Source organism: Sorghum bicolor, chromosome 3 (genome assembly GCF_000003195.3).
Source record: "Sorghum bicolor cultivar BTx623 chromosome 3, Sorghum_bicolor_NCBIv3, whole genome shotgun sequence".
NCBI lineage: Eukaryota > Viridiplantae > Streptophyta > Magnoliopsida > Poales > Poaceae > Sorghum > Sorghum bicolor.
Window position 1 is genome coordinate 65325659 of NC_012872.2, and position 137618 is coordinate 65463276.

General features: G+C 43.8%; 19 protein-coding genes across 22 annotated transcripts in view; 8 read left to right on the top strand and 11 right to left on the bottom strand.

Moving 5' to 3' along the window:
• LOC110434198 (cystatin-1-like) lies at positions 6643-9081 on the top strand. Its single transcript, XM_021458000.1, has 3 exons — positions 6643-6986; positions 7785-7980; positions 8774-9081. The coding sequence occupies exons 1-2, from the start codon at positions 6780-6782 to the stop codon at positions 7977-7979; spliced, it is 402 nt and encodes a 133-aa protein (XP_021313675.1). The 5' UTR covers positions 6643-6779; the 3' UTR covers position 7980; positions 8774-9081.
• On the bottom strand, positions 11543-14938 carry LOC8082405 (cytochrome P450 98A1-like). The gene is made up of 3 exons (XM_002458602.2): positions 14284-14938; positions 12515-12909; positions 11543-12419 (listed from the first exon to the last, which is right to left on the bottom strand). Exons 1-3 carry the CDS (start codon positions 14780-14782, stop codon positions 11772-11774), a joined length of 1542 nt encoding a protein of 513 aa, XP_002458647.1. The 5' UTR covers positions 14783-14938; the 3' UTR covers positions 11543-11771.
• LOC8082406 (WAT1-related protein At5g07050) lies at positions 25696-28070 on the bottom strand. The gene is made up of 5 exons (XM_002458603.2): positions 27717-28070; positions 27506-27568; positions 27078-27194; positions 26546-26975; positions 25696-26428 (listed from the first exon to the last, which is right to left on the bottom strand). Exons 1-5 carry the CDS (start codon positions 27908-27910, stop codon positions 26006-26008), a joined length of 1227 nt encoding a protein of 408 aa, XP_002458648.1. The 5' UTR covers positions 27911-28070; the 3' UTR covers positions 25696-26005.
• LOC110434129 (50S ribosomal protein L34, chloroplastic) lies at positions 33972-36380 on the bottom strand. The gene is made up of 2 exons (XM_021457883.1): positions 35987-36380; positions 33972-34491 (listed from the first exon to the last, which is right to left on the bottom strand). Exons 1-2 carry the CDS (start codon positions 36231-36233, stop codon positions 34232-34234), a joined length of 507 nt encoding a protein of 168 aa, XP_021313558.1. The 5' UTR covers positions 36234-36380; the 3' UTR covers positions 33972-34231.
• Positions 38137-39447, bottom strand: LOC8082407. The gene is made up of 3 exons (XM_021456806.1): positions 39272-39447; positions 38611-39162; positions 38137-38518 (listed from the first exon to the last, which is right to left on the bottom strand). The coding sequence occupies exons 2-3, from the start codon at positions 39061-39063 to the stop codon at positions 38396-38398; spliced, it is 576 nt and encodes a 191-aa protein (XP_021312481.1). The 5' UTR covers positions 39064-39162; positions 39272-39447; the 3' UTR covers positions 38137-38395.
• On the top strand, positions 39558-40950 carry LOC8082408 (psbP domain-containing protein 6, chloroplastic). The gene is made up of 3 exons (XM_002456454.2): positions 39558-39982; positions 40085-40401; positions 40525-40950. Exons 1-3 carry the CDS (start codon positions 39652-39654, stop codon positions 40693-40695), a joined length of 819 nt encoding a protein of 272 aa, XP_002456499.2. The 5' UTR covers positions 39558-39651; the 3' UTR covers positions 40696-40950.
• LOC8055261 (protein FAR1-RELATED SEQUENCE 5) lies at positions 43815-46929 on the top strand. Its single transcript, XM_021456319.1, has 4 exons — positions 43815-44018; positions 44157-44237; positions 44338-46032; positions 46210-46929. The coding sequence occupies exons 1-4, from the start codon at positions 43815-43817 to the stop codon at positions 46927-46929; spliced, it is 2700 nt and encodes an 899-aa protein (XP_021311994.1).
• Positions 54317-57467, top strand: LOC8082410 (UDP-glycosyltransferase 87A2). The gene is made up of 2 exons (XM_002456456.2): positions 54317-55052; positions 56224-57467. Exons 1-2 carry the CDS (start codon positions 54464-54466, stop codon positions 57132-57134), a joined length of 1500 nt encoding a protein of 499 aa, XP_002456501.2. The 5' UTR covers positions 54317-54463; the 3' UTR covers positions 57135-57467.
• Positions 61025-63497, top strand: LOC8055263 (UDP-glycosyltransferase 87A2). Its single transcript, XM_002456457.2, has 2 exons — positions 61025-61637; positions 62487-63497. The coding sequence occupies exons 1-2, from the start codon at positions 61115-61117 to the stop codon at positions 63386-63388; spliced, it is 1425 nt and encodes a 474-aa protein (XP_002456502.1). The 5' UTR covers positions 61025-61114; the 3' UTR covers positions 63389-63497.
• LOC8055264 (cyclin-B1-1) lies at positions 64052-66959 on the bottom strand. Its single transcript, XM_002458607.2, has 9 exons — positions 66635-66959; positions 66195-66309; positions 66013-66109; positions 65699-65899; positions 65465-65590; positions 65123-65371; positions 64861-65031; positions 64576-64760; positions 64052-64482 (listed from the first exon to the last, which is right to left on the bottom strand). Exons 1-9 carry the CDS (start codon positions 66702-66704, stop codon positions 64347-64349), a joined length of 1350 nt encoding a protein of 449 aa, XP_002458652.1. The 5' UTR covers positions 66705-66959; the 3' UTR covers positions 64052-64346.
• On the bottom strand, positions 67925-74702 carry LOC8082411 (stomatal closure-related actin-binding protein 1). Its single transcript, XM_002458608.2, has 13 exons — positions 74217-74702; positions 73153-73444; positions 72501-72629; positions 71349-71441; positions 70672-70812; positions 70481-70549; positions 70263-70346; positions 69981-70158; positions 69668-69784; positions 69249-69307; positions 68925-69059; positions 68432-68581; positions 67925-68322 (listed from the first exon to the last, which is right to left on the bottom strand). Exons 2-13 carry the CDS (start codon positions 73432-73434, stop codon positions 68287-68289), a joined length of 1473 nt encoding a protein of 490 aa, XP_002458653.1. The 5' UTR covers positions 73435-73444; positions 74217-74702; the 3' UTR covers positions 67925-68286.
• LOC110433983 (DNA-directed RNA polymerases II and IV subunit 5A-like) lies at positions 80336-83111 on the bottom strand. The gene is made up of 4 exons (XM_021457340.1): positions 82720-83111; positions 81790-81969; positions 81545-81658; positions 80336-80751 (listed from the first exon to the last, which is right to left on the bottom strand). Exons 1-4 carry the CDS (start codon positions 82930-82932, stop codon positions 80626-80628), a joined length of 633 nt encoding a protein of 210 aa, XP_021313015.1. The 5' UTR covers positions 82933-83111; the 3' UTR covers positions 80336-80625.
• LOC8082412 (tubulin beta-4 chain) lies at positions 85124-88407 on the top strand. The gene is given in 6 exon segments (XM_002456458.2): positions 85124-85154; positions 85157-85212; positions 85215-85273; positions 86066-86466; positions 87110-87379; positions 87498-88407. Coding segments are annotated over 6 exon segments (1497 nt in total). The 3' UTR covers positions 88178-88407.
• LOC8055265 (rhomboid-like protein 20) lies at positions 88745-91811 on the bottom strand. The gene is made up of 8 exons (XM_002458609.2): positions 91621-91811; positions 91389-91489; positions 90697-90837; positions 90546-90612; positions 89875-90026; positions 89689-89790; positions 89484-89609; positions 88745-89101 (listed from the first exon to the last, which is right to left on the bottom strand). Exons 1-8 carry the CDS (start codon positions 91643-91645, stop codon positions 88940-88942), a joined length of 876 nt encoding a protein of 291 aa, XP_002458654.1. The 5' UTR covers positions 91646-91811; the 3' UTR covers positions 88745-88939.
• LOC8082413 (F-box protein At2g26850) lies at positions 94330-98418 on the bottom strand. 2 transcript variants are annotated; one of them, XM_002458610.2, is made up of 5 exons: positions 96763-98418; positions 96578-96657; positions 96062-96240; positions 95829-95903; positions 94330-94820 (listed from the first exon to the last, which is right to left on the bottom strand). In XM_002458610.2, exons 1-5 carry the CDS (start codon positions 97498-97500, stop codon positions 94633-94635), a joined length of 1260 nt encoding a protein of 419 aa, XP_002458655.1. In that variant the 5' UTR covers positions 97501-98418; the 3' UTR covers positions 94330-94632. The 2 variants fall into 2 exon arrangements, with proteins under 2 accessions (XP_002458655.1, XP_021313181.1); XM_021457506.1 differs by having other exon boundaries at positions 96578-96660.
• Positions 104531-105619, top strand: LOC8082414 (protein MIZU-KUSSEI 1). The gene has a single exon (XM_002456459.2). The coding sequence runs from the start codon at positions 104585-104587 to the stop codon at positions 105449-105451; it is 867 nt and encodes a 288-aa protein (XP_002456504.2). The 5' UTR covers positions 104531-104584; the 3' UTR covers positions 105452-105619.
• Positions 126119-129472, bottom strand: LOC8055266. Its single transcript, XM_002458611.2, has 8 exons — positions 129261-129472; positions 129082-129173; positions 128916-128990; positions 128705-128811; positions 128520-128575; positions 128207-128357; positions 127147-127446; positions 126119-126956 (listed from the first exon to the last, which is right to left on the bottom strand). Exons 1-8 carry the CDS (start codon positions 129435-129437, stop codon positions 126121-126123), a joined length of 1794 nt encoding a protein of 597 aa, XP_002458656.1. The 5' UTR covers positions 129438-129472; the 3' UTR covers positions 126119-126120.
• LOC8082415 (disease resistance protein RGA2) lies at positions 129667-134276 on the bottom strand. Its single transcript, XM_002458612.2, has 2 exons — positions 130859-134276; positions 129667-129797 (listed from the first exon to the last, which is right to left on the bottom strand). The coding sequence occupies exon 1, from the start codon at positions 134198-134200 to the stop codon at positions 130862-130864; it is 3339 nt and encodes a 1112-aa protein (XP_002458657.1). The 5' UTR covers positions 134201-134276; the 3' UTR covers positions 129667-129797; positions 130859-130861.
• LOC8082416 (dihydropyrimidinase) overlaps positions 134559-137618 on the top strand; it is a 5077-nt gene continuing 2017 nt past the window's right edge. Inside the window, exons 1-7 of one of the 3 annotated variants that reach the window (XM_021457187.1) lie at positions 134559-135390; positions 135476-135526; positions 135637-136194; positions 136300-136458; positions 136715-136769; positions 136861-137130; positions 137334-137545. In XM_021457187.1, the coding sequence (XP_021312862.1) occupies positions 136099-136194; positions 136300-136458; positions 136715-136769; positions 136861-137130; positions 137334-137545 (792 nt within the window). In that variant the 5' untranslated portion in view covers positions 134559-135390; positions 135476-135526; positions 135637-136098. Of the gene's footprint in view, positions 135527-135636; positions 136195-136299; positions 136459-136714; positions 136770-136860; positions 137131-137333; positions 137546-137618 lie in introns of all 3 variants that reach the window. The other 2 variants (XM_021457188.1, XM_002456460.2) reach the window with 2 other exon arrangements.

Sequence of the window (137618 nt, forward strand, 5' to 3'; positions counted from 1 at the left end):
CCACAGAGCTGAAAGGGACGACGGAACCATAACGAAAACGATCGATCCTACTATCTCCACTCACCGATATATTTTTTTTTTCAAGAAATTGTTGGCAGAAGTGACCCCTCCTTCCTTATGCCGTGCAGCGTGGGTAACAAGTCAAGTGATGGCGCATCGTCAGTCAATCTAGTGTAGCAGACTAGCGGTAGCTTGGGATGCTGTTGGAGCCACCGAGGTAATTAAGCTGCACAGTGCATACAACAGCCTCAGCCATCAGGTCAATCCTCATCAGTCATCACGTACGACCCTACATAGCTACGACTCTGTTGTGATCGCTAACTACAAATCCAAGCATGTGGAGGAAAGAAATCGAGTAGAGTAGAATCTAACAGAGCAGGACAGCTCAACCGTGCGCGCACGGCGGCCCCACGGCTAGAGCTCAGAGCTCACTCGCCGACGCCGTGCTCCTTGCATTGGGGTGGAGCATTTGATTTCTTTGTGTGGAACATATGTTATCTCTTCTGTCATGAACAAATTTTCTTTTCTTTGATTCATAGGGCGGCGTCTTCCATCAAGGCTTGCAGGCGTCTTGTCTGACGCCGGCGGCCGGTGGGGAGGTACCCGGCGGCCGGTGGCGACTGGCGAGCGCACGTCCAAGCCTGCGTTTTTATTCAGCCTCAGCCGGCCACCGCTGTGGTGTTCTTCTTATTCTGTTTATTCAGCTGGTAGCAAACTCATGGCCCAACTTTTTTTTTTAAGAAACAACTTATGGCCCAACTTCGATGGAATGAACTGCAGCAGCCCAGGCGAGACACGAGCCCAACTTGTTCAAAAAAAAAAGTGAGACGAGCCCCACTGCTGGGTTGGGGGTTTCGTGCGTGCCCACGGGCTACATCTACGTACTGGGCTAATCCTGGCGCTCGTGCCAGCCACTATGGGCTGGGCTGGGGAAGTTTCCGCGGCAGGTGTGAGGGCTCTCGCAAGAAGGTGGTGGGATAAATAAACTCATTTTAATTTTTTTCCATCATCTATAAACAGAAAATTTGACCTTTCTTTTAACTTTTAATAAATCTGCTAGTTAGGTTCGAACATGTCCATTTAGATTTATGTCCTCGACTTGGCATGAGTGCTCATATTTTTTTGAATTTATTTCAGAATTTATCGGCGCTATGCTCTGGTTTCTTGAGAAAAACGCCGGCGTCATCTCCGTCTACAGTGATGCGCATGTGTTACTTTCGTAAATCTCGTGATCTGTCGGCTCAGTTATCTGAAGATGCTTATAAAGGTAGAATTTATATACATATATTCATAAGGGTAAGTGTTCGTGTGTTGTGAGTGCCTGCTTTGTACTTGTAATTTAAAAAAACGTTTGTCCTACACGGTGCCATATCAGTCGTGTAGGGACTAATCAGACTATTAGAAAGCTATATCCAAATATTGTTTCAGTGTAAATGAAGCAATTAAATATCGTATACAATCCAAATCTTACAAACTTTGTGCCCCCCCTCCTCAGCACCACCACACACACACCTCAAGAAAAAAAAATTGAAAATCAGTTTTAGCTTATCTTCGGGTGCACAACTTGGAGATATTTGAATATTGTATGGTCTTTTTTTTTACTTTTTTTTGCGGTGTTTGGATTGTGGGTATCATGATATGGTTTAGGATAGGGATATAAGCTTATCGGTTTCCGTTGTTTCTATCCCACTACTAGGGCTAGAGTGTGAGCATTAAATCTCTACAGCTAAAAAGATAAATGGATCTGTCTGTCTGACTGTGGTGAAACCTTCCACACAATTTTGGAAACCGCAATCACATGCATTCCCTCCACGGAACCCCAGATTTTCTCAAGAAAATAAACACAAGGCAATAATGGACCCAAGAATCATGTATAATCGATAAGAAAAAATGGAAGACCAAGGACCGGACAATCACGTATATTGACGTTCCGCACGAACCCTCCCTAGAGTCCGGTTTTTCTCAAGCAAGCTCTGGTTTTTTACGGGAGAGACAATTTGAGGAGGAAAACCAACTATCCGGATCTAGTTCTTGATTTCGTTTTTCTCGCCTTTGCCCTCTGATGATGCCGCCACACACAAATTGTTGCCGACTCACCATGAGCGAGCGGGCCGAATACTAACACATTCTTCCCACCGTGAATCACGCCCAGTTGCTCATAGAAAAAAAATAATCTATGCGACACCGTTGCATAGTGCATCGCATGCGACGGCTCCCCTTAGTGTCTCGCGTGGTCTACAGATCGCACCAGGCAGTGCCACAATCACCAGTTTCCTTGCGTGGCCCACTAGTAATTAATCGTAAAGAAATGTCAAAAGTATCAATTCATTTTAGCTGAAAACATAGAGAATAGAAAAAAGAATCCTGCATTTTTGTTAAAGGGCCTCAACGTCAAAACGCCACCTGAATTGTTGTGGAGACAGGACAGAAGGTGGGCTCGCCTCGGTGTTGGCCCTTTCGGCGAAACACATCAGCTGCTTGGGCTGGGTAACAAAGGTGGACCTGTTGCTGAGCGCTTTGGGCCACGCTTTTCATGTGTCTGGCACTTTTGCTAACGCTGCTATTCCTCACATGCTGATGCTGATGCTGCCGAAGTGCCGAGTGCTGACACAACTCACACAGTCACCAGCAGAGACGGATGACACAGTGCAATACTGCAATGCTGTGGTACGTTATGGTCCGGAGCCAAACACTTTTTTTTTTTTTGACAAAGGGAGCCAAACACTTGACGACGCCTGATTGCGAACCAAGATTCCAAGAAGATAATTCTAAGCTGCAAGAGGCCAGCTGGGGCGTACATGCATCTCGTGGCATGTCAGCACACGATCAAGCAAGCATCGTCTTGACCTACGCACAGTGGCAGTGCACTGGATTTGGTCATTTGGTCATTTGTACTCATGGACTGTGCCTGGGCGCCTAGGCTACTACCAATAAACAAGCATATCTACTCCGATTTGATGTCCTTTTGACACGTATGTTTACGTTCCAAATTTAATGAGCGTCGGTGTGGGTATCCTGTGGGCTGTGGCCGTGGACAATATAACACTTGCTCCCGTGACCATGATAGCGTGCGGTTTTTGGACCGGAGGACGTGAAAGAGTGCCTTTTTTTTTTCTTTCCTTTAGTACTGTACAACTGTGCGTTCTCCAACTCCAAGGTGGTACACACACGTTACCATCCCAATCCAAAGGTTTCAATGTCAACGGTCACATTCATGGCGGTGGAAGTTCTGTACGTACGTTTCCTAGGGTGCAACAGTGGCGCCTTGATCGACGACTAGTAAGGTTCCAGAAGTTTAGGCATTGTTTCGTTGATGAAAAAATTTACAAAGTACTACTATAGCACTTTTATTTGTATTTAACAATTATTATCTAACACTAACTATGTTTAAAATATTCATCTCGTAAATTACAGGTGAACTATGTAATTAATTATATTTTTATCTATATTTAATGTTCTATGCATGTGCCATAATATTCGATTTGATGATAAATCTTCACCGTTTTGCAAAATGGAGGAACTAAACAGAGCCTTAATAGTATGTCACATTAGATGTTTAGATACTAACTAGAAAGGCTAATAATGAGCTCATTATAAAATTAATTGCACATGAGTACACTAATTAGGGAGACAAATCTATTAAACCTAACTAATTCATAATTAGCATATGTTTACTGTAGCACCATATTATCAAATAATGAACTAATTAGGCTCAATAAATTCATCTTGCAATTTTTTTAATATGTGTAATTAGTTTTATAGTTAATTTATATTTAATACTATAAATTAGTGTCAAACATTACTAAATTGTAGGAGGGCAAACCAAACACCCTGGAATAGACCCCCTGAATGTAAGATATATAAAAAACTAATTCATTTAGTAAATTGTTATCATTACCAAAAGAATGATATATGTATGTTTCCTTTTGCAATGTTAACAACATCTTACTACTACTTTTACCGGTAGATTTATATTTTTTGGTATAATGAGACATCCAAAGAAACTAAGAAACCACCCACTTCTAGAGTTTGAAAAAATTAGCATTCTTAGAATAATCTTAATTATCCTTGAAGTTTCTAGGACAAAACCTAAGACCTTGATATCAACATATCAAGTCAATTGGCAACAACCCTCTAATTAACTAGAGCCCTCGCAATTAGCTTAATTGCATTAGGCTACGAAGTAGCCGAGATCCCAAGTCACAATATGATGGGTAGTTTTGCTCTAGCCTAGACGTTTGGACGAAACAGTTACATTGGACGCTTCACCTAGACCGACTCTCTCATGATTTTTTTCCGATCTATTCACTAGATGGCTATCTTATCCTCTCACCTACACTACTATTTTATCACTCCTCCACACTCTCTCTCTCTCTCTCACACACACACACACACAAACGTGTGTTCCATTTCATGGCTCTACCACTCTTCTTCCCCCCCTCTCTCCACAGAATCATAGAGCAAACCAACCTGTAAGACTTAGCGGACCCTTATTAGTTGACATATCCATCCATTCAGAGCAGCAACTCCATTGATTCATGTAGAGACGCAAATCAACGGAGATCAAGCATAACCTTTTTACTGCCCCGTTGATATATCGAGCAAAACGATTATAGGAGAAAAAAATCTATGAGGGACGTTGAGTGGAGTGTGAGATGAAAGGAAGGTCAAGGGCCTAAGGAAAAATCTTGACTAACCGCGTGAAAAGGGAAATCAAGCGCAAGGATGACTCCTTTGGATCAATGCATCAAAAGCACATCATTTGGAATTGTCCAACTTCTCAAATTTTGTGGAACGGGAAATATTTGTGGGAATTGCTCACATGAAGTACTTGGATGCGTCATAGTTGAAGTACATGGGTTTCATAGTTAAATGTTCCTTAGCAAGAGAGAGATAAAGAGAGAAGGTGCATTATTGAAATTTGAAAGAGATTGGAAACACAAGTCCACACCTAATGTTAGAATTCCTCCAAAAATATGGAGGAAGTCTACCTATATGCTATGAAATTCCTTTGTACAAGTATCACTATTAAAAGGCAACTCATATGAGTTTCTTCCCTCTGGATTTGACCCCTCTAGTTCACTTCCATAGTTCCTTTGTTCAAAAGGAGCAACAAATAACTCATTGCAGCTGGTTATTTACCCGGTTTGGTCAAAAAAAATGGTGTTACAACCAGAGAGTGCAGATTAAGATGTTCCGAATACCTTCTCTAGACGGAGGTACTGTGGTATTAACCTACAACTACAAGTAACTTGTTATTATAATTAGAGGGGAGGGGATAGTTTTGGGCTGCTCACGTCGTTTCCGAACTTACTTGACTCATGCTTGCAAATATTTTGATGAAAATTATGTTCCTAATTGCAAATAACATGAATTAGGTTATGTCTAGATCTTCTAAGGAAAATAATAATGCAATGAAAACAGAAGAATAAGATGTAAACACTTGAATTCTAAATCAGCTATCTATCTAAAATCTACTATTTAGATAGTTTTATTTTGCAAAGGCAACAATCACTATGAGATAGTAAGATTCCAACATGCCCACTTTTTTATTTAGAATCTAGATTCTCGCTATGAAAAGCAAACCAAAATAGGCTCTTATTTGCACAAAAACACACGGTATTCCACATTTCCTTTAATCACAGCTCACATGATAATTACAAATGGACTGAAAACAAATATTAAAAAAGAATTACGAAGTCACGATTGTACATGAAGATGCAAAGCATATATCGCTGGATGCACGACAAACAGAACGGAATACCTATCCTTTTAGCATAGCGTCCCCGTACCCATGCATGTGAAAGCCCATCATCACAATCATAACCTTTGGTCATAATAGAGTAAAGATGTGGTCACATATTTCGTTTGACTGATAAGTTATAATAGAAAGTACTGTTGGTTGATTTATTGTGAGAGAAAAATACTGCTAAATGACTGGCAGATTCGACTGATAAGCCTAAACAAACAAGAAGCAAGAATTTGTAGAGCTCCAGCTAGCTCATCCACAAGCCATCGTTGATACTCATCCAGTCATCTTCATCAATCAAGCATTCAAGCACGTGGCGAGCACCACCGATCTTAACCCACTGCAGATCTTTTTGTCCTGATGGACCTTCACCACCACTGAAGACGACATTGTTTGTCTTCACATATAACAACTGTATTATGATCGATGTACCATGGAGATTTTTTTGTCGATTGTTTATTTTGCTAGCTTGAAGTTTTAAACCGATGTTTATATATTTAATTCTGATGAGATTCTCGCATTTTATTAATATTAATTAATTGAGAAATTTGATTATATTTGAGAAAAAAAGGTCGTACCCAAAGTCACTCGCAGTGAATCCAATACCGTTCACCCCACCACTGTCCCCGTACCCTGACGTGTCCGCAACCGAACGGAATGTCACTATTTGAGGACTGGGACGTGTAACCTCACGCCTTGTTTAGTTTTTTTTAATTTTTTCTCATCCTATCGAATCGTTAGATGTATATACAGAGTATTAAAATAAATAAAAAAATTAATTATATAATTTATCTATAATTTATAAAATAAATTTTAAATCTAGTTAGTTCATAGTTAATAATAATTATTAAATACAACTGAATTTTCACGAAGTAAAAAAAAGGCCTCAGGCGAGAAGGGTAACAAATGTCTTCTCTTTCCCTTTCCAATCCCCTCGCATCGACAGATCGTTCATCGTATCCTCCTCCGCTCAGTCCTCCGGGATCTCCTCCTCCGGCTATAAATTCCGGCCCCAGTTCGCCCAATCCAGATGCGCAAACATCGAATCGTCCCACTCGTGGCTGCCCTGCTCGTGCTGCTTGCCCTCGCCGTATCGTCCACCCGCAACCGCAACGCACAAGAGGGGGAGGAGTCCATGGCGTTGGCCGGCGGCATCAAGGACGTGCCGGCGAACGAGAACGACCTCCACCTGCAGGAGCTCGCCCGCTTCGCCGTCGAGGAGCACAACAAGAAGGCCGTAAGCCCTCTGCCCCTTTTGCCTGTTTGCTACCCCTTCTCCGTGACGTGCCCGTGTTCTGCTGCGTGGTTGTGCGGTGCTCACGGCTTTAGGGATCGTGAATGAATTCGTAGGTAGCAGCTGCGTCGTTTTGTTCTAATTTGAGACTCTGTTGGCCGAATTGCCGAAAGTATACTTCATGTCCCAAACTCTGTAAACCTGAACAGCTTTACGGAGGCATGACATTTAGCAATTGCGATACAGATCCAAACAAAGCTTTCCTACTGACCTGGTGATTTTTTTTTCCCTTCAGAGGGTCAGTAGGTAATCTTGGATTCTCGGTTATGGGAAAATTTCTGCTGCCCATTGAATTTCATGTGGTCTTGGATTCATGAGTAATCACCTATCACCACCCAAGAGGTCACCTGAAATAATGATCAACATTACTAATATTTAACTTTGAAGCCTACTCAAATCAAATATTGGAAAATTTGACAGGTTTCAATCCTTTATGGTAAAGGTACTCAGTAGAGGTAAAGAAATAAAGATTGTTCACGCTTTACCACTATCACTATGCAACCACAAAACAAATGGTACTAATTTACTGTTTCTACGTGTGTGAGGCGGTAATTTGTTGTTCACGAGGACCTCTAACAGGATTGATTACTCAGATATAGATGTGCTAACTCAGTAATTGCTTTTCGTTGTCCACTAGCAAAGTAGTAGTCATTTTAGACTTTGGAAAGATATATGCTAATGTTTTGGTCCGTGACACTGAAATTTTGGATTGCAACTAACCTTTTGTGTTGCTCTCTGCAGAATGCTCTTCTGGGGTATGAGAAGCTTGTGAAGGCCAAGACACAAGTGGTTGCTGGCACGATGTACTATCTCACTGTTGAGGTGAAGGATGGCGAAGTCAAGAAGCTCTACGAAGCTAAGGTCTGGGAGAAGCCATGGGAGAACTTCAAGGAGCTGCAGGAATTCAAGCCTGTTGAAGAGGGTGCTAGCGCCTAAGGTAGATTTGTGCATATTTTACATACTGTCTGAGAAGTATGTTTATTTTACATCTTTAGACCTTGGTGGCTTAGGGACAACACAGTGAACAGTTCTTGCCATAGTAGAATTAGACTGGCCCCTTTTTTTTTCAAATGGAAGGGTAGGAGCTCTTGAATTCATTTAGGAGCCATTCCTTGCAGGGAAATGATTCCCAGCCGCACAGATCTTTCACAAGTTTGTATTAGCGTGTAAGATTTCCGGGCCTGGAATGGCTGGTTCCGAGGGAACCGAACGGGGCCTAAGTAGAAGAGCAAAAACAAGGTTCAGGCCGTCTGAGCTGTACTGCTCAAGGCCAACCACCGGCAAGAAAACTAGAAGCCCAAATCCTCACAACTAAAGTACAGCACACCGGGATCAGTACCGAAATAAAAGGCCCCTGAACATGGAGAAGCAACCAGGCTATCTAATGAATAGCACATCTCTTTTGAGTGATGTCTTTTTTAGCCCGTGCTGATGCTTTATGTTCCATATGATGTAAATTGCCACGGAGTAATTTATATTAGGCTTAAACAATTTAGATTGGTCCCGAAACAACCCTGTCGTCCATTTCGTGCCTTCCGTATGAAATTGTAAACAATTGACACAGAACCTGTTTGTGGCGGTATGACAGTCAGTGATACAGGCCGAATTCTGTTCATTGCTGAACAATGTATGTTCAGTCCTTACGAGTTGTATTGGGTTTTTAGCTGTTCACCAGTCATTGGGATAGTTTTATCTGACATGATACATTGATCAAAATCTACCAATTGCAGGATCTCTCGTCTCCATGTGCAATTTGCTGCCTGAAGCGCAAAACAAAGTTGCAGAATAAGGAGCTGCTTCGGAACATGCCTGAGCATGCCCCCTTGTGCAATTTCATAAAATTACAGTGCTATGTAATATCTTAAATTTCCGTGCCCTGTGTAATATCATGAATAACAGTTGCTATTATGGATTCTAAAGGTGTATTAACTAGTACCATAGATGGAGGAATTCTCATATTACTATGCTGAAGTTTTTGTCATGGCAGAATTGTCACATTGCTTCGCTGAAGTCTTTGTTGAAACTTACATGCAGAATATTTTGCCACGTGACGATCCCATCCCATCTCAGCTAGTCAGCTTAGACAATTCAGAGTATATCTGGTAAACCAAGCAAGCGCCTAGAGTGCAATGTCAGCTACACCAGATGGCGTGAGAGAATATGCTTGTGATTACTGATGACTTCGAAGCTGTTGAGTGCCCTAGACTTCAAGGATAATCAAAAGTTTTGCGTTCGAATCCGGTTTGTTCTTCGCTTAGGATGGGTATGATTGTTGCGTTTGACTTCTACAGATCACAAGACGAGCTATCAGACACGAAAATTTGTGGGAGCCGCCTGATCTACTTATTAAAACTGTCACGAGTAATTTGGATTTTTGGTAAAGTGACTTCCAGATTTGCTGCTAGAAAAATTAAAACCTGAACAAATTGGCTTTGGTTAAGTCGGTTTAACTGCAATACAGTCTACACATAACACATTAAAGCAGTAGTGAGATGCATCGTGGGTTTCTTTCCCACTTTCATCGCCATGATCTCTCAAAATAGTCATCTAGGTCCTTCAACTTTTCATCTCAAGTGTGAATTGAGATCCATGATTGGTTCTATAGTGAATCTAGAATGAATCACTTGAAAAGTTAAGGGATCCAGATGATCACTTTGAGAGTTGATGGACCTACATGAGGACAAAAAGATTAAGGATCCATAATACATTTTACTCTTTAATAAATACTCCATGGTAATTAGCTTTGGAAATATCAAACTTTGTGTCATATCAATATGGTAATTATATTTAATCACTATGTTCTTTTTGTAGGCTTAGCAACGATGTGGAGGAAAGGCTGAAATGGCCAGTGAGCAAGCAACGTTTTCGGGCCCGCAGCCCCTCATGCACGATCAGCCTGGGCTGCGGATCCACAGCGTTGGCTATTGTAATGGGCCACCCGTTGGTCCGTTGCAGTACATATTGACGGTGGCACTTTGCCTTTTAATAATCCCACATCGCTGGCTGAAGCGAATGCCAGCAGCAAGTGCTGCTATTAGTATGAGCCTGTGACAGCCTACAAAGATCAAGCAGTTGCGCCGTGGACACAAAGCGAACTATTCTTTCGCCTTTTACTAAAGAATACCGTGTGTCCGCTGCAATAAGCAACATACTCTGATTTTTGGAGGGTTTCTTCTCTCTTGAGAGGATCCCAACAAATCAAAAGAAATTTTAGTTCTAACTTTCTATGCAACATACTCTAATTTTTGAGAGGGTTTCTTCTCTCTTGAGGGGATCCCAACAAATTTAAAAGAAATTTAGCTCTTTTAACTTTGTATGGATGTCTTCTTTTATTTAGGGTGAAGTAAGGCCAAGCTCGTGAGCTTATTATCCTAAATAAAAATTATTATCCTAGGTAAGATTAAATTTGTTGATAGTGGTAAGGCATAGGATGTCAAAAGGAAAGATATGAAGTGCCCTCATCCACATGGGTAGTTCCAAGTCTCCTATAAACTTTATCTTAGTGCCCTTTGAAATGCAGAAATCTTGTAGGAATCAAGTTAGATCCACGGTTGTTAGGGGATCCTGCAGTTCTTTTAAAAAATATTCAACGCTCTGTTATGCTGCATAGCTTCCGACATACAAACGAGGCAAAGGCCAAGAGTCCGGACTCCAGCAGATGGTAATGTCAAGGAGACTATATATATTTGCTGGCTGATTTTTCGGTTGATGCTGATTTATTATAAAAAAAATTATTATTTCATAACTAAAAAAATAGTGCTGATAAGTTTAATCGAACACCGTTCCATCAAGCTTTACAATATGATTCCTATAAAATTGCGGTGTTTCAAAGGGATAAAAAAAACTAGACATACCTTAACTAGTGCCCTTTTAAGACGCAGAAATTCCATATGAACCAATTTATTTTAATATAAAAAATGCAAAATACATGAATAAATTCTGCAGTTTCCGAGAAATTTCAATATCGCATATTTTAACATTCAATTCATGTGCTTTTGGGTAGTTAAAGAAAATAGAAAAGGAGACAAGGAGTGGAATCCCTTGAATCAAAACAATTCGTAGCCACAAGGTTAAATATCTAGAGAGGCACATGAATTGAATGTTAGAAGAATGTGAGACTTGCGTATCCCTTGACTCAACGCTCTGTTCTGCTACATAGCTTGTGGCATATGGACCAGCCAAAGCGAGCGCACATTGTAATGTCGAGGAGACTGGTGCATATTTGCGAGGTCTCAAATTCTCAATTTGAAGCTTTAGAGCAACTCCAACCCACCTTCTAAACAAGTCCTTATTCTAAATCTAGGGACTTGATTAAAAAAAAAATCAACTCCAACCCACCTTCTACTTCTACTTGGGCTGCCATTTTCCATGCCCTCCTAAATTATAGTTTCAGCCCCTCACATCTAGAACCTCCTATTCTACTTGTTTGAGCCCCTACTTTTTTTATCATAGCATGTAAATAAAAATTTAAAAGCTTAATTTAGTGACTTGGGCTGGAGTTGCTCTTACACTGTTTTCTGCGACGTACTGGTAGAAATTTGCAATGCCGAAATTATAAATTACTAGTACCTGGCAAAGTGTATGTCCAGCGAGCAAGTTCTGCAGTACACAAGATGAACAAATCGTAGGCGGACAGCACCGTGCCAGAAAAAGAAATGATGGTGGGTGCACACAAATTTGCAACAGCATCGGGGAACATAATGCAGATGCCAGGACGCAGACGGCCCATCAGATCTCCGAAGGGACACGCCGGTACAGCTCCTCCTTGTCCAGGCGCGGCGTGGCGACGGCCTGCAGCGGCGTGTCCATGAAGGTGACGAGCCCGGGGGACTCCACCATCCTCACGTCCTCGGGCCGTGTCCCCTCCGGCAGCGTCCACCTGAAGTGGTGAACCATGTGGCCGATCATGGACGCCACGAGGTTGATCCCGAGCTGCGCGCCGGGGCACACCCGCCGGCCGGCGCCGAACGGCAGCACGCGGAAGTCGGCGCCCTTGATGTCGATGTTCTCCCGGAGGAACCGCTCCGGCCGGAACTCGAGCGGGTCGTCCCACACCGCGGGGTCCCGCGCCACCGCCCACACGTTGACGACGACGTTGGCGCCCTTGGGGATGTCGTAGCCGGCGATCTTGACGCTGGCGCTGGCCCTGTGGGGCAGCATCAGCGGCGTCGGCGGGTGCAGGCGGAGGGACTCCTTGACGACGGCCTGCAGGTACGGCAGGTTCGGGAAGTCCGTCTCCGACAGGACACGGTCGCGGCCGACGACATCGTCCAGCTCCTCCTGCAGCTTCTCCTGCACCCTGGGGTTCCTCAGCAGCTCCGCCATTGCCCACTCCACCGAGATCACCGTCGTGTCAGTGCCGGCGGTGATCATGTCCTGGACACAACACAACCACAGGTCGATCTCTGTGACGGTGTTCGCCAGGCAGGCAGTCACGGAACTAGCTTGGGCCGGGAAGAGGCAGTGCGTACCCAGAGGAGGCCAATGACGGTGTCGTCGCTGAGGTCGTACTTGTCCCTGAGAGTGAAGAGCGCGTCGACGAAATGCTGCTGGGCGCCGTGCTGCTTGAGGGCCTTGGCTTGCTCCTCCATGATCTTCACGGTGAGGCGGTCGCGGCGGTCGCCGTGGGCTTTGAAGGCCTGCTCGTCGACCGGGGCCAGCCACCGCAGCCACGGGATGTGCTGCGCGATGGAGAGGGACGCGCCGACCTTGATGCCGTTGTGAACGATCGCCTTGAACTCGCGCCCTTGCTCGTCCAGCTCGCCGGCCGCGTTCACGAACCGCTTCCCGAAGGCCAGCCGCGTGATGTTGTTGAAGGCCACCATCGACAGGTGGTTCTTCACCACCAAGGGCTTCCCTTCATTGCCTGCGTGTAAATAAAAGTAGGAAAAATAAGCAAAACTTCGGTTTCTAGGAAAAAAAATGCTTTGGTTTCATTGTTTTTAGTTAGTTTGATTTTGGCTTCAAAAGCACAGGGCACTTAATTAACACCAACAAAAACCTTGTTAAGGAAGACCTCAGTCTTTGTAATTAGCTCTCATTAAAACTTTGTACCGATGACCAAAACCTTTTAGATTTTTTTTTGAGAAACTGGAGGGGTTTACACCCCTACAGTGAAAACTATTATTAAAAAAAATACAGTACAGTACAAGGCAAACACGGAAGCAAAGCAAGATAAGGAGGTTCAGGAGACAAAAAAAAAAGAGAGAAAGAAAATAAGAGAAATTAAAAACATTAAACAAGATTGTTTAACCATAGCTCTATGGAAGGAAAATAACTTCTTTTTGCACGAAGAAGGATCAATGCAAATTCTGACTTGAATGCCCGCTTTGTGGCTTCTACTGATGGCTGCACTTGATTGAAGATTAGACCATTTCTTGCATTCCAAATGGACCAACCCATTAGTATAATGATCTCCATGAAAAATGGGACATGCAGCTGTAATTTAATACTTTCTATATTCCTGTGGAGATCCTCTTGCAGAATGACATGACAGTTAAGCCATGCCCAGCATGCTTGAGCAAATGGGCAGAGAAGCATTAAGTGCAACAATGATTCCTCTGTTCTATTGTTGCAAAGGACACAATTATAATCTTGAAGTTCCATATTCTTCCTTTTTAACAACTCTCTTGTGCTTAATCTATCCTTCATGATAAGCCAAGCAAAGACTTTTTTGCTTGTTTTGACAGCAGCTGCTCCAAATCCATTTAAACCCTGAATGAATATGATTGTGGCCACTAAGATGTTTGTAGGCTTTTGCAACAGAGAATTTACCAGAGCTCCAGAGGTAAAACCTTTTAGATTTGACAAACCATTATTGAAAAGTAGGCATCAGGACTGCCAATATCAAGTACAGTATTTGCCTTTATAAATGATTTCGTGAAAATACAATTTTATTAGTATTTATTTATAGTTGAACTTAAAGAGAATACATGGGGTAGGTAGAACAGTTACTTTTCATACATCTCAGTTTTGTCTGAACTCTGGAGCGACAGCAAAAGTTTTACCGCATCTATTATTTTAAGGAGAAAACAAAAGCAAGTCCGCACTCTAAGATTCCTATTAGGAAATGAACTAGATTTCTGAAATTCAGTTTCCAAAAAGCAAACAAAGTGTTAGTTAGTAGACATTTAAGCATCTGGTTGTTTTTCAGGATTCAGCTGGAAATTAAATCACCAGTAACAGAGAAAGGCAAGAGCAAGTAGAATAGTGTGGTAATAATTTCTGGGTGGTTTATTACCCGGCGCGGTGGCGGCCTTGTAGACGGACTCGACCATGGCGGTGACCTCGTCCTCGCGGATGGGTCTGAGCGCCTCGAGGCGGCGCTGCGTGAAGAGCTCGAGGTTGCAGAGCTTGCGCACCTTGATGTAGTGCGGGCCGTAGTCGGCCCAGATGAGGTCCTGGCCGCCGCGGCTGAACCTCTCCGACGAGCGGTCCCGGCAGCGGTCGGCGAGGTGCTGGTCGTGGGTCTTGAGCACCTCCTTTGCCAGCTCCGACGTGGACACCACCACCGTGGGCGTGGTGCCGAGCCACACCGTCATGATGGGCCCGTACCGGCGCGCCCACTCCTGGTAGCACCGGCACCGCACCGGCCGCACGTCGAACAGGTTGCCCACCACGGGCCGCCGCCGCGGCCCCGGGGGCAGCTTGCCGTAGAGGAGCCGGTTCAGGAGGAGCAGCGAGACGGGGACGAGGGCCGCCAGGGCCAGCGCCACCGAGAGGAAGGAGGCCGTCTCCATGGCTGGCTGCTGCTCCCGGCCGGCCGGCTGCGCTTTGCTTTTATGGAGCTAGCCGGCCGGACTGCCGGAGTGGTAGGTAGTTGGTTTGTGGCAGTGGCAGTGCCGCCCGTGGTGGGTTGGTTGGCGCTTATTAGCGCAGCAGAGATGGGTGTCTGAAACGCGGGCCTCTCAGCGATGGCATCCAGGAATAGAGACGCCGAGCGTGACACAATATTATTTTCATATAAAAAATCAAGGTACAATGGGAATGTATTTCTTTCGTATTTTAAAAAAAATATAATACGTACCCAGGATAAATTGGAACTATGCTGCACATTGTCCCTGCAACAAGAAATATGCTGCACATCTTGAACGAACTAGTAGAAAGGTGTTCAACTTTAATAGCCAGGTTACATTAGGTTTTGGACTAATGAACATGGGATGGTTTCGCTCATGCTTTCTCAGCTGACACTTTCCCATTTTAGCATTTGGTTGGAGGGATGAGGTCGTCTCTGTTTTCAACGAAATTTGACTTATACTGCTGCTTATGCTGATTTTATTGTAAGAGAAAAACACTACTCGCTACTGAAGTAGTGCTGAAGAACAAGACAGATGGTACCAAATAGATGTTGCCCACATGCTTTGCTCGCTGCTAGAGAAGGAGATGACAAGTAGGCGCATGGTGGAGGCAACGCTGACCAAGTCTGTGGGGTGACCGCGAGGTGACGAGCAAAGAGTGAGAAAACAAAGATAATGGTGTGAGAGAGGGACGACCTCATCTCTTAACTTTTTAGGGATAATTTATCCTGAATCTGAAGCAATATTTTCTTGGAGGGATAACAAGTTTGTCCTTAACTCTAACATACTAAAGTATCTATATAGAGTTACACAGACAACATGTACAACCATCTAACATTCCCACATAAAAATATAGCTAGATGGTTTATACCAACAAGAATACCCAACTAACCGACTATACATCATTGGTATACAATGGAATTGTACAACAAAAAAATACAAAATTGTATTTCTACAAGAATACTAGACTTTTGGTTCCTTCTCCTTGGTATATTGGATCTAGATTGTTTTCCAACCTACGTTTGGAACCATATAGGGTGTGTTTGGTTCAAGTTCAAATCCAAGCTTGGCTAGCTTTCTCAGCCAGGACAGACTTAGCCAGGTTTACATAAGCCAATAGCAACTTGTTTGTTTGGAGTGATTTCTCAAGCCTGGCTAAGTTTGAGTGTGTTTGGTTAGCTGGTTTGGCTTGAATACACTCACCTCCTTCATACCACTAGTAAGTTACCTTCTTTGAATCATTTCGTCGAACAACTGAAGTGCATGGTGGTGGTGGAGGTCATGCCGACTCGCTAGTGCACGCCGACGATGGAGAAGGTTGCGGGCACAACAAGGCTCAAGGGGAGGCCACCACCACGAGCTCGTAGCACAACCATCCACAGCGACGCTGGGACTAAAGCTGGGCGTACGACATTTGCGTTCAGTCCCATGAGCCAAACCGCAATGCAGGGGCTCCTCGGGGGCTCCTCTATATCCAGTGCGCACATGCGCCGTGCCATGGCCGCGGCTGCACCACCTCTACTATGCCTGTGCTTGGTTGCTAGTGTTGCTTGTCATGCCGGTGACAAGATGGAGTGGCAAGGTGGAGCTGCAAACCCAGACAAGCAAGACACAGACCCCTTCACGAGTGCGGCGGCGGCCGGCACCGACACTAGGATGATGAAGGTGAAGCTCCCTAAGGCGATACAGGAGGATGAGGAGCAGGGGATCTTCCGCAGGGAGGAGGAGCAGGTGACGCCAGGGTGGACTGGCCGCCGTCCGCCACCGAGAGGAGCCTGCGCATACTAGGAGAAGCACCTACTGGCGGGGAGGAGGAGCAAGGGATGTGCCAATGGGGAGGGGAGGGGAGAGGAGAGAGTGACGATGACGATGCCGGTTTTGCGGTGGGAGGTGCGCGAGGAGGTGGTGGGAGTCTCTGCCGTGAGCCGGGCTAAGCTTGGCCCTAGGAGAATGGCCGATTTGATCGTTTAACCTTGGCCTAACTACAACAGTATGGATGGCTAGCCCTAGCTCACTTCCACGCAACCAAACAAGCCATGGTTGGGGCTAGCCACCTAACCAAATACACTGATACATGTTGTTATTGTCTTTCATTTGGGAATGAAGTTACCAAAACGTGAGATGAGGTCATGTTTCACATGTGGTGATCTGAATATTCTTGTAGGAGAGAAAACGAGTGGAAGACACGCTGGAAAGGGGAAACTGCGCTCCGCTTGTCTTGTCTTTCGTCGTCTTTGAAAAAAAAGGATGCGGATGCCAAGAGGACCGATCGTGTGGGAAACGTTTATTGTTCTCTCCTTTTTCTTTGTTGTGAAAAGGAAAAGAGAAGTCTAATATTAGCATGTATTGTTCTCTTATTACGTAACCCAAAACCCAACCAAAGCCTCTCTCCTAGTACTACTGTAGTTAAAAGGTGCGCATGCGCATGTTATCACTGTAGACGTCGGCAGCAGCGAACAACAGTGAAAGAATACGGGATCCACGATCGAACACGTACGGCTTCTCGCCCTGTGCCCCACACCCACAGCGACGTGCACGACTGTGCGCAATGAGAAAGGGACGTGCTCAGCTGATGATTTTGATTTGTGCTGCACACTTTGCATATACCATGAACGCGTTTGGTTTGGTCCGTTTGGATTTGGGACCAAATGACGACGAACTTGCTGGACTGCTGGCGGCTGCGCTCGTTCCTTCGTATGGGTGGCTCAGGGGATGCCACGACCGCAGCGGATGCGACAAGTAGACGGATGATGGTGTCCAGTGTGATTGTGTGATTAATGGCCTTTGGACCATTTTGCAATTCGAACGTCGCCGCCCAAGTGGCAAGGACCGTCCTATTCGCTTTGCTCATCTGAGAAGTATTATCCACTAATTTATTATAAGAAAAAAGTTATATCATAACTAATATGTTAATAAATTTAAATGAATAGGACTCTAATGAATACACAAACCTGTATATATACTAATATGCAGAAGGGCTCTAGTGGACAATAAACTTATAGAATGGCGTAAATTAGTAGCTCAAGTTTCTCATGTGGGTTTGGTGGAGGGATCAGACTTTTTTAAATGGAATCTGACCACATCTGGGTTATATTCAGTCCGATCTTTATACCTCTATCTTATTGATACACACCCACCTTTTCATCATAAGAAACTCTGGAAACTAAAAATTCCTCTAAAGATAAAAATTTTCCTTTGGTTTCTACAGAAGGGTGTTGTTCTAACCAAAGACAACATCGCAAGGAGAAACTGCAAGGAGAATCTAAAGTGCATCTCCTGTAATATGAATGAGACTATCCAACACTTATTCATCGATTGCCCTTTAACCAAAACAGTTTGGAGGATTATTTTCTTTGCTACTAATTTAACCCAACCAAGATCTATTAGGCATATGTTTGGTGCTTGGCTTCGCAACCAAAATAAGAGGGTGCGAAGTTTGATCTGGGTTGGGGTTGCTGCTATTTGCTGGGCTATTTGGCGATGCCGGAATGATGTTATTTTCAACGAACTCAAAACTAACTCTATTATGCAGGTTATTTTCAGGGGAGCATTCTGGCTTCGCTTCTGGGCACCTCTGCAGCGTGATGAGCAAGCTAAAACCATCCTTTTGACGATAAGCAAAAAGTTGGAGATTATCGCCTTAGACATTTCAACTAAAGGATGGAAACATTTATATAGTTTATTTTAGTTTGCTGGTCATTGTTAAAGGCCATGGCTTGCTCTTTACTTTTGTATCCAAAACTTGTAATAATTGGCTGTGTACATCCCTAGATGTAGAGGCCGGATTTTCATATCCATTATCTAAAAATGTTTTTGTACACGATGAATGTGTTGTGGCTGCCCTCAAGAGTGATTCCTGATATTTTTTAAAGGGTACATTTGTTTTGTTTAACTGTAAGCTGTGAAAAAAACTATCATAAGTTATGAGCTATACTAAAAAAAAAATGCAAGAATAATATGGCCAATACAGCCATACAATAGAAGCGGTTTCAATCAAAAGTAGTAGATCCAAACAGAAACAGAAAACCTTAAACTACTATTCATCCCAAGCAAGCATATTTTAATTGTCCCTATGACTCTTTCCTTTTTACTTTTTTTTTCACGATTTCTTTGATCTCTATCTTCTCGCTCGAGAGCTAATGTAACTTCTCTCTCCTCAGGTGTGGGCTAGCCGCTCCTGATCTCTTTTTATCTGTGCCCAAATAAAACTAATAATCCTAGCACTGTGTTATGCAAATGTTAATAAAATCTTCAGTTAAGGCCTTGTTTAGTTCACCCAAAAACTAAAAAGTTTTCAAGATTCTTCGTCATATCGAATCTTGCGGCACATACATGAAACATTAAATATAAATGAAAACAAAAACTAATTATACAGTTTGTCTGTAAATCGCGCGATGAATCTTTTGACCCTAGCTAGTTGATTGGATAATATTTACCACAAATAAACGAAAGTGCTACAGTAGCGAAATCCAAAAAGTTTTCACATCTAAACAAGCCCTAAATCCAAAGGCTCTCCACTGGAGTTTGTAAACCTACTGGAGCCTACATGACTTATCAATTTTTAGGGCTGTTACACCATCCACGTATTGCGCAAGAGTGCCACCTCTTGACGTTTTCGCGTTTGCACTGGCATTGCGCCGCCGAGAGGCGAGAGCTCAGGTCCCCCCTGGGCCTGGCTGACGCTACTACACGCAGCCCAAAGTGTGTGCGGTGTTTGGACGTGATTACGTGAACGTGAGTTTCCGGCCCTTAGCATACCACCTCTTCAGCTTACGGTTCGCTAGTCATCTGTGGCCACAGTGTGTGGGCTGGTAGTGGTAGTAGTAGGTGGCAAGGTCGCCGTACGTGGTTGTTGGGCTCTGGGCATGCTGCCTGTCAGCCTGTGTACCTGTGCTACCCCGTCTGCAGAGCACACATGCATAGTACCGTCTGCACTCTGCAGAGCACACATGAAGGAGCAGGATATAGTATGTCTTGCATGGGTGGTCCGCAGACGGTAGCAACTGTAATTAGTAGTACTACTCGTGTTCAATAGAAATGCAGAGCACACACACGTAGCTTCTGTAATTACTCAACCAAAAACGAACATGGCCTAATGATCACTATGAGAGTTTTTAGACTGTTTTATCTCCAAACGCGAGTGATGTTGGAGCTGATGAGGCACGATGGTGCGGCTTCCACATATTGTGAGGAACCTAGCCCAAAATGTAAAGTTCAGGGATTGAAATGATCTCCTCAGTTAGTTTAATAGTTTTAGGATGAATCCGAGCCTAGAAGTAAACTGTGTTATGCTAATTTTGTGACCGTGAAACCTCTACTAATTCTGTGGTTATTAGTTTAATTGTTTGCTCTTTTAGTACGTCCCACTGCACGTCCATGATTAGATATTGCAGGATTTCCTGATCGATGTCGAGGTTCAGTGAGGGGGTCTGGTCTGAGGACTGATGCACACCACGGTGACTAGTATGAGCGGCACCTGTGTGAGTCCCTGTTGTTTTCGCATTTGCTCTGGCATTGCGCCGAGTCGCCGTGAGAGTTCAGGTCCCCGTCGGCTGATGCTCACGTCCGTTTCAATGGCTGCCACGCAGCACAAGAGTCATTTGTGCTTTGTTGTGTACGTGAACGCGCCATGTCTTCAGCTTCTGGTACGCTAGTGTGATATGTGGACTGGTACTGTGACAAGGTCGCCGTACGTGGTTGTTGGGCTCTGCGCATGGATGCTGCCTAATTGCCTATGCAGCTGTGCTACTGTCTGCACAGCACCGCACGCATACAAGTATACAACAGCAAAGAGTGAGGGGCAAAAAAATGGCTGAACAGTCATTTTGGTCCATTAACTATCGTTCCAAGTCAGGTTTTATCTCTAAACCTTCAAATGATAAATCCATGGATGAGAGTTGGAGTACAGAAATGGTCACTTTGATAGTTCTAGAATAAAACTAAGCGTGAAATTAAAATTTTAGATTGAAACGGTCATAACAAAATTGAGGCTCAGCGATAGTCGCGTTTGGCATGGAGAACAGCCTTCAGTTGCGTTTGGCATCATATGTAGTGTGGTGTATAGTGCAGGCCCAGTTGTAAATAAGAAACAGCCCACGTAAGGCATACGGAAAAGCCGGTTTACTCCTGTAAGCCGGTTCAAGCAAGTAATATGCAGCGATGGGCTTCACAGCTTCAGGTATTATTATTACGGGTCCGGTCTCACAAGTCTGTAAGACTGTAACAGTTGATTCTCAAAAAAAAAAGTCTGTAACAGCTTTTCTTCTTCCTTCTTGTCTGGGCCTTGTTTAGTTCCAAAAATTTTTGCAAAATCGATACTGTAGCACTTTTGTTTGTATTTGACAAATATTGTCCAATCATGGACTAATTAATTTCGACCAAACTGTGTAATTAGTTTTTATTTTCGTCTATATTTAATACTCCATGCATGCGTCTAAAGATTCGATATGACGGGGAATCTGAAAAATTTTGCAAAATTTTTTGAACTAAACAAGGCCCTGATCGAAAAGACGACTTGCCGCCGTTGACAACGATGCGACATTTGGGCCTTGTTTACTTTCCTAAATATTTTGCAAAATACTTTCCCATCATATCGAATCTTGCAGCATATGCATATAACATTAAATATAGTTAAAAAAATAACTAATTACACAGTTTGTAAGTAAAAATTTTTTACAAGTAAATAAGGCGCTGAGAAGCACGGTTGCAGATGATGGGCCACGTCATTTTCACCCGCACATGCAGGAACTAGTAGACGTGTACTGTTCCTGGATCACACGAGCTAAGGCCTTCTTTAGTTTTCACCAAAATCTAAAAGTTTTCAAAATTTTTCACTATATTAAATCTTGCGGCACATACATGAAATACTAGATATAGACAAAAACAAAAACTAGTTACATAGTTTGACTGTAAATCACGAAACGGATCTTTTGACTCTATTTAGTCTACAATTGAACAAAATTTGCCACAAATAAACGAAAGTGCTATAATAACGAAATCCAAAAAAAAAAATTTAACATAAGCTTACGTGTTTGTCACATACTGTAAGCGCATGTGGATCAGATCAGAACACCCAACACCCTTCTGTGTTGGCTGGCTCGTTGTGCTGCCACTGTTCCTATGCGGTCCACTGCAGACGACAGTCACCGACAATTCAAACGACGCTTCAGCAACAGCGTCCACCCGGCTGCCCCCACGGAAGCCGACACCGCCTCCCAATAATTTCGCCTGGAGCAGCCCCCCCACCCCACCACGGTTGGCCGGTTGCCCCAACGCCTGACGTCGCCGGGTTGGTTAGTCGGGCGGCCGGCCAATCTCGCGGGCTCGCAAATGTGCAGTAGTACCACGAGAGGAGCACAGCCGCACGCCGGGGGCCGACCGGATCGCGTTCGCGTCGGCCCGCGCATCCTGGGGCCCGGGGGTGCGCAGGCAGTTCCAGGCCGGGTGGCCAAGCGGTCCAGTCCGGCGCCCCGGCCCGGATGCCTACGACTACGGGTGCGAGACGCAATCATGCTGCACCTGCACTGCCGCGGGTTTCGATCGGCGAGAGCGCGCTTGTGCCTGCGTCGTCCGCCGGGGCCGGGGGCTCCCCGCGGCGGCGCACTCCCGCTCGCCGGGCTGCAGCATGCCGTCATTGGATTGGACCGCGTCGCAGCCGACGAGAAGGGTTCGTTACTAATGCATAGCGTATTCGTCCATTCCATACAGTGTGGATGCACGATGGCTTTTGTTGAGGGAGCTTCTTCATTAGTTCACGAGGATTATATTTACATAGTATCATCATTGTAAAAGCAAACTCTGAAGTGTGAACCAACCAATGATTGAATTCTTACAAGCAAAACAGAGTAAAAGGCATGCATCATCATCATCTGCAAAATCAGGAGTAGTATACTTTGATCTAGCTTGCCGACTGGCCACCAGAGGACCCTACTATTTGCAAGTTCTTCTTTATCAAAAATAAAATACGAAAGAGCAGCAGACCCAACAACAACAATATAAAAAACAGTGCAACGCAAAGCAAATGAATCCGCATGGCTTTGCTTAGCCTGGATGGATATCCCCAGATCTTCCCTTGTTGCATTCGCAACGCAACTCTTTCCCTCTGATGACGTACACCGACCCAACACCAGAGATTATTCTATGGACCAAGAGGGGGACTACATTAAAAAGACCTCCTTTTGATTTGCAGTTGCAGCCTCATTTGAGTCGTCAGTGCTATCTGAGTAGGGAAACCTCAATAGCTACCCATGCATGGTGGACGATGTGGTGTCGAGGAGGCTTGTTCGGCAGTATCAGCAACAGCAGCAGCAAACATGCAAGCACGAAAGCGCCCTTTGCCTTGTCCCCGGCAATGTGGCCTCCATGATTTCCCTTTTTCACCGACGAGAGCGACGCCCGTCTGCTTGGCTCCTTGTAGGAATCGACTAGCCGCCGCGACGACCTAGAGACGCCATGGATTTGTCAGGTCAGGTCAGCCACTCCGATCCGATCCGGCTACGATCGCACGCAACAAGCAGTGCGCACAACACAAAAAGGCATGTGTGGAAGCATCGTCGCAAAAGGAGTTTCCGTTTGGTGAAAAGAGCTAAGCGCTGCTCTCCTGTTTAGTTGCAGAAATTTTTGCAAAATAGCTACCATAGTATTTTTGTTTGTATTTAATAATTATTGTCGACTAACTAGGTTCAAAAGATTAGTCTAGTAAATTAAATATAAAATGTATAATTGGTAATTTTTTTATCTATATTTAATGTTTCATACATGTATCGCAAGATTCGTTGTGACGAGAAATCTTGAAAAATTTTATACAATTTTTGCGAACTAAACAGCCCCTATGTATACCCTGAGACTGAGATGGATGCCTTTGTCCTCTGCGCAACAGGCATGGTGGGTTATGTGGAGAAACGTTGGCGCACGACGCCGCACTCCCACGAGGCTTTAGCTGCATCAGGTAGATTCATTCACCACGGCTCGGCATGCGAAGAAATCTGCATCTGCATGCAGGAAACGGTTGCCGTGCAGGTACCTAGCAAGCTCCGGTAACGAGGCTTTCCACTCAGCAGAGATGTGTCGAACGAACGAAGTTACTAACCAACAAGGTTAGTGCTTAATTATATATAAAGGTAACTAAAGCTGATATGAGATTTGGCATTTAATTTACTTCACAAATGAGGCACCACACCACCAGATCTTTTTGTTGCTTTTTCGATCGTGTAATGCGCTGAAAATTCAGTCTAGCCTATCACTTCGGACACCCTGATAACAGCAACATGAGAGGTGAATTGCCGCTGTTAGAATTCAGACACCTTATGCGCATGAAAGCACAATGAGACAAGTGGCACGCGGTAGTAATAAAAAAAATCAAACGACAATTATCTTACCTCAAATATTATTATCGGTTCGAGAACTGCATCCTATGATAAGCAAGCAAACGGTTACTGGGAGCACTAGTCTAGGAGACAGCGGAAAAAGGGTCAATTAATTTTTTCATAAACCTTTTATATATGGACCAGGCCTTTAAAATTTGAGAAATTTTACGCGAGATACGCTAGTTAACCTTGGTTGATTTTTTGGGGAGGAAACTTTGGTTAAAAGATGTCAATAAGAACAAAAAGTTAACAAAAAACAGAAAATATTAAAAAGTAAAAGGTAGGGCTACAGCATTAGCGACAAGTATCGAAACAAACGTTCATGGATCCATACCATCAATCAATCAGTTATCAGACGTTACGCAGAAATGTCCTGTCAGTTCACGCAATAAAGTGATTTTTTTTTGTTGGGATTTGCCACTGATCGACCAAGCTAGGTGCTGTATTAGTGGAATCTGAATGCAAGTCCATGAAACCCCACTGATAGAAATTGGGTGACGCAATACGTGCTTTTACTCAATGCATTTCATAAGTACGGGTGCCCAATGATCCATGCATGCTGAAAAGGACACTGGAATGTTAGCTCTGTTCACTTGAATTTATCAACATAGCTCATCAGTCATTGAGACCACACAATTATGCTTAAATCTAAAATTTAGCAGCTAACTAAACCTAAAACAATATAGTGGTATATGTTTATATTTTCAAAGCAGGAGACAATAACTGTGTAAATACAAATAATGGATGTGATTCTGAAACCCCACTTGGTAGAGCTCCACGACTTTGGCTTTGGCTCCTCCATGTATTGTAGCGAGGAGTCTTCTTTCTCTTTTCTTTCAAAAAGGAACTAGGACTCAATGATAAAATTATTATTTTTTTGCTTCACCGCTCTATGCGCACTTACATGTATAGCGGCCATACCAAACAGGGCCATTAAGGACCTCAATTGGTCATGGCTTATTTGGGTAGTTCGGACAAGCTAGCACTAAAGTTTTTCATTTTTATCCGACAACATGTAGAATGCCACTTTTTTTTTTTTGAAAAACGAGTGACACTTTTTATTCTAAAATGGGGGCCTCGTATTTTTTAAATCATTTATTCACACTTGCCAGGGAAAAAAAATACAAGTCTTAATTCCTGATGCATGTATATAGATCCTTGATCATTATTTCAGTTACCACAAGTTTGAGTATATTTGAATTTTGAGCATGTTCTGGCAAGGGCGCTACCTTTTCATTTGGTAAGAAAAGTATATATAGCACTTCATCCGTTTGAATTTATAGGTATTTTATTAGCTTTCCTATATACATAACTTTTATTATATACTTATTATTAGACATATTGTATATATAGAAAAGCCAAAACAACTTAGGCCGTCTGTATACAAAGTTTTTTTAGAGTTTTAGATTAATACCATGGTTTTAAAATATCTAGGTATTGAAAGAAAGAAGATGCTTGGATGTAATTAATTTAGAGTTTTAGAAACTACGGTATTTATAAAATACGAGTTAAATATAATACTAGTAGATACATCGTATTACAAAAAGGTAGCAAAAAAAAAAAAAGGGGCACAGAACAAAATTATTCCAGTCCTTCCACTCCTGCAACGCAGCTGCAGCCTCTCTCTCTCTCAATCATCCGACCCTATACCTAATGGATGCAACGTCAGTAGACACAAAACGGTTTCAATGGGACACACATGACAAAGACAGTCAGCATATGGACACCGCCTCTTCCATGTTCCATCCAGGTAGTAGTAGCTATGCGCTCAGCTTAGCACTAGCTAGCCATGCATGCTGCATCAAACTGCACCAGCAGCTCCGTGTCCATGGGAGGAGGATGACTTGTACACCACCCCATTGGCCTTCCTGCACTCATCTCCAACACCAGCGGCGGGGACGGCGGCGATCTCCTTGATGAAGACGGCGTCGTCGTAGATTATTCCCGATCCGTTGGCTTTGGACGCCACGGGCAGCTCCATGGCCTCTTCCTCTTCCTTCTCCTGTGTCTCCTTGTGCTTGCCCCAGAGCACCGAGTAGAGCCCGATGACGATCAGGACGGCGCCGAGGACGCCGCCGAGGAATATCTTCTCGGCGAGGATGAAGGAGCCCATGACTGCCACGATGATCATCATCAGCGGGCTGAACGCCGACGCGAACACCGGCCCCGTCTTCTGGATCACCAGGCCTTGCACGTAGTACGCTATGCTCGACGTCACAATGCCCTGAACGAAACATGCACTTCCATCGATCAGGCACCACAATTATATATATATATATATATATATATATATATATATATATATATATATGGCCAATCGGAGTCGTCGGAGATGACTTACGGCGTACGCGGCGGCGAGGAGGTTCATGTCGAAGCCGATGGTCCAGACGGAGGGGCGGTGCTCCATGGCGAAGGTGACGACGATGGCCTGCAGGGTGCCGACGAAGCAGATGAGGGTGGTGAGGGAGAGCGGCGCCGCGTACTGCTTCAGGGTGTGCGCCTGGAGGATGAAGAGGGAGGCCCAGGCGAGGGTGGCGATGATGACGAAGAGCGAGCCCAGGAACCACTCCCGGCCGCTGGGGTCGATGGCGGCGGCGACGGCAGCGGGCGCCTCGGCGCCGTGGCCTTGCGCGTGGCCGTGGCCGCTGGTCCACGCCATCTTCATCAGCGGGCCCTTGTACAGCGTCATCATCATCGCGCCGGCCACGGTCACCAGCGTCCCGGCCACCTTCGCCTGGCACCTCACCTTCTTCAGGTCCACCTTCTCCATCCTGAACATGCACGGAACAAGGTTAGAGGAGCTCAGCTACTCTGTTTTGCATCCATCGCATTCTTGATTGATCGATCGATCAGGCGATGTACCAATACCATACCTAAAAATCACGGCCATCACGAAGGTCATGGCTGGAAGGATGTTGCTCATGGCGCACGCGAAAGTCGGCCCGGTGAACTTGAGACCGGCGTAGTAGAAGTTCTGGTCTATCACAGGCCTGTAATGTAATTAAACAACATGAACAAGCAGGTTAATTACGTAATTATTGCTATTATTAGTGCTCTAGACTAGAAAAGCTGACTGACAAATTATTTCGTGAATTCTATTAGTGCTTCAGAAAAGCCTGGGTTTAGTGCTTCAGACAGTACAGTGCTGAACACCTTTTGTTGGGAAAACAATAGAATCATCTCTGCAAATGGAGATTGGAGCCTCCATCCACCTCTCTCTTTTTCTCTCCCTTTAATTAAAGAACTTAAGTTGGATGCACAAAATGACACGAGGCACAAAGTTTCTTTTATGTGCACTAACCCGAGCAGTGCGAGTACGAAGATCTGGAGGAAGACCGACCACGTCATCTTGGGCCTCACCTTCCTGCATGCCACATTTCCAATCAAGAGAATTTCAGTACACTAGTACAAAGCTGAACAAAGATCACGAGTACTTCAGCCACGGCAAATGCATGCGTGGTGGTGATTAACATTATTATTAACAGCAGATAGTAGATAGCTAGACGTAGTACCTCTCAAGGATGAGAGCAAATGGTGCAATAGAGATGGTGGCGAAGGCGTGGCGGTAGACGACGAGCACGTAGTGGCTCATGCCGTGGTTGAGGGACACCTTGGTGATAACGTTCATGCCGGCGTAGCCAAACTGCAGGGAGGTCATGGCGATGTAAGGCTTGGCCTTCTCGAAGAAATCACCGTAGCAGCCCATGGCGATGATGGTGGTATAGTCACTAGCTAGGGTAATATAGCAGGCTTGATTGCAAGCTTTGGCGATCGATCAGCTGCAGATCAGTAGCAGGTAAGGTGCTAGAGAACTCAAGGGGCAAGCAGACAAGACAAGGCCTTCTTGAGCTGAAGGAAATGTGCTGGGGGGACTGCTCTATTTATATGCTCGTGGTAGGGGCATCTCGGTCATTTTGGAGCTCATAATCCGGGGAGAGTAAGAAGGCTGTACCCATCCATGCTGGAACCCGTTTGTGCGCAGACGTCGGCTATTCTCCGCGAGTGGGCAACTGGGCATCGTGGGCGGCAGCAGGGCCAGGGCGGGCACCACCCGTCTCCCGTCTTGTATTGAGTTCCAGCTGATCCGATCCGGTGAGAGGCTAGCTCTTGCTGAAGCAAACAATATGACATGAGATGTCGACGGCTTCTCTGTTGGTTGGGATAGACTTCAGTACTCATCAGTAGGCTAGCTGTAGCATCATATCTCTGCAGCGAGCAAATTCAGTGGCAAACCATCAAAATTTCGTCAGATTTGAATGATTATTGATTGGTAGACAGAAGGAATCATCTATCAACGGTCTTATCTCTGCGAGAGATGCTACAGTAGTACAGATCATAGAGAGTCCACCGCTTTATCTAAAAAAAAATAGAGAGTCCACCGGAAATTAAACCAGCATCCATGATCAGATATAGAGTATATGCAAACTCGATCGTAGCCGACATGCATGTTTGCCTAGCTATACTGCTTCGAATGTGGTTGCCAAATTCAGTAGCACTGGTCGGCGATAAGATAGATAGATATAGCTATATGTCAATATCTACCGAAACATGCATGCAGCACCATTCATGCTGTTTTTGAAGTTCTCAGCGTTCAAGAAGGACTCGATCGACCAATCGCGTCAGATTCAAAACCAAAATTCTTTCGCGGCTAATGCTTAATCGCAAATACCACTTAATTACCCAGACATATATAGAAGTTTTGTCAATATTGAACAACAAGTTTGTTTTTTTTTTTCTGACGAAGTATTTTGAGTAAAGCTGCATCCCAATTTCCATGGAGTGTCATTGTCGAGCTTCTAAAGGAGAGAGCACTACAATATTCCAGGGCTAGGCTCCCTCTTATATGCTAAACATATGTGTATATACGTGGAGTACACTGGTGTCGAGCACTACGACACAAATGCTGTTTTTCTTTAATATATATATATATATATATATATATATATATATATATATATATATAATATAAACGACGCCGTCACCACAACAAGGAAATGCTACTACAGTACAGGAGGATACAAAGCAATGCGATGCGAGCGGCTGCGGAAAGCTACATCCTCCGGCCATTCTGCAAGCACAACCGACCCAGAAGGCAGACCTGAGTGCGATCTATGATATGGGCTGTTCTCTTTTAGTACTGGATTTGATAGTGTTTATGTGTAGAGGTCTCCTCAGTGCTAAAAATACAAGCTTTCCCTCGATCTCTGTCTCTCTTCATTTTTCTTGGCATTCTAGTTTTATTTCCGTTAGAAAAAGAAAACGTTAAAAATACAAGCTTTTCATTTAATTTCCTTTCATAGCAAACTTGTTTTGACTAGTGTTACTGCAAGAATGAGTTTGGGGTGATGTGCAACATCACAATAACAAACTACCATTGGACTGACTACCGGTAAATACAAACCATAACGGGGTGGGTGCCCTTCCCTTTATCTCTCTGCGTCCAAAATGAACGGTAGGATAAAAGATGCACGCCCACCTCAATATGAAAATTGCAAGTTGCGTGGAATACTAACATTATATTAGCATTAATCTTTACTTCTGAGTTGCTGCTTATTTCTTTGCTAGAGGAGTCATGCATGAAGAAGGTCATAAAAACCTCCACATCTGCTTCTTGCCCAACACAGGGTCAAGCCAAGGTCAAAGTGCTAAAGCACTAAGCCCCACCCAAATGAGGCAATGGCCAAGGACATCCGCACCAAGCGACAATCCCAAACACCAAGAGCCACCATTGTCCAAGGAAAACACTAGAAGAGGGAGGGCAACACCAAGCTCCAAACTAGCAATCGTTGAGGATCTAGGGAATCCACCACAACAGTCATTGTGCAACATGAACAGTGGTGATGGCAGGGATCTAGCGAACTTTGTCCTCTCCGTCATGAGTCAGATCAAGACCGCCATTGGCCAAAATCGGCCGAGGAGAGAGGCACAGAGGGGAGAGGGAGGGCAGACAAGCTCATCTAGGAGCTAGACGAGGCTGCCGATTTGTCACCACCTGGCCACCGTCGGCCTCAGAGGAACCATTGATGGAGCTCTAAATCTGGTGATAACAAGATTGAATAAGATCATATGGTGGCTTGGAATCCAATAGCTTCGTAGATCACCAAAGCCTCTCATTGTAGCACCAAATTAAACTCAAGGGAAAAGAGAGCAAACCTGTATCCTTATACATTAATTGTTCTTAGGTAACCGGAGGGTAATTCACCTCTGCGCCATAAAAGTTATTCGTGCCCCATCTCCATTCGCCCCACCATCAAGGTTTTTCGTTTGATTGGACAATGGGCGCTATTCACTTCGCCATGTGTCTGATCTTTCCGCATAAAGTAAATCTTGCAACATGACAATATGAATAATGTTACTACCTTTTTCCTTACGCTTAATTAGATTTTGTATTTTTTGCTCATTATTGCAACCGGAGAAAGTAAGAGGAAGAGAAATAAAACATGGATGAAAGCCAAGAATAGATCGAGGTGTATGCATGTTTGCAGTTCCAGAATTACGTCAAGCTAGCTAGCTAGCCCGAGAGTTTAGCTTTTGCTTTTTCTGCATGCTTGTGCGGTCTGTGCCCTTTTGCATGCACTTTTGCTTTATTTGCAAATGGGAGAGGAGAAGATGGATTTGACTTGAAACTTGAACATATAGGATAGTCTACAAGATTTTGTAATTGACGGTGCTTGTTCTCCCCTTGCGAAGGGAGCTTCAAATTGTAGGGCCTGCTTGCAGACCAATTTTTGCCAAATCAAAACATAAGCAAATTTAAAAGATTTGACATGCGATTGGTAATTCCTTCCAAATTTTGGCAAGACTATTTTTCTCTCATGATGGTAGGAAGCTAAGTATCAAATTTGATGTCTTATCAAAACATTAGCTTGCCCTAATATTGGTGTACCTAAATTTTGGGTTGCCTTAAAATTGGCATGGTAAAGATTGGTGTTCAACTAAGCAGGCTCGTAGTAAGTAGTAACTGATAGTTGGATGACATGTTATTTTTTAGAATTCTCTGGATGACATGCTATCATACTCCCTCCGATAAAAAAGTAGTAACCAATATTTTTTTTATTTTAAAATCTTTTAATAAACACATATAAAAGATTTTACAAGTATTTTGAATAGAAATCTATACATATAATAATTTACTATGTTTCTAAACTAATAAATGGTGTAAAATAGTTATTGATGTTTAATTGTTTATACTTTAGATTAACCAAGCTTATCCTATAAATGACATGTTTCGTGATCTTAGGAGTACTAGTTATCACGTATGTGCGCTATTATTGTACGTGTATGTGTTTTTTTTTCTTTCTAGCAAGTTTGTGTGTTGTTATGAATTTCGACAAGCCACATCGACTTATAATTCGACGTCAAAGTAGTAGGGATGCAGGAATTAATAACAACAGGAGCAAACAACTTTAGGGTTCCTGGCATCTTATTCTGCGCATATATGTGAATTATGATGAAACCGGACGAGAGCTATAGAATCATAGAGCTGATCACGGCGTATCCGAGAGGACAAAAGACGCTTACCACTGGTTGCGTCACGAATTAAAGTCGCTCCGGCGAAACAGAGAGTAGACACAGGTCCGCCAGTCTCTTTCTAGACGCGTAAGTAGACAAGTACCGGCAGCAGTTTATAATCGAGTGTGGATTGGAACGCACCAGCAGGTTAGCAAGTGGCCAATGACGCCTTGATTGGGATTTTAATTAGAGGCCAGGACAAGGATCGGTCGAATAACCACTCACTAAAGCCAGCAGCTTAATGCTATCTCGCCTCGCCCTGCTCCTCAAACTCCCTCAGTGTTGTACGGAGTACACCTTGTATTTTTATACCATTAATTACTTCGTTCCTATCGCCAGCAATAAGATCGAACATGCAGTATATAGTAAAGCCATTCCCTGATTGTACGTGTAAGCAGCTATACCCCATTATTGCGTTAATACTTGCCGTCTAATCATGCATGCACATCTGCACAAGCAAGAAGGCCGAGCGCCCGAGGCATGGGCCAACTTCGAGGGGGCGAGCCCATCAGACTTTCCAGCCGCCGGTCCGCTGTCACCCAAGGAGGCCTGGCCATCGCGGACTACAGAAACCAGAGAGAGACGATACACACATGCAAGCCTCCCCTCCTCCATCCGTAAGTTTCTTGACTTATTTAGCATCCTTCCCCCAGTCCCCCACTAGTTTTTGAATTAGGGATTGGGGACTAAACAATAACGACGATATGCATGCTTTAATTTAATCTTGCGTCAATCGGATGGGAACAATTTTATTTATCCTCTTATGTCAACTGGTGAACAGAAGAACAACGAGAGTGAGAGCAGCAATGTTCATCCTGAGCGTGGGAGAGAACTGAGAAAACATGTCGTGTGGACTACTGCAGAATTGGTGGTTTGCTGGAGCAGCTGAAAGCCTGAAAGGACGTCGAAATAGATCAACTCAGAATACAATCTTGTTCTTCTTCGTTTCCCAGGCGAGCATGCATGTGGTAAGCATGAATGAATTGATCGGTCACCCCGTACGTTCTGTGGACCAAGAAACTCGTTTCCAAACTATACACTGATTCACGCATTTCTGGCCACCGGTCCATTTGTTTTTGAGGCAGCGCACAGTACAACTTGAAAAGGTCGAGTTGCAGTTCGGCTATAAGTTTTTATTTTTCAATATCATTTAATCTCCACCTACAAAAATAAGAGGAGTTTTATAGTGCTTGAAAATAGTGATACCCATTCAATCCTCTAGATCCTATGGTTAAAAAATTGAGAAGACATCCTTTCCTGGGATAGGAGTAGAACATCAATCTTGTGCACAAGATTGATGTTCTACCCATCTTGTTGGTTTACATTTCTCCTTTTAATTGGCTATTGATTTGGTTGTGATGTGCATGTGCTGCAGAGCAATGGTCAAGGCTGCCCTTTCTTCAGGTGAGAGGAGGATTACCTGAAGCTTCTGCAGTCCAAAGACTTGAAGGAAGAAGATGCAGACCTGGGTGCAGAGTTCACTATGCAGAATCTAGACATGAAGATGAAGGAGCCAGCCTGTAGTTTGGTGTCTGAACTTGATCATTGCAAGGAACATAGGGCACTTGTAGTAGTAGGGAGTGAACTAATTAATTAATCTTATGAAAGTTCAATGTTTGCTCTCTCTATGTATTCTGTTTGTGATGTTGGGCATGCTGTTTGTGGTGCTCCCTAAATAGTACTTTGAGTTTCACAACTGAGTAGTCTTGTAAAACTATTATCCTAATTAATGAATGCCAGCTTTGTTTTAATGGTTATCAGTACCATCGATCCAAGCATACCTGAGACTTTTTTATATGATTTTTCATTGATATCTGAGACTTTTTTATATGATTTTTCATTGGTTGTTAATTTGTTATATCTGTTACCAAGTTTCCAAAACCGATCTTTCGTAAGCCACAAAATTGGAACCAGATTACCAACCATCCTTTTGTGGATATGACCTGTTAAAACTGTTGTCTGTAGCCCATGTTACTCAAAATGTGACTCTTATTGGAAGCTCTCTCTATTTTATACATTAATTAAACGGATTATCCCTGCAACGCAAAAGGAGACCCTAATTCAGTACAGCGAAGGATGCTACTGCACACAATTTCAGGCCCTATAGGGAAGATTCAGTGTTCATAACGGATTATCTGCAACGTAGAAGGAGATCCTATACTTCATAGCAGCAAAGGTATCTACTCTCAAGTGTTCCTTGATACTCTGAAGATGCTAGTGCACACAAATTCAGGCCCACTAGGGCAGAGTCAATATTCATAAAAATCTCATTCATGCACCAAATAAAACCTTGGAAGCAGAAAGCATAGTATGTGTTGCACAAAACAACAGGGATTAAGGACACGACATCCCAAAACAGTAACTTGAAGTTATGTGGAGAAGATAATATATCCAGATATTTTAACCAAACAAACAGGAATAGGATGCTACATGATTGTTACAGATAGACGACGGCTTAGAAGATTGGAAGTAGAAAGTACACTTACAGTTGCAAGCACATCAAATTGCAGTGTAATTAGAATAATCTTTTCTTCCCAGTGGGTGAGTTTGTCCTTGTGCAAAGAACCTTCCTGCCTTTGGCACGCCTGCGCTTCAGTACCTTTCGTCCAGAAGTAGTCCGCATCCGCCTGCGGAAACCATGTGTACGGGCAAGTGACTTCCTAGATCTTGACCTCTTGGTCATGCAGAGGGCAGCCTTTCCAGCCCTAATCTGCATACCACGGGATCTTCGTGTTGTCATTCTATTGTAGCTGAACTCAATTCCTAAAGATGAACCTGACATAGAACATGTTAAAAAGTATAAGAACAATGAAGGCACACAAGCATTCACAATCACATATTTGTGAATACATATCTGGTTCTGTTTGGATTTTGGAAAAGGTTATACAATGCTTAAGTGGTTCATTGAATTCAACTTTGTTGTGCTTATTTTAGAAGCATTGGGATAGATTTAGGTAATGGAAAAGTCGATTGTGATTAAAGTGGTGCCATAGTAGCAGTCTTGAGATCAAGTTTCTTTTTTGGAAGCGCTTATGCTTCAACTGTGTTATATAATTTGTTTGACTATGTTGGTTAACAGTCCTGTCGCATGCAGCCCTTCTTAAATCTCAATTTCTTGTCAAGCAAAAGAAAATGCTAGTTCAATGTCTTGTAAGATGTTGCGATGTCTAAATGATTCACAATAGAAAACAAAAGGCAAATTCTATGTAGCTATTTTGTAATATCTAGAAACATCTAAATGATTCAGGAATGAAAGAAAATGGCCAATTCTATGTAGCTGTTGTTATGTAAGATTTTGCGACATTCACATCATTTAGGACAAAATTCAGACAGATATAGTCTAGAATTCATCAGACATTTTGTGGAGATAATAACAATTACAAGACATTTTGTGGAAAATTGAGATAATAACAATTACAAAGTTTCATACTTGCTCCTTCTCATAACTCTGAAAAAATGAGCATAGCCAGTTTCAAGTTTGGACACTGTCAAGACACAAGCACTGTACAAACTAACTTTGCCTCACATTCACATTATGCTCAATAAAATTTTGTTGATCGAGCCATTTAGGAATGCTCAGACTCCAGTATAAAATTTCAGATTTCTCCGAACCATCCAATTAACCAACAGGTTTGACACTAACTGAATTTCAGTTTTTTTCATAATACAGCCACACAAGTTTCAATGTTTTCGCACAACTAAATAGGACACTTCTGTTTATTTAGATGAAGGGGAGCATAGTTAATTCTGTTTCAAACATTAAACTAACATAAATGCGCAGGTATTGTTCTTCTCCTAGTGGACTAGAGCAATGAACAACAAACTATACAAAACCTCCACCCTCTTGATACCACCTTCCTGGTATCATTAGTGAATCATGTATTAGCAATTCAAACATTCTATTCTGCAAACCTAGTGCCAACACAAATTCCATTTCCCCGTGTGAGATTATACTACAGTTGTAAGTGTCAGCGAGCTATTCTTCAGGAGTCTGTTGGCTAGATAGGATATGCTCCAATGCTTGTAACTGTCTAACCTCTAGTGCCTAGTCTTCAGCTGATCCGTGCATGCAGGGCTGTTAGTAGTGATTGGCTAGGAATGATCGGCACTGTGTATAAGAACATGTACTCTAATCCGTGAATGAACTGAGCGTTCTATTCCCTTACAGTAAGCAACTACCCACAAATTCCACCAAAAGCCAAAACAAATGGCCGCACAAACGCTAGCACACGAATACAAAGAAGAGAAGGAATACGGGATACATTCTCACCCGCGAACGAGGAAGAGGAGGTGAAGGCCAGCGACGCCGAGACCGCCGCCGCGAGCGAGGCGGGGGAGGCGGAGGCGGACGACGTGGAAGAGGACGAGACGAAGGAGCTCCGGAGGAACGGGGAGGCGGATACCCCCACCGGGGCCGCCCTGCGAGTGCGGGCGACGCCTCCGATAGCCGCCGCAGAGATCCTCCCGGAGTGGAAGGAGAGAGACGCCATTGGAAGAGAGGCTAGTGCGAGCGCCATGGTTGGAGGACTCGCAGGTGCTGCGGGCTAGCCACTCCCTGCGGCTTGTTTTGTTTTATCTTATCCACGCTTGATGAGGCAGGCCTTACGGGCTGCCATTTTGGGCTGGTGCACATTGGGCCCACTTGAGCAACTTCTTTTTCTACGGTCCTGGTGTGCACGTTAGGCCTGGTCCTGGTTTATGAGGGAAAGGCATACCCTTCCCCTCAATAATAATAATAAAAAAACGGTAATGATAGCATATAGACACCACGTATCTGGGCCTATGGCCTAATAAAACGACCCAGTCGAACAAAACGAAGACGTATATATCGATTCCTCCGACCTCCATATTCCCACTGCGTCACCCACCATGTGAATCCACGCTTCAACCTTCTTCCTTCTCCCGCTCCTCTACTCTCTGCTTCTGCTTGTGCGTGCTGCGTATTCCTCCCTTTCAAGCTCTCCATGTGCGATGGCCAGCGAGCTGCGCCTCCCTTCCTCCGCACCCTCCATGTCGCGACGACCGGCGAGCTATGCCTCCCTCCCTCCCTTCGCACCCCCCTTGCGCTCCATGCCACCGAAGTGGGGGCAGCGACAGCGGTTTTCTGGCAAGCCACGTGGCTCCTTCCCTCCTTTGGCTCTCTCTTCCTTGTGTTCCGGCGAGGTAGGTGAGGTTCCCGTCTGGATCTCGGTCTTCTTCTTCTTCTTCTTTTTCTTTTTCTTCTTCTTCTTCTTCTTCCTCCTCCTCCTCCTCCAGATCTAAGCTCTCCTTCTCTATATCTAAGCCCTCCTCCTCCCTTCTCAACATCCTATTCCTCCTCTATGTTTGCATCTAAGGGATGTGGCTATGCCTAGGGTTTCAGCGAGTTTTTTGGGTAGATCCCGTTGTGTTGCAATGGTTCTCTCCAGATATTACGGTAGATTTCAATTGATGTTGCAATAGTGCTTTAAAGATATTTGCAGTATGTTTTTAAGTCGTGTCAATGCATGTTGCAACAGTTGTTCGGTGTTGTTTAAATAATATGTTCATGGTGTTTCAGTCATTTCAACTATTTTTTTGTTGTTGCAATAATATGTTCAAGTTGTTTCAACTTCATCATTCCAATGTTGGAGATGTTGCCCTTTTTTGTTGTTGTTCCAGTATATATGTTCATGGTGTTTCAACTGCTTCAGGTTATTGTTGCATCAATTTGCTCGTTTTTGTTACAATAACCTATTCATGGTGTTTCAACTACTTCAACCTATTTTTGTAGCGGCAAGATGTGTGTGTGGGAGGGGAGCGCGAGTTGGGGGCGGGCTGTGAGGGTGAGCTGGTGGCAGCGATGCGGGAGGGCGGGCGGATTTTGTGTGTTGGGGGGCGAGGCGGGTTCCTTTGCGTAGAGAGCGGAAGAAATGCGGTTTTGATTCTCTACTTCCTCCTCCGTGCGGGGCAGGTTGGATGGGGCAGGGTCGCTGGTGGTGGGTGGAGTCGTTGGTTGCAAGCAGGCTTGCCTTTTTTTTATATATTGAGATGGACGGGGTTGTGAGTGAGATTAGTAAAGCACTAGCGTCTGAACGCACTCACGCGCCGAACGTCCGAGCGCTAGCAAAACTTAAAAAAAGCAAAAAAATAAATAAATAAACTATCTGTTAACTGTTTCTCTCTCACTGTATGCTCTGCATTTTTGGACTAAGCTCCCTCTTTTGGTACATCTAAAATTTTAATTTTTTCTGATTGTAAGTGCTTCAACCTAAGCAATTAAGCATAATAAGTTTTTTACAGCGATACATGCATACTTTTGCTTATTAGATTATGTTCTTTATTGTAATCCGTGCTCTGTCTATGATATATGTAACAGTTTTGATTTACCTTTTTATCTGCCCTGTTTGAGTAAGCCCGATCACAAATAAATGAACCAATGGAAGAGCGACATCCGACATGTAACGCTGAATCCTCCCAAATGGCAGAATTGCAATAGTAACAACAATGACATATTAGCCCGTTCAATTGTAAGCCGTGATATCCTCAAAGAAAGGATATTTGTTATTGGTGCAATGCTGTTATCTCGTAACGATAGAGAATGGATGGTTTCATGTTTGACAGCACTAGTGGCCTAGCGTATTGTACAGATCTTAAAAGAGATCGATGGAGCTAGCTAATGAAGCTACGCTATAAACATGTCGAAGGAAGAACGGTGTCCTCATTTCTTCTTGAAGGTAATAGCGTTAGGCTCTTCCGGGACCGGCGGCATGCGCTGCTTCTCCTCCTCCACCTGCTCGAGCAGAGCTTGCAGCTCAGCCTCCGTCAAGCTCTCCAGCCGTTTCTGCAAGGACACAAACAAAAGCAACAGGCCCATGGCGATCAGTCAATCTCTCATACGGAACAGGTCGTAGATCATGACTTGCTTTCTCGTACCTCCATGACTTGCTTCTCGTAGTCCCTGAGCTGGTGCGCGTAGGTCATGTCCTTGTTGGCCACCCGGAACATGTAGGTGGAGATCCACCCCACCGTCATCCCGAGCACCACCAGCAGCTGCACCACGTTCCCGGCCTGCAATGGGTCCACTCCCAGAAGCTGTGCCGTAGCGTTTCCCGGCGAGTTAAACCAACTGCAAATTGAAAACGAGCGAAATTTCTGCAGTAAAAATGGACGCCGCCGCCGCGGCGGCGGCGGCAGCTCACCTCGAGCCCGTACTTGAGGCCGACGCCGAAGGCGGTGACGCCGAGGCCGATCAGCAGCACGTCTTTCCTCGTGTACCCGAACGGCGCCTGCAATGGAACGCCGCGCGGGTGTTTTCAGTTTCAGGAGTGTCTCGGGGATATCAGGTCGTGGATTGTACCTTCTCTTGTTTCGGGGATTGGGAGTCATCGGTGCTGCTTTCCGAGATGCTGCTCCGTGCCGCGAAGCGCCTCCTCTGCCTGACCGATCTGAGCAGGCCGTTCGGGGGTGGCAGCAGCACGATTTTGGCTTAGGGGGCCGAGCAGGAAGCACAAAAAGAGCAGGATTGGATTTCCAATCAAATCAGCATAACAAGATGGTGATGATGAGAAAGCTAAAGAGTAGCAGTGGCACTTACTGGAAGAATGGCAAGGATGCAGGGAGGCTATCCTCCTGGCGGAGCGGACGGCGCCGCCGCCAGGGGAGACTGAAGCCACAGGAGCGGCCACCGCTGCCGGAGCCATGCTTGACGCGCGCGCTACTCCCTCCCGCTCTCGGCCGGACCGCACGCCACTCCCCGGGCCGGGCAGCTCTATCTTATCCTGGACGGACGCGCTTGATGAGAGGACGCTGCCGAGCCGCGCGTGCGCACGTCCTCCTGGGGCTTGAGAGTTCGGTGAGCTCCAAAATATCGCAGGCGCTCGCGGCGTCGTGTGGTGTGTGTGGTACTGGTGGATAAGGCGTTTCTGCCGCGCCAACACCCGTTGCTCGGCTCGGCTTTTTGGCCCCCCCAAAAAAATGGCCTCGTCGTCCGTCTTCTCCCCGCTCTTCACCTCGCTCCGGCTGCCCGTACCCACCGCCATCTCGTGCTGTGCTTCTCCGCCGCAGGGCGTGGCCTCGGCGGTCCACGACGCCGTCCCTCGGCCAGTGCCGCCGCTCGTGGCGGTCGCTAGCCACAGGAGGGAGTTGGTGCTAGGGGCGGCGCTGACCGCGGTGCTGTCGAGGGCGCCGCTGCCGCCGGCCCAGGCGCGCGAGGTGGAGGTCGGCACGTACCTGCCGCCGGCGCCGTCTAACCCTGGCTTCGTCTTCTTCCGTGCCACCCCCAAGGACACCCCCGCGCTCCGCGCCGGTGAGGTCTCGGTCGTCCTTGCCATGATTTTTCTGTAAGCATGTTGTTGTGGGATCAGTACTCAGTGCATCATTTTCATTCGTGCCAATCTGACTCACTCAGGCAATGTGGAGCCGTACGAGTTCATCCTGCCGCCGACGTGGAAGCAGGCGCGCGTCGCCAACATCCTGTCCGGGAACTACTGCCAGCCCAAGTGCGCCGAGCCGTGGGTGGAGGTGAAGTTCGAGGACGAGAAGCAGGGCAAGGTGCAGGTGGTGGCGTCGCCGCTCATCCGCCTCACCAACAAGCCCAACGCCACGATCCAGGACATCGGCAGCCCCGAGAGGCTGATCGCATCGCTGGGGCCTTTCGTCACCGGCAACACCTTCGACCCCGACGAGCTCGTCGACACCAACGTCGAGAACGTCGACGGCCAGACTGTAATAATTTGACCTCGATCGCTCGCTCCTCCCCCTTGCCTGGTTGTTGTAGTGAAATCTTCGCCCCCTCGGGTTATTTTAGAAATCGAGCTGCTTATGCGGATCATGGTTCATGTCATGCAGTACTACAGCTACGTGCTGGAGACTCCATTGGCGCTGACAGGTTCGCACAATCTGGCTAAGGCCACCGCCAAGGGGAGCACGGTGGTGCTGTTCGTCGCGAGCGCCAACGACAAGCAGTGGCCGGCGTCGGAGAAGGTTCTGAAAGCCATAGTGGACTCGTTTCAAGTATGAGTGGTTTGGGCGAGGAGTTACGTTGTTGGCAAATGGCAACATCGCCCTTTTTGAGTTGAGTTGAGTTGAGTTGCTTTATGAAGCTCTAAAGTACGAGGGAGTATATATAATCTGATAAAGGCAAAACACTGCTTTTTTTGAGGCTTGAGTGACGGTTGCTGTTCATAGCTTGTCGAAGACTGAGGCGTCAGATGTACACAGTGAGGAACTGATCATTTTCAGTGAAATGCAGGTTATCTTGTAAGGCCTTGTTTAGTTCACCCTAAAAACCAAAAAGTTTTTAAGATTTCCCGTCACATCGAATCTTATGACACATGCATAAAACATTAAATATAGACGAAAATAAAAATTAATTACACAGTTTAGCTGTAAATCACGAGTCGAATCTTTTGATCCTAGTTAGTCCATAATTAGATAATATTTGTCACAAACAAAGAAAGAGCTACAATAGCGAAATCCAAAAAAAGTTTTACATCTAAACAAGACCTAAGTTAGTAAATGCGATTTTTTATCTAGAGACTATACTTTTTGAGCATGTTAAAAAATAATGAGCATGCTACAGAACACACTGCACTTCACTTTTACAAAGAGAAAATAGCCAGATATAATGAATTATATCAAACACCACAAAATTTATATCCTAGCGCCTCCTTAGAAATGTCCAACCATCACGATGATTGAAATGTGCAAAGCAACGGTGTGCAACGCAGGTTTTCTTCCAGAAAAGTTGCTTGCGTTTCAAATTTGGCGACCCTCTCTACCAAGAAAAACTAGACTCTCAGGCATACTCTTTGACTTGTTCGCAACAAAGCGATCCAATGAAAACAGAAGTCACAGAGGTTGAATTTCTTCTTTAAATTGATATCTTAAGGCCTAGTTTGGCACAACGTCACAGCTGAAATTATTTCTTCAGCTTCACGAACAACTCTAGAATAGATCGAGCTAGAGCATTGGATCTTAAGGCCTATTTAGTGTAACTTCGCTCCACCAGTGAAGTTGTTTTTTCCACTTCACGAACAGCTCTAAGGTAGAGATTGGATATGCTTTGTTGAACAATTTTGTAAAAAATACAGCTCCACATAGTGGGGAAAAAATGAAATGACTATTTGTCCTTCTCTTTATATTTTTTTCTTATTTTCTCTTCTCTATATCCTCCATCTCTAATCCTTGCATGGCCTAGCCTCCATGCCACTCCCTCCCCACACGTCTTAGCAGACCACACCTTCGCTCGATGGTTGCTTCCTTCCCACGCCTATTGGCAGGGGCACATACAACCTTTAAGACATGTTGGAGCTTATGGTGCAAATTAGAGTCATGTGAAGCTACTATTTTCAGTTTTCATCTCACACTAAATCTCTACAAGAGCAGTATTTAAGGAACTTTTTAGGTGGCTATTTGGTTTTACCCTGCTCGACACAAAACAACTCAAAACGGCTTGAGAGGCTGATGATGGAGCTGTGTTGAACCTAAACTAATGAGACCACTTGGAATCTATTTACTTACTGCCCTTCAAGATAGAGGGTTAGTCATGCATGCATTCTGTCTCTAGACGTTTAGAATCGCACGCCTACAGGCGTAGGACAAAAGTGCCTGAAGCTGATGCAAACATGTCCTTCCTCTTTACTTTATTTGACTTCGAACCTACCTTACAAAAGAAGAGTACGCCCTTTATCCAAAAAAGATATACTCTCTCCGTCCTAAAATAGAGATCGTTATATGATGCGTGCGGGTAAAATTTTCTCAACTTTGAGTAAACTTGTAGAAAATACGTGCAACATTTATATCTTAAAATAAGTTTATTGTGAAAATATATTCAACGATCTATCTAATGATATTAATTATGTGTTATGAATATCAATAATCTTTTAGATATATATTTGATCAAAGTTAAAAGTATTTGACTTATCGAAAAGCAAGAATGATATCTATTTTGGAACAGATGAAGTATATAATTTAAGATTTATGTGAGTCAAACTAGTTTAACTTTGATCAAATTTAAGTGAACAGTGTTATGTCCTCAAGAATAATGTTATGTCTTCAACTAAGTTTTCTACATAAGTGCAACGTAAATATATTTTTGAGGAATCAAATTATTTGACTCTTCAAAAAATAAGAGTTGCATTCTTTTATGGATAGTGCGAAAGAACGACAAAACTAGTCACAATTTATCAGTAGACCACTGTTTAATGGTTAAACTTCGGGTCCGTGTCTCCGAATAGTCCCTCAGCTATTTTAAACACCAATTTTTCTTGAAACTTTTCACTTAAACATAATTTTGTTACTAGGTCTATATATGGCGTGCCTAGTGTGCAATAGGTGCTGCAAAACGAGTTGCTATAACATACCATACCATGTTTCTTTTCTGCAAGTACCAGTGTATGTGTGTTGTTAATTCATAAAAATAATACTGCAATGGTTTAATCGATGCACGATACAAGAGCATGTCTTAGGGGATGTTTAGTTCTCTATAACATGCAAAACGCAAAATGCCAACTATTTTAGAATAATAAAATGAAAAATACCAAAATTTTTAAGATTATATTTAGTTTCATCTAGAGCCTCTTGAGGCTTTTTTTTGTCTCTTGAGGCTAAAATTCAAAATGAAGAATAACTATTTTTTATCAAAAATTTTGTATAGTGTTTAATTTTATTATATAAAATGAAGGACCCAAAACTTTTTAGAAAAAAACTAATCACCCTTCAACTTCCTATCATGCCAAGAGCATTAGGTGCACAATTGGCAGATTTGGTTGATTTTAATATCGGTCCACCTAGCGCCCGGACATCCGGCTCGTAGGTGTGTGTCCGGACGCACCTAACACCCGACCATACCGATCCGGACAGAGACCCAACCAATCCGGACAGACTCGCGTGCGGCCCCGACTCGCGGCGCGCTCGCGTGCGGCCCCGCGCAACCATCCCGCCGCGCCGCCGTCCGCGTAGCCCCGCGCAGCCATCCCGCCGCGCCGCCGTCCGCGTGGCCCCGCGAAGCCATCCCGCTGCGCCGCCCGTCTCGCCACGCCGCCCATCCTCCCGCCGTTCCCCTCCTCCGTGTTCCCCTCCGCAGAGGTCGTCCCCGCGCTGGCACACCCCGTTCCCCCGTCGCCTTCGACCGGTTCATGTCTCATCTGCTGGCCAACGCCGAGATCCCCACGGGCTGCCGTCCCCCGGCGATTGTTGAGGGCCGTGAGACAGATCTATGGGTAGACGGGCGCAAGGAGGGCTCAAACCGGGGCTCAAGGGACGGAGTGCCTGTTGCAATCACCAGGGGCAAGGAGATGGTGGAGACGAACCCTTCTTCTTCAAATCAACCCAATCAGCATGTAATTAGATCCTCTGTTTTGCTACTGAAACTTGTGTTACAATAGTACTCAAATATTTACCAGAGTCCACTGCAACAAGAATTTTGGTTGTCTGTGTGTTCTGCTGTGTGTTCTATGATGACACTTTGAAACGTGCAGGAGGTTGATGACGATTCTGTTAGTGGACATCACCAGATTGTTGCAACTTCAAGCGCTAACAGGGCTGCCTATGTTTCAGAAGTATGTTTCTGGGAAACTCTAACTAAAATTTTTTATTTCCTTCAAAATAATTAGCTGTTGTTGACTGCGTGTGTAATCTGACAATGTATTTGTAACATAGGGTTCCATTGACCCTATTCTTGATCAGAGTCTTTCTAACGGGGCAGCAGTTCAGCCGTTTGAGGGTGTTGATGTGGAGATAACTGATGACGAGTTGGTGTATGAAGAAGAACAGGACGTTGTTAGCTCCCAACCAATTGTTCCATTTGAAGGGATGGAGTTTGATACAATAGATGAAGCAAGGAGGGTGTACAACGCTTATGCATTCAAGATGGGATTCAGTATCAGGATAGGCTCATCAAGAAGTAGTCGTGTGACTAAACAATTGATAAGGAAGGAGTTTGAATGTTCGCATGCAAGGATTACACCTGGTGAAAAGGAAGAAAGTGCATCGAGTAATGCATCATCATCGGCAGCAGCTACATCCAAGAAGAAGAGTGCAACAGCGGTAATGACCACTGCAACAAGGAAACGGAGCACGTTAAAGAAGGTAGATTGTAAGGCACATATGGCTGTGGGTCTACGTAACGGAAGGTGGAGGGTTGTGGTGTTTCAAGCAGAGCATACACACCCTTTGGTGAAGATAAAGGGCAGGGTAATGCAGCTGCGGTCGCACAGACGAATATCATGGGCAGATTATGAGCTATTGAAGACACTGCACCATCGAAACATATCCACCATGCAAATCATGGCAGTGCTAGGAGACTTCCATGGAGGCGTGGGAAACCTAACCTTCAACAGTAAGGATGTCTCCAATATGAGGACACACTTGAGGGTAGGACTACGGTACAGAGACATGGATGCTGTCCTAGAGTATTTTCAGAAGTTGCAAGCCGAGAGCCCTAGCTTCTTCTATGCTATCAAGCTAGATGCTGAGAATGTTGTAAGGGGGTTGTTTTGGATTGATGGCAGATCAAGGGAGTTGTACAAGTGCTTCAGGGATTGCATATTCTTTGACACGACGTTCTGCACTAACCGGTACAACATGCCCTTTGCACCAATTGTTGGGATCAACAATCATGCCCAAAGCATCCTACTAGGTTGTGCTCTGCTTCCGGATGAGACTACTGAAACATTTGTGTGGGTGCTTCAAACGCTCAAGGATGCAATGGGTGGAATAGCACCAACCAACATCATGACTGACCAGGATAGGGCCATGAAAGCTGCAATAGCACAGGTATTCCCTTCTACAACACATAGGTGTTGCAAGTTTCATGTGGTCAGCAAAGTTTGTGAGAAGTTTGGTTGGTTAATTAGAAACAACCCAGAATTTGCAGATGAGTTTGACTATTGCATCAACTTCACCGAGTCTCCAGAGGAGTTTGAGACGTTGTGGCATAACATAGGGGTGAAGTATGATATGCATAGCAATGATCATTTTCAGAACATGTCTTCAACCAAGTCTATGTGGGCACCTGCATATTTCAAGAAATGCTTCTTTCCCTTCACAAGCACAACAGGGAGATCTGAGAGTATGAATGCATTATTCAAGACAATGGTGCACCCACAGGACTCAGTGTTGCAGTTCCTTACGCAATATGAGTACATAATGGAAACAAGGATTGAGAAGGAGTATCGAGAAGCAGCAAAAGGTGAAACGACAAATCCACCGCTGTGGGGGAGGTCTCAAATTGAGAAGCAAGTATCTAAGAATAACACTAGAAGTATTTTCTTCAAGTTTCAAGAGTTGCTGCGTGATTCCACGGCATTAACTATAGATTCGATTGCTAAAGAGGGAAGCCAAATGACAGTGCAGGTAAGGTGTACATACAGACTGCACATTTCTGTTGCAGCATACATAGATGTTCTGTTTTAAAAAAATACTGAAACATGCTATTCATTACTAGTGAAACAGAATCTAGAGTCCATTGAAATAATAATTCTGGGTGACTTTGTAAATTGATGGTACCCCTATTTTGTACTTATGTTGTAGGTGTTGAAACGAGTACACAAGGAAGGTGAGGTGACATTGAAAACATACAATGTTGCTGCGAATCAGGGGTCTGAAACATACACTTGCTCTTGCAACATGTTTGACCAAGATGGTCTCCTATGTCCTCACATCCTGAAAGTCTTTACTACACTTGATGTGCAACATGTACCACAGAAGTATCTGCTGCACAGGTGGTCTGAAGAAGCTACGCTAAAAGTTCCTCAACATTTGTCAGGTCCTGAACCAGTGTTTGGTGTTCTAGCGACAAATAAGCTGAGGTACAATGCATTGTGTAGGAAAATGACACAGCTGGCTGCTGATGCTTGTGTGGGTCCAGAAGAGTACATGGTGGGTTCACAAGGGATCGATCATTTGAGGGAAAAGGTGAAGGAAACCACGAAAGCATTGATTTCAAGACAAAATGATCCCCCAAATGTAGTTGAGGGTGCAAAGGAGGTGGAGAGAGGGGTGAAACAAACAAAGTTCAAGAACCCTCCAGCAAAAGATCCACAAGGGAGGCCTAGGAACAAGGTTGACCGTAAGAAGACCATTGTACAACAAGTGAAAGAAAAAGCAATAAAGAAGAACAGGTCCAAGGCTAAGAAAGACAAAGCCAAAGAGTCGGTGTGCTTGGTATGCCACGAAGAAGGCCACGGTGTGGAGACGTGCAAGTTCTTATCGGCAGCAATACACCTAAGCGACACAGAGTTAAAGCTGTAGATTTATATTCCTTGAACAAAAATAAGTGTATATATGAGGCACTCATTGATTTATAAATTATAAACCAGTTTAGTTTTATATATGAACTGAAGCTTCTTTTGGTGTAGCACTTCGCTCATCTTTCTTGTAGTAAGTTTTGATTATATCTCCTTTCCTTTTTCTACAAGGCCACCTTTCATTGAGATTGATCACTTTCACATTACGTACGATGAGTTCTATGATTCCTTCAAGGCAAGGGGATTGGTTGGTAACAATGTAATGGCTTTGTGGAGTTATGAGTTCAATCTTGACCAGCTTCAAATGCTTAAAGAGAATAAAACAAGAGATATTAAATTTGCTTTCCCCCAGTTGGCCACGGTAATGATACAATACCTGTGACTTTCTATTTCTAAATGAATTCCTCGAACTCATCTTTTATTTAGCTTTTTTCATTTCTTATTTTTCCAACCTTTTTTTTGTGTGTGCTGCATAGTCATTCTTGAGTGTGGATCCAGCTTCTTTCAGTAATGATGGGACTCTCAAGAAAATTTACACCAAGATAAATGAAACATGGACTATCGCCAAGATGGATCTGGTACGTGAGGTGTATATACATTGTTTTGTTCCAATGAGAAAGGCCATCAACGAAGCAAGGGCACTCATTTCAAATGGGCAGTACTAATGTTACATCTGAGTTACTGTACTGAAACAGTAAAGTTTCAATACTGTTACATATGAAGATATCCTAATGAAACAGTTGTATCTACTGTGTACATTCGAAAGGTTGAACACTGTTACATCTGAAATCTTCTATTGTAACAGCATAGTAGAACTATTGTTACATCTGAATTACTCTAGTGAAACAGCAATGGTTCAACACTGTTACATCTGAAATCTTCTATTGCAACAGCATAGTAGAACTATTGTTACATCTGAATTACTCTAGTGAAACAGCAATGGTTCAACACTGTTACATCTAAAATCTTCTATTGCAACAGCATAGTAGAACTATTGTTACATCTGAATTACTCTAGTGAAACAGCAATGGTTCAACACTGTTACATCTGAAATCTTCTATTGCAACAGCATAGTAGAACTATTGTTACATCTGAATTACTCTAGTGAAACAGCAATGGTTCAACACTGTTACATCTGAAATCTTCTATTGCAACAGCATAGTGGAACTATTGTTACATCTGAATTACTCTAGTGAAACAGCAATGGTTCAACACTATTACATCTGTAATTCTCCAAGGAAACAGTTATCAACTTCTGTTACATCTCAAATTACGACAACACTGAACAAACATTAACAAGCATGGACCGATAGATAACGTAGCGTATCATGAATCAACTCCATATTACAAGAAATATGATGTTTCTTGGCACATCGCTCTCCTAACACCTCCTATCTACATAGCGTCAACTTCATCAGGTCTTTCTGGCATTGTACATCTTCACAAATTCATCTAGCTTAACCACATTGTGTTCTGATCGAAGGAGTAGTGCTGCAGCATGCTTCCTGAAGTCTAGCACCGAATCCTAGGCAGAGACATAATGAAAAAAAGAAAGCAAAGCAAGACTGAGCAAGCATATTTAGAGACAAAAAATAAGAGTTATAAAAATAAGAATATTTTAGAATCAAAACACATACTTTCACAAGTGATGGATCCACAATCTTCTTGCCATCCCATGCATCCATATAAACCATTGTAAAGATCCCGCAGTCATACCTTTTAAAGAAAAAAGAAAATAAAACATGTGAACATACAAATCATTAGGCAATGATGACTAGGAAGGACATGCTAAAAGTGCAACATACACATTCTTTTGTTTAGGATATCCCTCGGGGTAGATCCACTCAAAACTAGACACATCAGTTCTGAGTACCCCATGTTTCAGTGTGGTGGCTGCAAAATTCTGAATCTGAAAATAAATGAAACAATTCAGGAATACAAATGCAATAGAGAATCAAGAGCTACTTCAACATCTAAAGAATGAATGATGCAACATGAAATCGAGATCTATTTTAACAAAAGCAGAATGAACAGCAAGGAATCCACCGATCCACTTACCAAGTTCTGGGCACACTTCAAACATGAGCTCTCCTTAGAGGCGCTTAAAGAGTCAAAGAAGGCAATTTGCTTCATGAACATACTAACACAAAGAAGCACCCAGTGGTCTTGAAAAATTATCGGAAAGAACATCTGCATACACCTTTCAGTCATTGACACATGCAGCAAATGACAATGCAATATATAAAGTGGAGAGAATGAAACATTGGGAAAAGTACAGTGCAACATATGAATGCACAGTGTGCAACATGTATGGAAACATTTGAAATGAGTGTATCTTGCTTTGTTGATGGCCTTTCTCATTGGAACGAAACAATGTATATACACCTCACGTACCAGATCCATCTTGGCGATAGTCCATGTTTCATTTATCTTGGTGTAAATTTTCTTGAGAGTCCCATCATTACTGAAAGAAGCTGGATCCACACTCAAGAATGACTGTGCAACACACACAAAAAAAAGGTTGGAAAAATAAGAAATGAAAAAAGCTAAATAAAAGATGAGTTCGAGGAATTCATTTAGAAATAGAAAGTCACAGGTATTGTATCATTACCGTGGCCAACTGGGGGAAAGCAAATTTAATATCTCTTGTTTTATTCTCTTTAAGCATTTGAAGCTGGTCAAGATTGAACTCATAACTCCACAAAGCCATTACATTGTTACCAACCAATCCCCTTGCCTTGAAGGAATCATAGAACTCATCGTACGTAATGTGAAAGTGATCAATCTCAATGAAAGGTGGCCTTGTAGAAAAAGGAAAGGAGATATAATCAAAACTTAGTACAAGAAAGATGAGCGAAGTGCTGCACCAAAAGAAGCTTGTTTCAACAAGTATGAATGAAGTATAGAAACAAAAAAAATAGCTAGTTTCAACACATGCATACTACATTCACAAGAAGTAAACAAGCCTGGTGCAACAAAATATGGGTAGCACATTAAACAGCACACAAAGTGTAGGACAATTCAAAGTTGTATCCCCTGATCGAAGATATGAGGAGTGGGGAGTGGATAAACTCACGGTTGGCATTCACCCTCTAACTTGAATCCCTGATCGAAGGCTCTTTTAGCTAAAAAGTTGTTCCAAATTTCTTTGATATCAGCATCATCACTCTTCGGTCTTGTTTGCTTCGGCCCAAGCCCAACATCAATTCTTTTCCTCTTCTTTCTATTCCTTTTATCAATTGTGCTTGAGCCTGGTTGATTGTCCTTGGAAGCATCAATGGTTGTGTATGCTGGACACAAAAAGTATGGGATAAAGTATATGGAAAACAAGTGTACTAAAACATATATAGATAGATACTGCAACACATGTGGTAGTATCAGTGAAACCTATATGAATGATTGTTGCAACAAATAAGCCAGTACTAATGAAACAATATGAAATCAAGGCTGCAGTATTTAGAAAATATAACTACTAAAACATATAGACAGATATACTGCAACACATGTGGTAGTACCAGTGAAACCTATATGAATGATTGCTGCAACACATAAGCCAGTACTAATGAAACAATATGAAATCAAGGCTGCAGTTTTTAGAAAATATAACTAATAAAACATATAGACAGATATACTGCAACACATTTGGTAGTATCACTGAAACATATATGAATGGTTGTTGCAACACATAAGCCAGTACTAATGAAACAATATGAAATCAAGGCTGCAGTATTTAGAAAATATAACTAATAAAACATATAGACAGATATACTGCAACACATGAGATGGTACAAACGAAACAGATTAGGAAAGTTATTGCAATGGGTATAGAAAAAAAAGGGAAAAATAAGCCACATTTGAACACATATACAGATTAGGAGTGTTTACCGGTAGGCGTAGGGCTTCTTGATCTTTCTCCATAGACATCTTTGTACTCTGGGTCCTCAGGTTGGAATAGGTCAAATGAAGGGATATCATCTATATACGGATCTATATATGAAGCGGAAGGGCTTGATGGCTTGCAAGGAACTGGATCTTTTCTGATATCCTTTGCTGGGATTGCTAGAGGGGAAGGAATTGGACCTTTAGTACTCTCATCTGGTAAGATCAGTGGAGGGGAAGGAACTGCATTTTAGTGCTATCTGCTGGTGGGATTGGTGGAGATGAAGGAACTAGACCTTTTATACTCACATCCGGTGCAATTGGTGGAGGGGAAGGAAATGGAACTTTTGTACTCTCCTCCGGTGCGATTGCTGCACTAGAAGTACTTGCATGTGTTGTACTCTCTAATGGGTTAGATGGTTTTTTGGGGGACACAGCAGCTGAACCTGTTGGATCTGGTGGAGGATGCATGTTGACATTGTCATTGGTAGGTTTCTTTAGGTGGCTCATCTTATTTGACATATCAGCAACATCATTCAAACGTTTGTTCAAATGAATAAATTTAGAAGCCAACTCAGCACCACACTTTGCCATAATCGCCTTTCCTTGCTCTTTCATTGTATTTGCAAGCTCATCAAAATCTCTCTCCAACAAAGAATTATGCTCCGCCAATAGAACTTGGTATTCTTCAGGAAGAGACTGCAATAAATAATGCAATATATGAAGGGGAGAGAATGAAACATTGGGAAAAGTACAGTGCAACATATGAATGCACATTGTGCAACATGTCTGGAATTTACAAGTTGGTTTTGACAAAATCACCTCAATGGAAACCGCATGAGTACCATCTGGATGGCGGGAGGAAGTGCCTTGGGAATCCATCCAGTCATTAAGGCTTGGCTGCACTGGATCTTCATCTTGTCCAGACAATGGAGACGAAGTGTAACCAGTCATGGGAACTGGGATAGGATAGGGGCTTTTCTTTCGGAACTAACAGTGAATGAAGATATATTATAACAAAGAAATAAATAATGCAATGGCTAAAAGGAATGACTAAAGATGAATGAAGATGGAAAAAACATCAAACTCACAGGTTACTGCCCATATGCATTAAGCTGAACCCTACTCCTGTCAACATTTGAAATGAATTCAAAGTCTTTCTTGGTGACATGGCAAATGCGTGGGACAGAATAGTTGATTTTGTGAGTAGCCCGGTCAGCAGGTATGTCAAGACAGTCCATGTATGCAATCTACATTACAAATGGTACAAAAAATCATGAAGGCCCAACATTAGGAAATCGCGGCTGCAGTATGTGGAAACTTATGTAATCAAACATATATAGATAGCTAATGCAACATATAAGGTAGCACCATTGAAACAGATCAGCAAAGTCATTGCAATAGAAATACGGATGGGTACAACATAGAAGGGATAATGAACATACCGCAAAAACCACAAAGCAAGAGCCAAGGTAAGGACATCCAGTAGCACCTTCATCTTGTTTTGAAAAGGTTTGGTACTTTCGGACTTCATTCATCAAATTATCAAGAATGTGCCCAGCCCAATCAAATGATCTGATTAGAGAGACATCCTTTAAGTTGTGCAAGTACCGTGGGGTGATGGCATTGTCTGTGCCTGGGCAGAGTACAGACCCCAAGGCAAGCAACATGAATGCCCTCAGAAAAGTGGTCTTGTCATTAGCTGTTTTCAACACATCAATGCATTGGGACAATTTTCCTCGCACTCCAACCATAAAAGGCTCACGAATCTTCAGGAATGCTTCATATTCATCCGCATTGCAAGTAAGCTTAACAGGCTCATCTCCACTTGGCACATCAAGAATGTTGCAAATAAGTTGCTTGTCAAATACGATAACTTTATCTTTGCGCCTAAACTCTCTCAAATCAGGGTCAATGTGCTTCATGATCCATGCAACAAGATTCACAGGCACGGAAAAGTCAGACATGCTAAGTAAAGCACCTAAACCAGCCTCATTTATCCAACCTATTTGTTCCTAATTGAACTTGCAGTCACGGATCCTGTGCAACGAAAATCTGGTTTTGAAGGCATCGCCACTGCTTTTGGTTTTGGGAACATTAATTGCTGTGTAAAAAAAGATAGAGAAAACAACATATGTATCAACACACAGGTGGACAACATAGATGATCAGATAACACATAACATTGAAACATGCCAATATATAGAGTCCATCTTGTTGATTGTTGCAATATATATGTATAAAAAGGCATGAAACATTGGTAATGTCATGGTGAAACAAAGAAATATAAGTTAATGAAACATGTTCAAAATTGCCAATATATAATTGCCACTGAATCATAATATTAACATACTGCAGTATATGTATCTATTGACTTTTGTTTAGATACTATATGATTGATTATATAATACTAATAGATCGGATCAAATGAGATATGCTGATCGAAACAAGGCAACAAACAAAATAAACAGTAGGGACAAAAACACATTCATAGTAAACAATATCTATTGGTGATCTTACACTATGCACACCTAGATAGCAATATCGGCGATCTTACACTATGCTTAAACACACATTGCAACCACTGCACAGATACAACATCAAATCAGCATAATAGTAACATGATATGCATAATTAGCATCAGAATTAGCATCACAAATGAAACGAAAATATATCAAAGGACTAAAAACAACCTTGCTGCTGCTTTGGGGCCTTCTTCATTGGAGATCTCTTCATTGAAGATGATTGTCCTGCCTTGCGGTTGCGGTTGGAGACATTCAGTGTCAAACCCCATCGTGCCCTGCTGTTGGACACCTTCCTCACTGCCATACGCACCCGACCACGTCCCTGGCCAGATGGTTGTGCATCCTCATCCTCGTCGGTGCTGCTAGGCGACTCGGCCCTAACGGGTGATGCATTGAGGCCGGATCTAGTATGCATCGTCGTCGTTTTATTGCTGCTTGAGAAGGAGGGAGGCACGCAACGGGCTTCGTATCTTCACGGCTAGGGTTCCGGTGACAAAGGGCAGCACGCAGACGCCACGGTGGGGGCGTACGGGGCGGCACAATGGAAGGTTGGAGGCGCGGTGGAGACGAGCGCCGCGGTGAACACGGCCGGCGCGGTGGAGAAGAGCGTCGCGGTGTAGATCGGCACGGTGGACGGATGGCGCGGTGGAGGCGCTGCGCGGCGCGGTCGCGCCGAGGTGGAGGCTGGCCGCGCGCTCGAGGCCAGCCGCGCGCCCACGACCGGCGACGCGCTGGAGACGGGAGGCGCGGCGGAGGCAGGCACGGTGGAGGCGCGGTGGATGCGGTTGTCTGAATCGGAAAAGTGGCCGAGTGCGGTTGAAGTGGGCCGCCCGCGCTTCGAACGGCCTGAAAATCTACTTACGGCGCGTCCGGACGGTTGCGGAGCCTCGGACGCCCGCTCCGCATCATTACCGTTTTAATATGGGTTATCGACTCATCGTGCTGTGCTGCACTACCGGGTCAAAATCGCAGCAACCTCTCGTGTTTTTTTGGCCTATAAAATAGACGGAGCCGTCGAAGGCGTTTTCTGGAGCTCTTCCCGTCCTCCGCCTCCGCCCCCCGCTACAAGCGCCGGAGACGAATTTGGTCTAGATTCTAAAGAAAAGTCTGCTGGTTGATATTTCGGCAATTACGGATGCTATTGCTAATAATAATTTGTTTTGAGAGAAAACTACTCCACGTTCGCTCTGTTGTATTAGTACACCGATCTCGCTCTGCAGTCTGCTCACATAGCAAAATAATGGCCCCAGCGGCGACAGCTCGGCACGTGGTCGCCGTGCCATACCCCGGCCGTGGTCACATCAACCCCATGCTCGTCGTGTGCCGCCTGCTCGCCGCCGCGGACGCCGCCGTCAGCATCACCGTCGTCGTCACGGAGGAGTGGCACGCGCTGCTTGCCGCCGCGGGGGTGCCCGACGCGCTCCCCGACCGCGTCCGCCTCGCCACCATCCCCAACGTCATCCCCTCAGAGCGGGACCGCGGCGCCGACTTCGCAGGCTTCGTCGAGGCCGTGCAGGTCAAGATGGTGGGGCCCGTCGAGCGGCTGCTGGACCGCCTGACGCTGGAGCGGAAGCCGGACGCCATCGTGGCCGACACCTTCCTGACTTGGGGCGTGACGGCCGGAGCTGCGCGGGGGATACCGGTGTGCTCGCTGTGGACGCAGCCGGCCACGTTCTTCTTGGCGCTCTGGCACCTGGACCGATGGCCGCCGGTTGATGAAGAAGGTATTGGCTACTTCCCCTTCTTTTTGCGTACGGCTGAATGGTGGATTAAATTTGAGCATGAGGAGTTCGATTGTTCAAAAGCAGGTAAAATTGGATCTGGTTATTACTAACTCGATAGAGGACTATTGGACTAGAGTCAAAGGGAACTAGCGGAAAGCTGGCAATCACTTAAAAATTCTCTGTAGTCTGATACTGTATATCCACTCTACATTCGTGTTCTGAAGATCTTTCCCTTTCTGGGAAAAAAAATTGTTCTAAGATAGCAACTTAAGAAAGACACCTAAAGATTCATGAGTAGTCATGCAATCATGGTCATGAAGGTCCAGATGAATGTCTGTGAACAAACATCACCCACTTCCAAGAACTTTGATGCAAAAGTGTTGAATACTGTTGTGTCTAGAAAATGTTTAGTTGAATCATTTTCTGTTGAAAGGTTCATAAAGCCAAATTAACCAAAGTTAGACATCAGTGAAGACAACTACAACCTTCATGAATGATTACTGAAAATGGTACGTCTTATTCGATCTAGAAGCCTCAGAATGCTATAAGCAAGCATATCCAAATGTCAGTGTCTGGGAATAATATGCGTACATGCTCAAAAAAAATTCAGGATTTAGTCATAGAGCTCTCAATTCAGGGAGGCATGCAACGATTACTCAATTAGATTGTTTTCCACTGTTATTCAATAAACCAGTATCCCTTTCGTCGCTGACACAGTCAATACATAGAGAAATCAAAGCATTTTCAGTTAACTCTGAAACTTTATTTTAGTTTTCCATTTTTATCTGTACTATCTGAGATTCCAAACCCATGATTCTAGCACAAAACCATGACATTCGTTTTCCATCTCCTGAACAAGCTAGTCACTTCCATCTCCTGAATAAGCTAGTCGCGGGTGCTGAATTCAGAGCGGCAAAATCACTTTGCTGAAGTATAGATCAGTCGACCCAGAAAATTTTTCTTGTCCCACTAATGAATATCTCTACTCTTTGCTGATATCAATTTCCAATTTGCATGCATTCACAGTGGCCAACTAAAAACACAATGCTGTTCTGAAGTCTTTTGGTTAAGTATTCCAACCACTTCTAGTGCTAATGTGTTTGCATCTGTACTTTTAGTTGCTCAGCTCAGTAGTATTAGATATGAGTATCTTACCTTCTATGAACTGCAGGCCTAAGCTGCAAATCCTTGGATCAATATTTCCCATTCCCAGCCCTCTCGTCAGTAAAATGTTCTGACATCAAGATCTTCCGCTCCATGGTACTGCCAATGAAACGATTAGCAGAAGTGTTCTCCAACGTGCGCAAGGCACAGTGTGTCCTCTTCACCTCCTTCTATGAGCTTGAAACCGGTGCCATCAATGGAACAAGGCAAGTGGTTCCTTGCCCCATATATACAGTTGGTCCTTCAATTCCATATCTGTCACTGAAGGGTGATTCAGCCAAGCTTCACCATGAGAACTACTTTGATTGGCTGGATTGCCAACCAAGAAACTCGGTATTGTACGTATCATTTGGCAGCTATGTTTCGATGCCTTCGTCTCAGTTGGAAGAGGTTGCTTTGGGGCTGCATGAAAGCACAGTTAGGTTCGTCTGGGTGGCCCGGGACAGAGCTACCACCACCACCCTCCAGCAGATCTCTGGTGACAAGGGTTTGGTGGTGCCATGGTGTGACCAGCTGAAGGTCCTGTGCCACCCCTCCATCGGTGGCTTCCTGAGCCATTGTGGATGGAACTCGACCCTGGAGGCCGTGTTCGCTGGAGTGCCAATGCTTGCTTTTCCCGTTTTTTGGGATCAGTTGGTGATTGGTCATCTCGTAGCCGATGAATGGAAGATTGGCATCAACTTGAGGGAACAGAGAAGGGAGGATGGTGTTGTCAGCAGGGCCGCAATCTCTGATGCTGTAACAAAGCTTATGGATTTGAGTGATGATGATAGCCTAGAGATGAGAAGAAGGGCTGCAGAATTGCGGGAGGCTTCACTCGGCGCAATTCAGGAAGGTGGATCTTCACGGTGTTCTTTGAACAATTTCTTTACAGATATCATCGAAGGAAGACTGAATGTTGCAGAAACTTCGCTGTAGGTTTTTGCTTAAATTTGTGGAGTCAGTGACAGAAACGTTGCTCGTAGGCAAAAACATTGTGCTCCTGCAAATAAGGTATGGGGCTCGTCTCATGTTCACGCATTTTCACCCCACCCGCAACAATTATACAAGGTGCGGCTTGAAATCATTATTGCCACACACCTATAGTTGTACACTTTCTGGAGCTGAAAACAGAAGACATGATGCTGTCTGTAGCAAAGATGGGGGACAGCGATAATCATGTCACAAAAATTATGTGCCTGGGAAAACTTGTGCAGGAACTTATGCTTCATAATACTACTATTGTGGAATAATGAAGTGCTTTGTATCGTATGGGCCCCTATTTCTTATATTTATGTAAGTGCATCTGTCCCTACTTTAGGTTCAGTCGAAACAGTATCTCAAGGGTATATATCTTCTTTTTTTTTTTGTTATTATTCCTAATAGGAAAGGTCCTCCTAGAAGAAATACTTGATCTTCTCACCAATTTAACTGGGATCCAGCGGTCAAGATGCCTTTTAGGGTGTTTGGGACTGCTCCACAAACTTCACCATGGAGTAGCTCTACAAAAAAACTGGAGTTTGTGGAGTACCTCTTTAGGTGCTTCGAACTGAGTGCGTGGAGCTGAAACCGTTTGGCTAAAAAACGTGGACAGCATTTCCAAACACCCCCTTACTTCCAAGATTCTTTTTTCGTAAAACATCATAATAAAATCCAGAAAAAAGGGCATTAGTTAAGTCAAGAACTTAAAATACGGTCCCCCCCTCCTCTTTTTTTTTTAATCTCGGAATGCCCACCCCTAGAGACATGTTGCACCTGCACAACACACTCAGCACATCATCTCTGATTAGCCATTAGCACAAACATATGAAAACTTAATTAGAAATGTCATAAATGTCAGAACGATAAACCTCTTAACTCTTGCGTCAATCAAAACATTTCTCAACTTGACTCTTGTGGATGCTTTAAGGTAACAGGAGGATTTTGTAAGGCTGAACCTAGGTAAATGTGAATGATGCGCTCTCTTTTATTGTTGATCAATGCTCTCTGGACCTATCCAGAGGGGTGTGTAGCCGGTGCGACTGCACGGGGCCTCAAATTATACCTGGATTAAGCACCCTAGATTAGGCATGCATGACTTATTCTAACCCTCCTGGTTTTCGTCCATGGTAGATCAAGCATGCACAATTTTGTTAAACTTTACTTGGATTTGAAATATGTACAAATTTTTCTATAAAACTTTTTCAAAATGCTGTCCAAATATTTGGTGTCAAAATATGTAGATTAAAATCACATGGTATCAAAAGACTAGGGATAGATTTTACATGAGAAAACTAGTTTTTAAGCTGAATTGAACCTGACAAGTGACAACTTCTCTAAATGGAACTGGAGTAAATTTTGCCTCCTTTTTTCAAAACAGAGCAACATCACAAAACTAAAAAAAATAAAGATAAGATTACAATAGACTTTAAATTTGAGATAAGACTATATAATTCACCGCTTTTACTGTAACTAAACAATGGTTAAACAATAAAAAAAATCAGACATGACGCTTAGGAGAAGCGTAAAAAAATGATTGTCCATCTGTCCAGATGACGACCGGAAAGTGGAATATTGCATGAACCGACCGCTGATAAGGGCACTTCTATTACAGAAAATATTATATTTTTATGAACATTAATTGCACTGCCACTTAAGTATTTTGCTGATGTGGCAAAATAGAGAAAAAGCAAAAATCATATAAATCGGGTCTAAGTTATAAACAATGTCTACATGAGAACTAAGACATAAGACATAAAGAGTTGTGATTGATACAGAATGGAGAGAGAATGCATATGATTAGATAAAAAATTATTCTATAGAAAATATCCGCTTAGATTATGATTTTTATATGTAATATTTATGAAAATTAATAGTTATAGAAACTATATGTAGTTGTGAACAATGTCTAGCATTATGACTGCCCTACGAGTATCTCCAAGGGTTTGCATTTGAGTAATTTGCCAAAAAGCTCTAAAAGAGGTATCCAACGGTTTTGTATTTGGAGTTTGCAATTTGGGCAACTTGGCAAATGAGGGAGCAAACTTGGCAAAAATACCAAGTTTTAGATGGTTTTGCAAACCCAATCGCGCGAGCAAAGTCACGCGCGAGGAAAGCGCGCGCGCCTAGAGACCTTTTATTTTTATCATTTGTCAAGTTCAAATGTCAATTCCCTTGGAGATAACCTATTTTTATCTTTTGTATTTTGTTTTGAGAGTTTGCAAACAACAACAAATGCCAAGTCCATTTGCCAAAGCCTTTGGAGATGCTGTCCCTCTATCTACCACAGTGTAGTATCATGTTAAAGCATATTGAGCTTGACTAATTATATATATAGTATTAATACCATGATATTAAATAAATAATATTTATCCTTGGATATTTTATTATATATTAAATACATTAAGAAATACTATTTGTCATGAGATACTTTTTATAATATAGGTATTTGATGTTATAACTGTTTTAATATTATTTTCCATGAGATAAATATTATCTGACATGAGATATTTTAATAAAAAAAATCCATGTAAAATTGCATTATTTCTTTAAAGAAAGACAGCCTCCGAGATAAACGCATGTTTGCCTAGGTCTGGTCATAGTTAACTGAAACCGAGAATCCAAACTGAACCGGGCCGATACAAAATATAACAGGGAACTGAAAAATTCGATTCCTACTATCAAATAATCGAAAGAACCGAAATATATAAATCGTACTTACTTACTTGTAGTTTGTAAGGCTATGTTAGATTTATGTGTGATGTCTCATATTGAATTGAGATTTTACTATATTGCTTTTGTTTTCTTATCCATTATTATAATTTATTAAAAATAGAGATAGCGTCATCTAAATTTGCTTAAAACCTGCATATTTTTTTGTTGTATTAATTTTTGCTAAAAACATTTAGTCAATTCAGTTAGAATAGGAATCGAACAGAAATAACGGAAAACAAAAATGCTCGATTGCTTAAAAATAAGTTTTGGAACGGATCGTTCCCATTTCTAGCAACATGGATCCGAAACCTGGGTCGTGTTTAGTTTAGCATGGAAAAAATTTCACGACACTGTAGTACTTTTATTTGTTTGTGGTAATTATTATTCAACCATAAACTAACTAGACACAAAAAATTTGTCTAGTATATTTCGACTGAGCAATTAGTTTTTATTTTTGACTATATTTAATATTCTATGCATGTGTCTGAAGATTCGATGTGACGAGAAATCTTGAAACTAGGGCCTTGTTTAGTTCGCGAAAATTTTTGGATTTCACTACTGTAGCTATTTCGTTTTTATTTGATAATTATTATTCAGTTATATACTAATTAGGTTCAAAAGATTGTCTCGTAAATTATAGATAAACTGTGTAATTAGTTATCTTTCTTATCTATATTTAATGTTTTATGCATGTACGGTAAGATTTAATATGACGAGAATCTTAATAAGATTTAATATGATGAGAATTTTAAATAAGATTTAATATGACGGAAATTTAAATTTTTTTTGAAAACTAAGGCCTTGTTTAGTTGGCAAAAAATTTTGTTTTTGGCTACTGTAACATTTCGTTTTTATTTGACAAACATTGTCCAATCACGGAGTAACTAGGCTCAAAAGATTCATCTCACAGATTACAGATAAACTGTGCAGTTAGTTTTTATTTTCGTCTATATTTAATGCTCCATGCATACGACCAAAGATTCGATTTGATGAGGAATCTTGAAAATTTTTGCGAACTAAACGAGGCCTAAACAATGTCTGAACAATGCCTACCGAAACCGGAATCCGGAACCGAGAAGTGCCCATTCCTAACAGTGCGCCGGGGCCAGTGGCTGGTCTCGTTGGTCAGTCGTCGGTCAGTGACGACTGACGACACAAGGAACTGTCGTCCAGCCCACGCCGGGAGGCACGGTTGAGAGCCACACACACCGAGACGTCACGCGCGGATGGCCGCCGCCGCGACGGGGGAGACCCGCGGCTGCGGCTGCCACATTGTGGCAGTGCCGTTCCCGGGCCGCGGCCACGTCAACGCCATGATGAACCTGAGCCGCCTCCTCGCCGCCCGGGGCGCGGCGGTCACCTTCGTCGTCACCGAGGAGTGGCTGGGCCTCATCCGCTCCTCCTCCACCCACGCCGAGGCGGCCGGCATCCGCATCCGCACCATCCCCAACGTCATCCCTTCCGAGCACGGCCGCGCCGCCAACCACTCGGGCTTCCTCGACGCCGTCGCCACAGAGATGGAGGCGCCCTTCGAGCGCCTCCTCGACGGGCTCGAGGGCCCGCCGCCCGCGGCGCTCGTGGCGGACGCCTACGTTCCCTGGGTCGTCGGCGTCGGTAACCGGAGGGGTGTCCCCGTCTGGTCGCTCTTCCCCATGTCCGCCGCCTTTTTCTCCGCCTACTACCACTTCGACCGCCTCCCGGCCTGGCTTACCGACTATGAGCACGCGCCGGACTCCGGTGAGACGATAGGTGAGGGACTCAGGGCCTTGCTGCCGTGCCAGGGTTTTTAGCTTGTCCAGAATCTCCAGGCTTAACTAGTTATCCACAGTTTCGACTTTCGACTTGTGGAGATCTGCGTCTGCACCCTGAATTGTGTTCCTACAAAAATGAAAATTTGAACTTGGAGATTCTAGGATCTGTATTTTTTGTTTACACTGCATAGAGCATAATAGTAGTTAATACTGCTGCAAGCTGTTCATATGGAACAATTTTCTTACTAGTGCCTCAAATGTCATTGTTTTTGCACGTATTCCGAAGCTACCATTTTTTCCTGGTGGCAGTGAGACGAGAATATGAAGACCGTTTGCTAGGATTTCATGTCACTCTGCACGAACTTGTATTTTAGCTTTAATCTCACGTGATTTATTTCTTAAGCGATGCTCACACGATTAATAAGTATATCACAATCTTCAGCAGTCACCATAGCTGACAATTGCTATTCTAGTCCTCCAAATCTAGCATGATTGGTCGTACAAAGTTTAGTATCCAAAATATAAGAATTATTTTTAGATAAAAGGTAACCACCTAGATGTTTTCTTTGGTGGAAGGTTTGGGTTGGGTGTCCACACAACCATTTTCGGTGCACTGCTGTTGCGTGGCATCCCCCCCCCCCCCCCACCCACCCACCCACCAGTCTATTTATCTTGGCAGAACTCTATTTCTGATTCATCTTGATTCAATGATTCATATCCTTCTCTTATTCCTCCGTCAGAATGCCCCACAACTGTGTTTCATTTTTGTATCTCATACTTTTGTGGACCATCGATAAGAAAGCTTGCAACATTAACATTTCTCAGCTGTCTATTTTATGATATGCAGGTAACTCTGATCAGAGACTTGGACACTATATCGCTCGACACGCTTCAAGTTCAATAAGGTTGTCAGATCTTGAGCCCTTAATTCACGACAAGAGAAAAGTGAAGCATATCCTAGCAACCATCTCTAGCGTTAGAAATGCTCAGTCTCTCCTTTTCACCACCATGTATGAGCTTGAGGCCAGTGTCATTGATTCGCTAAGGTCAGTACTCTCTTGTCCAGTGTACCCAATCGGCCCCTGCGTTCCCTACATGACGCTTGAAGACCAGCATACCATGTCCAATGGCGAAGTTGCCGGCCAAAGAGACTATTTCACCTGGTTGGATTCTCAACCTGTGAACTCAGTTTTATATGTCTCCCTTGGCAGCTTTGTCTCAGTCTCAGCCTCTCAGCTTGAAGAGATCGCATTGGGCCTAGTAGCCAGTCAGGTCAAGTTCTTCTGGATTCTTCGTGAACAATCCCCTCGGGTGCAAGAACTCTTGGCTGGCATCAATAATGGGATGATACTGCCATGGTGTGAGCAGCTTAAGGTTTTGTGCCATCATTCAGTTGGGGGCTTCTTGACCCATTGCGGTATGAACTCGACACTTGAAGCCGTCTTTGCTGGTGTGCCTATGCTTGCCTTACCACTGTTTTTTGATCAACCGATTGATGGACGATTAATTGTGGAAGAGTGGAAGGTTGGCCTGAACTTTAGGGATTGGGCTAGCAAGGATGATCTGATCGGGCGAGAGGATATTGCACGGGCTGTGAAGAAGCTGATGTCTTCTGATGAAACTGAGACGAAGGCTCTGAGGGAACGTGCTCTTGAGTTGAAGGAGGCTTCTCGCAGAGCAGTAGACAAGGGTGGATCTTCATACTGCAATCTGAGTTCATTGATGGAGACGGTATGCACTCCAAAATAATTGGAATTGTATTTGGTATACGCTGAAACCGATCTTGTCACTGTGGTGGTGTTGTAACCTGTAACCTCAATGCTTCAAATATCAATTGCCTAGTGTTTTCTTCTCCTTATCGAAGGTTTTCTACCCAGGCAAGGTTTTCTAAACTGATAAGCTGTTACCTTGAAGTTTGAAATTTATAATTTAAGATTTTGATTCTGAAGACTTGCCTGGGTAGTCTGCACTCGCCATTAACGCGGCCGTGGCCATGGCCACATGAACCACATGCTGAACCTGTGCCGTGAACTGCACCGCCGATGGAGTGGCGTGTGGCCACCCACTTCGCCGCCTTCTTCCATTTTCAGAGCCTCGCATCCGCACACCGCGGGACAGATCCACCTCTATATCCCTTTCCAATCATTTCTGTCCAACGAAGTACCTCACAGCTTATCCAGTTTGAGTTTGATCCTAAAGTTTAGCATAAACTACTATGACTGTTAAGAAAAAAAACTCGACCAGGCATTTCGCCTCGATTATGACTGTTAAGAATTTGATGAGCCGTGCTGACAGCGAGGATAAGAGGGGATTTTTATAATTTTTTACTCTGACAAGTTTTGGTCGGCATCAGATAAGTTCCCCCCACAATTCAGATCATTCACCAAAATTCCCCCCACATGAATAAATGAATTAATCAGCAAAACACATTCACATTTATTTATGAATAAATGTCGTACTAGATAGAATTCTGATGTACACTAAGGTGTATCCATCACATAAAACTCAAACATCCAAATCCTAATTGCCACCACAAGTCAGACAACACCTGACTCTGAGAACAGCCTAGCAAACAAACGGCTGTCTCAAGTATTCAAACTTTCTTGACTCCCGAAACAAGCAAACATTAGCGCGAATGTCAGACTCGCCTTCCATTACACTCTCTTAAATCAATAGCAAACACGGATTGCACAAAGTTAATCTTCGTTTACTTGCAGATCTCCACTGCGGGTGGGCGAAGCGCGACACCTCCGAACTGCTCGCTTGAATACTTCTTGTATACAACCCTCAGCTTGCTCTCAGCGGCAGTCGAGTGTGCGCTCACCAGCATCTTCGTGCATTCACTGAAACCATCACAGATCACAAAGGTCAAATGTGTACGAATTATACATGGATTTGGTCAGAGAAAGATATGGGGATTGGCAATGGAATCTTACATTAGCTCTGCCTCTGACTCTCTGAAGCCTGTGTGATGCTTGAGGGTGTCGGTCCAAAGTGGAGCCTTCTTGAGAGTGAGCCTGGCTGCATAGACAGCAGAAGCTGCAACCAGGGAAGGCAGGCGCGTCACCAAATCATATTGCATCAGCGCCAATTCAGCAAAGAAGAAGACCATATTCTCCATCTGCATTTCACCAGACCAGAGAAATTGTAAGCTCACAAAAGCACAAGATTGGTGAATTTCTGGTTGGCTACAACAACCATAGACGACTTAATTTATTTACCTCTTTCTCAACTTTGTTACCCAAGGTTGCTGCCTTCAGAAAACGGACAAGGAACATGTATACTGTAGGGACAGTCAAGTTCCACTCCAGCCTATTCAGAATCCCCTTCTCCATAGAAAGAATCTGCTCCCTAGTGTATGCACTGTCTGATATAAGGATGAAGTCGTTCACCTGAAAAGCACAGATGAATGCATTTAGAAAAAAACTTGAAAAGTAGCACTGGGAACATCGGACAGACAGAGATGAAAAGCTTTCTGTGTACCTCTGGGGCCCAAATCTCTTCGTACTTGCAGGCGATCAGCATAGCTGAAACGCCGACAAGCTGCAGCTCCCTTCGCAGGACTGGTTGCAGCGAGAGGTACTGATCGATGATGTACATGGTCAAGTAGAGAGTTTCTGGCATCAGTTCGAACTTGTGGTGTACTTCAAGTATCCAATCAACCAGGATAGCCCTCATCTTAGCGTTGATCTCGACCTGGGCTTCAATGTAGTCACATGGCCGTCTCTCGTGCTGCAACAAAGCCAGAAAGAAACACTTTCAGAGACAGTTGCTAACAGATCACACAATTCACACTACAATAATTCATAGACCTGTTGCAGTTACCTGAGCAATCTTGTAGAACGTGTAGATGTCCTCAATGTATTCCACGACTGCGAGCTCATCGTTGACGTCCAACTTGTCAATGTCTTCGATCACTTGTCTAGGCTTATCAGCGATTCCACAGGCAGCCTGACACATTCAGATTGAAACAATCAGAACAATTCGCAAGTTGTTGTAACAGGAAATTGCTGCCTGGAATTACTACAGCAAACAGAGTCTTTTGACAGATCCACGCACCTTTGAGCGAGCCGAGAGCACAGAAGAAAGGGTGTTGATGGCCTTCCTCCTCGAGCGGACGGAGCTAGCGCTGCTCTCGGACTGCGTCCTGCTCTGTTCAGAGTCGGAGCTAAGTGCTATGATATCCTCAGGCGGCGGCAGCTTAGCAGGAGCCTTCCTGTCCTGCCTCGGCGCATGCCTCGCAGGCAGGATTGCGGCATTCTGCATGCAAACAGACATTTCAGTTAGAGAAAAGACGGAGAATCAAATGCTTGGAAGCCCAGATTACTCTTTCAGAGAGACTGGAAGAGAAGTAGCATTATTGATCTGCGCACCTTGATGGCGGCATTCGCCTGCGCGTTCTTCACGAGTTGAGCACCGAAGCTTCTCGTGATGGGGCGATTGACCTGCTGTTCCTGAGGCTGAGGCTTCCTGTAACCAAGAACGAGTCTTCAGAACAAGAACGTGCAACGAAACAGCGGTGGCAGAAGAAAAAGGAGCTTGGATTCGTTCTTACCCTTCGGCTGGGCGGACGGTGACGAGGTTGCCAATATCGCCGAGGACGGGTCGCCGGTTCATGGCGTCAGTTCGGCCGGGCACGGCCTTGCTCTTTCCGAGAGCGGGAACACCGCCTGACCATCGCACAAGAGAGACAGGAGAGATCAGTAAGGGACGAGACGTTCATCGCAAGAATCTGTACAGAAAACAAATCTACTCGAGCATCCTTCCTCTAAACTAGCTAGAACCAGAATCCAGCCGTTGCGCAGAAACAAGAACAGAGGTCAGGGACCACGACGAGGCTAAAGATCCTATCTTTCTCACTAATCGAGCCAGCAAAGAACTTGCTCTAGAGGGTAAGAACTCCCCGCAAGAAGGTCCGCCTCCACCCAGAACCAATCAAGACGAAGGCGAACAAGGGAGCAACCAAGAAGAACCGCTAGGATCCGTGGGCCTCACCTCGGTTGTGGTGGTGGCGGAGCTGCGGAGCGGCGGCGGCGGCGGCGTTGTTGTGGTTGCGCGTGGCCATCTCTTCGTTCTCGTTGTCCTCGGCCTGGCCAAAGAGCCCAAAGAGCACGGAGGCGAAGAAAGACTTGAGGCGCGCCGCCCGCGACCCCTCTTCCCCGCCGGCGAGCGCAGCCACCGCGGATCCGCAAGCACAGCAGCAAGAAGAAGAAGCGTCTTTTTCGCTCCCTAAGCTCTGCCTCTTCTTCTTCTCCTAATGGCGGCGCGTGATGTTGATGGTGTAGTACAGTTGTTGAGGGGACGAGGAGGCTATGGCTCGGGGAGGGGAAGCGCAGATATAAACGAGGGTGCGGAGCGGGTCGAGGCGGCGAGAGAGGAGGAGCGGCTCCAACGGTCGGGAAGGGTTCGTATCGCAACGGTCGGGACTCGGGAGGAGCCGGTCGGACGGCTGGGATCGATTCCCCCGGGGAAACTAGCCGTTGCGCCGAGTGGGATTCGCCTCCGAGCTGGAAAGGGACTAGGGGCGGCGCGTTGAGTTGGGCTGGGGACTTGGGGGCGCTCTTCCTTCCTTTCTTGGCCGACGCGCGTCATTAACAACTTAACATGTGCAGGCGCGGTAAATAAATGATTGGGGGATTCGCGTTATTATTTGGAGATCGCGTGTGTTTTCCTCAAAGCTTTGGCTTTCACATCAACGTCTCGCACAGCGACGGTTTTTTTTTTTTTTTGCCCCTGTTAGGATGGGTTTATGTTTGTGTTTGTGAGCATGAAGTCAACTTCTGTTCCAAAAAACTGTGTGTCAAATTGAGATAGGTTCGATATCAAATTGTACAATGTACGAGAGTATGTCGAGCAGTAAAATTGAGTCCATCAAATGAACAATCTGGGAGGGAGGCATCGGTCACGTGACCGAGAGCGGTCATCACTAGCACTAGCAGATAGAGATAGCCTCACGGACAAAAAAAAAAGCTCCGTACTCGATTAGGCTTGCATGTGACTTCTCTTTCTTTGTGCGCGATTCCATGCTGGTTGCAGAGTTTTCCCCTTGGAGATTTGGGGTTTGAGTTTGTTATAAAACTTTCTCCATTTTTATCAGCACGGCTTATCATCCTGTTGTCACGAGATGAAAAGGGAGTGGATATGGATTGAGCAAGAGCGTGGCTAATCCCATTGTGACCAAGAGGTCCACTAAACGGCCAGGGCAGGTCCACTAAACGGCTAGGAGACACGAGTCGTGTGACCAAGAGGTCAGTACACTAGCAATAGACTGAACAAAAGCCACGATTGCCTCGCAATTCGCATGCATGCGACTCAGCTGTCTGTACATTTCTTGATAGCTCAAGCAGGAAGTCTTCCCGACCCGAGAGAAACTATATAATGACCAATCTTTTTTGGTTCAAACATTACAAATGTAAGGCACAAGAACAGTGATCAATTTGTACATCATGTTTCAAGTATGTCACTAATGCTGCAGGCAGGCAAACAAAAACAATGCCTCCATAAGACATGGAAAGGGGATAGCCTCACGCAGTGTACAACCTCTACCCTCGCAAGCACAAATAGACAAACTAAGACAAGCACCCAATCAGCCAATCCACACCCTAATTATGTACTGTGTCGCTGTCAAAACACGCATGATCACTTCATCAGGTGCCTTGGTCGCCTGGGCCAGCGAGAGCGATCTGCAGAGCCATCAAAAGGTGTAAATCATGTAGTTCTCTAGAACAGGAGGGAAAAGAATATTATTCGCACAGTAAAACAAAACTAAGTCAACAACTCAACATGGCATACATTGCAGTTCGAAGCAAACTTGCGAGCAATCATAATTGCAGCATTCCTGTCCCTGTCTGTTTCGAAAGCTAGAGTGTAGGACAAGCCTTTCCTAGCTTGCCAGAAAACTGCCCTAGCTGCAGCATTACCACCACCACGGCTCCCACATAACTGTAAATGGAACAAAACAAACAGATTATCAGAAGATCAATTATAAAATAACCTAACTGCTTTTGACAATCAAATCCTCAGCACAGTTAAATGAAGCAATGCCTATAAGCATGCAACAACCACCATCCCATGAGGAAACAAATAATAATTAAATCCCACAAACTACTACTTCTGAAGGAAAAGCCCAATATTCATCGAAATAACATCATTATAAATGTACTATAAGCATGTCTACTGCTACAACCACAGGACAGGCACCATGTCAAATAATGAAGTAATTTCATCTAAGTTATAAGTCCTAAAGAGCACTTCGGTTACATACACATAATCTGATAGAGACTACCTTCATCATAGTGGAATATGACTCTCTTGCCTTTGTAGACCATCCTTTTCGAAGTTTTATTCTCAGCTTTCCAATGTGAAATACATGGACAGAATTCGACGAGTAATCCTTCCCATTCATTTGGGTTACTACTACCTACAAAGCAGCACAGTGTGAACCATGGTTGAACTTAGCATTGTACAGTAAATCAAAACCTCAATCTCTGCTTCTCTACTGCAAATAATCATGGCAAAATACAGACATAAAGTCGAACTCGTGGTTGAGAGTGGGCAAATGTGATATAATAACTTTTATGGGGCTAACATCACACACACACACACATACATTGAACTCAATATCCGTCCTTTTCATAAGTGAGTCCGCATAGCGTTGAAGTCCTGCAGCTGTTCAAAGCATAAGAAGTCAGCTATTGAAGTGAAACTTCAGTCATGTCAGCTTGCTGCTTTTGCATAATTGTTATAAAATATAACAAGATAAATCCCAATACTTGTAAATACCCTATCTGATATGCGGTAACTGTCATATCAAGCTATTACTTTAATAGTAGGAAATCAGATACTCCATAGGACACAAATGCCAAAGGGGATGTACAAGGAAAAAGATTACCAGTAAATGTCTCAGATAACTTAATTCCAGTTATTTTCTGGAAGAATGACATTTAGGATTGCCATTGAATCTATAAAAAACATACAGATGCGGGAAATGACTTAAATCTGTTAAAAAAAACTTGGAAAAGGACTAACCGTTATCTATAGGGCCATCTGTCTGAACTACAATTCTGTCCGCATTCAAAAGTATCTCTGCTTGCAATAATCGGCCAACATCAAACGGCTCTGGGGCATACGTAAATTTTGTTGCTCCTGCAGGAAGAGTTCACAACATCTTACCAACAAAATGATTGCATAAGATGCCAAAAGAATAAGATCAATTTGGCAATCTTTAGGAATGAATTGCAGCCAAAAGAACCAGAAGAAATGATTTACATATGAGCCTATTTCTTTGGATGACTTAGGGAGGAGTCCTACTAGCCTGCATGGCACTTTATTGACAACATACCTGATATGAGTTCTCTAGTGCCTCCAGAAATTACACGATACCACTGAATTGGACAGTTCGCAATGTTCGGAGCACCATCAACTCGAGGGACAATACAAAACTGTGATCCAAGGGTATTAGAACCTTCGAGCTCAAAGAGGTCAGAACTATCCTCTTCTAACCTCTTGATCATGGCAAGCTACAAATAAAAATCGTTGGGCAGTGATTATCATACAGCTCAACATTACTTAAATTTGAAGACCCTACTAGTACAAACTGTCCTATATATCTGACAGGAGATACCTCTTTCTTTAGCTGATTGCATAGTTGAGTCTTCTCTGAGATGAGAGTCCGCAGTGCCTGAAGCTCAAACTCCATGTCCATGACCTATTTTACATAAACATATCAGAAGATAGTCTATTTTTTACTAGCTCCATCAAATTAATAAACAGCAGAGGATAACATGTCAACTAAGACTCTAATAAGATATCAAAAGAAAGCCAGGGTATCCCAAGACAAACCTTGCTTGGCTGGTGTAGCATTTTTATTCTCCTAGCCTCTCGGACCTCTTTCCTAAGTTCCTCTATCTCCTGAATATTAGGCGACAAAAATCAAGATACAAAATAAACATGGGCCAATGGCAACTGGCAATAAAGATACAAGAGACATAAATCAAACGAACATCCAAGTTCATTTTAAAATAAGGAAGTACCTCCTTCTCTCTGCTACTTGACGCAGAATCATGCACGTGCAATGCTTTCTCGACTTTTTCGATCGCAGCTCTAGCCTTTTCAATTTCAGCAAGCGCAAGAGCCCTTTCCTCTTCAGCTACTTTCCGTGCATCTTCAGTAGCCTAAAATACAAATGTGACACTGTGACAATCTGGTAAATCTAAAGTTTTTTTTTCCTCGGATACGCAGGAGATCTGTGTATCTATGTATTAAGAAGAAAAGGGAATAGAAACCAAACAACAACACAACCCCACCAAAAGGTTCAACTAGGCTAACTGTTGGAATATAAGTGAATTGCCCACCTCTCCCCATCAGCTTAAGCTTTTAGGTTGAACTGGTCGGTGCATGCAACTCAATACTAACCTACCAAGTCTAAAAAAAAGGATGCTCCTAGGCTGCTACTGGTGCATACCACAATCAAAGGAACTAAAAAGAAGTTATAAAATCATGAGAAACTGAAACTTTCTCAGTGTTTCAGAAAATATTAAAAACGTTATGTTCCACTGGAAAAATGTGCATGGTACCTAGCCGTGCATGGTATCATAACATATTGACAAATAGAAAGCAGTCTTCTTTGAGGCCTCACCTCAGCTTCTCAGATAACACATTAAAAAGGCTGCAAAGCTAATTGGATACTAACAAAAAAAATGCAGCAGACCTGCTTAAGGAAGTTAGCCAATTTTTTTACTTCAGCCTTCTCATAAATTAACTCCCCTTCTCGTTGTGTCAGCTGGACAGCTAGAGCCTCCACCTGATAGCAAATGATTTCATAATCACATAAACATTTCTCCAGCTAAAGGTAGCATAAAGGGCGGAAACATTTACAATCTGAATGTAATATGGACAGGGCACTATGGCACACATAATTGAAAAGTAAATTAGACATGAAAGAGGAATGACATGTGAGAACAAAGTCCTTGACTCCTTGTATATTCAGAATGAGAAAATAGAGAAATACTCCAAGAAAATTTCAAGAACAAGTCCAAAGAAGCTAAAGATGTACATGCCAAAAGGATCTCAAGACTAATATATTCATCTTGCAAACTGTTTCGCAGGTTGCTATTTATAATTACAAGTTTACAACACAATAAAACGTAGCATCATTTTCCTAGTGTTATCCTAAATGCTAACTGGTGAACAATCAGTCACCATCTGTTTCATTTAGACTTTAGACTGTGTTTAAACAGAATTAAACGGCTTAAACAGTTTTGTACAGTAACACTAAAATATTCATATTTATGTATGTAGAAGTCAAATGTGCTAGAAAGTATACATATTTACACATGAAAAAAGTAAGTATTCTACCAACTATTTTTTTTGGAGGAAAACTAAATCCCACTCCACCTCATATATAAGTTGTTAATTAGTTGGGTGCTAAGTGTCGTAGTTATAATCCTCCTATTAACTAAATGTTGAATTAAATGGTCGTCTAGCTCATTTAATCATGTTTAACTCAATTCTATTTAGACCATTTAGACAGTTTTTAACGGTTTAGACAGTCCAACCTTTTAAGTCACCGTTTAGGATCTAAACGAAACAGGTGGCCTTTTGTTTCCGTTTAAACGCTGTTTAGATGGGCTAAACAGCCCGTTTAGGAAAACATATTAAGAAATTGCAAGGGTGAAAGGAACGACTACTATTTGAATAGCTTATAAGGTCCTTGCCTTTATCTAGAACACTAATGACTAATCTCAAGCAAGGGATATTTACAAAAATAAAAGGGGTCCACTTTGAACAAAAAAAAGAATCTACAAGAAGTTTATAACAGCAGGCAGATATTGGTAAGTCCAGATATTTGTAAGAGGTTAACCAGTGAGATAGCTTCCTCAGCATCGTCTCTATTTCGACCAGCCACACGGCCTTTCAGTGTGTCTAAAACATCTCTGAGCTTCTTCAGAAGAACCTGCCTGTCTAATGAAGCGGCTTCTCGACGCTTAGCCTGAAACATGAGGCAACAACTTCAGAATGGAATCGCATTCTAATGGGAGTTGTGTAACAGTAGAAACTGATATTCATTAGAGTTATCCACTATCAAAGTAAGATGCTAAAAATCGCCGCAGCTCATAGAACTGTGCATTTCACTTCCCATGTGTTTATATATTTTCTTCTTATCGATATGCTTCTGCAGAGCAGTTTCAGGAAAGAAAGTCAAAGCGGCAAGTACTTAACAAGAAATAAAGATTGAGAAAAAAATAAGTAATAAACTGAGCTCTGCAGCAAGCCACAGATACTATATGAGAACGAGTGTCAACTTAACTTGAACACAATCTGAATCATAATCCTGTTACCATTTCACTAAATGGCAATGTTTTAACCATAATCAACATCATTAACATGAGAGGTACTACTGCAGAATCTCCAATAACAATATAGTTGCTGATGACAACAGCTTTCATCTTTGAGTTTGATTTCCTATGAGATACCATTGACAAAAGTAAGTAGAGGCAAACTGAGCAAAACACCTCTTCAGAAAGCTTGGAAGCGCCAGATAGACCCTTCTCAAACTTCTCTTTGAGATCACGCACAGAAAGGCGCTTGTGCTGCTCTAGCAACTGTGCTGTTTCCTTTGCAACAATCTCCTTGAGAGGTACAGCCTCATGAGTCTCCTCTGGATCAATGATTTGGTTGTTTGGTCCAATCCTGTAGTCTGGGAAACGGCCCTTGGGAAAGTTAACATCCGATGAGACCAAATCAAGTGCCTCCTTGTGCATGTCATCTCCGGAGTCATGGATGACCCTTGTCATGTGTGGTGATCTGATGACAAATTGACCAGGAACATATATATCCTCAGTGCCTTACACATACCAAAAAACTTGAAAAAACAAGCACATCAGAGAGGAATCAGGTTTTGATAGATATGTCTTGTATGCAGTGTTACATCGTTTATGGCTACATAAAACAAGGCACAGCTAAAGTTGGTGAAGATGTCAAACTTGAAGCAACTCCAATTCACTTTTCTTATCACGGCAGTTCAGATGGCAAAAGAGCATATGAACAGTTACATCAGGAAGTAAATTCCACTAATTCTAGCATCTATCCCATTAAACCTTACGAATTTGGCGTCCTAGGGACTAGGGAGTAGGGACAGGAGTGAGCCTCACAACTGCAAACACTAAGGCTACATTAAATTTTAGAAGATAAAGCAACAACATTTAGACTATAAAATATAAATACCTGTTATCTAGCACAAGGACATCTAAAATTGGTTAGAGCACGGCAAAAACTGGACTCAAAATACCCAGGCCAGACTTAAGAGTAGAGCATACAGATTCAGACGAATTATGGACACCAAATATGTTTGGTGGAAAAACAACACCAGCATGTTTGCTAGATCCATGTTCCTGGCTGAAGAACATGATAGATTGGCAAGAAAGCACTCAGCGCACAAATCCACAATTACGCGAATGGGCCAAAGGGGAGAAAATTGGAATCGATTGGTCACAGTCAGAGCAAACAAAACGTCGCCAGCAACATAGAACAAGGGAATCCAGAATCCACCCAATGGAAGCAAGGTACGAGCACTTACCAGCAAAAGAGCAGTACCAATCCAATCCGCGTGTGGTTAAATCCCCGCTCAAATCCAGCAGACCAGCAGAGGAGCGGCCGGCCGGCCGGTGGGAGGAACCGTGGCAGAGAGCGCGAAGCGCCGGCGCCGGGCGCTGGGGGAGCTTCGAGGTTCTGCACCCCCTCTCGAGCACGCAACTGCGCCTGGAACTGGAGAAGAGGAGACGAATTTTCTTTCCGCCCAATTTACTACGAGTACTAGGGTTGTAGTAACCCCTTGCGGCTTTTGAAAAAAGCGAGGCTTTAATAATCCGCTGCTGTTGCTTTCGACCTCGCGGATGGGATTCCCTTTGACGAGTGGGTTCGAATTCTTGATGCGCCACGAGGAGACGACGACGACGACGACGGGACGGCAAAGGAGATGGCGAAGCGGAAGGAAGGAAGGGAGACGAAGGAAGGGGGAGGAAAGCTACGGAAGCTGTAGCAGTGTGCTACTGCTGCGGAGACGAACGATTAGAGATAGGGGCCACATGGGGTTTTGTTGAAAGGTTTTTAGGACTTGTTTACTTCCTAGAAAATTTTGTAAAATTTTTCACATTCCCCGTCACATCGAATCTTTAGACGCATGCATGGAGTATTAAATATAGACGAAAATAAAAACTAATTGCACCGTTTGGTCGAAATTAACAAGACGAATCTTTTGAGTCTAATTAGTCCATGATTGGATAATATTTGTCAAATACAAACGAAAGTGCTACAGTGTCCGTTTCCCAAAATTTTTCGAAACTAAACAAGGCCTTACTAAAAAAATGGTGATGAGCTGGACAGTCACTGAAATGTGGGACCACCTTTTTTAGATGATCTTGGTCTGGTGATTGCCGGAACTGCTGTCCGGACTCCAGAGCTGACCTGTTCACCAAATTTTAAAGTTTTTCGTCACATCAAATATTACAGTACATATATAAAACATTAAATATTAATAAAATAAAAAATAATCATAATTTTAAAACTTTTTGATCTAAACAAGGCCTTAAACTACCAAAATGCTGGCCTCCGTCTCGATCTCAAGAAGAGATTCTAAATTTTTTGAACGAAGACTGTCGTTCGAGCAATCAGTGTCAGAATAACAGAATTACTCATCGTGTCATCAAAGGGGAATCAAGTTATTAAACTTAGGCCTTGTTTAGTTGTAAAAAGTTTTTGAATTTTAACATTGTATCACTTTCGTTTGTTTGTGGCAAATATTATTCAATCATGGATTAATTAGTATCAAAAGATTCGTCTCGCAATTTACAAGCAAACTGTTCAATTAGTTTTTGTTTTCGTCTATATTTAGTACTTTATGTATGTGTCGTAAGATTCGATGTCACAGAAAATCTTGAAAACTTTTTGGTTTTGGATTGAACTAAATAAGACCTTATTTGTCTTGCAGAAAGTATTAAGTGATTCATCGTAATATAATACTCATCTGTTCTGTTCATATACGTGCGCACTCGGGCGCAATTTATATTTATATCGTGTACGAACGAGTTCGGCGTTAGTAAAGTTTGTGCTGGGAATGGGATTGCAACAAAGGGGGACAGAGACACCACCAGCGTCTCGTAATTGTACGGGCCTACGGGGACCGCGACACGGCACACGGCACGAACTTGACAGCTACGCGAAGCCGTTTGGCTCGGCTCGAGCACGCAAGGGAGGCAGCGACGCGTACTCCTACGTGGCCGGGCGGTGCAGCTGTGGCGGTCGGTGCGGGTCTGCGGGAGTCGGCCTCGCCGAGGCCCTAGAGACTTCGCGGAATAGCTGTCTCATCTTCAAACTCCTTTTTTCCGCTCAATTTCAGTTCAAAACTATCGAAATAACGGCTTCAGTTATCAAGCTTTGTTTTTAAATCTCAGTCTCAGTCATGAACTATTAAATAAATAATAATAAGACATTTTAGATTTTAAATTTATGGTTTAACTTCGTCATGCTCGTTTCGTATGGAATAACATGACGCACTTGTTTTTCACCTGATAGAAAATGGATTGTCATTTATATATATATATATATATATATATATATATATATATAGGCCGTGGTGTATTCCCCTCTAGCATTATCAACTAAGGATGAAAATCTAATCCTCTGCGGACGTGCTACGGTGGCACTATTGGTGTCGCTCTCTTGCTAAAAACGTTGCATCTAGATCATCGTCGTGCTCCTTCAGCGTTTTGACATGGCTCGGCAACAATGACACACGGCAACCCCCCCCCTTCAACGTGGTCTGGGGCTATGCGGTGGGTTAGCATTCACTAGGGGTGAGGTGTGGGTTCGCGGCTGGATATCGAAGGTGCTCTAACTTGGCAACGATGATCGATTGCGGCCTCGTGCTTCGAACCATTGAAAGTGGCTTTGTGGGTAGTTTGCCATTAGAAGTCGGAGCTGCTAGTTGTGTTTGCTTCTATGCTCGGTAACGATGACCCATGGTAGTGTGTCATGTTTATGCTTAACCATGTTGTGTAAGGTGTAATATCATCCATAGCTAGCCATTAAAATAGCACACTTTTCCAATGGTGAATAGGCTAATATCAAATTACGGCCTGACATCAACCAAACATAGGAACTGTTTCTATTCTCCTCCAAGATCAAATAGTGTTACATTTCCGCGAACCAAACAAAAATCTCAGCTCCTATGTCTATGTTAGAGAGTTAAGTTACAGGAAGGTTTGTGGTTGCTGCCTAGGTGAATAGCATGATGCATTTGAAGTTTAAAGGTAGGTAGGCATAGAAACGCTGTGACGGTGATATCGCGCACTTTTGGTCCTTCAATAATGTTAGTCGACAGATTAAGATTGAGGTGGATTCTGTATCACCAAAGGTGAAGGTAACTATGTTGCCTCCCCTGATTTGATCGCCCACTGGTTAGTGAGGTCTGATCATGATGAGATGTGTGTTTTTCTTTATTTCAGGTGTCTGAATTCTTTTTGCGAACAGGTGTCTGAATTCTAAGACGATTTCAGACAATATTGTTATATTATAATTAGTACAAGTAAATTTACAATTTGTTATTATCTTTGTGTCATAACATATTAAATTGTTGTTCTCGTCTAACTATAGAAAATAATTATCAATTTTTAAATTGTATTTGTGTCAAAACATATAAGATTTTGTCAGGTTTGTAGTTTTGTCTAAGTGGTTTTTTTATTTTTGAAACCGAAAATTACATATTGTATTTACAAAAATTGTAACAAACTAAAACTACAATTTAAGTATAAAATATACGCAACAACCATCGCCTGAAGAAAAACTAAAATTCAGACACCTAAAATTTAGGAAATACTCCCTCCAAATTTAGATATCGTTTTGGACAAGATTTCGGTCAAATATTAGGAATATAAATCATTAATAACTTTTAAATTGCCGAGTTTGCAAATATGAAAAATATATGAATAGATTTATCTTAAAAAATATTTTCATAAAATTATACATATATTATTTTTTTTCTAAATATTTTTATAAAAATAAGAGGTTTAAGTTGTGTTTTGAAGGTCACTGCATTAAACGAGTATTGTTAAACCTGTGCCCACCCCCACTGTGTGAGCACTTTAAAAGAAAAAACTGTGCTGTCGCCGTTTGACTCGGACCCGGTTCGCGCACGCAACTACGCAAGCCAGGCAGCGACGCGTCCGTGGACGCTGGGCGGCCGGTGCAGGTCGGTGCGGGAGTCGGCCTCGCCGGTGGCCTCCTCACCACACGCTGCCGGCTGGCCTAGAAAATAAGAAATCTTCCCCATGGTTAGCCGTCCGGCCGCCGCTAACCGTTTTTCTATAGTAGCGCGCATGCTACAAACGGTGTCATCTGGAGAATCAATCGTGGAGAAAGAGGAGTACAAATTGTGATCCGCCGGAGGCTGGCAAGTGCCAACAATGAAACGTCACGACAGAGACGGGACGGAGAAGAAGAAGCACGGTAATGATGTAGGGCTACCTGTTCAATTCAGCTACAGGCCTACAGCCTACGGCGGCTTCGCTTAAAATTTTATGATGAATATGTCAACATTCAGCAGTGTTTTTGTCACACAATAGATCAACAATATAGTATTTTTTTCTCATGACTTTTAACCCAACGAACAGGACATGATCAATCTGACGACGGCCTAGGGGTAGACAGTAGTCTGAGCTAATCAGCCGCGTTTATCCTAGTGCCATCTAACCGACGACAGCCAAGACCTACATATGCCTTGCCACCTGACTTCTGTTCTCGTGTCCATCGTCGATCTTGACTCTGGCCAGGTATATGTTCGGACGAGAACAATAGAAAACAAGGTTGCCGAATGCCGATTGGCGATTGGCGTGTAGCCTAGCCGCATGGCCTGCTGTATTTTGCTCGGCAAAAAGACGAACGAGTGAATGATTGCGCCCACTAATTTAGCGGAGCAGAGATTAGCACCACGAATTCAAAGCACCGGCCGTTCACTGTCTCGCTTTGGGATTATATATTTCTCTTTTTTTTTTTCTGATCTGATGATGAAACCTTACTCGCTTCGCCAACCATTTTGCAATCTCTCTCATCTCCGTCCCTCTCAACTGAACCGGACAACGGCGTGTTCGTGCTCGTCTTTTTTTTTTGTTAGTGCGACTGCTTTGCCTTTCAGTTTCTTTACCGCCGGTCGGTCCTGTGGTTGGTACTGTCTGGTTGCTGGTGGAAGCTGGCTAATGATGCCACCTAAAATAATGCGCCACATCTTTTATTAAGCATTGCTGCAAGCCTGCAATTGCCGGTGCAAATTTAAGTGTGTGTGGTACCCCGAGGCTAAGGCATGTTAGCTTCATTTAGGTCATCCTCAATGGAAGTTTCATGACACAGTTTCCAACACATCAATATTTTGGAAACAGTGCATAGAAGTTTTATGGGGATGAAACTCTCTCTACTCCCATGAAACTCTTATCATATCTCTCTTCATTAATATAGCGCCACATCAGCATATTTAATGTGCATGAAACTCTAATGAAACTTCCATTGAGACTGGCCTTAGGTTCGTTTACTCTGAAAGTTGTTGGGTGCCAAAGCCTATAGACAGTAGTGGTCCTTTCCTTCCCTGTGCGGTGTGGTCTCTCCTCTCTCTCTCTACCAGAATTCTATTGCTTGTTAGTTGATTTCCTGTGTTAGAAGAGTTGTGCCAATCAAGCATATATAAAATATAGAGTTTAGCTCTCAAACATGAATTTTCGTCTAACAGGAAATCAACTGGAGTTGAACTCTCAAACATGATTTTTCAATGTGGACCATGCCTGAAATTTGCAAAAGCTCGCGATTGTCATATACTTGTCCTTGTTCTGTAGCCTGCAGGGTTAATTGTTATTTTAAGGATGGAGGTAAACTCCACTTTATCTTTCAAAAAAAAAAATCATCAGCATTTGAACTTGGTGGCAACATGCTTGTTAGTTCTTTTGTTGATCTCACTATAAAGAGCTTCCGTGAAGAATTAGCTCCACCACTAAGGCCGCTTGTTCACTAAAGACACTTCTAAACAAACATGGTTCTTAATCTAGAAAGTAATTTTATGTTATACCGGACTACGCAAATGTTTCTATGCTGACAGATATATGCCAAAGGGCTTCAGCCTGCACTCCTGCAGGCCCTGAGCCTACTAAGAAAGCCCGCCACATCTCTATCCTGAAATTAAGTGAAGAAAGGCCGAATCCTAAGATAAGCCAGCCCAATCAAGTGTTGCAACGAAATATACAACTTATTACATGATCACATGGATGATTTGCAGTCAGATAATTATTCAACAATCATGTTATCTGTTCTAATATGTCATGAAATCGAATTCCCTACCATCGCTGGACGCGTGCTTTTCCGACTTATATAGACACGGAATAGAAAGGGTCGTGTAAGACATTGTGGTATTAAGAAAAGACAGTTGAGAAAACTCCTCCTCTCTTTAATATTAGAGAGGTATAGATGTAGATAGGGTGTTTTAGGGTTTTCCACTCGACACTCGTGGTCGTGGTATGGATATACATAACCATAAAAAGTATTTATAAAGATTTAAAATGTAAAATCACAATATCATATAAAAGCTCTATTAAAGCGTCGCCAAGACTTTGACCCTGAAATTTGGTTTTTTCGACTAGGATCCATAAAAAGACAGGATGCTGAAATCCGAAATCCTGATTGCAGGAGCTTCTGTCAGCTCCGAAAACAGGCTTCTTTTTTATTATTTGAGTGTTTATACAGTTCATACAACAAAGTGTACAACATGAGAATTCACGTATGGTCCATATACTCAGCTTATTCAATTCACTTACACAACAGCCACTTATCGTTAATAGTGTCTGCTACAAAGCGATACTGATGTCTCCAAGCACATGGGGTATGTGTAGCTTCAAAAAATTACCATATCTATGGTTCTCTTCTTAAGTTCACCTGCGTTCTGACGTTTTGTCTCATACAACATAGCGGTATGTAACGTATCTGCCCGCCGTCTCACTGGGTCTGATGATCTTCACGACCTGACCTCTTCTGAGGCCATAGTACCTAGCAATAGGATCCGAAATCTGTATTCTTGGAAGCTGTTTGATCCGATGCATTCAGAAAAAGGGAAGGGTTACAATTACAAACTTTAAGGGATGTTAATTGCTTAGAATGTACGGAAAATGCATATGCTATCATAAAAACTTATGCTTTCTGTTGTTAATCTGGAATGCTAGTAAAATACTGAAAAATGCAGGAAACCAATGATCGTTTTTTGACAAGGAGTGCAGAGAATGATGCCATTCTCTGACAACCTACACCTGTCACTGCTTTGCTGTCTTGTGAACATGTGATTGTGATACACTGCTAAACGCTGCTCTTGCGCGATACTACCTCCATCCCACGGAAAATGCAATTCTAGACTTAGTTAGAGTTTATGGAAAATAATATCGACACTTAACACCCAAATAGGTATATTATGAAAATGAATTTAACGACAAATCTAATTATACTTATTTAGTATAACAAAACATTATGTCTTTTTATATAAATTTAGTTGAATTTAAAATAGTTTGTTTGAGCACTGTTGTAGAATTGCATCTTTTTTGAGTTGGAGGGAGCAGAACATAGCATGTTCCATGCATGCTCAATTGCTCATGGAACAGACGACCTCTGTATGTTTGTCTAACTAGGCAATTTCTACCAGAAAATATTGAGCCACAACTAGACTTATGTTGGAACTAAAAATGGTCAAAGATGGTTGAAAGTCGAGACCGACTACTTAAAATGGCGCTGAGGCTATATATAGAAAGCTGAAACTTTATGTTTTGTCTGATGCCCCACTGGCTGAGTGGTAGTAATAATTCTGCAAGCGTGAATAAGTGGCAATACCTGAGTTTCCTTTAAGGTGTACCGTTCCAATAGCGTCTTTTTCTCCTCATTTGTGAGCACCTGATGCTCAGGAACAAGAACATGCTCCTTGATGTTTATAAGCAACTCGGCCTCCTGTTGATTGCTTTCAGTTATCAGAAATAATAATAACAAAATAGAAGACCATTGCACAATAGCATGCGGAGCAAGCGATGCTGCGACTGCGAGTCAAATTGGAATAGCTTCTTCATGGTGTGCAAACTAACCTGGAAAACTTCCAAATGGATCTTTGGCTCCAATTCTATGAGAAACGACTTTGCAAATGGAGTTAGGTTCTGCTGAAGAACCACCATAGCTCTGGAGACATTCTCATGGGTCATCATTTCAACGTACTTCTTGATGTGCTTCATCCCTACCTTGTCATCATTGGGGAAGAAAACATATATCTGATCAACGAATAAAAACCAATTACACAAATTAGGAGGACCACCAAACGCAGCTTCAAGTACTGAACTTTGCTATTAAGGAGTACTGAACTATTTGCTGAGAAAATAGTGTTACTGCTATCTAGTCCGGTCAAATTAGCAGGCACCGCCCACAGTGCTGTGAATGATCAGTCGTTGGCTGCCTCTGAGATTCAAGGCTGTTCATTCTTACAAGTTACTAACATAGACCTACGTCGAAGAATATCCAAGCATACTGATCTGGCAACGGATTGGTGCGGTAGGTTCACACTTCAACAAGCTAGTACTACTACTAGTATTTATATGCAGGGGATGAGTCTAAACTTGCTGGTTCGGAATGATCTAATTCGTTAGCTGCGATCAGGAAGAAGATATGCTCGATCCGTGCTCAGTGATTTGAAGCTTGTGTTCTTCACAGGAAGCAGTGAGCTTGCCGCAGCTTGGACACCCCGTGTCGATCCGGACATCGAACCGATCGATCAATCAAGGGCAGAGGTACGGATTCAAGGAGAGAAGCACCGATACCGATCCCCCAAGAAATTAAAGGCCCGTCAAAGGCGAAGGGAGCTGGATCGAGCAGCTATCCACAGACGTTCGTACTGTCTGATCCGATTCCGATCAGGAACGGCAGGAAGCAGGGGAGGCGGGCAGTTGACCCGCGGCGGAGTGGATTCGGATTGGATCGGGAGCTATAAGCAGAGCTTGCTGAGCTTGGAGGAGGCTTGGACTGACCTGGTCGGAGGGGTCGTTCTTCTTGGACTTGTTGATTTGGAGGTCCTCGCGGTGGAAGGACTCGCCGAACTTGCGGAGGAAGTCGCGGCGGCTGGTGGCGAGCTCGTGCTCCACCACCAGGTAGCCACGGTCACGCAGCATCTGCATCACCGTGCGCCGGATCCGGTAGAGCCGCCCCACGGTGGCCTCGTCGGTCACCAGCCCCGCCGACATCTTCGCCTCCGCCGCCCGCCCGCGCGCCTCGCTTCCTCTGCTCTGCTTCGCTTTCTGGTTCGACTTCGAGCGAGGCGGCTGAGCCGAGCTGAGGCCTACCGCCTACGCCTACCCCCGGGCGGGGCGGGGCCTGAAGAAGGTGACGTCGCCCTCGCTCCGCGCCGCACCAGTGGAGCACTGGAGTCAGTGGAGTGGGTATGGGAAGGGTCGGGGCCGGGTGGGCCCCGTTATCCGGATGCGCGCGAAGAGGCGAGCCTGCCTTCACGCATGCATGGGGCTGCCACTGTGCGTGTGGTGGAACGTTTGGAGCTGTGGATGACGCGTGGGCCCCTGTACGACAGCACGCGGGGAAGCAGCTGTGGCCTCCGCCTCGGTCATCGAACGGTAATATTCTGAATGTTTTTTATTCTTTCTTTCTTTTCCTTTTCTTTAGCTCTGTGTCCACTTTATGTTTACACTTGCTTGGCAGGTGAAAAACAAAGATACTGCGTGCTAGAAAGAACTACTCTGGTGTGTTTGGCTGAGAGTGTTAAAGTTTAACAAATATTGTAGTATTTTCGTTTTACTTGAAAATTAATATCTAATTATGAACTAGTTAAGTTTAAAAAAATCGTCTCGCAAATTACTCTATATCTATGTTTTTAATTTTATAAATAAACTATATTTAATACTCTATATATACCTACAAACATTTAGCGTGACGGTCACTAATTTTTACGTGCGCCAACCCAATGGGGCCTGATTTGTTCAGTGCCCATGCTCGATCAGATCCAGGTCTGCAACTTGCAAGTGTACTGTGTACTAGCGCAAACGGGCCGACCTTTTTGAGCTCTGGCCTTGTTTACTTCCCAGAAAAATTTGCAAAATTTTTCACATTCCCCATCACATCGAATCTTTAGACACATACATAAAGTATTAAATATAGACGAAAATAAAAACTAATTGCACAGTTTGGTCGAAATTGACGAGACGAATCTTTTGAGTCTAGTTAGTCTATGATTGGACAATATTTGTCAAATACAAACGAAAGTGCTACAGTGTCCATTTCCCAAAAATTTTCGGAACTAAACAAGGCCTCTATTGGACTCGTTTCCTAGAAGCGGCAACTGGGCCTGAGCAAGCTGTGTTCCTTTTCCTCCACCTGCCAATCTGAAACGGCAACTTGCAAGTGTGCTGTGCCACTGAAGATGACTGATCATCGAGACGGCTTCATTCCTCGAACGCTCACAGCAAACATGAAAAGGAAACCAGATGCAAAACACGAATAATTGGAGACACCACCCGATCGAACGATCCTCCTTTTCTTTCGTTGGGAAAAATGAAATAAGTTGGGAGGACATTTTCGTACACTCGTATAAGCATTGAGCTGAGCTTTGTCCCCAGCTGGTCGCTTCCAGCAAAGCAAAACTTATCCACTGACCTCACACCTAAGCCGCGCTGGCCAAAGGAAAGATTCTTCAGAACGGCATCCTGCCCACGAGGCCACGGCCTACGCAACAGTTGGACCAAAATACTCCACACTGGAGAACAGAACGCTGTGCCAGAGGCCTCTCTGCTCCTGCGAGATCCAATCTTGGAACAGCTCACGACAGGAAGGCAACTGTGACGGCCGCGGCGCACGTGGCCCACACGTGAGTGCCCCCCGGAAAAAGCTGAGGGGTCACTCACATGCACACGGCCCACGGGCCCGCCGCCCCGTCGAGCCGTAGCGCGGACGCTGGACCTGGACGTCGCACCAACCGGCACCCACCGATAAGCGTACCCCACGATAGCGCCCCGCACCGCACCTGGGGCCAGCCAGCCAGCCGCTGCCCTGTCCCCACCCCTCGCACCGCCGCAACACGGCCTGTGGTGAGCTGTGGCATCCAAGTCTCACCGGCCCGTGGGACCAATGCTAGAGAAACCCCACCTGTCAGTGAAGTTAGCCTGTGGTGGCGTTCACCGGGCCCAGCGTTTGCCAGCTGCGCGGGCCAGCGTGGGGGCCGGAAACGTTACCGGGGGGCAGGTTGGGAACAGCCTAGACGGCGTGTTACGCTGCATGTGGGCCCCGACGGAATGGCGATATTTGCAGGGGGGCAATTCGGGTACTTCTTCGCCGCAGGGTGGGAAATTTGAAAATCACGCAAGGGGGGGAGAGATCTGGGCCGTGCGTCGCGAGGAGGGCTCGGAACGGGATGGCGCGGGCCGTCGGATGCTCGCTGCGGCCACCGCCACCTACGGCTATTTAACCCCGCACTGCCGACGCCGCACTCGCCCCCGGCTTCCTCCTTCCGCCTCCCTCCCCGATCTCTCTCGCTCTCTCGCCGCCAGTTGCTTCGCAGTTTGGATCGTCTCGAACCTCGTAAGGATTTTCTGCACTACCCTCGTAATCGAGTTTTGAATCTGTGCTGTGGTGCCGCATTATTTCTGATCAGTTGTGGCGCCTTAGCTAGGAGTTTTGTCGAATTCTGGGTTGTTTTCGTGATGTAACCGGAAATGTGATTCGATCTGTGGGGATCTGCTGATTATTATTTCCCACCTAGTAATGTCCTGGTCCAGTGCTTGTTTATATCTATTTTTCGAAGAAGATTATTCGATTAGTCTGGTGATTCTGGGATCTCTACTGTTGGATTTGGGGGATTTCGTGGTTCTTTTTTGCGACTAATCACTCGATCTCGGAAATGTAACTGCTAGAACTTAGATGTTGAACAGTTGTGGACTACAAATTTCAGGACTGAAACTAGATCTGGAATTGACGTCACCGTTTGAACTGTTGAGCTCGCGAGGAAATATCGACTAGATCTGCTATAAATATTGATGCATTTAGTACTTAGTAGTAGGAGGCGACTCAGTTATTGATGTGTGGAAGATGGTTTTGAAACCCCAGATCTTGCAAGTGTTCTATGCGATTAGAGTAGGAGTTGATGTGTGGAAGATGGTTTTGAAACCCCAGATCTTGTAAGGGTTCTATGCGATTAGAGTAGGAGTTCAGTGACATTCAGATCTGAAAACGTGAGCTCGCTTCCAGTAAGGGTTCTAACTTGAGGAGGGTGACAACTAGCAAATGCTTTTATTTCCATTCGCACAGTATTCCAAGTTGGTGTGCTTGTGGCAGTATCTAAAACTAATTCCTATGCACTTCTCTTGTTTATAGGGCGAAGATGAGAGAGATCTTGCACATCCAGGGAGGCCAATGTGGCAACCAGATCGGTGCCAAGTTCTGGGAGGTGGTGTGTGATGAACATGGCATTGACCCTACTGGCCGCTACACTGGCACTTCTGACCTTCAGTTAGAGCGTGTCAATGTCTACTACAATGAGGCCTCCTGTGGCCGCTTTGTGCCCCGTGCTGTTCTCATGGACCTTGAGCCTGGGACAATGGACAGTGTCCGCACTGGACCCTATGGGCAGATCTTCCGCCCTGACAACTTTGTGTTCGGGCAATCTGGTGCTGGTAACAACTGGGCTAAGGGTCATTACACTGAGGGTGCTGAGCTCATTGACTCTGTTCTTGATGTTGTGAGGAAGGAAGCTGAGAACTGTGACTGCTTGCAAGGTACTTGAGCTTTATTGTTGATAAAGCTGATTGTTTATAGTTGTTAGATTAGATCTGTTAAGAGTGAGATGTACATGTTCAAATATCTCCTGCTTTTTACCATGCTTGTGATTTTTTTTTTCAGTATGATGCAATACATTATATCCATCTGACTGATGCTATCCATGGGACCTAGAACCGCAATATCTTGTTATTATTATAAAGTTGCTATTGCTCTTGAAAGTCATTTCGCTTGTTTTAGTTCATGTACTGTATTTCTATATCATCTTAAATGACATTGATACTTGGTTATTGCTGATGTGCTTAGTAATTTCACATTTCAGTATCTAGACACTGATACTTGTGGTTATTGCTGGTGTGCTTAGTAATTTCACATTTCAGTGTCTATCTTGTGTGCTGTTGACATGTTTTGACACAGGATCAGAAACAAAAAGTTATATTCTTCAATTTATATGGAAGTGTAGAATCTTGCACTTGTTGCTTGAACAATTGACATTCTGACTGTGATTACTATCACCTCTGTGTGTCATGTATCTTGGTTGCCATGTGTACTTTATTAACTGTTGTTTTTTCAATTGCCTGTGCAATTAAACTTGATTACCATGCTACATTAAATATTAACTCAATCTATTTGTTTGTTCAGGATTCCAAGTATGCCACTCCCTTGGTGGTGGTACTGGATCTGGTATGGGTACACTGTTGATCTCAAAGATCAGGGAGGAGTACCCTGACCGCATGATGCTGACATTCTCAGTTTTCCCCTCACCGAAAGTATCTGATACCGTGGTTGAGCCATACAATGCTACCCTTTCTGTTCATCAGTTGGTTGAGAATGCCGATGAGTGTATGGTTCTTGACAACGAGGCCCTCTATGACATTTGCTTCAGGACTCTTAAGCTCACCACTCCTAGCTGTAAGCAACCTCATTCTTTCTCAGTTTTATCCTTCAGGTTGCAGATATATCATATATGCTTGCTTGTACTGGTGTATTTACAGATATGATAACACACTATATTTGTTAATTTCTGCAGTTGGGGATTTGAACCATTTGATCTCTGCAACCATGAGTGGAGTCACCTGCTGCCTAAGGTTCCCTGGTCAGCTGAACTCTGACCTCAGGAAGCTGGCAGTGAACCTGATCCCCTTTCCCCGTCTCCACTTCTTCATGGTTGGCTTTGCGCCTTTGACGTCCCGTGGCTCCCAGCAGTACAGGGCCCTCACTGTCCCTGAGCTCACACAACAGATGTGGGACGCCAAGAACATGATGTGCGCTGCCGACCCTCGCCATGGGCGTTACCTCACCGCCTCGGCCATGTTCCGTGGGAAGATGAGCACCAAGGAGGTTGACGAGCAGATGATAAATGTCCAGAACAAGAACTCGTCCTACTTCGTGGAGTGGATCCCCAACAACGTGAAGTCCAGCGTGTGTGACATCCCCCCGAGGGGCCTGTCCATGGCGTCTACCTTCATCGGCAACTCGACTTCCATCCAGGAGATGTTCCGGAGGGTGAGCGAGCAGTTCACTGCCATGTTCAGGAGGAAGGCTTTCTTGCACTGGTACACTGGTGAGGGCATGGACGAGATGGAGTTCACCGAGGCCGAGAGCAACATGAATGACCTCGTGTCGGAGTACCAGCAGTACCAGGATGCGACTGCCGATGATGAGGGCGAGTACGAGGACGAGGAGGACGTGCAAGGAGATGAAATGTGAGAGGCTGTGATAGTGTGAAGCCTGGTGGTTCTAGGGCAGGCAGACCTTGATGGGTTTGGTGTCCCCTTTCGTATTGTTGCCGTGTTACTACTGCTAGCGTACCACCCTCGTGGCCCATTCTGTCGCTGTTGATGCTTGTATTTTCCTTGTGCTATGGAACCTTGCTTTTGGTACGATGCTACTTATGCTGCCAGTATTCTTGGCGTTTAAGGTTCCTGTTGTGAATTTTAGCCTTGCGTGTCGCTTCTTATTATGCAGCGATATTAATTTCGTGCATTGCCCTCTGACATGGCTTGGAGACCGGCTGCTCCCTGTTGGCGAAGCAACTGGCAGCTTGTTAATAGCGACCGCTGTTATATCAGTCAGTTTCATTGACGCCAGAGGGGATTTTCCTGGGTTTTCCTCAACCGCTACTGGAACCAGAAAAGGCTGCAAGGATGAAAGAGTCAAATGCTAGTTAAGCGCTCTCCCTGCCACAGGGTGGAATAGCCACGAACCTGCATAATCTGCTGGCAATTTTTCAAGTATTTTTGTCAGTATTTTTGTCACTATCCACAAGGTACAACCACCATTCAGGATATACAGAAATCTCATAAGTTGTCTTTCGTTCTGATAGCTGTTCATATACAATGCCACAATGGCTTGTTTCAACAAGGAATCCTGTGATAAAATCTAGAACAGAATAATGAATCAAAGTATCAAACACTAAACTCTCATTAATGTACAGAGCATCCGTCCATCTTTTGTCTCGATGCCAGGGTATCATGGCTGTAGAGCTTGTGCTTCAAGCAGAATGTTTGAGGCCAAATTGACATCGTAGTTGGTCAATGCAAGTGCCTGAATTGCTGCACTGCGATCAAAGCCCATAGACACGAGTGCAGTAATAGAAGATTCCGTGGGATCTTGGATAGCTGTGCGTGCATCCTGAATAAGATATGATTAGAAGCAAAGCTCAGTGATGAAAAATCAGTATAGGAAGAGAAGCAGAAAAATCTCCTGTGTTCAAACTTATGGTTGAGTCAAACACAATGAACAACAAACATCAGGGAGTACTATCAAGTTAGAAGGCACTAAAACTGAGATCAGTTAAAGATTAAGATTAATATCTTTAGCTATGGTGCTCACATTCTTGTATTCTACAGATCAAACTTAATTCTAATTATTCGTTCTCAAAGTTTTTGTGCTCAAGCAATTAATCATGTGGTGCTCAAGGGTTGAAGTATTGGCACGCCTCCCGATTTGGTACCTAGAATCTGCTAATCTCCCCCACAAGATATTGACACAGGGTTATTACAAAAGTACTTGCCTCAATTTGATGTGCCTGGTGAGAAGGGACACTTCCATTATTTTCTGTGGTCGGTAACCCTTGATATGGATTGTTAGAAAAGGGCCATGACAACTGCGAGAAGAGCGATATTGCAAACTCTGGGAACTATTAAAGAAAAAATAGTCACATTTAGAATGCATGGCTACCACTCATCACATTTCCCGAACGGGCTAGAAAGCGTTACCTTCAATCTACGGATGCCAAATGTATTCAAGCGATACAAAAGCCCAGCCAGTATGCCAGAAAGTCCAGGTACAACAGAACGTCTTCCAGATGAAAAAAGAAGCTGATCACAGAGATCAAATATGTAAAGCTATGACAGAGAGAGATTTGAAAAAAAAAAGGAAGGCAAGTTATCTTAGAATTGAACCTGGAGTCCTGCCAAATATACAAACGACTTATCACTTAAGCTCAGTCCAAATATGCGGAACTTCATTGAGACAGGAATGTCAAAGAAGAATGGCACATAAGATGCAAAGATGAGGCCATATGGTCCTGACGTCAATGGATTTAGAGAAGGATCTGCAATTCTAACTTGTCAGGCAAGAACTATATACACTAACTTGTTGCTATTGTGAAACAAATAAATAAAAAAGAATAAGCCAATTAACACCGGTATTTCTCTTAACTATCTTGTCCTCCTACAGCCCATCAGCTGCAGCAGGTATCACCGGCTGTAAAATACTGTACTTTCGCCTAAAATCATTGCAGCTGCTGCAGCGAGCAGGCCCTTATTTTAAATAGTAGTTGTTTCAGAGAATGTGGTTGTGATGAATTTTGTTTTTGAGCGAATGGTTTAGTTGGCCTAGAATATGCATAAGCATTTTATGTGGTGGGACTAAAGATGTTACTGTAATTCTGCAGATGCGCCTTCTATTTTGGGGTCCTGGCGTTGACACCTTAAGTATACAGTTTGAATCAATATGATAAGCTGATACAAAGCAATATATCATACAAAAAACAAACCAATTGAAATGCGAAAATAGTTTAAGCAGGATTTAAAAGAAAGTATGCATTGACAAGTACCGGCAAAAGGCATACCTTTCATGTAACCTAAAGCAAGGATCTGAAGCAGTACAGACACCATAGTCGAGAAGATGATGAAGACCTATATTTCAAATAATTACATCGACATAGGCAAATGTTGCTATAATAACTACATGTCAAACACCTTGAGCACAAAACTACTTACAGCATACTTGTTAGAACCTATTTGCCGTTCAAACACCCTAAAGTAGTATAGCAGGGCCGCTCCAAAGATCAGCTCGGGGGTTGACGAGAAAGCAAACAATGAGGTGACCAGCCTCCAGATACTCAGCTTTTCATAAATACTCTGCATAGAAAAAGGATGACGAACCCAATTAGATGCCTGTTATACCATGTCAGTATGATTTCCCTGTAATCATCTACCCAATTGCAGCTCAAACAAGGACAAGGGCATGGAGATTTCAGCTATGGCTGCATTTTCAGAAATAAAAAAGTAGCGGACACTTATATACAACGAACAAGGATTTTCCATGTAATTCCAAGCTACTAATACCGCAATAAACCAAATAAGTGTCACCCTCAGTGAAAATGTCCTCTAGAACAGTTAGGATGTCATTACACATGCATTGGGGAGGACAAACACTCTGCAAAGACAAAGGATGATGAACCCAGATAGCACCCAATCATCTACAGTACCTAATTGCAGCTCAAGGAAGGACAATGGCATAGAAAATTCAGCTACAGCTGCATTTTTATAGAAATAAAAAATAGCGGACACTTATATACAACGAACAAGGAGTAATTCCAAGCTACTAATTCCGCTATAAAGCAAACAAGTGTCTCTAGAACAGTTAGGATTTCAGTACACATGCATTGGGGAGGGCAAGGGCGACTTGCCTGGTAGGACAGGCCGAGGTTGTGGGAGCGACCGCGGAAGCCGAAGGGGACGGAGAAGAGAACTGCGGCGACGACCACGGCCCTCGACGCTGGCGCATTGTCTGCGCAGAACCAGATCGAATCGCGCTAAGATCGATGCCGTAACAGAGGAGCAGAGATAAGGGAAGTCGAAGCGGTTTTTTTTTTTCGAAAAAGTAGGAGAACGGGAGGATCGAGCGGTGAGGTGGCGTACGGAATCCAGGGAGCCCGCCGTTCATCGCCGGTCCCGGCGCGGCGGCGGAGGGCGGAGGCGAGCAGCTCCACGCCTGAGCTAGCCCGGTCTGGTCGGTGGAAGCGGGCGAGCCAGCGCCCAGCTGTCGGGCGGCAGAAACTTTCTCGAAGCGCAGAAGAGAGATCCCTAGCCCGAGTCTGGCTTTTGACTTGTGACAGTGATAGAGAGACGAATGTAAAGTGCAAATGTTTATCTTGCACTGTGGCGTTGTTTTTTTTCTTTTAAAGATTCAGGTCCATTTAGTTCCTGCCCAGAAAAGTTTCTGAAATATTGTAGCATATATATAAGTATAGCAATTAATGTCTAATTATGAATTAACTAAGCTTAAAATATTTGTCTCATAAAATATATAAAAACTATAAAATTAATTATTTTTTATCTATATTTAATGCTTCATATATGTCTCTAAACATTCGATAAGACGAGATAAAAAGTTTTTAAGTGAAAACTAAACAAGATTTTTTGTACATTAGAATATCATTAAGGATAGAGTACATAATTTTGAGAAGTGCATCCGAATAGGTTGGTTAGTATATTGTAGAAGTCACAAGTAAAGTGGGGCTTTGTTTACTTCCATCTCAAAACCTAAAATTTTTTAAGATTCTTCATCACATCAAATTTTTAGACGCATGCATGGAGTATTAAATATAGACGAAAATAAAAACTAATTGAACAATTTGGTCAAAATTTACGAGACGAATTTTTTAAATCTAGTTAGTCCATGGTTAGATAATAATTACCATAAACAAACGAAGGTGCTACAATATTGCTAATTTTTTTCCTTCACCAACTAAACACGGCCTGGGTCATGAAGATCTTTGGAACTTGGCTAGTCTAGGATTGTCTATAGGTTGCAAAATCCTCTTTGAGTTTGGATAAATGTAGAGAACTATATGAATCTATGTGTTTATTTTGCTAGTTAGCTATTTTAGTTTATAAAAATGAAAATTAAGTAGAATCATAAGTTAATTTTAGGGGTCCAATTCATTTATTTTCATTCCGCACTAGAGTCGGTCTAGCAAGTTCATTTCAAGTAAAGACTGTAATCTGTGGAGGCTTAAGAAGCTATTTTATATTGTCAAATGATTTTGTGGTAGCTCGTCATGGAGATTCAATGCTTGCACTTGAGGTAAGAAGAAGAGCATCGAGGGATGGAGCGCGTGGGGGAGAATAAAGCTAGGGACAACACGGTCAATTCCTATGACAAATCCACGTTGGTAATTTAAGATGTCACTCCACATCGGCAAAAGTGAAAAAAAATAGCAAACCTTCAAGGATGAAATTGACCAACAACTACTTCAATTAGCGAGGAACACATTGGTAAGATGGTGCACTCTAGATAGGGCCAAGGTAGAGGTAGGAGGTTGTCAAAATATTATTTAATGGAAGTTATTTTTTACTTTCCTTTTTATATGTTGTGTGCAGGAGCACTAATACAAAGTGCAAATGATCGTGCGTTTGTTGGATTCAAAGTTAGTGGCAAGCATTAAGGATGAAATTGATCTATACTCTATAGTCGATGTCACCGATCTACCTCTTACCCATATACACATCGAGGCATGTTTGATTGGTGGCTGCAAAAGCTGCCTAGATTAGACCCAACGAGGAATTGTGGTGTCTTGGTGACCAATGTCTCGCCTTTGACAAACAAGAGGAAATTTCAAACAAGAGGAAATGTTTCGTGGAGAAAAATAAGAGGAAATTCAAATCCCCTGTTTGTTTGTCGCGGGGCTTTTGAGAAGAAAATCATATAGCAAATCATGATGCAGTATTTTTTTTTCTTTTATTAAGAGCACAGTTTCCTCACAATTACCACCCCTCCACCAGGGATTTGATTAGTGGGAGTTGACTCTCTAACTCTCATCCCCCTTTCCATCACAACTCTCACTCTCAAAAAACAAACAAAAGATATCTAAATCTCTTATCTCTAAACTCTCATTTCCTGCTTTCGATTACTCTCAACCAAAAGTGCCTTGGTGTCTCTTATTTTTCTCCACGAAACAAACAAGGGGCTAGAACTAAAAATCAATTTCCTATTTTAACTCTCTCTATCAACTCTCACCACTTATTCACACGCCCCTTTCCTTTCGTTGCCACACATGCCAGATTCCTTCCGTGGCAGGCGAGGAGAAACGTACGTGTGAGAACTTCGTTTTCGCCTAGCCAGGCTCGCACGAGCTAGGAAACCCGATGCTTCAATACTCTCTCCTATTCTAGTAGCGGGAAAATTAACGTTGTGGCAGACACTGCTGTTACTGTACAGGCAGCGCGGGTCCAAGTGGATTCCAAACACAGCAGGTTGGTTGGTTGTAATTTGCCACACCCATCAGTCCTCCACTTTCGGCATGTCATTTTCATCCGGTTCCTCTCAAACTTGTCAAATTTCACTTTGTAATCGGTCCGATTTCCATGTGCGAGTAAAATCGCCTATTCATTGAACATACTGTCGTCAGGATCGAGTTAGGCACAGCTCTGCCCAACCCATTCGCCCGCAAAGACGAAGACTTGACGAATCTGTGCACTCGCTGAACATTTTAGGCACCTGATCAGATCAGATTGATTCAAAGAGAAGATTCAGCACGCGCACGCTATCCGCGCAGCTGACATTGCAGCGGACACTCCATTGAGGTCATTGGCTATCACAAAGGAAATAGCAGCATCGGACAAAACTTAAAATTGGACGGATCGCGACGCATTCCGAACATTATTATGATGCATATAAACTGGGATACAGCGACAACATAAAGTCAGATCGAAAACTGGATAGATCTGTACATCATTCGTAGCAGCCTGTTCTTCTTCTAATAAACTTGGACAGAGCAAATGTTCTGCACCATGAATTCCTAGCAAAAAAGATTCTACAGAGACCCGAGAAGGGTTCCAGAGTTATTTCAGACAAGTGCTGAAAGCTCGCCATAACTGTACATGGGGAATTTGGAATGGAGACACGCAGACCGACTGCAAATATGATCTTCAGTTGAGGACATCAACGGGCCAGAACCGTCGCCATGTCGATATCTCGTCTTTGGTCTGCAGCTTCCTGATGCCACCGTAGAATCCATCCGTCTCGTCTCCCTTCTCCCTGTGATCCTTCCTGCTCACAGTGGTCTGCCTCCACCGGGAGCCAGGGGCGTAGTGCTGGAACTCCAGGACAACCATGTCTGTAACAGATGGTAAACTAAACTGAGAAAACCTATGCAGATGCTGAAAAATACCACAGTACCACTACTTGTGAGGCATGCAGAGTGATTCACTGACGAAAAACTGTTTGGTAAGTTCAGAGACTTATACATGCAAATGCTATACTCCATGATATTGAATCGACGAGAAAATGGCCCTAGACACTTGGAAGATATAAAATGAACAAATTATGGCCCTGGATGTCAAAGGCACGAGATCCACGTGAGAAATAAGTTGTCAAAACCATATACTCAAAATTAAATCGAAGGACTTAGGTAAGATCATAATCATAAGATTGTAAACATGAAAATCGTCAAGACTTGACTGATTTAAACCTACCAATTAAGATTGTAAAGATATAAAACCGTATACTAAAATGTAGATTTTAACAACTACTCCTACGCGAGAGAATATGGAAGAAATGAAGAATACTGCTAGGTGCCTGGGTCCCCTGCCAAAGTGTATCTGGCAAGTCGTCCTTCGGGTGACAAAACAACGAATATTGATCCTCGAGAAGAGGGAATGTTCATTGCCCACTTTATGTCCAAGAGTATTTGTTTTCCATTTTTTACTGGTCCATCCGTTCAAAAAGAATATAATTCTCATTTTTGAGAAGTCAAACAATTTTTAAAATTTTTAAAAAGTATGAAAGCTACTAACATTTATGATATCGAATAAGTATCATAAATTAACATGAAATATGTTTTCAAAGTATATTTATATGGATTCATAAATATTAATAATATTTTCTATATTAATGAATTTTGGCTAAATCTAAATTTACAACTATATCCTTTTTTTAGACGGAGCAGAATCTGAGGGCCGTCTATGCAGAAGAATACTTCTAGCTGCACTCTTTTGTACGGTAACTGTAACTACTAGTACTTTCCTCTTTTCTACTAATAGTAATGTTTATCCTGTCCACACGTGCTATGGCCGACAATATCCAAACGTGAAAAAGAGAGCGGTTCGGGAGAGAGAATCTTTACCGTCTTGGTGGCAGCGACACATATGCTCGTTCCCATTGCACGACTCCTGGTGACCCACGACGCCATACCACCAGCCTGTCGTAGTGCATCACAAAGGCATCGTACGTGAACCAAACCGACCGAGACAGCAGGAATGAACTGTGCAGTGCGGCGGCATCTTAATTTTGCCAAGCATTGCAATTTGTAGATATATATGATCTGAGTTGAGCAATAGTATAGGAGTACTCCTATACCATAAGGGAAGTCCTTGTTCTTGCGCCACTGGATCTCGAAATGGTCACCCGGGCGCAGCTCCTCCAGGCAGTCCGACGCGTGCAGGTCCTGCGCCGGCGTGCTCACCGGCGGCGCGCGGACCCTGTTCCACTGCACGCCGTCCTCCTCCTTGCCCGGCTTCCGGCCGAGGGGTGGGTACCTGTCGACCAGGCCAATCGCGCATCGTCACCAATTTAAGCCACAGACAAATAATATCACAGCAAAACAACAGCACAAAAATATCTCATCATTTCCATTATCAAGCCGACATTTCACCGTCAATGGTTTAAATGCACATGCTAATGTTGCACACCCTATAATTCTCGATCCATGCTTCACTCATTGTGAGCTCGACGGCTATACGGATTATACTACTAATGGCTTCACTCAATTCTGTCGGCCTCGTATCAAAGCATCGACAGTGAACTTCTACCGGCAAAAGGAGATTAATACAGTACTACTCCGTAAGTAGTAAGCTGGATGCCTGGATGGTTTACCTCGCGGTGAAGGTGTCAGTTCGCCGGTGGTAGCGGAGGTGCGCGTCGTAGCACGAGAGCACGAACCCGACGTGCCCGTCCTGCTAAAAAGAGCAAGCACATTCTCCCAGTATTATTAAGCAAACAATTCGACAGTGTGCTTAACCTAGTGTTAATTACAGTTAGTGGTGGTGGATTGGTACTACCTCGCGGTTGTACACCTGCGCGGGGAACGAGAACTCGCCGCACTCGAGCGCCCGGTACCACGCGGCCACCGTGTCCGTCGGCGGCGCGGCGGGGGCGGTGGTAGGCGTGGGCTCGGCGGCGACGGCGGAGGATGGCGCGGGGGCGTGATCCCCCTTGAGGAGCCAGCGGCAGCCGATCCAGGAGGAGAAGGGCCGGCACGCGCAGGCCAGCGAGTCGACCCAGCTCCTGCGGCGTGTCGGCCGCGTCGCGCTCCCGCGGGCGGCCCCCCTGCCGCCCAGGAGCTCCGCCTCCCACTCCTTGCGCGCCGCGGCGCCGAGCACGTGGCCCCACTTGAGCCGCAGGTGGCGCTCCCACAGCGCGTCCGCGGAGCACCGGTCCCTGAGCGGGGCGCACACGCACGCCATCGCGGCGAGCGACGCCGGCGAGAGCTCCTCCAGGACGCGGTCCAGCGCGAGCTCCGGCAGGTCGAGCAGCGGGAACCCCGCGGCGGCGGCGGCGGCGGGCGTCTCCGCCTCCGCCTCCGGCGCCACCAATGCGGGCCTCGGCTTGGACGACATCCTCGCGCCTCGCTCCCGCTCCTTGGTCCCCACGGCGGTGGCGTGGCGCAGTAGCTCCGTGGCCAGCAGCAGGGCGAGAAGGGCGAGCTCGCGGGCGAGCTTGCAGCAGGCCTTGGTGGCGGGCGCGACGAGCAGCAGCGTGAAGGCCGGGAGCGTGGATATAAGCAGCAGCGGAAGCATCTCTCTCTCTCTCAGGATCGAAAAAGCTAGCGCGCTGCCGTACCAATCAGCAAAGGCGGCAGGCAGGGCTCCCCCGGCCCTGGTGGTGGCGGTGGTGGTGGTGGTGGACTGGTGGTGCGGTGCGTGCGACGACAGGACAGCGCCACCCAAACGCGCCCGCGCGCACGACGCGGACACGGGCAGAGGGGCAGGACGTGCTACTGGAGAGGAGGAGAGGATAGCGCGCGGGGGGGTCCGTCCGGCCCCGGAAAGCGGAGGCAGTAGCGCGGGCGGCAGCCTTGCAGCGGAATGATTCCTGCTCGGCTGCTCCCTCCTCCTCCTCCTCGGCTCCTCGCCGTGCTGCTAGTGCAAGATGCTTGGTGCTGCCCTCGCTCGCTTCGTTGCTCCTGCTTTTGAGGCGCCAGGAAGGCACCCAAAAGGCACGCACTTTGGAAGCACAAGCGCCCCCCTACTCCTACAGTCCTAAACGGGTGCAGCACGCTCGCTGGCTGGATGGATCCGCATGTGTGTGTCACTGGTCAGTGGCACTGCAGGGAGGGAGCTCCGATCCGGCTTTGGGTTTGGCCCATGCCTACATGTCCGATCAGACCCGGCCTTTTTTGTTTACTCTCCCGATTCGGTTGGTGCGGCGTAGATTTGCCTTTGGTGGACGGGAAATGGGGGGTGGAAGCTAAGGTAAGCGCTGCTGGTGTGGTGGGTTAACGTAAACAAACCACCAGCACCTACAGGCTACAGCACAGGCATGCAATGCAACGGGGACAGCTTTTTCCCAGGCACAGGCAGGAGTCACCGCGGACGAACCGGGAGAGGAAGAAGGCGTCGCCTCGACTCAGGCCTCAGGCCTCGGTATTTGTAGGGTTGGTGGGACGGTGGTTGCCTGCCTGGCTAAGTGGTGGTTTGGTGAACAACGAAGACAAGACGCTCGCCCGCTAACCCCCAACACTAGTACCAAATTACTAACGAAGTACGTGACCAACCCCCCTTTTGTTTAGGCCTCGTTTAGATGCGAAAATTTTTTGGATTTCGCTATTGTAGCACTTTCATTTATTTGTGGTAAATATTATCCAATCATGGACTAACTAGGATCAAATGATTCGTCTCGCGATTTACAGGTAAAGTGTGTAATTAGTTTTTATTTTCGATTTAATGATTCATGCATGTGCCAAAAGATTCGATTTGACAGAGAATCTTAAAAACTTTTTAGTTTTCGGAGTGAACTAAACAAGATCTTACTCGCGAGCAAGCCAAAAATATCCCCCCCCCCCAATTTGCTTTCAACGCGACAAAAATGTTTGTTTGTCCTGCACCTTTCACGCTTAAAATTATCCAAATCTTTCGTGCTCGTCGGATACAAGAAACAGGCGGGGATTGGTGAGGGGTACCTAGCCTTGTTTACTTCTAAATTTTTTAAAAATCAACACTATAGCAATTTCGTTTTTATTTAACAAATATTGTTCAATCATAGACTAACTAAGCTTAAAAGATTCGTCTCGTCAATTCTAACTGTAATTAGTTTTTATTTTCGTCTATATTTAATACTCTATGTATATGTCTAAAGATTCGATGTGACGGATAATTAAAAAATTTTGCAAATTTTTTTAAACTAAACAAGGCGTTAGGTGTGGAGAAAACGAGGTGGCGAGAGCACGCCCGCCTTGGTTGCTCAGACAGACACAGAGATGAGCCCAACCGCAACCGCAATCAATTAGGCGACAACAGAGGTGGCACCTGGACACTGCTTCGGTCAAAAGGAAGTTGCTGTTGCCACTCACCTACTCTCTCGGTGGCATGCCGACGAGCCGATGTGCAGCAAACAGCATGATCCAGTTCTAGTGCTCTTCTTTTTTTTTTTGCGAAAAAGTTCTAGTGCTCTTGCTAATTGCTAGAGATAATATTTTACGGTTCTTTGTTGCCTGTTCTGGATGGGAAGCGAGCAGTTGGCGTGGTTAAGCTACCTAGGGTTGCGTTTTAGGGGAAGGGCGCCGTTGTTTAATCTGCCACTAATTAACATGGTAGTAGTACACCGTATTGTGCTTTGCTGAGGATATTCCACTCCGGAGTTTTCCCCATCCAAAAATTTTTCATCCATCCTATCGAATCTTTGGACACATACATGGAACATTAAATGTAGATAAAAAAATAAACTAATTACACAGTTTAGTTGAGAATCGAGAGACGAATCTTTTAAACCTAATTACTCCATGATTAGCCTTAAGTACTACAGTAACCCACATATGCTAATGACAGATTAGTTATGCTTAATAAATTTGTCTTGCAGTTTCCTGACGAGCTATGTAATTTGTTTTTTTATTAGTTTCTAAAAACTCCTTCCGACATCCTTCCGACACATCCGATGTGACACCCAAAAAAATTTTCATCCCCAATCTAAACAGGCCCTTAGCCCAATCAACCATCCTCAATCTCTTTTGTTTTCTTTGTCGGGCAGACACCTTTGCATCCAAAGCACAATCTCCGGCCTCTCTGTCACTTGTTCTGTCCACGGAGGTGGCTGCAGAGGAACGATCATTTGTGGCATGTTTTATTGGAGCTTCCTAATATAAGCCCATTTCTGATTCCTCGTTTATCTGTGTTGAACGGTACCGCGCGGAAACAGAGCTGCACGTTTTTGTCGGCTAAAAAAAGGGTGAGGTTAAAAGGAGATACGTGAATGCCACATTGCCAGCACTGCAGTACTTTCGCCCTCTGACTTTTCTGCGCGGCCGGCTAATGAAAGAAGTGCATGCCCTTTTATGATCTGATCACTGATGGAGTAGCCTTGACCCTGATGATCGGCCACAGTGTCCTCGATTTGACGAGGTCATCTGAATCTGAACACGGAAGACCGCCTTTTTTTTTCACCTCCCAAAAGTCTGTGACTGCCTAATGACATCGAAAACTAATTGCACCAGCAGCTCTTCGTGAGGACTTTTCCTATCTCCCCGGACTATACGGCTACTAGTTGCCTCTTGTTGGTAGTTCCGGCGACGCCGATTATTTGCAGTTGCAGCCTCTCTCAGTTCCGGCTGATTGGCTCCGGATGGAGTGGATCTTGTGTTCTTGTCTACTGCTGGTCGGCATTGCGATGCCTGCTCGGTGGAATCAATTCGATCGCTCTGCTTGGCCCGTGCCGGAAATGTTTGTTCTCACAGTCCTGAAAGGCAATTCAGGATCGAAGAAGAGGATGGATACAGACAGGCAGCGAGAGAAGCCAAGGTGTTTGTTTAACGCTGCTAGTTAACTTTCCGGAGACAGCGCATCATCACGTGATGGAATTAAGGGACCAGGGGGCCAGGGGGGGGCGGGGGGGGGGGGGGGGGGGTGCGGCCTCCGAGGTCCAGGAGAGGGATTGGATTGAACGAAACTTCGAGCTGGACGTGTGACGTGTCGTGCCCTATTCTGGAGACCTGCTGGAAGCTGCTACGAGGCAACAAGCGACGAATTCAACAACGTTTTTCAAGTCGACACATGTCGCCTAGTGTACTAGGGGGAACTTTCTCAGGTTGGGCAGACAGATCACACAGACGAATGCCGCCTAGTGTCTCGACTCACGACCGAGTGACAGACGAGCGGGTTAGCTTCGGGCCTGTTTGATCCGGCACCTAACTGTTAAGCGGCTAGCTAGAGGAAACTAACTAGCAGCACTTTATTAACAGAGTTGCGTTTGATGATCTTCATCCTAAATTATAAGATGTTTGACTTTTTATCTCAAGTTTGATTACTCGTTTTATTTAAAAAAATTATACAAATATAGTCAAATTTAAATTATTCTTAAAGAACTTTTATTAATAGACCAAGTCGCAATAAAAAAAGTGATATTTTATACAAATTTTTGAATAAGACATTTAGTGTCAAAAAAAGCTAAACGTCTTATAACTTGGGATGAATTGAGTATTAGTTAATGGTGATTAACTAATTTATTAGTTAGCTAAAAGTTTTTTATTTTATTTTAACTGGGTCATTTGGATATTACGGTAATTTTAACAGCTCATTGACTTCAAGTACAACACGTGGTGTGCGCACAAGAGACAACTGACTGGCCTTTTTTTTTTCAGGTGCGTGAACCGCGAGGACGAACGGGCCACCAAATGCCATGAGACGTGAGATCACCGCCATAAACGCACCGCCGCCGTGCCGTAATAAACACCACGCCACCACGCACCCACCTGTACCGTGCAGTACTCCTCCCCGCATTGCATTGATGCCATGCCATGTCCATGTCCTCGCTCTCACCCTCAGCCCGAGGCCGTCGTTACCACCCGTTGCTCGCGATCGCGCTCCATACCACGGCGTCCGTCCCGTTGTCCGCGACGGGATGGCAAGATGGGCTCGTAGCGCAAAGATCACTAGCGACGCGACGCGCGTCGATGTCAGACCGTGGGCCGCTCGACGGACGATGCGCAGACTTTCGGCTTCCAAGCATGGGCATGGGCATGGGCATGGCATTTTTGCAGAAAAATTCCATCTTTGGGTGCCGCGGGGCCGGGACCGGCGCGCCGTGTTGATCGAATCCCAGCCCAGTGCGGCGCACGACGGCACGAGTAGTCGTGCTAGGCGCGACGTCAAATCGGGCGGACCTGTCGATTGGATGTCTCGCGTCTCCCAGGTCGCCGGTGCGCGGCTGTGGCTACTAGCTGTCGTGCCACCGCCTCCTGGGACGGGCAGCCGGCACCGGCAGGAGGCGAGACCTAAAAGGCGGCCAGCTGGGTGTCATTACTCATTTCGAGGTAGCTTAGCTGCGTGGACTCCTTTGATTTGATGTGCCTGCTCATCACACAGACACTGTTTGCTCATTGTCGATGACGGAGACTCGCATGGTGTTATTAGATTCAAATCCGGCGGCACCGTCCGCTCTTCGATCTGATAGCTACTCCTAGCTTAGGAACATGTATGTGTTCCAGGCTATCATATGATCCAGGTTCTTCAATACGTACGAATATGTACGTATGGGCCAGGTGCAGCGCACGCCCCGGCACATCGGCAAGCCTGGGGCGTACGTGTTGGCGCCCCACAACCGCGAGCTGTTGCGCAGGGCGCAGCGGCAAGTGCGGCGATCCGAGCAGCCCGCGCGCCCGGCCGCCCCCCCCTATCATTGCTCGACCAAAGCCATAGTAGTCCTGCCCATGGGCCCTGCCCCGTCGCGTCTCCGCAGTATCCACCCGGCGCTAGGCTCTCTGATTGGAGCCCTGGAGTTCGGTTCTTACCTCATTACATAGAACCGGCTGAGCTGCTGGCTAGTGCACTCCAGCTGAATTGATGGGCTGCCGGGGCTGGTGGTGGTGGTGCCAGTGCGACACGGACACGTTACGGCGTGCCGACTCGGTGGGACGAGGACGATGCAGCGGCAAAGATGGCACAAAGGGAGAAAGAACACGCGCCGGGCGCGGTGGTGTGACCTGTGGGGGACGGCCGCGCGGCGCGGGGGACTGCGACACCGCAGCCGTAGGTGCGCGGCGCTGTCGGCCTTGAATCCTTCATCATCCGACGCACCCCCCGCGCGTGCACGCCGGTTTCATCAGGACGACGCAGTTCTCCCACCGAATCTGGCGCCTGGCGGGACGGGACACTTGTTGGCTAGCGCGCGCGAATAGCAGCAGCCAGCAGGGCAGGCAGCCGCCGCCTGTGGAGTTTGGTGCTTTTCGGATGCGTGCGGAACGGGACAGAGTCCAGTCCGTCCAGTGCACTGAGCCCATGGGCTTCAAACGTTCGGCCATGTTCTAGCCCATAGTTTAGCTGGGGAAAAAGTCTACTTTAAGTCCCTCAACTTTCGTAAAAGTCTGATTTTCATCCCTAAACTCTAAAATCGGATAAAATACATCCCTCAACTTTTAAACCGTGTACATTACATCTTTGACCTGGTTTTGAAAGCGGTTTTACCTTTTTCTTTTTATTTATTTTGGCTGATTTTTTTTTTGAAAAATCACAGTAAATCACATAAAAATCATAAAATAAAAAACTCAATTTTGTTAGACTTCAAATCAGGAGACCTACACATTGAATATATAATATAGTATGTTTTAGTATAAATTTTTTTGATGCATCTTTAGATCTATGTTTTTCTGTAATTAATTAAACTAATTATAGCTACATTTTCTATGGTCTAATTGTGATGAAATTTATATGTTTGAGTTATAGTAAAAATTTTATACTCACTAAATCATGTATTACTTAGTTATAGATTTATTTAGGTTTATGCTTGTTAAATTATACTAAATCTATAACTAAGTTATACATGATCTAATGAGTATGAATTTTTTACCATAGTTTAAACATATAATAATTAGTCTAACATAAAAAATTCACCACAATTGGACCATACAAACTATAGCTATGAATTTTGTACTAAAGCATACTATATTATATGTTCACTATATAGATCTACTTATCTGAAGTCCAACAAAATCAGATTTACTATTTTATGAATTTTATGTGATTTACTATAATTTTACAAATATTCAGCCAAAATAAATAAAAATGAAAAAGACAAAACTGCCTTCAAAACCGCTCATAACCATGTCAGGGACGTAATATGCATGGTTTCAAAAATTGAGGGATGTATCTTATCCGGTTTTGAAGTTCAGGGATGAAGAACAGACTTTTGCGAAAGTTAAGGGACCTAAAGTGGACTTCTTCCTTTAGCTGGGGCGGCATCCTACTCCCAAGACCTGATAGATCGCGCAGCACTGGCCCAATTAGTATCCCTACATCATCATCAGTTTTTTTTTTCTTTTTGATGAGGAATCATTTCATCAGTTTTCAAAGGAAAAAAACAAACGCATCGGTTTATAAGTTGGGTCGCGGTCAACCAGCACGGATCACTAAATCCACATGATAACTGCGACCATCTTCATTCCTGGACCGCTGGATGACTTCCGCGCCGTACACCGACAAGCAAAAACTGGAGGAAAACATTCTTCCCATCGACGTGCACGCCTCGTACTGCAACTCACGAACGTGCTTTCCATCAACCTCATAATCATAACATAATATATGATATGATGCCGCCTCTGCCCCCGGCTCCAAATTCCGCGACATCGCGCGAATTCCGAACCCCACCAGTTCTGGTTCACCTCGTCGGCCAACGGCCATGCTACATTACAGTTACAGCACGCCGCAGCCCTCCCCGCCGATGTCACCGCTCATTGGCCCCGAGACGCCCCGCACCCCGGCCTCCGTGCCGTCGCCGCTGCCGCCGGCCTCGCCGCGGCCCGCGATCACGCTCACCGCGCCGCCGTCGTCCAACAAGCGGAGGCGCCGCGGCGCCGCGGGGGCCGCGCGCTCCTCCCTGCGCGCCATCCGCGCTGTGCGCGCGCTGTTCCGGTCCCTCCCGATCCTCGCGCCGGCGTGCCGCTTCCCCGGCGTCATCCCGTGCCACGGCGGCGGCGGGACGAGGGGACACGGCGGGCACCACCACATCGGCGGCGCGTCCCGCACGACGGGGACGCTGTTCGGGCACCGCAGGGCGCGGGTGACGCTGGCGGTGCAGGAGACGCCCGGGAGCGTGCCCGTGCTGCTGCTGGAGCTCGCCATGCAGACCGGGAGGTTCATGCAGGAGATGGGCGCCGAGCACCTGCGCGTCGCGCTCGAGTGCGAGAAGAAGCCCCCCGGCGCCGGCCGCGCCGGCATCGGGCGCACCAGGCTGCTCGACGAGCCGCTGTGGACGGCCTACGTCAACGGACGTAAGATCGGCTACGCCGTGCGCCGGGAGCCCACGGAGGGCGACCTCACGGTCCTGCAGCTCCTGCGGACGGTGTCGGCAGGCGCCGGCGTGCTGCCGGCCGATGTCGTGGGCGCTGGAGGCGCCGCCCCCGAAGGGCAGGAGGCCGGCGACCTGGCGTACATGCGCGCGCACTTCGATCGCGTCGTGGGGTCCCGGGACTCGGAGTCGTTCTACATGCTCAACCCTGACGGCAACAACGGGCCGGAGCTTAGCATCTTCTTCATCAGGATATGACAATTGTGACAATTCCTTTCACATTTTTGGAGTTTTTATATGACTGAGATTAGTGAGCAGAAGATAGTTTTTATAAGCAGGTAGATTTGCTGCACAGATAGCTCGATGCCCTGTTTCTTTGTGTCTGAAATCAAAATTCCCAGTCCTGTGCTGATTTGATGCTCTGTTTTTCTGTGTCTGAAATCAAAATTCCCAGTGCTGTGCTGGTTCGATGCTCTGTTATGCTGATCTCAAATCAAAAAGCTATGAAACTCGAATCTACTGCTGTATAAAAAAGATAGATGTTCAAAAAATTTGGGTAAGATCTGCCGGAGCAGAGAGCCTTAACCGCAATGTGTGCTATAGGAAAGCCCGAAGGCTGTTCCCGTCCCTGTCAGGGGAGATGCCAACCGTCTCTCCTTTCTACGAACACGCCGCTTTGCAACAGGCTGAAGCTTATAAGCAAGCAGGTTCATCTGTTGCCAGGCAGTATGGTACTAAACACTGAACACCCCTGCATGCTTGCAATGTCTTATGGCAGTACATGCATAGAGAGATAAGCCATCAACAAAGCTGCACCGAGTCAACAGTTACCAGTACGGTATCTGATGCATGTCAGCATGTAACAGAGATGTATATTATTTTTTTGGTCATAACAGGGCCAATTCCAAGCTAACTGAAACGTGTGACAACTTTAGCTTCCCGGAATGTCGTTAAACTTGACCTCTTAAAACATTTTTCCAAGTGCGTTTCCTGTCTTTAGTGGCAAATTGCAACCTCTCTTTAGTGGCAACCAGCTTTGCTGCTTCTCAAATATATAATTTTTTTTATGAGAAACTCTCAAATATATTATTAATCACTACTCCCAGGGAGGGCCGGCCTCCAAAGTTAAAAGGCCTTCTTTGTTCTCTGCACGGCCTGTTTGGCCCACTTGAGGCCCAGCATCGTTGTTCATTGGTAGCCAGAGCTTACTGTACTACTTTGGTAGGTGTGAACAATACATGGTCGTGCCGATATATAGCTGGCTTCCGCCATGTAAAATGAAACTAAGAGTAAGGCCTTGTTTAGATGCATCCAAAACCCCAAAACTTTACAAGATTCTTCATCACATCGAATCTTACGGCACATGCATGGAGTATTAAATATAAATAAAAATAAAAACTAATTACACAGTTTGTCTGTAAATCGCGAGACGAATCTTTTAAGCCTAGTTACTCCATAATTGGACAATGTTTGTCAAATAAAAACGAAAGTGCTACAGTGCCAAAATCCAAAAAGTTTTTGGATCTAAACAAGCCCTAAAGCTAACACCTCAAAGTTCACTCCACTGTAAGAAGCATGGGGTGAATTCGAGTGGGCACTGCAGTTTGCAATAGTTGGAATGTGATGCAGTGGGAATTTAGGGTGAACCAGAAAGCTTCCTTACTTTTTGTGTCAAATTCAGTGGTGGAACTAGAGAAAATTCAAGGAAGGTATGTTTGCTTTGCGGGTGTGTAGAATTTTATTTTGAGAATGCGAATATGGTAAAAGTTTAGTTATAATCACTATTTTTCTATTTTTATGTGGGTGCAACTGCACCCACTATCTACTATATACATCCGCCTATGATCAAATAAGTCATGATAGATCTACCTGTCAGACCAGCATCAGGATAGAGGGAGTAGATTATAATAATTAATACGAAATTTTGTGATGATGTTGCATAAAAAAGTTCTATATGATGAAAGTTTTTTTCTTTCTTTTCCTCTATTTCATTTGGGGGATTGAATGATGTTTTGCACGTAATATTCTAGGGGAATGAGCGATGTTGCACACATGTAACACCATAATAATGAATGTTTCAGGAGGAATTGAGCCGTCCAGACGAATGAAATCAAACCGTCTAGACATCTTGGCACTAGTAACGTCGATGATGCAAGCAAGCATTAAAAAACAGTGTATGACTGTAGGGAGTTGAATACGACCCTAGTCTGTGACGAACAAAAGGCTTTAATGTGCAAGGACGAAACGTGAAGTTTCTAAACCATGCGAGTTCCAGCGTCCATACGTTCTTGCAGTTTTATTAGATGCATCATGCATGGCCTATGTACACTCAGAGTTCCACACTCGTTGAGATAGGCAGATAACATGCATTCGGACTTGTTTAGTTTCAAAAAATTTCAAAATTTTCTGTCACATAAAATTTTTGAATACATGCATAGAGTATTAAACATAAATGAAAATAAAAACTAATTGCACAGTTTGCTTATAACTTGCAAGACGAATCATTTGAGCTTAATTAATTCATGATTGAGCAATAATTTGTCAAATACAAACGAAAAGTGCTACAGTAGCTAAAGCCAAAAAAATTCACGAACTAAACAAGGCCTGATTGGTATAAAACACTAAAGTCTGAAGCCTGAGCTGCACAAGTATGTAGTGTAAGATTTTACCTCTCAATTTTTAAGATTTAAAATTTAACATAAAACATATCTTTCTCAATGTATATTTTTATAGATTATTTTAGCCTAAGCTGCACCAAGTAAAAGGAAGTCTAAAGCCTACGGCGGAGCAACCGCTCGCTCCCATTTGCTTTTAAAAAAGAGGAGTACTAGAGCAGTTCTCTATTTTTATAAATTATTTTAGCCTAAGCTGTCTAAAGCCCAGCGGAGCAACCGCTCGCTCCCATTTGCGTTGAAGAAGACCGCATGAAACGAATTTGAGTTCCGAGTGGGGGTTTCACATGATTTCCAATACTTTGGAAACCAGGCCGACTTGTTTCATCCCCACAAAATGTTTCTCCTCTCTCTTCTCCCAGATTAAAAAAAAACTTCTTTTTAGTGATATGGTACCCTGTTCAATACGCATAACCCCCATAAAACTCTATTAAAACTAGCCTAATTGAGTACTACTGCTATTAAATAAAGCTATCTTACTTGCACGCATCTTAAAAGCACCCTATCCAATTAAGGTCTTGTTTAGATCTATTTTTTTTAATTTTGACACTGTAGCACTTTCGTTTTTATGTGACAAACATTATCTAATCATATAGTAACTAGCTTAAAAGATTCGTCTCATGATTTATAGGCAAACTGTGCAATTAGTTTTTGTTTTCATCTATATTTAATGCTCCATGCATGTATCGGCCTAAGTAATGACTTTCTTAAATTATTTTCACATAAAGAAATTTCTAAATTTTTAATTCGTAAACCAGATGTCATTAATTCAATCTGAGCTCAAATATCATTGTGATATGAATGTCATATCTTGAAAGGCTCACGAATTGAATGTCAATTATTATCAAGATCTCTTGTGTCGTCACATATGTGTGCCGTCCTTCGATACGGTACGGCGCGTCACGCGTGCCCAGTCCAGACCCAATCACCCAATCCTCTTCTCTGATCCCCTCTGTTCGGCGGTAGCTGCCTCCTCAATCACCATGAGTTCGTGGAAACCTCGATGGCTCCAGGTGGTCGCGGCGGCCTGAGGTCGGCAACGTGCTCCTCTTCTATTTCCAATTTCGCGTGAAGTCATCCGGCGCATGTCTGTCTTCTGATGGACGTTCGGCGGCAGTTGTTGCGCAGCTCATTCGTCATTCTAGACCACCTATGGAACGTGGGTCGTGGCTTTACAGAAAGGATATAGGCAGTTTCAGAATGTTGATACATGATCAATAGATTCCTTGTGTATACTTTAAACCGTAAGTGTGACCAGAACAAACTATAGTTACAATTAGTTCTCGTCATAGTTACGGAAGGAAGCGAATGGACGTTGTTCAGTTTTTGGGAAAAAAATTGATCTTCAGACCTTGGCTTTGAGACAAAATTCAGATTAGCGCACTTCAAGCTATCAGAAGCAGAGACTCACTTCCCTACAGAACTGAATAACATGTCTTGCTATATATCACCAAACAGACCTTTAGATGGCAATACACCAATAATGTTGCCGTTCAAAAATGTTCAAACATTATTTCCAGTGCTAGAGTTTTTTTTTTGGTTGAAGCTATCAGAATAACAGGCCGCATGGCAAGAACATCAGCTAGGTAAAACCCAAACAAGATCTGGCAGGAAGGAATGATGGGTTGGTGAAACATTGAAGTCTGAAGCTTGAGGAGCACCATGTACCCAAACGAGACATGCATATATATAAATAACGGACATCTGAATTCTGGCATCATGGCAGGATCAAGAAAACCCGATAGGTGAAACTAGAAGTGAAACTACAACAAGATCTGGTGGGAATGATGGGTTGGTTAGTCATGCATTCAGTGAGACGTGCACATTTTCATAGGATTTGGATGCGCTGGGAAAACAGACACTGGATGAGGAGTTCCAATAAGCTCGAAGACCTCGCCTGCTGCTGGCTGCATTCTTTGAGCTGTCCTACAAGGATATGCTGACGAAACCAAGAGCTGAAGATGACCTGCCACTAGTGTGCAAGTGTGAGAGGAGATTAACTTGCACTTCAATATTTCTCTCTCAAGAAGGAAAACTAGAATTAACCAATGATGTCCTGACTGTCCTTCCTACTTTTCACTTTAGTGCCCTTACTCTTACAATTGTCGATATATAGTTGGCTTCCCGGCCCCCGTTACCTAAAATGAAACTAAGAGTAGAAGCGTAGAAGTAGAACTAACACCTCAAAATTCACTCTAGTGTAAGGATCACAGAGACCGATTGAGTGAATTGGGGTGGGCACTACACTTTACAATGTCGTTGGAATGAGATGCACGGGGAATTTGGGCTGAAGCGTCAGCCATAAACCTAGCTGTCTCTTTGTGTCGAACTGGCCGCGAGAGCCATGTCAGCCTTGCGTCGCGCACGACGGGGATGCGGTGGCGTCTGGCAGCGTGCCCGTCCCACAAGCGAGCAAATGCAGTCGTGTAACTCGGGCCTCATAGTTCAGACCTATTTATACACGGAAAAAATATTGATATTCATGGTACATAATAGTATCATTATGTAAATTATTGAACCTATTTTTGTAATAAATTTATTTAAAAATATAAATGTTACTAATATTTTCTGTAAATCTAGCTAAACTTTCCAACACATAAACCAATAACAATAAACATTTAAAAACAGAGGTAACTCTTATCTATATAGATCCAAATAAGGTCGTACCAGTGGTACTACTACTATAAAATTACACCTATATATTAAAGCATCAATAAAGCAGCGTTTCCAATTAAGCAATGTCTTTCTTACATGCACGCATCTTAAAGCACCCAATCCAATTAAGCAATTTATTAAATTATTTTGACATAGGGAAATTTCTAATTTTTAAATTCGTATGCCTTTCAATATTTAACACTCTGGTCCAGGTGCCATTAACTCAATCTGATCTCACATATGATTGTGATATGAATGTCAAATCTTGAAAGGTTTCTCGAATTGAATGCCAATTACCAAGATCTCTCGTCACAACCTAGTTTCTTTCAGTACCTGTGCTGCAAGAGAAAATCAAGGGAAGAAAACACACTGCGACATTTCTAACCTCAGGTTCATGTAACTTTTGTTAACATCAGCAAAAACATGTTGCTCTACTGCAATGAGTCTAAGAGCCTTCTTCGGCGTACTGGTTGCTGGTTGCTTGCCGCCAGCCAGCCGTTGTTGTACTTGGGCAACTCCAACCAATCTCTCAAATTTTGCCCGCCTATTCCTTCAAATGAGAGTCCCTCATCCATATTTCATCCTCTACTTCTCGGCCTACTCCAACCGATCCTCTAAATTTTCCTTACTTTTACACTGTATTGTCATGGACTCATGGATCCCATTTATCGGTCTCAATTGTCAGCTTTATGGAAGAGAGAAAGGAAGATGAGGGAGAGGATGAGGGACTCCTACATCTGGAGGCCTAGGAGAGAGAAATGAGAGCCCCTCATCCATCGGAGCTTGAATAGAGGTTCGGTTGGAGAGGTTTTTGATGTGTTTGAGCTCTCAAAATAGGATGAGGGCTCAAGTAGGAGTTTAGTTGGAGTTGCCCTTACTTCTCTTAATGAAATACACACCTAAGTGCTTTCTCTAAAAAAGTCTAAGAGCCTTTCTAGGGAAAAAAATGTGCATACAGCTTTGGGTTGTATGAACTTCTCTATCACAATAACCCCTTGCTTATATGCTGGAGTACTGAAATTGATCTGTTCTGGGTTACTGAATGGACAATGTTCAGAAATCAGAATCTTCAATTTAATCAGATAAACAGCAGGTCCTGACACAGTTATGGTCTTATACAAGGAAGTGAATGAACGCTATTCAGTTTCTGGAAAAAAAATAAATCTTTAGGCCTTTGCTTTGAGATAAAAATTCAGAGCTAAACCTTTGCTTAGGGAGAAAATTCAGAGTAGAGCACGCCAAGCTATCAAAAGCAGAGATTCACTTCTCTACAGAACTAAATAGCGTACTCGTATCTTGCTAGGACTTTGGACACATACAAAGAGAATTCAAAAATAATTTACAAAGAAGAATTTCTTGTGGCTTATGTCTTGTAGTGCGCTTTTGACTAAAGATAATATGCAAAAAAAGAAATTGGTTAGGCGATCCTAGATGTGTCGATTGTGCTTAATATATTTCACACTTGTTTTTTTCAATGTCAAGTTGCTCGTGTGATTTGGTTTATTATTGCTAAATGTTTTGGGGCGAATAATATTCCATCTAATCTAGAACAGTACTGGTATTGGTGTGAGAAATGGTTGCCATTTAGAAAAAAGTACCATCCTTGGGGAATTAGTGCAATTTGCTAGGCTATTTGGAAGAGCCGCAACAAAGCATGTTTTGAAAAAAACTGTTAAAAAATCCTTTGGAAATATTATGTTATGTGAATGCGCTTATGATTTTCGCGGCAAGTTTATATGATGAGATGGACTAGGAACAGCTGATTGAAGGAGCCAACCTGATGCTCAAAGTGGCCAAGGAAGTACTTGCTACACGGGCAGTGAGATATGTGAATCGGCTTCTACTCTAGAGCCTTGTTTAGTTCCCAAAATATTTTACAAAATTTTTCACATTCCCCGTCACATCGAATCTTGCGGCACATGCATGGAGCAATAAAAATATAGATAAAAGAAATAACTAATTACACAGTTTCCCTGTATTTTGCGAAATGAATCTTTTGAGCCTAGTTTGTTCATAATTAGACAATATTTGTCAAATATAAATGAAAGTGCTACTATTCCTATTTTGCAAAAAATTTTAGAAATAAACAAGGCCCAGGATGATCAAGATAATGATTCTACTAAAGATTTGGCATGAGAAAAAGAAGGTGGTAAGAGTAGGGTTCAGGGCTTACAGTGGGATGTGTTAGCTTCTAGTTTGTAGTCTTGGCTGGTGTTGCTGGTGGTTCTGTTTTGCTTTTAGCTTTTGGTCTTAAGTGCCTGGCTGTTAACTTGGCTGTTTTTTGTAACTATCTGTCTGGTGGTGGGGATTTGCACCTGTTGTGTGCAGGTAAACTGTCCTTTTGTTGGCCTTTTCGTTGGTTTAGATGTTGAGGGCTGTCGGAGTTTGCTGCTTCTTAGTCCTTTCTACTTGTAATCTGTTGAATGTTGTATTTCCGTTTTCGTAATGGACGAGTGGAAAAAAATGTGCATGGGAGGTTTGAGGATAGCCCATTAGAGTACGATGCCTAGGGAATTCTGATTGAAGCACCGCAAAAATATTAGACATGCATGCATGATTAACCCTCACTTTGAATTGGGCGTGCTTCTAGCGTTGCAACAGCAGGCATTCATGTGCTGTGCTCGCTCATTTGTCGATTTCTTTGCAGTCGAAGTTATGACTTTATCAATGGAAGGTGGGCCTGATCGATGAGCACGTAAGAAGCTCTTGCAGCTTTTTATTGCTACTAACAGCTGGGCAGCTGGCTATCGGGTCTTAGGATTGAACACAACAATTGGTCGGTGAATATAATGAGCACAAATAGTCACACTCTTCAAGTCTCTGAACCGATTGACGAAGACATCAGTTTGTTGGTAGATTATTAAAGCACGCTACTCCATAGTCCATACAATCAAACAACACGCACACATGGTGTACAAATAACTGTCATCCACCCGACTAGATGGCAACATCAAATAACCAGAGTGAGTGAGTGCGAGTGTGAGAGGGTTGAAATCACGAAGCACTTGTCATGCTTGTGCACTCTTGGGGTGGCGAGATCTAGTAGGAAACTAGAAATTGGATGCATCAGAAATTAGGATGTAAGATGGGCTGCATTGGTTGGTTTAAAACTGAGGTATGAACTTCGAGGCCTGAGTTACACATTGCACCATGTACATGCACATACCAACACAATATAGGCTCCCAGACCGTTTGAGCAAAACTATGAAGCAATTTGTTCACCCTTCTCTCCAAGTATGATGATAGAGTGGTCTTAGAATGCCTGTGAGATATGAGATCAGGTTGTTCATAGGAGTTGGACACACCAAAAATTTGGGGGATTCCGCTAGGACGTTCATAATGAATGGCTTGCTCGCTTGACTTCTTGTTTCGCTTTTGTTGTATTCCATTCGTCGAATTCCAAATGGCTTTAGCTCAAGCAGTAGCACGCAAATAGAAGTGTCAAATTCCACTATGTTTAGAGGCCATGTTAACATGCATGTGCGTCATGACTTCAGTTCACCTTTAGTATCTCCCACTGGTGGAGGGAATTACTTGAATTGCATGAAACATTCAGGAAAAGATATAAAGAGTGGTTTGAACACAAATATGTAGAAAATGTGAATGGATCAATTCCCTAGCTTAAACAACAACTCAAGCAATTTTTTGTGATTAACTCAGGCAATATATGAATTAGCTGGTGATTGGTGCAACAAAAACTGAACATTGTATTTTCAAATACACACATTGTTTGGCATACATATGCTGGAGATAGGTCGAATGCTACATGCATATGAGTATTGATGAAGTAATGGTACTCATTCAGTCCAGAGTTCCTGTCAAGTTCCTAGCATATAGCATATTGATTGAGTTTGTGACACTTGACGGAGGGTACTCATATAAGTACCATGGTTTCACAATGGAAGATTGAGTACTTTCCAAGTTTTCTCAACTACAATGGTATGGGAACTAAAAGAAGTACTGCAAAAAAAAAGACAAGCATAATTAACCCTCACTTTGAATTGGGCATGCTTCTAGCGTTGCAGCAGAAACACTAGGTATTAATGTGCTGTGCTTGCTCATGGATCGATTTCTTTGCAGTCGAAGTTATGGTGACTTAATCACTGGTGGGCGGGCCTGATCGATGAGCTCGTAAGAAGCTCTTGCAGCTTTTATTTTATTGCTACTGATAACAGCTGACTATCAGGTCTTAGGATTGAACACATCAGGTGGTCGGTGAATTGCTTGTCCTAACACAAGTTAGTTGAAGCAACCATGCAAACCATATATGAGAAGTATATATATAAATAACTAGACTGTGTGCAAAAAACAAACAGCCGGATAATAATAAAACATAATAAGGATAGTAGAGTCCTCTGGAGAACGAGAGCGTGGGGGTGTGCGATATGAGAGGAACAAACTGGTTTTGTACATTCGCTAGAGAGATCCAATAGGAATTAGATGCACTGGGAACTAGAGCGTAAGATGAGGCTCTCCTCCTTTCAACTGGGTGTTCCTAGGGTCCACTTCGATATTGTAGAAAGCTAGATCTTTGCCATTCCTCGGCTCCATGACAGTCTCCCCTCGCAGAAGCAGTCGCTTGGTAGCAAAGAGCAGAGCCTAAGTTTCAAAAAAAAGAGCTAGAATTTTGAAGCTACACCTGCAGGCGAGGAGTGTTCTGCTGAAGAAGCTTGGCCTCGAGCAGTTCTGTGGCTTCTTTCATCGACGCGGCATCTTTGGAAGAATTTCAGGAGACATTCAAACAATAAGCTATTCAAAGGGGGTCATGCGCTAAGCTAGTTTGTGAGCTATTAGCTTCTTTGCAAAGTTCAGCTAGGCTCTAGGCCCTCTCTAGGCGATGACTCCTAGCCTAGCGCCTAGACCAGCCTAGGCGTTTTGCCAATTTACTAAATAATAGCAAATTTTCTCGTGCATTGTCACGATAAAAATAATCCGTGATATATATTTTTTATCTAGAGTTGTACGCGTATGTTGCAAAATAAACAATACATCTTGGAGTTAGACTCTGTGCCAGTGCTGTTATCTAGACTCGATTTGTTCTAATTTGTATTCGCATACATCTTGAGTAAGAGTCATGTCTAGAATTGCACTGATGTATATGTACAATTTATACATATATTTATTTATATTAGATTCGATAACAAATTGCTCATGATTTTAGTTTTATGATTTGATTTGTGGAATCATTGATTGATCCTATTTCTCTCTTTTTTTAGAATGATTGATCCCGTTTCTAAGAAAAATAGGTTTTATTAATTAAAATATTATCATTAACTTATTGCCAATATTTGTTTATGGGAAAAGGGTCAAGATTCAAATACCCATAATATTAGATTTATCATTTGGTTTTTATGGTTATACAGAGACAAAGATAAATATACTAATATAAAAAAACAAAAAACCGGCAAAGGAAATTACAAAAAAAAGACGCAAGAAAAAAAAAACAAAAAGACGAAAAGAAAAACCAACAAAAACTTGTGCCCCGGCATAAGTTCACGAAAAAAATCTCGTCGTTGTTTCAGTGTGTGAAGATCGTACAACTCAAGTATTTTGTGTAACCTCAAGGATTAAGGACGCACCTCCAAACACCATACATGCATGATTAATAGAGTAACTCATTGGAAAGAGTAGTACATTCTTGTAAGTTGCAGCAGCAGGCATGCATCAGCATTGCTTGTAAAGTCTAGTACTTGTACTTTCTTACTGATATGATTATCTATGAACTATGATGTACCCAGACTCTTGATGTCTTATTAAGACTGAATAACAAAAGTTGGTGAATCAGTGATACGTGCAACCAACCAGAAAGCACAATACATGATACATAAATAGCTGGGCCTCTAGACTCATATAGCAAAAACATCAAGCAGCCAGATAAAAGTATATGGGAAAAAAGTGAGAAGTGAAACATTGGTTTGCACTTTCATTAGCAAAATCAAGTAGGAATCGGATGCAACGGAAATAAGTGCACAAGTCAACAGGCGGTTCAATGGGTCATCTGACCGTTCTGTACTTCAAGATTTTCTCTCTTGGGTTGATTCCTATGTTTAGTGACTCATGGTATAAGTTTTTCCAAGTTCTAGCCTCGCTCGGGCTTAGCTGGAGGTTTCCTTTTTGTTTTATAGAAGTGGTTGTTTGCGTATCTTAATAAAATCCAATAACAGTGGACCCTCTCCTGCTATTTTTCCTAGTTAAAATAAAGAGTCATTCGACTACAGCTTTGTGGTTGCTTAGGCCCAAAGTGCATGTTTTGTGTAATTTTTGCATTTGCCCGCATCTCCATGCTATGGAAAATTATATTGGAATATGTTTTAGGACTCACTTGAGGCTGCGGAACTGCAAGAACATTTTATGCCAAACATGGAGCAAATGTAAATGGATCATTAAAAACAACGAACTTGAGTTAGGCATTTCTAAGTCAACAATATCCACTTCAGCCAGCGGCTATGGGGATCCATTGTTAGTAATATATGAATTAGCTCCTAAACTTCTATGACATTTAGAAGAGAAGAAAAGGCAACCTCAACTGTGAGAATCAGGACAAAAACTGAAGAACTCGGTAAGACCCCCACGGACCCCCAAAAAGGCATTGTTTGCTCACAACCATTGAGGATACTACAACAAAATTTTCATCTTTGACTTTATCAAGAGCAGCTCCTCTTCGGCTACCATTTTTCAAACACAAACCAACAATCTACTCTTCAAAGGACAGGATAATTTTGTCACATCTGAAATTTCATATTTTGGTGATGACCTTGGTATTTCTAGAATGCTTTCATCCTCCAACTCCTCAGTCTGAGGCTCAAATCTTTCAGAATGATTAACCTCCTCAAAAGTTTCATGTTCTAGTGTGGAAACTTGTTCATGTCTGATGACATTAAAGGCAGTAAGAAAGCACATGAACAAATGAACAGGGTACTATTCGTATTGGGCAGGGAGTCCATGTCTTTGCTACGGATCATCAGTCATGTTTGTCTCGCATGCTCGAATTGAATGATCCTTGAGTGGTGCCATTCTTCTGCCTCTTCAACTGCCATTCTTCAGTGGCGCTTACTGCTACTGTACTTTGTTAGGTGTGAGCAGTAGGCTTACACTACACATATTGCACAAACACGGTCGTACTATTACAATTGCTGACATATAGCTGGCTTGTGGCTTCTCCACGCCATGTAAAATGAAACTAAGAGTAAAACTAGCACCTCAAAGTTCACTCTAGTGTAAGGAGCACGGAGTGAATTGACGTGGGCACTGCAGTTTATAATCTCATTGGAATGGGATGCACTAAGAATTTAGGCTGAAGCGACAGCAAAAAAACTCATTGTCTCATCATGGCAAACTGGCCAAGACAGCTCTATCAACCTCGCATCGTGCACGGCGGGGACGCGGGTGCCATGGGAGAAGCAGGACACGCCTGGTAGCGTGCCTGTCCTGGTACTCCACATGAAGCCATGCAGACGAGGAGGCTGGCAATCTGAGCCCACAGGAGATGGGCGCCTCCTGCGCGTTGCGCTTGAGGAAGACATAAACCTTGCAATATTCGGAAGTAGTGGGGCACTACATCGAACCAGGACTAGGCTGATAATGGATTGTAATGCAATCCTAACCTCAATCTAGCGCTGAATATACAGAGAAGGGCCCTAATCCTATCCAATCAATTACTCTGTATTTACTAAAGAGAATTCTGCTCTAATCATGGCTCTATTTGGATCCTTGATATGATTATAAAGATCAATCCATGGGCCACAAGCAAGCAAAGCAAGTGGGAACATAAGCTAGCAAATGCACAGTCCTAGGGCTGCGCTCTGTTTGATCCGTCATTCCATCGTTTTTCTTGATGGTTATCTAGCATGCCTAGTGCTGCAGCTGCCATGTGTTTCATCCATCGTTGTGTCTAGCAAAGTGTGAAAATAAAAAGAAAAGCACACAAAAAATAAGGGCCGAAAGAGATGACAATTTGAGTGATAAAATTATTGCTCCAAATGCATTACACATCTCCAAACAAGTCATGAAAAGAAGACAATAATTTATACATATATATTTTTTCTCAAGAATGGTGCTAATGAAAATTAAACTCATCATGCCAAGCATTACTCCAGCCAACCGTAGCCTCATTGATGCTTAGTTGATCTGCTACATATAATGAGCTCACGCATACATCAGCTGGTTGGTAATAAGTGTTACTTCATAATCCACATAACCAAACAATTCACACACATAGATGGTGCATAAATAACTCTCATCCACTTGACTGGATGACAACATCAAACAACCAAAGTGGGTGTGAGTGTGAGAGGGTTGGAATCACGAAGCACTAGTTGTGCTTATGCACTCTTGGGATGGCGAGATCTAGTATGAAACTAGGAATTGGATGCACCGGGAATTAGGACGTAGGATGAGCTGCATGGTTGGTGTAAAATTGAGGTTTCTAAGGCCTGAGTTACACATTGCACCATGCACATGCACATGTACATACAAACACAATATAAGCTCCGAGGCAGCATGAGCAAAATCAAGAAGCAAAGAGTCCATCCTTCTCTTCAAGCATATGGACAGACCGAGAGACTTCTCGGGCGGCAGCGCTAGCGAAGGCAAGGGCCTACACAACTCATGGTGGAAGGGATAAGGTTGCGGAAGTGGGGTCCATCTATTAGCTCATCCAACTAGTGAGATAGTTGGTATTTGAGTATTTAGCTAACAATTTGCTAGTCTACTATCTATACTTGTTTGGATCCAAAAGAGATAATTATTAGCAGATAACTATTGCCTAGAGGGATCAAACAGGGCCGTAGTACTTGAGTACTACTACTATAAAATTACCACCTATCTTAAAGCATCCATAAAGCAGTGTATCCAATTAAGTAATGACTTTCTTACTTGCATTCATCTTAAAGAATCCTATCCAATTAAGTATTGTCTTTCTTAAATTGTTTTCACATAGAGAAATTTCTAAATTTTCAATTCGTAAGGCTTTCAATATTTAACACCCTAGTCCAAGTGTCATTAACATTTTTTTCTCGATCGGGTGATCAACCCGTATTTCATTAAGAGGAGTGCAACAACATGTTACAAGGCGCTAATGGCATCGGCGAGAAACCAATGCGAGGAGCCTAGAAAACCAGAAAAGCAGAGAAAAAACACACCGAACTTAGGATTACATAGCGTCTGGTTGACGCGACCAAACCTGCACAACCTCATTCAGAGTCAAAAAACCAGCCTCGACCCATTCCGAAGCTTCAGTGACTACGTCATTGCGCGCTCTCAAATGGTCTAGGGATGGGAAGCGGTGGAAGATGATGATGTTCCTGTGTTTCCAGAGATTTCAAGTACGGCGCGTGCCTAACCCAGACCCAATCCTCTTCTCTAATCCCCTCTGTTCGGACTTCCACGTGCGGTGGCTGCCTCTTCAATCACCATGAGTTCGTGGAGACCTTGTGGTGGCGTGAGGTCGGCAACATGCTCCTCTTTTGTTCCAATTTCACGTGAAGTCATCTAGCGCGTCTGCCATTTCCCTAATGGATGTCCAGCACCAGCTGTGGCTCTCCCTTGCACTGCTCAATCGTCATTGTAGACCACCTATGAAACGTGGCTTTACAGAAAGGATATAGGCAGTTTCATCATTCTAAACCAAAAAGGTTGATACGAATGGGCCAAAGTATGTGGTGAGGAATCGGTCCTAGTTTAGAAGATAGAGATTAGAGTTTGTTGTAACTTGGTCCACACCTGAATTGCATCGATTCTATATATGTAAGCAACGGCTGGAGCTGTTCCAGCTATTTACTAATCAATACGCATGCGCTCGTAACTCAAGATAGGGTGCAACATTTCTCCTATGCACCTTTGATAATTTACAGTGCAATTGGAAGTGTCTGCTTTAGGATTCCCGTCTCGGCCTCCTGTCTTCCATTCATTATAGGCGGGAAATGCTGAATATAATTGAATTGATTAATGAAGTGTCTGTTTTAGGATTCGTGCTATTTTTTTTAAAAAAAGTGAGTACCAGAGCAGTTTCCTTAAATATTTTACAAAGTTTGGTTCTCATCTATAGTAAATTTTGCTAATTAATAGCCGGACAAGAGCTGCTTTGTAATAGAACTTTGTAGTACGGTGAGATATAAACGTTTGTTGACATAAGGATAGTCCCAATGCTACAAATTACATGTGTTTCTATACTTATTAATTTCTATAAACACTATATATAAAAACTATGGTCCCAATGGATAGTTTCTACATAATAATTTTTTATCCAATCACATACATTCTCTCTCCATTCTCTACCAATCGCATCACTTCATGTCTTGGTTCTCATGTAGACATGGTTTCTAACTTAGACCCAAGTTGCTATGATTTTTGCTCTTTCTCTTCAATAACCACCTTGTCACATCAGCAAAACGCTTAGGTGACAATACAATTAATGTTCATAGAAACTATGGTGATTTCTGTATTAGGAGTGTCCTAAGAATTTAACTGCAACTGTACTATTATGGGTCCCAGGTGTGAACAATAGGCTTACACTACTGCACAAACATGGTTGTACTTTTAGGCCAGTCTCAATGTATAGTTTCATAGCACAGTTACTATGACTATAAACTAGGTAATCGAGCAACATGAATTTCATGGGGATGAAACTCCTCTCTCATGTGATGAAACTCCTTCATTTAATGACCCTGCCAAATCAGCAATTTTGCTTATGTGGCACCCTATTTAATGTGCATGACACTCTTATGAAACATGCATTGAGACTAGCCTTACAATTGCCCATATATAACTGGCTTCTCTATGCCTTGTAAAATGAAAGTAAGAGTAAAACTAACACCTGAAAAAGTTCACTCTAGTGTAGGAAGCACGGATCACGGATGGATTTAATGTATTGGCGTGGGCACTGCAGTTTGCAATCTCGTTGGAATGTGATACACTAGGAATTTGGGCTGGACCATAAATCTTCATGTCTTTTTTGTGTCAAACCGGCCACGACAGATTTACCGCTTCGCGTCACACACAGCGGGGATGTGGGTGGCACTGGAGGTGCAGGAAGCGCCCATCCTAGTACTCCAACGAAGCCATGCAGATGGGGAGGCTGGCAATCTGAGGAGATGGGCGCCTAGCACCTGCACGTCGCGATCGAGGAAGAGGCACAAACCTTGCCATATTAGGGAGCAGTGTCCAGTGGGGCACCATTGAATCAGGACATGCTGATAATGGATTGTAATGCAATCTTATTCTACCCCTAAATATTTAGAGAAGGGTCCTAATCCTATCCAATCAATTACTCTAGATTTATTAAAGAGAATTCTGCTCTAATACTAGCTCTGTTTGGATCCTTGAGCTGATTATGAAGCTCAATCGTCCGTGGGCCACAAGCGAGCAAAGCAAGTGGGATCATAATCTGGCAAATGCACAGTCCTTTGGGTGCTCTCTGTTCTGTCATTCCATCGTTTCTTGACGATTATCTAACATGCCAGGTGCTGCAGCTGCTATGTGCTTGATCTATCGTTGTATCCAGCAAAGTGTTATGTTAAAATAAAAAGAAAAGAAGACAAAAAAAAGGGCTGAAAGAGATGACAATTTGAGTGATAAAATTATAGCTCCAAATGCATTACACATCTCCAAACAAATCATGAAAACAGATAATAATTTATACATATATTTTTTTTTCTCAAGAATGGTGCTCTAATAAAAATTCAACTCTTTTTTCGAAAGAAAAATAAAAATTCAACTCATAATGCCAAGCATTACTCTAGCCAACCGTAGCCTCATTGATGCTTTATGATCTGCTGCATATGATGTGCTCATGCTCTTTTCAGTAATTTCAGCCAACAGTAATTTCAGCTTTAACTTTTCAGACCAGCGAACACTCCCCATAAATAACTGTCATGCATCCACCCAACTGGATGACAACAACATCAAATAGAATTGCTAGAGTGAGTGTGAGAGAGGGTTGAGACTTGGGATGACGAAGCACTAGTTGTGCACTCTCGGTGGTGAAATTCTAAGAGGACACTAGGAATTGGATGCACTGGGAATTAGGACGTATGGTGAGCTGCATTGGTTGGTGTATAACTGAGGTCTAAACTTCGTATTCATTGTTGTCAATTTCCTAAGATTTTCTTTGGAAATTGATGCTCATACGTGAACATAAGCCATGGCGTAGTACTTATGACCTCTGTGGAATTTTGGCTAGATCTGCTACTGCTCTGAGGCCTGAGTTACACATTGCACATACTCATGCACATACGAACACAATATAGGCTCCCAGACCACATGAGAAAAATCATGAAGCAAACCGTCCACACCCTTCTCTCCGAGTATAATGATAGACTGGTCTGAGGATGCCTATGTGTGAGATCTGAGATCCGGTTGTTCATAGGAGTTGAACGCACCAGAATTTTGGGGGATTTTGCTACTACTTTCATAATGAATGGCTTGCTTGCTTGACTTCTTGTTTCTCTTTTGTTGTATTTCATTCGCCTAATTCCAAATGGCTTTGGTTGGATCAGTAGCACGCAAACAGAAGTGTCAAGTTCCACTATGTTTGGCCATGTTAACATGTGCCATGACTTCATTTTAGGCCACAGATCTCCCACTTTAGTACTCCATCCATTCCAATTTATAAGTAATTTCAAAAATCTTGGAGAGTCAAAGCATCTCAAATTTGACCAAAATTATTGAGAAAACTACAAAGATTTGTGACATCAAATAGGTATACTATGAAAATATACTTAATGAAGAATCTAATGATACTTAGTTGGCATCATAAATGTTATTATCTTATCGTATAAATTTGGTCAAACTTGAAATGATTTAACTTTTCAAAATTCTTGGAATGACTTATAATTTGGAACGAGGGGAGTATCTCCCACTGGTGGAGGGAATTTCTTGAATTGCATGAGACATTTGCGGAAAAGATATAAAGAGTGGTTTGAGCACAAACATGTAGAAAAGTGTGAATGGATCAGTTCCCTAGCTTAAACAACTCAAACAATTTTTTTTATGATTAACTCAGGCAATATATGAATTGCTAGGTGACCGGTGCAACAAAAAAACTAGACATTGTATTTTTAAATACACGCATTGTTTGGCATACATATACTGGAGATAGGTGAGTGCTACATGCAGATGAGTATCGATGAAGTATTGTTACTCATTCAGTCCACAGTTCATGTCAAGTTCCTAGCATATAGCATATTGATTGAGTTTCTGACATTTGATGGAGGGTACTCAGGTCTTGTTTAGTTCAAAAAAATTTTTGTAAAATTTTTCAGATTTCCCATCACATTGAATCTTGCGGCACATACATAGAGCATTAAATATAGAAAAAAATAATTAATTATACAGTTTATCTGTAATTTGCGAGACTAATCTTTTAAGCCTAGTTAGTTCATAATTGGACAATATTTATCAAATACAAACGAAAGAGCTACAGTGTCCATGGTTTCACGATGGAAGATCGAGTACTTCCCAAGTTTTCTCAACCTCAATGGTATTGGAATTGAAAGAAGCACTGCCAAAAAAATAAGACAAGCATGATTAACCCTCATCTCTCACTTTGAATTGGACGTGCTTCTAGCGTTGCAGCAGCAGCAGCAGCACCATGCATTAATGTGCCGTGCTTGCTCATGGATCGATTTCTTTGCGGTCGAAGTTAAGGTGACTTATCACTGGTGGGTGGGCCTGATCGATGAGCTCATAAGAAGCTCTTGCAGCTTTTATTGCCACTGATAACAGCTGGCTATCCCCCTATCGGGTCTTAGGATTGAACACATTTAGGTGACTCGCTTGTCCTAACACAAGTTAGTCGAAGCAACCATGCAAACCATATATGAGAAGTATATATCAATACAAAAAAACTAGACTGTGTGCAAAAAATAAATAGCCAGGTAATAATAAAACATAATAAGGACAGTAGAGTCCTCTGGAGAACGAGAGCGAGGGGGTGTAGCGATATGAGAGGAACAAACTGGCTTTGTACATTCGTTAGAGAGATCCAATAGGAATCCGATGCACTGGGAACTAGAGCGTAAGATGAGGCTCTCCTCCTTTCAACTGGGTGCTTCTAAGGTCCACTTAGATATTGTAGACAGCTAGATCTCTAGCCATTCCTCCGCTCCATGACGGTCACCCCTCGCAGAAGCAGTCGCTTGGCAGCAATGAGCAGAGCCTAAGTTTCAAAAAAAGAGCTAGAATTTCGAAGCCGCACCTGAAGGCAAGGAGGGTTCTGCTGAAGAAGCTTGTCCTCGAGCTGTCCATGGCTTCTTTTATCGATGCAGCATCTTTTGAAGAATTCCTGGAGACCTTCAAACAGTAAGCCGTTCAAAGGGCGTCGTGCGCTAAGGTAGTTTGTGGGCTATTAGCTTCTTTGTTTGTCACAAAATTCTTGCTGTATCGCTACTAAGGATGAACACTGGCTCTCCTAGAGCTAGCTTCGGTCTGCGGCTTGCATCACCGATATACTTCTAGGTCTCTTGTACGGAGTTGTCTCACCCTTTTCCTCTTAATAAAAAACTTGTGCCCCGCCACATGTTTGCAAAAAAAAAAAACAAACAAACAAAAAAAAACCTCTACCATTGTTTCAGAGTGAGAAGATCGTGCAATTCCAAGTATTTTGTGTAACCTCAGGGATTAAGGATGACACACCTCCAAACACCATACATGCATGATTGATGGAGTAATAACTCATTAGAAAGAGTAGTACATTCTTGTAAGTTGCAGCAGCAGGCGTGCATTAGCATTGTTTTGTAAGCTCTTGCACTTTGTAATTTCTTTACTGATATGACTATCTCTGAACTATGATGTACCCACACTCTTCATGTCTTCTTAAGAACGAATAACAACAGTTGGTGAATCAGTGATATGTGCAACCAACCACATACATAAATAGCTGGGCCTCTATAGTTTAGACTCATAAAGCGAAAACATCAAGCAGTCAAGTAAAAAGATATGGGGAGAAAAAGAGAAGTGAAACACCGTTCTGAACTTTGGTTAGCAAAATCAAGTAGGTATGCAACGGAAATAAGGGCACAAGTTCAGGCAGTTGGGCTCGATCATCTGACCTGCCTGCACTCAGTTTTTCTCACTTGGGTCGATTCCTGTTTTTAGTGGTTCTTTGCTTTTCTTCTAGTTCTAGCCACGCTCGGGCTTAGCTAGAGTTATCCTCTTTTGTTTTGGTGTTTTGTAGAAGTGGTTGTTTTCGTGTCTTAATAATAAAACTAAGAGTAGCCTCTGCTGCTGTTTTCCTGGTTAAAATAAAGAGAGCCATTCGACTACAGCTTGTGGTTGCTTAGGCCGAAAGTGCATTTTATAGCCAACATGGAGGAAATGTAAATGCATTGAAAACAGCGAACTTGAGTAAGGCATTTCTGAGTCAACAATATCCACTCCAGGCAACGACTATGGAGGTCCATTGTTAGCTGATTAACTATTTCCTAAACTTCTACGAGAGAGAAAAAAGGCAAGCTCTCTTACTAGGCCAAACCGAATAAGTAACAAATGGAAATATGAGATTCAGGGCAAATACTGAAAGAAACTCGGTAAGATTTCCCCCATGGGCCCCCCCCCCCCCCCCAAAAAAAAAAAGAGGCACTGTTTGCTCTACCACTGAGGATACTACAACAAAATTTTCATCTTCGATTTTATCAAGAGCAGCTCCTCTTCGGCTACCATTTTCCAAACACCACCAACCAACAATCTACCCTTCAAAGGGCAGGTTAATTCTGTCACATCTGAAATTTCATATTCTGGTGATGACTTTGGTATTTCCAGAATGCTTTCGTCCACCAACTCCTCGGTCTGAGGCTCAAACCTTTCAGAATGATTAACCTCCTCAAAAGTTTCATTTTCTAATGTGGAAACTTGTTCATGACTGATGACATCAAAGGCAGGAAGAACAGCACATGAACTAAATGAACAGGGTACTGTTCCTATCGGGCAGGGAGTCCATGACTTTGCTACGGACCATCTGTCATGTTTCTCTGGCGTGCTCGTATTGAATGATCCTTCAGTGGTGCCATTCTTCTGCCTCTTCAACTGCACTTTGAATAATTCGAGTGTCTCTATTGCGTTTTCAACTGATCCCTGTTGGTTGCATATGGTTCTTGATTCTGGGAGGAAAGAAGATTTAGCCAACCTTCCCAGACATAACACAGGAAGTTTCCTCAATTTCTCCTTCACATTAGTATCGTTGACCATTTCAATCAACAACAGTACTGCATCTATGAGACATCTTTCACCTATTGTGGATAGATTCAATAACTTCTGCAAAAGTTTTGAAAGGCAAAAACGAGGGATTGCATTCTTGTCTGAAGAAAGTACTCCTATCTCATGAATAAGTCCAATGTAGCCTGAATCCTTAAGCTCTTTAAGGTTTGTGACAAGCCATAGAACCAAGGAACATAACCTTTTCATTTTGGATGGCCCAACTGGCTGCCAAGAATAAGATTCACCTACAATATAACAACCAATAGGGTCAGAAACAGGGCTGCAAATATAGCACTTCACATGACACATCAATTCTAGACACCAGAACAAAATTTGACAGCTCTATCATTGCAGGATTGTGAAGCAAATCATGGAATAAATTATAGAAAACACCAGAATAATGTCTGCAGAAAGGGTAAGTATGATGCTTTATACCTTTATCTGTGAGTTGTTCCTTGGCGTCGATCATTTCAACTACTGACTTTAGCACACTAAGCAGCAGTCTTGGTTCCTTCTCTGAAAGTTTCAGCACGATAGTTTTCATATCACTATTTGATAATTGAATGTCAGATGAGTGGTTAGCAGCCAAATTATTAGTTTCTTGCACGTCACTGCTTTCAGAGTCTGCAGCATCCAGTTCCATAAGGTCCAATAGAACAGAGACCACCTCAGAGGGACAAGCATAGTAGAGCCGTCTGGCATACTTCATGGCTTTCGATATTAGTTTCTCAGAACCTGTAATTTAGAAGTTACCTATCAATATTGGAACTTTACTCATCTTCTCTAATAAACTAATAATCACATATTCACAATATAAATATTTAGAAAGCAGATGAGTTGATTGTAGCAAATAAATGAGGATGTTCAGTTACAAACGTGCACCTTACGCGGAAAAAAGTGGTTCAGATTAATGGAAACGATAAGAAATGTTAATGTGGTGGTGCTGGTGCATCTTTTGCACCTTATAGAGCTTAATCCTAGAGTAATCTTAGCATCAAGAGAAAAAATACAATTCATTAATCTTCCTTGCAAACTGCAATGTGTTGATCAAAGGATGCCATACCAATCTGGAAAGTCAAATGGGCACTGTAGGGTTCAAGATTTATAGTTGTACCGTTAAGTCTAATAGTTTTTTTTAAAGTAAGTCTAATAGTTGGTACTCACTTAATCATAGAAAGGTGTTTGCATTTGCCTTTACTCTGAAGTTACACTTTTTTTATCAAAAAAATTGTAGATATGAGATTTCTAATTAGTCGAATCTAATAGCAAAAAATTAATACTGTCAAGAGAGAACTAATATATTGGACTGTAGAAATGCATCTCTAACCACCCAAACAGCAAGTCAACCAGAAAATTCTCAATGCCAAGCAGGAGCTGGTCAGATTACTCTTAACCAAGAAAGGCCTTCTTGCCATTAACTATACAGAACCTTAGTGCAGCTCCAAGCAAATAAGACCTATATCTGCCTGCAGCCTCAAACTCTGCTGATACTCACGTTTCCTTTTGGACCCTGATTTTGATTCTTTTGCATTTTTCTCCTTCAGAAAGCCAGCAATTTCATGCAGTCTCAACCTCAGTTCCACTTGAGCATCAGGGATTGAATTAGTCTGGCGATCCCAGTAAATACACTTCAACCAATCAAATGCCTGAAAGTAAACTTATCTTAATAAGAAACATCATGGCTAGGAATAAAGAAAGAAATTTACATGCCCAAACTCTTGAAATTATATGAGAATCACCAAACAAAACAGCAAACTGAATCAAATATATGACAAGATGTCTCAGAGATGATAGCAAACTCATTTTACCTTAATGCTTGCCAAGCGTAACAGTCGCAGAGAGGGAAGACTGCGATGGGAACTCTCTGCATGAAGCACAAATAATCAGTACATAAACTTGTAGCTATGATATGAAAGCCAGATCAAACAAATAATCTAATACACTAGGGATTAATTCACCATGTAAAAGGACACAGCAAACAAAATCTTCTAACCATGACGAATGTCGACCAGAACTCGTGGTATTCCAACAGCCTCAGCTAGTTCAGATATTGAAAGGCCAGTTTTTTTATATGGATTCTCCACGAAACCATTTACAAGCCTGGTAGTGGGAAAATAAAAGGTAGAGAATAAGTATTTGTTGTACTTTAACTGTGGAAAAGAGTATGAAATCATGCATCACAATTGCCGAGAGAGTTTCCTCACCTCATGATTGCCATGCTGTACAGCATCGCGAGCATCTCCTCTGACTCCAGCGCATCATCTCCAGCCAATCCGTTCCTGGGGGAAAGAACAAACAGCTTTAGGCATATATAGCACCATTCAAACTCCGCAGCTAGGAGCAGGTTCAAACTCTGTACAAACATCGTACCGGAAGAAGGGATCCCGCAGCCGTATCTCGACGAAGGCGGCGGTGACGTCCACGGGGATCGGGAGGGAGCCCCTGCTCCGCCACGCCGCAATCTGAATCAATCAACGAAACACTAAGAAATTCACACCCTTCTGCTCAAACATTGAGGCCTTCTCGGGCTCCAGAGAAGAGGGTGTTACCCTGCGAAGAGCGGCGGCGGGGAAAGGGGAGAAGAGGCCGTCGCGCACGAAGCGCCACTCTGTCCAGCTCGACCACGGCACCAGCTTCCGACCGGTGGAGAGGCCTCCGCCCGCGCCGTCGTCATAGAAGTCGCTCGCTTCGGGCGCCGGCGCCGGTGCCGCCTCCGCCGCCGCCATGTTAGCCTAGCCAAGCGGGAGTCCGAAGTCCGAACCCTACTAAACCCGTCACCGTGCAACTGGCCGGTGGGGCCGCGCAGTTTTGCTCAGGGGTTAGCAAGCCTGACTCGACTCACTGACGTGTCCGTGTGCGTGGGACTAACGGTAACGGCGTAACGGGTAGAGTACTCGACTCAGAGGTCAGAGCCCAGAGTTGAGTTGAGGACCACGGAGCACCGCCGCACCGGTACATCCCCTCCTGCCGGCATGATCTCGCTGGAGGCCGGAGCGGAGGCGCACAGGGGACGGCGTCTGCAACGCCGGAGGTATTCTGGGCGCCTCCAGCGTCCACCTTCCGCTTCCCGCATTGCCCGTTCCGCCCTGTCCAATATCAACCAGTAAGTACCTAAATCAAATTCCCTGCTCCATTTTTCATGTTAACGTGATGAGATTGATGTTACTTTTACTTCATTGGAGATCATCGCTGTAAAATTTGGGGGCTCAGAATGAATTTGTAGATTGGACTGTAGTGATTCCATGCTTAATTGCTTATGAAGAGATGGGATCTAGACCTCTTTACCAAAGGAGATAGAAACAAAAGATCTCCTAGGTAAGTGTTCTTTACATGGTATTACCTTTGCAGGCAGGTTACATTTTAAAACGCAAAAATGTTGTAAGCCTTAGGTAGAAGGCAGTGATGATTTTCCTAGGTAAGTGTACATGGTATTACCTTTTCCTTTGTTCTGAAATATTAAACCGCAAAAATGTTCTAAGCCTTAGGTAGAAGACAGTTATGATTTTCCTAGGTAAGTGTTCTTTACATGGTATTATCTTCGCCTTTGTTCTGAAATATAAGGGAATCTGAGTCTGTCCTAGGTTAAACTGTCCCCAATTTGATCAAGTTTAGAGGAAAAAAAAGAGATTTACAATATCAAAGAAACATCATTAGATAATTATGAAATATATTTTCATAATTTACCTTTTTAATGTGGTGGGTGCTAATGCTCTTCCCAATAAACTTGGTCAAACTTAGGATAGTTGGACTTGGAACAAACTCAGAATCCCTTATGTTTGAGGATGGAGGTAGTAGCTCTTAACATTAGCACAAGCATTTGTACAGATTACAGATTCTGTGTGCTATTGTATCCTTTTAGTGGGTATATTAAAAGTCTGCAAAGAACTTGATATTTTCTTACTAGCAACTGGTCATAAGCCACTTAGTAGAAGCTAAGTACCATCACGCCAAGGGGCGATTTGCATATGCCAATGCAACAGCAAATTTGAAGTTTTTCCTACACATATTTTATGGTCTAGTTTCATTCATCCCTCCTAATTTAGTTAGCTGGTCTATTAAAGTTGAGATATACATTCCTCTGCCTCTGAATTATTTTTTTAAGAAAAGATATATGCTATAAATATGAGTATGAGTGTGGAAGTGTCACCTTTTATAGCTGTTCAGGTACAATAACATCTCCATCAATCTCAATGTCTCTGATATGAGCTATCTTGCCTCGATCCAGCCCACCTTCTTCGCACCGTTGCTTGATTAGGGGGCATTGTTTGATGTAGAGTTCCTTGAGTCCCATGGGAAGGCCTTCTTCGGGCAAGCTTTCAATCTCAGGACAGTTGCCAATGAGTAGCGTTTCAAGTGAGGAAACTTCATACAGGCTCGGAGGCAGACATTGGAGGTCATCACAGCTTGATATTTCCAAGAACTGAAGTGTATGAGGTAAGCCCTCCACTGGGAAGTTACTGATATCTGGGCAGTCAGCAATTTCAAAATGCCTGAGATGAGGAAGGTATCTTAGGCCATTTAGAAGTACGCATGCTAATTGAGAGCATGAGTTTAGACGGATGTCTTCAATTGAAGTGGGAAGCAAGCCTCCGTCAAGTGCTGTCCAAGGCACCAGACAAGGGCACTTGTAAATATGCAGGCTCTGTAGTGATATCAGAGGACGGAAACACTCCTTTGGCAGTGAAACAAGTTGTTCACAGTGAGCTATTGTTAGACTCTTGAGAGCTGTTGGTTTGCGTGCAAGCAAACCTACACGCAGAGATTCTAGATTTGGGCAGTCATTTATGTATAGAGACGTTAGAGAAGATGGACTGGCTCCATTTTGTAGCTCCGGCAGTGACTTCAGCCCGGACTCATATATCCTAAGCGATGTCAACGTTGATGGAAGAAGGGGTAACTTCTTCAGTTTTGGACACCTGATAATACCAAGTTCAGTTAATTGAGGAAACAGCTGTTCAGCATCATAAAAAATCCACTCTCTCAAACTTGGCATATCTTCCAATAGGAGTTCTTCTAAAGCTGGAAAACATTTTGGTTGACCAAATCCTGCAAACTCAGGTCCAATTTGTGTGACCTCAGTTGCTCCAGCTATATCGAGATATTTTAGGAAGGGAAGCTGACCTAGAGGTGGAAGCGCCTTGCTTTTGCAGTTACATATGTGAATAGTTTGCAGATTGGGAAGAGATGCATAAGCCAGCCAGCTAGGGAAGCTCACCACTGGGAACCCTTTAATCATTAGTTCCTTGAGATCAAGATGTGGTTGAAGGCCTTCTAGGACCTCTTCTTGCTGTTCTGGAGGAATTACTGTGCAGTCCTCATCCCATATAAGGTGCAAAGTTCGAAGATGTTCTTTGGTCCTCAAGTTTGCAGCAAGTGCCTCTTGTCTGTCGACTACATTGCTGAGGCCACGAATTGAAAGCTGTCCATGAAGCTGGTCCATGTTCCTCAACTCTGTGATCTTGTACCCTAGGCTCTTCCGGACAACAAATTCCTCTAGTTCCTGGAGGCAGATCAAACTTCCAATTCCAGGTATCCTGGACAATAGCCTTGTGCTTGCCTCTAAGTGACGCATGTTAGTGAGCTTAGTGATGCCTTGTGGCATTTCTCTTAGTGAATTGCAGTCACTCAAATTAAGTGTTTGCAAATTATAGAGCTTTATAATAGATGCTGGTAATGTCTTCATTTCAGTGCTACTGAGGTCTAGGAAACGAAGCTGTTTCAGATTTCCTATAGATTCTGGTAGCTCCTTAAGACCTCTTCCATGCAAATCAAGAACCCTAAGAAATTGAAGTTTCATAAAGACACTATCAGGCATTTGAGACAGTTTAGACTTGCGTCCATGCATAATGATTAGTGTCCTTAACTTCCTGTAGCCATAAAGTGGACCAGACTGCATGCACTCGTCATCCCTCCATAGAAATAAAAGATGACGGATCTTGGTAGCACTATCACGTCTTCTTTCATGTTCACATTGGTCACAGTCTTCCATGAAGATAGATTTAGCAAGGTCATGCATTGCGTCATGCATGACATAGTTATCCTTGTAAGGCTGGAAGAATGATCTGCTTAGTAGCTCAGTAAAGTATGCATTGCCTGTATCCTCCGGTCTCCTCCTGCTAAATGGCCTGATAAAACCAAGCGCTAGCCAAATCTTAATCAACTTCTCTCTCTTGAAGATATAATCTTTGGGATACACAGAACAGAATGCAAAGCATTGCTTGAGATGTGGTGGCAAGTGGTTGTAGCTTAGCCGTAGAGCCGGCAGTATGTTATTCGTCTCTGCTGGTAGTTCCCATATATCATTTCTTAGTATGCCTTTCCACTCTTCTTCATCTGTTTTGCAAAAGAGGAGGCTCCCTAATGCCTTTGATGAAAGAGGTAATCCTTTCAGTTTCTTTACAATATCTCTGCCTATCACCTCCAGTTGTGGATATGTGCTGCAGTCACCATCCCTGAATGCATGGTTCTTGAATACAGACCAGCTATCATCATCTGATAGTTGTTGTAGCTTGTAGGGCTCTATCCCTCCCATTATTCTGCCAACATTCTCATTTCGTGATGTTACCACTATCTTGCTTCCAAAACCTCCTGAAAGTAAAGCTGCTCTATAGCTGAGCCATTTATCCCGGTCTTCATTCCAGACATCATCCAAGACAAGCAAGTACCTCTTGCCCCTTAGCACTCTGGAGAGTGTTTCCTGAAGCATATTCATGTTGGTGCTTGCAAAGGATTGGTCATAGGCAGCAGCCTCAAGAGTTTCTTGTGTTATCTTCTTCTCGTCGAAACTTTCAGACACATAAACCCAAATCCTCAACTGAAAGTGTTCATTCACTCTGTCATCATGGTACACCATCTGCGTAAGAGTGGTCTTACCAAGCCCTCCCATGCCAACAACAGGTATGACACAAACATTGCAGGAATTATGTCCACTGTCAGAGAGCAAAAGCCTTACCATTTCCTCTCTGTCTGCCTCCCTGCCAAATACAGCTGAACTATCTACAAGGGAACTTGAATGGGGTCGCTCTGAGGTCTCACGCCTACTCAGACCACCCAACATCTGGAGCCCAATGGTGTCCCGTTCTTTTGCAATCTTATCTAACCTCTCCAATATGCTGCTAATCTTTTGATTTATTCTGTACTGATATAGATTCCTACGCAAGAAGGAGGTGGGAGAACTGACACTTGCCTTTGTGTGAAGCTTCATCTGTCTCTGCTTCAGACCCAAAATTTTGGTGGAATAACTGTCCAGCAGATCATCAGTGTCGTACGCGATATCCTTGAGCTTTGCCAGCCATCCCCTCACGGACGCATCTGTCAACTGCTTTGCCTCAGCGTCATCAAGGAAGGCCTGCAATTGGGACAGAGTGCAAGAGAGGTTCTCTAGCTTGCCATGGATGCCTCTGCAAGATCTGAAGTGATCATGAACTACTTCAAAGAGTTTCTCAAAGAGGGTCTGCATAAAGGCTCCTAAAATAGCTTCGGCAGCCATGGGAGTATGCTTGGGTGCTTCCTCCTCTTCTGGCCTTAATCTTGGTCTGTTTCAGTTGTTTGGCAGTAAGGGCTAAAATAAGTGGGAAAAGGCTGAAAGGTGTTCAGCCTCCTAGAGGACCAAGATTAAGCGTGTGTTGACATGTTGACTTGAAGGTGACCTTTTGCATATACTCCAAGCTGGGGCGGAGGGAGGGAGGGGCTGAGGGGGCATGCTGGTGAGCTTCGCTTGTATACACAAGATTCCACACTCCTCCAAGTGAGGAAAAGATATGCCCTATAATAATTATAAGCAATATGTTCCTTGAAGTGGCGCGCTGTCACAGTCTGCTCCTTACACATGTATGTTAGCGTCAGCAGTTCTGTAGCCCAGTGCACAGAGGTCTTTTGGAGCTGCTCTAGGAAGCTTCGCTTATTTTTCTGTTTAATTTAAAGCCAGGAAGAACTGGGGGAGAATGGAAGAACCGGCTACTGTTTAGAGCCAAGGAAGCTTCGCTTATTTGACTGTCACAAGAACTACCATCAATTGTCTACCTCATGTATGGGCCATGGGCCATTGGGCCAAGCAACTAGTACATCAACTGCAAGAGTTGAAGAGGCTTCCACAGGCAGACAGGAGTATCAATTATCAACCAGAACAACAACTCCGGCCCATGGCTCTCTCTCCTTCCTCCTCTGGATTCTTATGTATCTCTGACTCCTATCTCTCCTATCTATCTCCAGAGCTTGCAGCTCTACTACTTTCCCTGCTGGTGCTTCCTTCCCCAGTCTGTCTCCCTCAGTTGTATCGGACTCGGACCGCATTGGTTCAGTTCTTGTCCGTGCTTGCTGATGGTATTAGTGTGATCGGTTGCTAACATTGACCCGCTGAAGGAGACAGCTGAGCAGCTCATTTTGTCAGAGCACAGTGACCGGTGGTGGATACTTTACCTAACCATTCATCATAATCATATGTCGACTCACTGTGACAGTGCCTACTCATTGACGTTCCTAAAGAAACGCTGAAACGTGGCCAGTTCTGTGACCTCAGAGAATGAAATCTGACGAGGGTTCTTCATCTTTGGCAAGCAGTTGTGAAGACTCTGAGAAGCTCGACATATAGAGAAGCTAAGCTGATTCGCAGCATACCAAGATTACTGCTGAGGCAGCGACGGACGGGTATATCAGTATCAAACTTTCATCAGTGGCCTGGTGACTGAGCATTTTTGCAGCCCTCATAGTTTCAGTTTGACAGTGCTGTTTCTTTTCCTTTTGCTGAAATCTTCGTGTCTTTCAGTCTGTGTAATGTTTGATTGGACTCCTAAGTACCACGATCCTGATGAGCTGGGTATGTGTCTTTGTTTTCTTCGCTGATGAAATGCTGACCAATGATTTGAAACTGGTTTGGATAACACGTGTTGGCTTCCGTGCCTTGTGTGCTTATTGTGAATTGGCCAGTCGATGGATAGATACTCCCTTTCCCTGCGAAGTGTTCTACGACGGGTGGACTCTCTCGCCTGCTGATGGGCTAATGTCAAAGGCACGTGCAGCAGCAGTTGCCCGCCCTGGTTATGGGTGATCGTGGCGCACATGACCGGAGCCTCACTTTGGTGTGGCGTGAGCACGATGGACGGTGAACATGATGCGTTGCGCCGATCGGATTCGCCGTTCTTGTGAGAGCAGCTGGTGGTCAAAAGCCTGGAATTGATGGAATTATCCGATCAGATTGGGTGAGCCGGAGGGAGCCCAAAGTTTGCGCCGTCACAAATCCCAACCAATCGCCGAGCGAGGCCTCGAGCTGAGCTGCTTGTGTCGATTGTTAAATACTAGCTCGCCGCGTACGACACACCAAGCGGGCTGCGGGCGGCGACTCTCTCATCTGCTCTGCTTCTCCACTCCGCTCCGCCGGCAGCGCGGGCCATGGCGACGCCAGCGCCGGCGCCCTCCCTCCGCCTCCTCCTGCTGCTACCGCTGCTCACCGTCGCCGGCGCCGCGGTGTCTCACCCAGCGCACGAGGTGGGTGTGCTTTGACTCTGTTCTCTGATTCTGTCGTCGCACGCTTTGCCTGCTCTGGCTGGTCGCCTTGCCTCACGTGGCTGGATTCGGCTGCGCGCGTGGCAGTTCTGCGCAGTCGGGGGTGACGCCGCCGGCTGCGGCGGCGGAGGGGACGGCACGAGGATCCTGATCAAGGGCGGGACGGTGGTGAACGCGCACCGCGCGGAGGAGGCCGACGTATACATCGAGGACGGCGTCGTCGTCGCCGTCCGCTCAAACATCCCGGTGAGTTGCTTGATCGCTTATGCCTCCGCGAGATTGATTGGTTCCGAATCTGTGGATCCCGGCGCGTGTTCGATTTGTTGGTTTGCTGGTGTCGCTCACTCTGTTGCCACGAGGCGCCACTCTGCTGTTCCCACCCACTATACCCATGTGCTCGGTGCGCTTGGGATTCCTGGCACTTGATTTTGTGATCGATGGATTTGTTAGCTTGGGATCTCTACTAGGTACTGTAATTTTTATGTCTTGATGTCATTTCTAGGTTGGTGCTGATAATGTCCGAGTAATCGACGCAACAGGAAAATATGTCATGCCAGGTGAATTCTTACTGTCTTCTTGTGGTGAATAGTTATGCAATCCGCTGTTACTTGTTGCACGGTTTTATCAGGCTTCTGGTGAATGTTGCAGGTGGAATTGACCCTCACACGCACCTGGAGATGGAGTTCATGGGCACCGTGACCATAGATGACTTCTTCAGCGGCCATGCTGCGGCGCTGGCTGGTGGGACGACGATGCATATTGACTTTGTCATTCCTGTGAACGGCAACTTGACTGCAGGCTTGGAGTCCTACAAGCACAAGGCAGCAAAAGCTGCCATGGATTATGGCTTTCACATGGCCATTACAAAGTGGAATGATGAGGTTGCAAGGGAAATGGAAGTGATGGTTAAGGAACATGGTCAGTGTATATACACTTTGGTTTTTCTGTACTGTTACTTATTTAAATCAAACTTTTTACATAAAACAACTCCTATTCATCGACATGAGAATCAGTTTTTTCAAAGGAAAACATTATTACACTTTTATGACAGCCTGGTGCATGACTGCATGGTTTTTAGATTTTGAAGCAGATCCTATTAAACATCAATTTCGAAATTGCAGGAATAAATTCTTTCAAGTTTTTCATGGCATATAAAGGCTCGTTGATGGTCACCGATGACCTCCTCCTGCAAGGCCTACAGAAATGCAAGTCGCTTGGTGCCCTTGCTATGGTTCATGCAGAGAATGGGGATGCTGTTGCCGAGGGACAACAGCGGATGATTGACCTTGGGATAACTGGTCCAGAAGGGCATGCTCTCTCAAGACCTCCAATTGTAATCCCAAATTCAACCTTCTCTTCTGCTGTTATGCTCCTTGATATGTTCAGGTTTTCAATAATAATTAGGG

Excerpts from the sequence above, each read along its gene's own strand:
- LOC110434198 (XM_021458000.1), top strand. The coding sequence starts at position 6,780 with ATGCGCAAACATCGAATCGTCCCACTCGTGGCTGCCCTGCTCGTGCTG. Across the intron at positions 6,987-7,784 it reads AGGAGCACAACAAGAAGGCC|AATGCTCTTCTGGGGTATGA; the intron begins GTAAGCCCTCTG and ends TGCTCTCTGCAG.
- LOC8082405 (XM_002458602.2), bottom strand. The coding sequence starts at position 14,782 with ATGGAGACGGCCTCCTTCCTCTCGGTGGCGCTGGCCCTGGCGGCCCTC. Across the intron at positions 12,910-14,283 it reads CAAGGCCGCCACCGCGCCGG|GCAATGAAGGGAAGCCCTTG; the intron begins GTAATAAACCAC and ends ATTTACACGCAG. Across the intron at positions 12,420-12,514 it reads CCGTCATTGGCCTCCTCTGG|GACATGATCACCGCCGGCAC; the intron begins GTACGCACTGCC and ends TGTTGTGTCCAG.
- LOC8082406 (XM_002458603.2), bottom strand. The coding sequence starts at position 27,910 with ATGGGCTGCTACGGTGATTTCTTCGAGAAGGCCAAGCCTTACATCGCC. Across the intron at positions 27,569-27,716 it reads TTTGCTCTCATCCTTGAGAG|GAAGGTGAGGCCCAAGATGA; the intron begins GTACTACGTCTA and ends TGTGGCATGCAG. Across the intron at positions 26,429-26,545 it reads TCCTCGCCGCCGCGTACGCC|GGCATTGTGACGTCGAGCAT; the intron begins GTAAGTCATCTC and ends TGTTTCGTTCAG.
- LOC110434129 (XM_021457883.1), bottom strand. The coding sequence starts at position 36,233 with ATGGCGCTCGCACTAGCCTCTCTTCCAATGGCGTCTCTCTCCTTCCAC. Across the intron at positions 34,492-35,986 it reads CTCCTCTTCCTCGTTCGCGG|GTTCATCTTTAGGAATTGAG; the intron begins GTGAGAATGTAT and ends GTTCTATGTCAG.
- LOC8082407 (XM_021456806.1), bottom strand. The coding sequence starts at position 39,063 with ATGACTCCCAATCCCCGAAACAAGAGAAGGTACAATCCACGACCTGAT. Across the intron at positions 38,519-38,610 it reads ACGAGAAGCAAGTCATGGAG|AAACGGCTGGAGAGCTTGAC; the intron begins GTACGAGAAAGC and ends GTGTCCTTGCAG.
- LOC8082408 (XM_002456454.2), top strand. The coding sequence starts at position 39,652 with ATGGCCTCGTCGTCCGTCTTCTCCCCGCTCTTCACCTCGCTCCGGCTG. Across the intron at positions 39,983-40,084 it reads CACCCCCGCGCTCCGCGCCG|GCAATGTGGAGCCGTACGAG; the intron begins GTGAGGTCTCGG and ends TGACTCACTCAG. Across the intron at positions 40,402-40,524 it reads AGAACGTCGACGGCCAGACT|TACTACAGCTACGTGCTGGA; the intron begins GTAATAATTTGA and ends CATGTCATGCAG.
- LOC8055261 (XM_021456319.1), top strand. The coding sequence starts at position 43,815 with ATGTCTCATCTGCTGGCCAACGCCGAGATCCCCACGGGCTGCCGTCCC. Across the intron at positions 44,019-44,156 it reads CAAATCAACCCAATCAGCAT|GAGGTTGATGACGATTCTGT; the intron begins GTAATTAGATCC and ends TGAAACGTGCAG. Across the intron at positions 44,238-44,337 it reads GGGCTGCCTATGTTTCAGAA|GGTTCCATTGACCCTATTCT; the intron begins GTATGTTTCTGG and ends TTTGTAACATAG.
- LOC8082410 (XM_002456456.2), top strand. The coding sequence starts at position 54,464 with ATGCTATTGCTAATAATAATTTGTTTTGAGAGAAAACTACTCCACGTT. Across the intron at positions 55,053-56,223 it reads GCCGCCGGTTGATGAAGAAG|GCCTAAGCTGCAAATCCTTG; the intron begins GTATTGGCTACT and ends TATGAACTGCAG.
- LOC8055263 (XM_002456457.2), top strand. The coding sequence starts at position 61,115 with ATGGCCGCCGCCGCGACGGGGGAGACCCGCGGCTGCGGCTGCCACATT. Across the intron at positions 61,638-62,486 it reads GGACTCCGGTGAGACGATAG|GTAACTCTGATCAGAGACTT; the intron begins GTGAGGGACTCA and ends TATGATATGCAG.
- LOC8055264 (XM_002458607.2), bottom strand. The coding sequence starts at position 66,704 with ATGGCCACGCGCAACCACAACAACGCCGCCGCCGCCGCCGCTCCGCAG. Across the intron at positions 65,591-65,698 it reads TGCTCTCGGCTCGCTCAAAG|GCTGCCTGTGGAATCGCTGA; the intron begins GTGCGTGGATCT and ends TGAATGTGTCAG. Across the intron at positions 64,483-64,575 it reads GAGTCAGAGGCAGAGCTAAT|TGAATGCACGAAGATGCTGG; the intron begins GTAAGATTCCAT and ends TGATGGTTTCAG.
- LOC8082411 (XM_002458608.2), bottom strand. The coding sequence starts at position 73,434 with ATGACAAGGGTCATCCATGACTCCGGAGATGACATGCACAAGGAGGCA. Across the intron at positions 69,785-69,980 it reads CACTAGAGAACTCATATCAG|GAGCAACAAAATTTACGTAT; the intron begins GTATGTTGTCAA and ends CTCTTCCTGCAG. Across the intron at positions 69,308-69,667 it reads AGATGGCCCTATAGATAACG|CTGCAGGACTTCAACGCTAT; the intron begins GTTAGTCCTTTT and ends TGCTTTGAACAG.
- LOC110433983 (XM_021457340.1), bottom strand. The coding sequence starts at position 82,932 with ATGTCGGCGGGGCTGGTGACCGACGAGGCCACCGTGGGGCGGCTCTAC. Across the intron at positions 81,659-81,789 it reads TCCATTTGGAAGTTTTCCAG|GAGGCCGAGTTGCTTATAAA; the intron begins GTTAGTTTGCAC and ends AGCAATCAACAG. Across the intron at positions 80,752-81,544 it reads ACACCTTAAAGGAAACTCAG|CTTCCAAGAATACAGATTTC; the intron begins GTATTGCCACTT and ends CGGATCAAACAG.
- LOC8055265 (XM_002458609.2), bottom strand. The coding sequence starts at position 91,645 with ATGAACGGCGGGCTCCCTGGATTCC. Across the intron at positions 90,838-91,388 it reads ACCTCGGCCTGTCCTACCAG|AGTATTTATGAAAAGCTGAG; the intron begins GCAAGTCGCCCT and ends TTTTCTATGCAG. Across the intron at positions 89,610-89,688 it reads TTGGCATCCGTAGATTGAAG|TTCCCAGAGTTTGCAATATC; the intron begins GTAACGCTTTCT and ends TTTCTTTAATAG.
- LOC8082413 (XM_021457506.1), bottom strand. The coding sequence starts at position 97,500 with ATGCTTCCGCTGCTGCTTATATCCACGCTCCCGGCCTTCACGCTGCTG. Across the intron at positions 96,241-96,577 it reads ACTGACACCTTCACCGCGAG|GTACCCACCCCTCGGCCGGA; the intron begins GTAAACCATCCA and ends CCTGGTCGACAG. Across the intron at positions 95,904-96,061 it reads GAACAAGGACTTCCCTTATG|GCTGGTGGTATGGCGTCGTG; the intron begins GTATAGGAGTAC and ends GCACTACGACAG.
- LOC8082414 (XM_002456459.2), top strand. The coding sequence starts at position 104,585 with ATGCTACATTACAGTTACAGCACGCCGCAGCCCTCCCCGCCGATGTCA.
- LOC8055266 (XM_002458611.2), bottom strand. The coding sequence starts at position 129,437 with ATGGCGGCGGCGGAGGCGGCACCGGCGCCGGCGCCCGAAGCGAGCGAC. Across the intron at positions 129,174-129,260 it reads CCGCCGCCGCTCTTCGCAGG|ATTGCGGCGTGGCGGAGCAG; the intron begins GTAACACCCTCT and ends TGATTGATTCAG. Across the intron at positions 128,991-129,081 it reads CTGCGGGATCCCTTCTTCCG|GAACGGATTGGCTGGAGATG; the intron begins GTACGATGTTTG and ends TCTTTCCCCCAG.
- LOC8082415 (XM_002458612.2), bottom strand. The coding sequence starts at position 134,200 with ATGGCTGCCGAAGCTATTTTAGGAGCCTTTATGCAGACCCTCTTTGAG.